This window comes from Equus quagga, chromosome 11 (genome assembly GCF_021613505.1).
Source record: "Equus quagga isolate Etosha38 chromosome 11, UCLA_HA_Equagga_1.0, whole genome shotgun sequence".
NCBI lineage: Eukaryota > Metazoa > Chordata > Mammalia > Perissodactyla > Equidae > Equus > Equus quagga.
In genome coordinates, this window is record NC_060277.1 from 47,532,585 (window position 1) to 47,676,763 (window position 144,179).

General features: G+C 36.1%; 1 protein-coding gene across 3 annotated transcripts; it reads left to right on the plus strand.

The window, feature by feature from the left end:
• Positions 1-9,900: 9,900 nt before the first annotated feature.
• Positions 9,901-108,532, plus strand: IBTK (inhibitor of Bruton tyrosine kinase). Of its 3 annotated transcripts, none has more exons than XM_046675861.1 (29): positions 10,101-10,297; positions 19,183-19,878; positions 26,488-26,584; positions 34,661-34,785; positions 38,049-38,159; positions 39,500-39,670; positions 41,200-41,317; positions 41,407-41,587; positions 43,623-43,746; positions 45,526-45,703; positions 48,456-48,633; positions 49,820-50,419; positions 51,315-51,401; positions 52,471-52,553; positions 52,639-52,676; positions 53,134-53,230; positions 64,570-64,671; positions 67,373-67,490; positions 70,074-70,134; positions 70,955-71,076; positions 72,708-72,820; positions 76,776-76,924; positions 78,537-78,700; positions 80,407-80,499; positions 81,057-81,200; positions 95,789-95,938; positions 105,094-105,165; positions 105,780-105,912; positions 108,007-108,532. In XM_046675861.1, the coding sequence occupies exons 2-29, from the start codon at positions 19,558-19,560 to the stop codon at positions 108,136-108,138; spliced, it is 4,062 nt and encodes a 1,353-aa protein (XP_046531817.1). In that variant the 5' UTR covers positions 10,101-10,297; positions 19,183-19,557; the 3' UTR covers positions 108,139-108,532. The 3 variants fall into 3 exon arrangements, with proteins under 3 accessions (XP_046531819.1, XP_046531817.1, XP_046531818.1); XM_046675862.1 differs by having other exon boundaries at positions 48,459-48,633; XM_046675863.1 differs by lacking the exons at positions 19,183-19,878; positions 26,488-26,584 and having other exon boundaries at positions 9,901-10,297.
• The last annotated feature ends 35,647 nt before the right edge of the window (positions 108,533-144,179 follow it).

Genomic DNA, 144,179 nt, shown 5'->3' on the forward strand with positions numbered 1-144,179 from the left:
CCATCCTGGTTATCATGTGTATCAATAGTTAGTCCCTTTTCACTGTTGAGTAGCATTCCAAGGTATGGATATACCATAGCTGTTTAACTGTTCACCCATGGAAGGACATTCTGGTTGTTTCTAGTTTTGCTCTATTACAAATAAAGTTGATATGAATATTCATGTGCAGTTTCTCTTGTCAACTTTTAAACCAATGTCTCCCTCAGGTAGGTCTACTTGACAGAGCCCAGGCCAGAGTTTGTGCCCAAGCCTCCTAACAGATCTCCTTTTATCATTGTTAGCCCCTACAGGTCATTTTCAGTATAATTTCTAATGTATACAAAGTAGACAGAAGTGTATAATGAACATGCATGTCCATCACTGAGCTTTAGCAATTATCATCATTCTGCCATTTTTTTCACCCATACCTCCACCTACACTCCCTACCAACACTTAATTATTTTGAAACAAATTTCAGCCAGGCAATATAACTTTATTGGTGGATATTTGAATATGTATCTCTAAAAATTAAGAACTTTAAAAAAAAAGACATAATTAAAATGCCATTATCCCAATGTCGTACGTTGTATTCCTCCAGAAGCTGATACTGAAACAAAGACTTGAATGAAAATATTCTGTTTGACAGGAAAGACACCAATAGGGAAGTGGGAGGAGTGAGACAGAAAAGGGAAGGTTGTTAGTTAGACATTGGCAGAAGGCTGCTCTGGCAAGCATTAACTCCTCAGCACTTGCAGATAAGCACATAAGCAGGCAGGAATTTCTGCAGGCAGAGAAAGCCCTTAGGCAAAGAAATGCAGGTGCTGGCAGCTGAATTCTGGGTAGCATGCACTGAAGTGGTAGAGGTGAGGGACTATGGGGCGTGGGAACTGACAGCATCTCCTACACAGGCCTGAAAACAATTAACAAGTAAACAGTGCTCAGATTTCTCCTAGTGTCTCATAATGTTTTTTCATTTTTACAGTTTATGTGTCCAAACGTGATCCAAATAAAGTTCATACCTTGTAATTGATTTGTATATTTTTTGTTGTTGTTGTTGTTTGCTGAGGAAGATTCACCCTGAGCTAATATCTGTGCCCAGTCTTCCTCTATTGTGTATGTGGGTCACCGCCACAGCATGGCTGGTGAGTGGGGTAGGTCTATGCTTGGGAACTGAACTTGGGCCACTGAAGCAGAGCACACTGAACTTAACCACTAGCCCACTGGGCTGGTCCCTTGAATTATATGTTTTTTAAGTCTCTTTTTCCTCCAACTTTTTATTTTGAAAATTTTAAACATACAACACATTTCGAAGAATTTTACTATAAATAATCATATATCCACCAAGATTATACCATTAACATTTTTAATATACTTGCTTTATCACATATCTACTATTCATCTATCCAAATTATATTTTTTGATGAATTTCATAGTAAATTGCAGGTATCAATTTACACTTAAACACTGCAGCATAAAACTCATTGCTAAACTCGTATTGTTTACTGTTTTTTTTCTTTTGAGGTAATTCACATGCAACAAAATACAGAAATTTTGAGTGTACATTTGTTAAGTTTTGACAATGTATACACCTATGTAACCCATGCCCCTGTCAAGATACAAAATATTTGTACCACCTCAGAAAGTTTCCTCATACCCTTTCCCAGTCAATCCCTATCCCCAACTCCTCAAAGGCAACCCACTGTTCTGATTTTTTAACCTGATGTTGTTTACAACGTTCTCTTATTTTTCCTTCTAATGTCTGTAGGATCTGTAGTGATGACTACTCTTTCATTCCTGATATTGGTAATTGAGGTTCTCAACATTACCAATTGAGGTAATTGAGAGACAATTTTCCATGAGTCTCTTCATATTTCCGCACATCTTGTGAGCAGGCAACTGACAGCCTTTGTCCTCAACTATTTCTCAAGGATGTTGGTACAACAAATAGCTTTGGTATAGATAGTGGCTCCCTCCAGAGTAGAAGACAGGTTTGGTCATTGTCTAGTGTAATAGATAATTTCTACCTCAGGGGTAAAAGTCAGACAAGTTTGCTTGCAGACTATTTTAAAATGTTAAGTTTCCTTAAGCTTGGTGTTCCTTAGCTGGGATGCCAACCCACTACATCTGTAACACCTACCTGGTGACTCTGTCATTCTTGAGGGACTTTGGGGCCAAAAAGAAGTGATGCAAATGTAAAGCTCATGCTGCTTGCTGTGCCATGAGTAATAAAGTCCTGTCTCTGACCCAGGAATCTCATTTAGTCTGCCAGCATCCAAGAAACTGTGGCAGGCTGACTTGTTAGCTTTGCAAGTCGGGTATAATGTCAAACTCTTGAAACTCGTGACAAGTCTCAATTTTTATTTTTTTCTTGACAACTTACTCTATCAATTATAGTTTATCAGTTTTGTTGATCTTTTCAAAGAACAACTTTCAGCCTTGCTAATTTTCTTTATTGTTTGTCTATATTTGATTTAATTGATTTTTGCTCATCTTTATTATTTTCTCCCTTCTGCCCACTTTGAATTTACTTTGCTTTTTTTTTTCTAAATTCTTAATGTGGAACTTTAAGTCATTGATTTTAGATCTCTCTTCTTTACTAAAATAAGTATTTAAAGCGATAAATTTCTGTATATATGCACTGCTTTAGCTGCATCATACAAATGTTGATATGCTATATTTTAATTTTCATTCAGCATGAAATACTAACTTCCTTTGTGATTGCAATTTATTAAAACTTGTTTTAAGATCATATATGGTCTATCTTGCTGAATAGACCATGTGCACTTGAAAAGAATATGTATTCTGCAGTCATTGGATGTGGGGACCTATAAACATTAGTGAGGTTGTATTAGTCAGTGTTCTCTAGAGAAACAACCAGTAGAACAGAATATATATATATATGTATGTATTTAGAATATATATATAATTTATTTTTATATATATGTATTTAGAATATATATATAACTTATTTATATATATATATATTTATTTATTATGAGGAATTGGCTCATGTGATTATTGAGGCTAAGTCCCAACATCTGCAACCAGCAAGCTGGAGACCCAGGAAAGCCAGCGGTATAGTTCCAGGTTCAGGCCCTGTCTGAAGGCCTAAGAACCAGGAGAGCAGATGGTGTAAGTTTAGACTGAAAGGAAGTAGGCCTGAGACTCAGGAAGAGCTGATGTTTCAGTTCAAGTCCAAAGGCAGGAAAAAAATCAATACCCCAGCTGTAAGGCAGTCAGGCAGGAGGAGTTCCCTCTTACTCAGCCTTTTTTGTTTTAGTCCTCCCTTCAAAGGATTAAATGAGGCCCACCCACATTAGAGATGACACTCTTTACTCAGTCTACTGGTCCAAATATTAATCTCATCCGGAAACACCCTCATAAACACACCCACAACGTTTGACCAAATGTCTGGGCACCCTATGGCCCAGTCAAGTTGACATGAAGTTAACCATCACAGAAGTCAAGGTGGTTGATTGTACTGTTCAAATCACCTAGGGGTTTCCTAATTTTTTTCTTTAATTGTTCTATCTATTGCTGAGAGATGGGTGTTAAAATCTCCTGCTATGATTATAAAACTGTCTATTTCTTCTTTTAGTGCTGTCAATTTTTTTTCATATATTTTGAAGTTCTGTTATCAGGCACATAATATACATGATTAGGCACATATACATTCTTCCTGATAAATTGACCCTTTTATCATTGATAAATATCCTTCTTTATCTCTGATAATACTCTTTGTCTCAAAGTCTATTTGTTTGCTGTTACAGTAGCCACTCCTGCTTTATTATGCTTACAGTTTATCTTTTCCCATCCATTTCCTTTCAATCTGCCTCTTTATATTTAAAGCGAGTCTATTTTAGACAACATTTACTTGGGTCTTTTTTAAAATTAATTCTGAGAATCTCTGCCTTTTGGTTGGAGTGTTTAGTACTAAATCATTTAACGTAATTATTGATAAGGTTGGACTTATTTCTATCATTTTATTATTTATTTTCTATTTGATTTTTGTTATACTGTTTCTGGTTTCTTGCCCTTTTTTGATTATTTGAATATTTTTTATGATTCCATTTTAATTCATGTATGGCTTTTTAGCTATACTTCTTTGCATTATTATTTTTTTAAAAGCTGATTTAGAGATTACAATATGCATCACTAACTTTCCATGATCTACTTAAGTTTGTATTATACCAACTCATATAAAATGTAGAAAATTTGGCTTTGATTAGGTCCATGTACCTCCTTCATCCTGTCCTTTAGGCTATAGTTGTCATTTGTACTATGTCTACATACATAGTTTGTAGACATACAATGCAATATCATAGTTTTGCTTTGAAGCCATATGTATTTAAAGGCATTGGTAGGAAAATATAAACTTTTATATGCAGTGATTCTCATTATTTACAGTAGTTATAGTCTACAAAGTTGCCACAAACACAAAATTAGTGAATACTGAACCACCACTCCTCGGGGAAGTACAGGGTTAGGTTCCTGGGAGCCTGTGGTCACAGTATTTTTGTCAACTAATCAATATACAACTTTGTTTTATGTATATTTCTGTTTAAAGACAGCTTATTTAATGTATGTTGTTGATTCATTAACATTGAACTGATGGCCAATAGCACTGTAACTGATGCTCGAACTAAACTTATGTAACACACGTATTTTTCTCCATAAAGCATATTATAGCCTTCTTGGACTTCGGAACATAGACAGCACTTCAGCACTACATTTGGGGGCCATTTTAAAGAGTGAAATCATCAAGAAAAAGCACAAAAATAAAAACTTTGGCAATAGATAGACCATGAAAAGACACCTGTTTACATTATGAGAGCTGAAACAAGAAGGCCGAGCATTGCCTTGTTTGTACTCAGCTGGGAGCGTGCTGGGGATATGTGTACTGGGCGACTCAAATTTTTCGCTGTTCTGCATACGTCCCTGAATGACTGTGAAAGCACTCTGAGTACTGATTTTGGGGTTACCAATACATTTTAGTGAGTAGGCAAATTCACAACAATGGAATCTGTGAATAATGAGAACTGACTGTATTTCCTTGAATGTTTTCCATTTCTTGTGTTCCTCCTTCCTTCCTGAAATTTTGAGTTTCCATCCGGCAGCATTTCCTTCAGGCTGAAGAACTTTCTTTAGCATTTCTTGTGAGGTAGTTCTGATGGCGACCTCTTCTCTTAGTTTTCGTTTCTCTGAAAATGTCTTCATGTGCCTTTATTATTGAGGGATATTTTCTGAGTTGACAGTTTCTTCTGCTCTTTAAAGATAGTGACCTACTGTCATCTTCAGTCTCTGATGTGAAATCCATGGTGATTCAAATCATTCTTCCTTTTATGTAATATTCCATTTTTCTCTGAATGCTTTTATATTCTCCTTATCTTTGGTTTTCAGCAATTTTCCTATGATGTTTTCAGGCATAGTTATCTTTGTATTTATCCTGCCTGGAGTTTACCGATTCTCTTTGGATCTGTAAATTTATGTCTCTCAAGATGTAGGCTTTCCTCAAATATTTGTTGATTCTTGGTTTTGTGCTCATGTGTGTACTTGAGATTCTTTTCTTAAAATTGTTTATGCAAGAGGCTGTGTTTGTTGTATACTCTCCCTGGGGGGGAGAAATAAGACCTGTGGCCACTGCCTGAATACCTCTTTCTTCAGGGGCATGAGGAAGTGGTGGGCATGCTGCTGAACGGGAAGAGCTAGTAGCGAGTGTTCTGAGTGTAGGAGTTTCCTGATTGTTCTAGGTTTCACTAGTCACATGGACACTGTCCTATCTATTAAACCAAAAGTCCATATTCCACCTAGAGACAGATACCCCTATTGCTATCATGCATACTGTAATCTCTAAAGCACCTGGTAAAAAAAAAAATGCAAAAAAGTATAGCTAAAAAGCCTTACATAAATTAAAATGGAGTCATAAAAAATATTCAAATAATAAAAAAAAGAAGGCAAGAAACCAGAAACAGTGCATGCATCTTTAACTTTCCACGTTCTACTTAAGTTTGTATTATACCAACTCACCTGCTCCTGTTGTGATACTCCAATAATTACTTCATGATTTAGTCTGGACTCCTCCCTGCTGCTGATAGCCAACTCCAGATGTGCAACACTTTTGGTGCTGTTACTACCTTCTGCAGCAGCCCTGTCTTTTTGTTGTTTGGGGCTGTCACTCCTTTCTTCTGTCCAATCCAGCCTCCTATCCATCTTTCAGGGAATCCTCATGAGTTCTGGACCATCAATAGCTAAACTTCTTGTTTTCCAATGCATTTGTGAATTTGATTATTTTAAATATGTCTTTTCTGCCAGGTCTAGGGATTTGTGGCATTAAGAGAAGGCTGAAGTATGTGTCCAGGCTGCCATTTTAAATCAAACTTGCTTTTCTTCTTCTTCTTTATTTTTTTTTTAAGGAAGTATTGGTGACAACACCCTACATTAATTATGTAGTTAGGTAAAGAAGGAACACAAGCAATTCTAAGTAAGATGGTCTGAGAAAGGAGCACCACAAATTCTCAGTCATAGTAAAGGGGAGAGAGAGTTTGGGAAGTTCAGATTGTTCTGATTATAAAACAACGCTAAGCTTGCAAAATTCATAGGTTTGATTTCTCACAAGTTTTGCTTGTTTCATGTAGGCTTTGAATTTGCCGTGAATGTCTCCAGCATTTTCCTTGAATATTTAGAATTGTTGGTAGCTTCTGCTTTCCAGCTTATCCGATTCTAAAGTTATATTCAAACACTATCTTGTGGGTCATTCCTTGCGTCTCCCCATCCCACCCCTCAAACTCTCTCATGGAAATATACCCATCCAGAAGAGGTCCAGTATGTTAACTTTTATTAAGCGCTAACAGCTGTACTAAGAGCTTTACATATATCATCTCTCTTAAACTTCATAAGGACTTGAAGGAAGTACTATTAATTCTGTGTTAGAGATGAGTAAAACTGAGGCCTAGAGGGTTTATAGAACTTGGTCTGAGGTCTCACAGCTAGTAAGAATAGGAGTAAATTTTTATATCCCAAAAGGTTGCCTTCAGATCCCTTGCTTTAACTGCATCCACATGTAAAACTAATAAATCGGAAAACAATACAGTGTGACACAAAGTCTGAATAAGTCACAGAAGCAGTAGAGAAGAGGGGATAACTGTTAGGAAAGGACATTAGGGAAGGCTTCACAGATATGTGAGAAAGTGGTCTCCTCTGACTGAGGATTTGAAGGATAATCATTCCATAGGACAAATGCAGCTGGGACCGTATGCCCGAATCTAATAGTATAGGAACAACCTATAGTTGTCTATTGTTTGCCCTGCACCCTACCTTCTTTTGCGGAGCTACTCATCACTCTGCTGCAACCATATGACTCTAATAGAGGTTATCAATCATGGTGCCCTTGACTCCTCACCTACTCTAAGCCAATACGAGCACATCGGGGCCCCTGGAATTTTTGTGCTTGAAGCAGAGGGCTCAGTGCTATCTTCCCTAATGACAAAGCTGAGGTGTATATCCGAATGCTGCTTCTAGCCACTTGTTCTCACCTGGAAGACAGTTTGGAGTAGAAGAGAATAAGGCCAAACAATAAGGTTCCAGTCATCTCTAGGCCAGCTGCACTGCTGACCTTCCTGTAGTCATAACCATTCTTGCAGAGCTTGCAGGTTTGGGTTTTAACCCATTGCAATCACACAAGTTCTAATATTCTCTCTTCTGTCACCAACTGAAGAAGGGGCAGCACTGGCCTTCCTTATCTCTACACAACTTGAACGACAGCATAATACATTTTCATTACGAAGGATAGCACTATTAATTTATTTTGGAAAAATGGCATCTAGGGGGCTTATTGCAAATAGTGTGGCTTAAAAACCTTTCTGCAGTGTTCTCTTCTTACTTCATCTTAAACTCTATTCCTGATGTCTAGTCTATTCTCCTATATCCCCTCATTTAAATCACTGCAGTCTTCTAAAGCAATCTCTAGATTTATTTCTTCCTTTAAGTTTACTTGAGGAATCCAGTCAATTATTTTTCTAAACTTTGATTTTTTTAATCAATCAAGTAACTTTTAATTATTGCAAAGGAAAAAAAAGGACAAAATTCAAAATGATAGAAATTAAGAATCACCCATAATCTCACTACACAGAGAGTATCATTGTTATTGATATATTTCTATCTCTTCTTTCTTGTATGTGTAAACACAAAAGTTTTTAAAAAACCAAACAAAATGGCTTATTTGACCTCTTCCTCTCCCAGCCGTATCTACAATGCCTTGTTCATTTACTTGTATTTCATTTGTACTATTTCCTAATCACTTCAATATTCTGTCCTGCAAATAACCAGTATCTTTGAAGCTGCCTAATTTTCCAGTGAAATGGGGAGCAATTCCACATCCCTTGGCCTGGAATGTTCTTTCTGTCCTGGTTCATCTAGTTATCTCCTACCATTCTTTCGATCTTAGTTCAAGAGTCACCTCTTTGGGAAATTAGATTAAATTTGTGGTAGTATTATTTGCAGTAGTTGTAAAAGTTATAATCCCTTCCTATGTTTGGGATAATCTGAGTCTATATGTGTTTTTGTTTACTACTGGATTTCCACTACTTACCTGAAGTGCCTGGCACTTAGCAATTGTTAAAATGAATGAATGACTACTTGGAATAATTCTGCTGCTTAGAAAATACTTCCTTAATTATAAAAAGTAACATCTACTATTTAAGAAGTGTTATTGCGTGCTAGGCACTCTGCTAAGTGCTATATATCTCTATATAATTACATTTTCACAATCCTAAAATGCATTATTGCTCCTGTTTTACAAATAAGGAAACTGAGGCTTCAGAAAAGCTAATTATCTTGTCCAGAGACAGAAAAAAGATTTGAACTCAGGTCAGTGCACTCATTTCCATTATTAGCTTCACTTGCGATTCCTGTCTTCTTTGTTCATGAATATAAAAGTCATCATATATAGTTTATTTTCACAATCACTCAAGTTTTACATTACAAACTTCTTTTTGTTACTACTTTTTCTCAAAGTAGGAAGCAGAGCACCTAGAATAAGGGGCAAAGAGACAGCATATTCTATTGGGAAGGGCAGCAGGAAAGGTAGGTATTCTCCCTTCCCCCTTCACTGACCAGCTGTGTGGCTCTGGGCTTCCACAAGGAAGGCTACAAAAAAAAAGAGTGAAGCTGAAGGGACCGCCCTTAAGAAAACATCTAGTCCAACTCTGGTTTCATAGCTGAGAGAGACTGAGTGGCTTGTATAACTGACAACGTGGCAGAGCTGCACAGCCAACTCCTCACTGCTCCTGTTGTTTGTTCTGAGTCACACGACCTCTCCTTGAACAAACATTTACTGAATGCCTACTGTATTAGGCATTCATCAGCAGCATGTTTCCCATTTGGTATTCTAGCATCGATTATCGGCTACTTTCGTTCCTCCCTAATTTTTTTCACTTGATCTCTTTTAAAACGGCCCTTGGATGAAGAGTTAAAAAGGGAAAAAGCGTAGTGCAAGCCTCGCATCAGGCACTGAGTGGCGTGACCTGGTGAGTGGCGTGACCGGCCGGCAGCTGGTCCCACAGTAGCGACCTAAGAAGGCAGTGACACCTTCCCAGGAAGGGAGGGACTCCCAGATAATCCGGGTGCAGGGGGCAGGGGAAGGGTGAGGCTGCGTCTCCGCGAGACAACGCCTGTGCCTTTCCAGTGACCCTACTGGTAGGGCGACGGGAGGAAACTCTCTTCTGTGCGAGTAGCCTAAGCATTTGGCTTCTGCTGCGTGGTGACCGGCTGCCCAAGGCATCCGGCCAGGTCTCCTGAGCTCTGTCTCGGCACCCGGGTTTATCCTGAATTCGTCTCCTGCTGCCAGGAGAGCGACGTTTCTACCTGGGCCACGGCTGACGCCAAAAGGGGCATTTCCACCACAGCTGGTGGCCTACAGTCCCCGGCCTCTGCCTTTCCCCGCCCCCGGCTCGCGCAGCCTGCCCCAAGGCCGGCAGGGTCGTGCTCCCTTCGGGCGCCAGGCTAACGCCACAGCTTAGGCGCTGCCACGCGAGGCCCGCTGGGCAGACAGCAGCCAATCGTCGTGAGGCATACACGAGCCCCAGCCAATCCACGCCCGCCTTCTTCCTGGGTACCGCCCGGGCCGGCCCTTTCTCCAGCCCCTCTCCGGCGCGCATAGTCGCGGCTGTCGCTGCAGCCGCCTCTGGAGCTGACCCGTGTCTGGGGACCGGACCCTCGTGGCGCCGCTCGTTTTCTCCTGTGGCCTTCACTAAGGATGAGTCCCTGCGCGCCTGTGTGCCCACCCCGCGGAGACTACTGGCGCACTTTCATCTAGCGACTGGTGAGGGAGGGCTCGGCGCGGCGGACCGTGCGGAGCGGGCGGAGACGACAGCGTCCCTTCAGCCCGGGGGCGACCGGACCGAATTCGCTTTCTGGAGGGTGCGGGTGACCGCGGCCGCCGGTGGCGCGTGTGGACGGCCCGGCGGCGCCTAAGCTGCCAGGCTTCGCGCGGGGCGGCGCGGGCCGGCCGAGCGGCCAGGTCCCCGCGGCCGCCTGCCCGCTGCCTCCCTCCCCTAATGAATGGTCTGTGCAGGCGACGTGCTGCGTCGCGGTCCTGCCTGATACGCCCTCCAGCGATGGCTCAGCTACTTTCAGAGTTGCCGGGTGTCGCTTCCCTTCGAGCCTTGAATCTGAAACCGTTTCTCGAGGCGTTATCCCCTTCGTGGGGTCACATAGTTTTAGTTCACTCCGGGGATGCTAACTGTGAAGTTTAGCGTGAATTGACTATTGTGTGAAAAGGGACCGCTTCGTTTTGGGGGGATGGGAGAGATAGAAAGGATAGAGGACTTTTGTTCTTGCATCATGTCAGGTTCTAAAAAAGTTTAGTTCAGCAGTGAAATGGATAAGCCAGGACATCCTTGACTCCTGTTTAAAGACGTACTTAAGAAAACTTAGTGTGTTACTCAGACAAGAGGTTTTTCAGGAAGTAGAGACTGAAGAGGCATCTTTATTTTTTTCCTTCTCTCGAAGTAGGGCGTTGAAAATTGAAATTTATGAGAAATGCTGAAAGACTGTGACTTTTATGACTAGTAGTGTTTCTGGGTCCATGATGTATAAATTCACATCCTTGCATAGCCCCTGCTTGATTTTTTCACTTCTTTTACTATTTTGAGTTTCTTGATTTTTATTGGTTTTAGAAACTGATACTAGGGTAGATGAGAGCAGAAAGAGCTGTTTTCTAAAAATAATTTATTGCACACATTTGCAGGAACTTTAGTCAAAGTCGAGTTTACTTCAAGAAGTTTTAAAAAATGGCTGTTCCATTATTTAAAAAAATGTTTGAAAAACTTTTACTGACGGCTTTCGGTATGCTAAATTCTATATAAGGAATTTATTACGTCTTTAACTGTCATTACGCTTCAGGTCGGTGAATTTCAATAGACCATGAATGAAGGTACCTGTTACATAAAGGAGCTCAGGATTACTTGGTTAATTACTATAAATGATATCAGAGTTAGTTTACTGTCATTGGTAGGGCAATAATTCTCTGCTCCATCTAGAGATGTGCTTGCCCCCTAAAATTTGGGAAATTTTTCTATTGTGAAACTGGTTATTGTACCCATTAAGTTTTGAATTGAAGATTCTGTCTCTTATACCAAGAGAATATTTGAGGAGACATTAGAATAGCATACAGTATTGACAAAGGCTAAATCATTAATTTTCTAAAGTAGTAAGTGCTATGCTTATGTTTTAAAATTATGTGAACTATTTTTAAGACTTACAGAAGGAATTTAAAATTTTTAAAAATTCTTTCATTACGAGTCACTATAATTTGTAGCTTTGTAACAGTTATTGAATTTAATATAGATACAAGTTTATAGGGAAGATATTTTGGTTTTAGAGAGCACTTAAAAAAAAAAACCTACTTATTGGATACATGTTATATTTTGTGAGAAATATGAAGCAGTATAGAATTCACCCCTCTCTTGTCCCTTAAAGAGCTTGCAATCTTTATGTGTAGGCAAGGTACACACTTGCAAGGCAGGTTATCATTTTGTAGATGAAGAAATTGAAGATTAGGGAAATTAAGTTACTTGGCCAAAGTTTTGGATAGTAGGAACCCAATTCTTATGACTACAAATAAGGGTGCTTTTTTTTTTCTACTACACTATTCTACTTCTTGTTGAAGATTTCCCCACTGCATTTTGAGAGAGCAGTTTGGGCAGAGTAGACTGGGTAGAATCTAGAGTACACTTTTCTATCTGTGTGGTTTTGGATAGGCTAAACTTGCACATCAGCTTCCTTGTGTAAATTGAAGGTAGTGGTATATACAGGGGCAATAATGAGGCTGAAAAGAGGATTAAATTAGTTAATTTATGTAAAGCACTTTACTTGTTCATATGAAAGTTCAAAAGATGGTAGATATTATGGTTGTAAGTGCTGGACAAGTTAGCCGCCTTGTAAAGTTTTAGGTGCAAAGCATTCCAAGCAGAAAGGACTCTAATACAGTTATACCATTCTCTGATCTTTATACCAGTATGTCCCTTTTCCTCCCTTTTTAACATTTGTTGGATGCTTACATATGAATGAATTGTCTCACTTATTTTTTAGAACTATTCAGGAGATAAATAGTTGTTATCCCCTTTGTACAAGTGAGGGAATTGAAGCTTAGGAAATTAAATGATATGTCCAGGGTCATTTAGTTGTTAGTGGTGTACCTGGGTTACTAGCTCAGGTGTTCTGAATTTAGAGTCTGAATTTGATATGCCACATGGTCACCAGGCCTAACTGGCATCCTTTTCCTGAGGTCACAAAGCTATTCTTAACACATGAAATATAGATACTGGTTCATTTTGGGCTTGGATATGTCAGAGAATAGCATGATCAGATTTGTGTTCAGGAAGAAAACTCTTAATCAAGGATAAGTAGAAGGATTTGAGCCATTTTTTGAGGTTTGCACTCTACTGGCTGACACCTTTGTGGTGGGCCAGTTTTCAAGGTTGAACAGTTGCCACTCTAGCTACACTCCTGCAAATCAGTTTCCCATTATCACTTAATATAGTCATCACATAAAACAAATTTTCACCTTTAATTTTTATTTGTTCCTTAAAGTTTGTTTTGCTTTTTGTGATTTTCAAATTGTTTACCCCTTATTCTTCTTCCCAGCTGCCCTATCTGTAATCAAGCCAAAAACCTGGGAGTTACCACCACATCTTGTCAATTCAAGATTCTAGATAGAACTCTGAATTGCCCACTTTCTTTATCCCTAAAGGACGACACGTAAGACTGTCAATAATCTAGTCTGTCCTTCCGTATCTATTAGGCTTCACTCATTTCCGTCTTCTGAATTACTTGGAATTTTCAAAATAGACCAAGATGATTTTAGCGCTTTTATATTTACCGTTCCTTCTGCCGCGAATCCCCACCTACCCTGAATTTGTCGGGCAAACATATACTCATCTTAAATCTTAGTTTATACATCTCCTGTGGGAAATCTTCCCTATATCCCTCTTTTCATTCTCCATTCCTGTAAGTCACTTGTTCTGTATTTTCCATTGGTTTATAATCATGATATGTTTTTATTACTTGCTTAGATAAAATCAGTCTCCTGTACCTAATTGTGACCCTTTGATGGTAAAGACTGTGTAATAGATAAGTTTTTTTTCATTCAATACAGTTGATAAACATGCTATTTTTTCACTTAAGTATTATCCATGAACTTGTACTTTATCATTTTATCTAAAATCTTTAAGTCCTGTTTATTTTTGTATCTCCAGCATCTTATGACCTATTGTGGATGCACTGGAGAGGCAGTGTAGTACAGTAGACATAGCTTGGACTTTGCTGTTAAACAGATTTGTGTTTGAATTCTAACTCCTCTTTTATTGGTGCTATGATTTGGGTGGCTTACTTAACCCTCTCTATGATGTAAAATATACAGTATGTATTATGTGCTTAATAAATATTTATTTCCTTTGCTTTCTTTGCCTTCAGTAAGCATTTGTTGAATGCATAAATAAGGTTTACACTGGGCATTGGAAATATGGGTCTGGAATTTGGGAGAGATGTGGGGGCAAGAGACAGATTTGGGTATTATGAGCATGTAGGTTAAAGTTAAAAACATGCAAGAGATTGAAATTATCTGGGGAGAATATGAAGTAGAGAAGAAAAGAAGACTGAAGATGGACTGAGGGAAGCCCAACATTTGAATGTCAGGAGAAGGGATAATGTCTTTGGAAGAAGGGGTGGGAGAGAGAGCCCATGCTTAAATGCTTCAGTAGCTCCCTACTCTTCTTTTTTTCTTTTAGATTCCTTAGGAGAATGTGGTGTTAATGACTCAAAAGCAGGGAAGTCAAGTAAGATAAGAACTGGCAGTTTGGAAGTTATTGGTAACAGTATATGTAGTTTAATTGGAGAAGTATGTATGGAAACTAGGGAGCAGAGACTTTGAAGCTCAACTTGAATTTTGGGATAAAAGTTTGTTACGTTTTTGTTAACTGAAAAATAATAGTAATAAAAGCTGGTATTTGTTGAATGTGTATTTGCTGCCAGGCACCATGCTAAGCAGTTTTGTTTTATTGTTACAGTAATCCTGTGAGGTTGGTGGGATTGTCTCCATTTTCAGATGAAGAAATGAGAGTTTGGAGAGATTATGTAATTTTTAGAGTTACGTAACTGGTAACAGCTGGCATTGCTATATTTGATTCCAAATATGTAGGACTCTAAAAAACACTAGCTTCTAGTCACTTCAATATTTATATGTTCAGTATTCCCTTGTGCTTCTCCATATATTATAGTGTGGTATCACTTTTATATTTAATATTGCCTTTTTTTCTCTTTAAATGTTTAAATATAGTAACAAATTAGAGAATTCTATTGTACCTTAATTCTTTCATGAATAGTTTGAGTGAGTCACCAGTAAGCAGTTCCTTTCAGGTATTATGAATACATTGAAAATACAAAGGTGGCAAAATTTTAGAGCCTCAAAAGAATGAAATTTACTGCATGTGACTATTTTGCCATATATCATGTTTTCCAGTTTTAACACTTTAAACTACTTGCGGCTTTGGTACCTTTTTCTTTATGTCAGCTAACTACCAAACTCTTTGTTTGTTTTTTGGTTCAAATCAGTATTTTAAGGTGGGGATGATTTTTGTAAGGACTGTATCAAATCATAAAATGTATAGACTAGTAGAAACAGAACTGGAGCTAGAAAGGATTAGGAATCATCTAGTTCTGTGCTTCATTTCCAGATGGGGAAATCAGAATAGTTAAGAACTAGTTTAGGTTTAGGACTTCTGACTCTTAATGTGTTTGAAATGGAAGTGGAAAATGCAGATTTGGAATGTTTCATGTCTAGGTCTGGTGCCCAGAAGTTTCCCCTATATATAATAAACTCCTGTATGTTCCTCTGAATAGTTTTCTTATAACTGTTTTTATCTATCATTCAAAGTATATATTTTAAAAATGAAACTAAAAAATATTTTGGGGAATTTAAATATTTTAAAAAAATTTATTCAATTTACTTAAAGCAAGGAAAACAAACAGTTCACCCATTCCCCGCACCCCCATTCTACCTCTGGCAACTACTAATCTGTTCTCTGTATCTGTGAGCTTGGTTTTTCTTTTAGATTCCACATATAAGAGAGATCATACGGTATTTGTCTTTCTCTGTCTGACTTATTTCACTTAGCATAATGCCCTCAAGGTCTATCCATGTTGTTGCAAATGGCAGGATTTCCTTCTTTTTTATGGTTGAATAATATTTCATTGTATATATATACCACCATTTCTTTATCCGTTCATCCCTCGATGGGCACTTAGGTTGTTTCCACATCTGGGCTCTTGTAAGTAATGCTGCAAAGAACATAGGGGTACATATATCTTTTTGAATTAGTGTTTTCATTTTCGTTGGATAAATACCCAGAAGTGGAATTGCTGGATGTGGTAGTTCTATTTTTAATTTTTTGAGGAACTTCCATATTGTTTTCCATAGTGGCTGCACCAGTTTACATTCCCAGCAACAGTGCACAAGGATTCCCTTTTCTCCCATGTGCTTGCCAACGCTCATGTGTTGTCTTTTTAGTAATGGCCGTTCTAACAGATGTAAGGTGATATCTCATTGTGGTTTTGATTTGCGTTTCCCTGATGGTTAATGATGTAGAACATCTTTTCATGTACCTGTTGCCCATCTGTAAGTCTTTTTTGGAAAAATGTGTATTTGGATCTTCTGCCCTTTTTTTTTTTGAGGAAGATTATACTTGAGCTAACATCTGCTGCCAATCCTCCTCTTTTTGCTAAGGAAGACTGGCCCTGAGCTAACATCCGTGCCCATGTTCCCCTACTTTATATGTAGGGCACCTGCCACAACATGGCTTGACAAGTGGTGCGTAGGTCTGCACCTGGGATCCAAACCGGCAAACCTTGGGCTGCTGAACCGGAACGTGTGAACTTAACTGCTGTGCCACCAGGGTGGCCCCTGCCCATTTTTTGATTGTGGTTTTTTTTGTTATTGTGTGAGTTCTTTATATATTTTGGATGTTAGCCCCTTATCGTATATATGATTTGCAAATATTTTCTTCCATTCAGTAGGCTGCCTTTTCATTTTCTTGTTTGTTTCTTTTGCTGTGCTGAGGCTTTTTAGTTTGATATAATCCCACTTGTTTTTGCATTTGTTGCCTTTGCTTTTGGTGTCAGATTCAAAAAGTCATTGCTAACACCTGTGTTAAGGAGCTTACTGCCTGTGTTTTTTTCTAGGATTTTTATGGTTTCTGGTCTTACATTCAAGTCTTTAATCCATTTTGAATTAATTTTTGTGTATGGTGTAAGACAGTGGTACAGTTTCCTTCTTTTGTATATGGCTGTCCAATTTTCCCAGCACCATGTATTGAAGAGACTGTCCTTTCCCCATTATATATTCTTGGCTCCCTTGTCATAAATTAATTGACCACATCTATGTGGGTTTATTTCTGGAATCTCTCTTCTGTTCCATTGTTCTATGTATCTGTTTTTATGCCAATACATACTGTTATAGTTATGTAGCTTTGTAATATAGTTTGAAGTCAGGGAGCATGATGCCTCCAGTTTTGTTCTTCTTTCTCAAGATTCCTTTGGCTATTCAGGGTCTTTTGTGGTTCCATATAAATTTTAGGATTATTTGTTCTATTAAGTATTTGTGATAGTTTGATACCTGGGAGAAGGGAATTTCCGTAGAATGTCTACTATAATAAAAGCTTTAGAATCTAGATATTATGAATGGATTGACTACTCATTTTAAATCCAGAGGACAAAAATACTGAAGGAAGATAAATAATTAGGAGACAGTAAATAAAAAGATGATGGAGAAATGCTTGGTGTAAAGTAGTCTGCTCTAGATATAAGATTTCGAATATATTGGTGGTTAGTTTTCTAACAGGAGGTGAAAAAACAGAAGAATAGTAGCTGATCAAATAGTTGACAAATGATATTTCATTTCTCTAGATCTGAATGCGGCAAAGCAGACAAGGTAGCCTATTGGAAAAAAGGAAGCTAGAGGCTCATATATAATGGTTGCATTTTCTATATTTTCTTACAGCCTCTCTAATAAATGTTAGTATTTATTTATAGTTTTTAGACATTTATTTTTGAATAGGTATGCATGCACATGGTAAAGCATTCAGAAGGGGTTTGTAGTAAAAAGTAAGTCTGCCTTCCATTCCTGTCTCCAACTATTGGTGCCCTTCCTCAGAGCAACCACTGTTAACCATTTTCTTGTGTATTATTCTAGACATCTTTCATGCATAGTCAAGCATAAACATGTACATACATATGTATTTCTCTCAAATTGTATTACAAATGCATCTCATTTTAAAAGACATTTTATAATATATCTTGCAGATTATTTCCAATCAGAAAATATATAGCTATTTTATTCCTTTTGATACATGAATAATATTCTGTTGCATGGACATACCATAATTACTTTTAACTAGATTTTTTCCATTCTTTACTTTTGCAAACAGTGATGCAGTGAATGTTCTTGTACTTATGCTGTTTCACACATAGATTTATTTTTACAGGATAAATTCCCAGAAGTAAAATTGGGTCTTAAAGGAATGTGTATTTTACATTTTGATAAATACTGCTAAATTGCTCTCCATGGAGGTTGTACTAGTTTATACTCTCACCACCGATGGAGTAGAGTTCCTATTTCCCTACAACCTTGTCCATATATAATAATATCAACCTTTTTGCTATTCTGATAGATAAAAAATGGTATCTCATTATAGTTATAATTTGCATTTCTTTTGAGTGATGTGAGCCCCCTTTCTTTTCAAAAGTCCAATTTCATTTTCTTACTTTTTGAGAAATGTCATATTCTTTGACTTTTATTTTGTTGATCTCTTAATGATTTGTAGAGACTTTATTAAGGAAGATTTTTCTCCTTTTTTGTCTTTGAAATTTTTTTTTCATGTAGGTTTTAAACTGATTGAATTTATTATTCTTTTATAACTTTCGGATTTCAGATCATACTTAGAAAGAAAGGCCTTTTGTGCTTTGAGATTATAAAAGAGTCTTCTGTGTTTTCATTTAGTGCTTTTATGGTGTCATTTTTATGTTTGTCTTTGACTCATCTGGAATTTATATTGATGTAAGGTATAAAATAAGTATTTAAAGTTATTATTTTCCAGACAGCTGTCTAGTTGTTTTGATACCTGTTGTTTAATTGTCATCTCCTCCTATGGTGAAGGACTGTCCAAACAGAGAGAACAGTGTTAGCGTAGTGCCTGGCTCTTAGTGAAAACTAAATGGTGAGAGTGTTGGTTACTGTGGTGGTCGTGGTGGGTGGTGGTCATGATGATGACGATGTAGTTTTAAGGAGTAAAGATTTGGGATGGGATTCCTGTAAATACGATAGATTTAAGTGTGTCTATAGTTTGTGGGGACATAGCTAGTAGAGTGTAAAAATACAGGGGGGAAGGAATGAAGGCTCTGGAAGGAAAGGTGGATTCCAGAGTACAGACACAGAGGTTACCCTTAAACATGAGACTGGAAAAAAAGAGGTGAGGATAACTAATGTAGATACAGAAAACTATAGATGTGAAGGTAAAAAGTTGACAGACTTTTTTTTGAAATAGGAATTGAGGAGACTTAAATATGGAGGTAGTTGTCTTCTAAGGTACTTGAGGAGAGTGAGAGATAAATTTTGTATTTTTTACTTTGTCTTCCTTTCCCCTTCTTTTGTAGGTCACCCTTGCAATTATGGATATTTAAAAGGAGCAGACAGTGTGGAGGGGGAGTTCCCCTCCTCACTCCCCCTTGGTGCTTGACTCCAGGAATAATTTATAAACTGTGGATAGTTTTTTTTTTTAAATAAAGAACTTGTATTTGATATAGACTTTATAGAGCTATTTATAATTTTTTGATTTAAGTGCCAAAATAAATTGTACAAAGATATATAGTTTTATATTATTGCCGTGAGGATTTAAATTATAATCCTAAACAGGCCATTTATTCTCTATAAATCTTTCTGAATAGCACCTTTGTGTCCTGGCTTTTTCATTTTTTAAAATTAGTCTTAACTGACTCTTCTGAAGAAGTAAGCGTATAAAAACAATCAGGATGAATTCTTCCATCCCTGACTGCACATCGAAGTGTCAATCCCTGAAGCATGCTTTGGATGTCCTTTCTGTGGTAACAAAGGGGAGTGAAAACCAAATTAAGGCCTTTCTCTCCAGTCACTGTTACAATGCTGCAACTATCAAGGATGCCTTTGGCAGAAATGCCCTCCACCTTGTTTCCTCCTGTGGAAAGAAAGGAGTGTTAGATTGGCTTATTGAGAAGGGAGTGGATCTGTTGGTGAAAGACAAGGAGTCAGGATGGACAGCTTTGCACAGAAGCATTTTTTATGGACACATTGATTGTGTTTGGTCTCTATTGAAGGTAAGTGTCATATGTTTGTCTAAAACTATTTGGTCTGAGAAACATATGTTTCTCTTAATCTTTTTCATACACCTCACTTAACTTGCCAAAAAAGGTTTGACTTTGTTCTTATCGATTGATACGTTTTACTATTGTAACTCATCTTTAGAATTCAAATCCTGTATTTTCTTTATGATGTAAAATTTTATACGTATACCAGTTTACAATATATGATGAATTATTAACCAATTTTGTGTTATGTGTGTCCCCACTGACTTTCTCCATCTCTTATTATTTTGAAGTAAATCCTAGACATTTTATCATTTAATGAGCACTATGTATCTTTTAGTATTTTTAAGAAATATGGTTTACTTTTATGTAACTGTTATTAGCTACTTTAGAAGGACCCTTGTTATTGAAATACATCACTTAGGGACTATGTTTTTGAGTAGTGTGTTTATTTCTTGTTTGGCTAGGATAAAGTGTTTGTAGTTCTAAAAAAATTTATTAATTAGAATCAGCTTAATTTATTTGAAATTTCCCCATCAAGTAGATTAAATCTAGGTTTGTTGTACTGTATAGCCAAATAATGAAGTGTTTTGAGATATGCCCCAATGTCATTTCACTAATGAATGCAAATTAAAAACTCACTGTCAGAAGTCATGAGTTTTAAACTGAACAATTTTCTTTTGTATAGGCATTTTGTCATGTTTGTGGAGGACCCAGAAAAGAAGAAAATAGTTCCCATCTTCAAGGAACTTGTGGTCACATTAGGGAGCTTATCTTTGGTGTCTTCATCTATTTTTGACTTTTAAAAAATTATTTACATAGTGGTCTTTACATAGTAATATTAACTGATGAAAATAATTTTCAATATATGTTAATGTAAAATATCCTTTTTTGGAACTAAACTAGGTTTGTTGCTTAATGAGTTGTCTTGGACAAGTTGTTAAATCTTGAACCTCGGTTTCATTCATAAAAAGAGAATAATAATAGTACCTTCCTCATTTTTTTTTAGGGAGTTTCAGTGAAGAAAAAGCTTTTCTTAAGTTTAGTAGTTGTGCTAGTAGTTCCTCTTATATCTAAAACCTTTGGGTATTGGTTTAATTCCCTGACTGTAATCTTTTTTATAGAGAAAGCTTGGTTAGCATAAGTTAAAGCATTTATCAGCTCTCACCCTTTCCCACCTCTAAAACTTCAGCTTTTTTCCAGTTTCCTGGAAAATTAGATGGCTGCCAATCCTGTCAAGCTTGAGAGGGTCCTTGGATTTTCTGCTATCCTTGGGGTTGCCATTCTGGTGTCAGGATTTGGGGCTTCAGTTTGAAATAGGGTCTGGCCTGAATTTTGGACCTTCTCTCACTTCTGAGTTTCATTTCCCTTTAGAAATCCTCAAGCATTCTTACCACTTTGACTAAGAGAAGCCAGGAAATTGTGCCTTGGGCCACCTTGCCCTTGGCTTGACTGTGTTTTATTACCATCAGAGTCCCACTGATTAATGAAAGATACCTAACATTGGATGTATTCCACTGATAAAATTTTCCCGCAGGAACCTCTTTGGTCCATTTAGTATTCACATGTCACAAGCTATCTTCATTTGTTTGGCACATCCTTTTGTCCTTTGGCCTTTCAACACTCCTTTAATTGGAAGGGCTGCAGTGATAGAGGTGTTCATGTCAGTTCTACTTCTCATGAGAACTATAGCACTTAAAGTATTATGGATTGGCAGGAAGAGACCATACACAAATACACATTTTAAATGAATTGCATTTGATAAAAACTTTATAGCTATAACATTTTTTAATTAAGTGCCAAAATATACAATAAATATGCACCCAAACTATCAGTTCCTGATAGCTAAAGATGAAAAAACCTTAACAGAAACTTGTTGTCTACCAAAAGCTGGAGTAGAGACAACATATCTTATGCAGCTTCTTTTTGGCTCCTTGATTCCATGACTGTGCATGCCTGGCAAAGACTTTTTATGCTTGTAGGGTCTTGCTGTATCTGTTATCACTATATCATTTTTTTTATTTTTGAGGAAGATTAGCCCTGAGCTAACTCTGCCAATTCTCCTCTTTTTGCTGAGGAAGACTGGCCCTGAGCTAACATCCGTGCCCATCTTCCTCTACTTTATATGTGGGATGCCTACCACAGCATGGCTTGCCAAGCGGTGCCATGTCCGCACCCGGGATCCAAACTGATGAAACCCGGGCTGTCGAAGCGGAATGTGCTCACTTAACCATTGTGCCACTGGGCCGGCCCCTATACCATTGTTCTTTAATACTGGTTTACTCACGTTAGTATTGTGGAAGAACTTACTTTCATTTTCCTCATTCCTTTAGAGTTTAAGGTGAGCATATTAGAAGGCATCTGAACCCACCATATCCAGGGAGCTCTAAAGGGAAAAAAAATGTCCATAGTCCTTTATGGAGTTGTGGCTACCTAGGATGATGCAAATGAATGTAGTCTTACTAGGGTCTAGTTGGTATATATAAAGTTTAGGGACAAATTTATAAAACTGGCAAAATAAACTTTCCAGGGATCTAAATTTCTGGGATCCCGTTTGTCAAATTTATAGCTTGGAACACTCTGCCCTGGGATCTGCCCTTCTTATTTCTTCTTATAAATGCCAAGTTCAGGTCTTCCCACATAGATTTATTATATCTAACTTTTTAAAAGTAGTAGGCAACATACAATTTTAAATTTGTTAAGATCTTAGATCACTTTGGATTTTTGTTTTACTTTGGTAGCTCACTAAGTTGAGCATTTTTTGTCCTTTGACAGTCCTTGTGAAATCAAGTATTATAACCATGTGGAACATACTGAAGTTAGAATTGATTTTAGTTTATTAGGAATCCATTGTTACAAGATAAGAGGAGATTTCTCTTTCCTAAGTAACCCAAAACAGAGTATTCCAGCATATCACAGTTAGAATTTAAACTTTATGGTTCATCTCAGCCTGTAACTACTTAGGTAAAATATGTGTCGAGACAGGCAGTGATGACTTGTGCCAGTTAAAATAGAGGTAAATATAAATAATTGTTGAATGTCTTATTAAACTATCAGCAAATACTAAAAGTTATTCTTGAAAAGGAGTACATTTTGTATTTAAAAAACTTTAGTGAAGTAACAATAATATGAATTGAATATTGCTCTCTGTCCACCCCTGTACCCCATTATATTTTAAAAAACAAAAAATGTGGTGGTAGGGGTAGGGTGTGCGCACTGCCTTCAATAAATGAGACATGTCTGAATTTAAATTGTGGAGATATAAAATTACAGATGACTTTAAATTCATCCTTGAAATAGACATACACACATTCTCAGATTTTTTTAAGATAACTATATGTGATTTATAAGAGGCCACAATTAAACAGTGCTATAAAAATTTAAAGATGAAAAAAATATATATCACAAATAGAAATAAAAGAATAGGGGCCTGGCCCCATGGCTGAGTGATTAAGTTTGCGTACTCTGCTTTGGCGGCCCAGGGTTTCGCCAGGTCAGATCCTGGGCATGGACATGGCACCACTCATCAGGCCATGCTGAGGTGGCAGCCCACATAGCACAACCAGAAGGACCTACAGCTAGAATATATAGCTATGTACTGGCGGGCTTTGGGGAGAAGAAGTAAAAGAAAAAAAAAATAAAAGAATATAATTGTCTTGATATCAGTAATAGGTATAATAAAATTCAAGTCAGAAAGTGATGGGGCATAGGCGATCACATTATATTGATAAACAGTAAATCCCAGTAAAAGTTTTGTTTTGCCCTTGCCTTGAAATCTTTATGGCCCTTACCTGGACATGGAGTATGGCTCTTTAAATACAAAGAGTGTGTGGGTGTACACATGCACAATGTACACAGAACCAGAGCTAGGGCCTTCTAGGCAGCCAGACCTACCTTACCATGGAGAACTTTCACATCTAATTCATTTTGATTTTTTAAAATTTTTTTTTTATTAAGGTTATGAAAGTTAACATCCTTGTGAAATTACAGTTGTACGTCATTATTAGTTATGTTGTAGGTACACCACTTCGCCCCTAGTGCCCTCCCCCGACCCCCCTTTCCCCTGGCAACCACCGATCAGTTCTCTTTGTCCATATGTTAACTACCACCTATGAGTGGAATCATACAGAGTTCGTCTTTCTCTGTCTGGCTTATTTCACTCAACATAATACCCTCAAGGTCTATCCATGTTGTTGTGAATGGGACGACTTTGTCCTTTTTTATGGCTGAATAGTATTCCATTGTGTATATATATATATATATATATATATATATATATACCACATCTTCTTTATCCAGTCATCAGTTGCTGGGCACTTAGGTTGGTTCCATGACTTGGCTGTTGTGAATAATGCTGCGATGAACATAGGGGTGCATGGAACTTTTGGAATTGCTGATTTCAGGTTCTTAGGATAGATACCCAGTAGTGGGATGGCTGGGTCATAAGGTATTTCTATTCTTAACTTTTTGAGGAATTTCCATACTGTTTTCCATAGTGGCTGCACCAGTTTGCATTCCCACCAACAGTGTATGAGGGTTCCCTTTTCTCCACAGCCTCTCCAACGTTTGTCACTCTTGGTTTGGGATATTTTTGCCATTCTAACAGATGTAAGGGGATATCTTACTGTGGTTTTGATTTGTGTTTCCCTGATGATTAGTGATGATGAGCATCTTTTCATGTGTCTTGGCCATCCATATATCTTCTTTGGAGAAATGTCTATTCATGTCCCCTGCCCATTTTGTAATTGGGTTGTTTGATTTTTTATTGTTGTGTGACTTCTTTGTATATTATGGAGATTTACCCTTTGTCAGATAAATAACTTGTGGATATTTTTTCCCAATTAGTGGGCTGTTTTTTTGTTTCAATCCTGTTTTCCCTTGCCTTGAGGAAGCTCTTTAGTCTGATGAAGTCCCATTTGTTTATTCTTTCTATTGTTTCCCTCATGTGAGGGGTTATGGTGTCCAAAAAGATTCTTTTGAAGCTGATGTCAAAGAGTGTGCTGCCGATATTCTCTTCTAGAAGACTTATTGTTTCAGGCCTAATCTTTAGGTCTTTGATCCATTTTGAGTTTATTTTAGTAAATGGTGAAAAAGAATGGTTGATTTTCATTCTTTTACATGTGGCTGTCCAGTTTTCCCAGCACCATTTGTTGAAGAGACTTTCTTTCCTTCATTGTAGGCCCTCAGCTCCTTTGTCAAAGATTAGCTGTCCATAGATGTGTGGTTTTATTTCTGGGCTTTCAATTCTGTTCCATTGATCTGTGCACCTGTTTTTGTACCAGTACCATGCTGTTTTAATTACTGTAGCTTTATAGTATGTTTTGAAGTCAGGGATTGTGATGCCTCCAGCTTTCTTCTTCTTTCTCAGGATTGCTTTAGCAATTCGGGGTCTTTTATTGCCCCATATGAATTTAGGATTCTTTGTTCAATTTCTGTAAAGAATGACATTGGAATTCTGATTGGGATAGCGTTGAATCTGTAGATTGCTTTAGGTAGTATGGACATTTTAACTATGTTTATTCTTCCAATCCATGTGCATGGAATGTCTTTCCATCTCTTTATGTTGTCGTCGATTTCTTTCAAGAAGGTCTTGTAGTTTTCGTTGTATAGATCTTTCACTTCCTTGGTTAAATTTATCCCAAGGTATTTTATTCTTTTTGTTGTGATCGTGAATGGGATTGAGTTCTTGAGATCTTTTTCTGTTAGTTCATTGTTAGCATATAGAAATGCTACTGATTTATGTATGTTGATTTTATATTCTGCAACTTTGCTGTAGTTGTTGATTGTTTCTAGTAGTTTTTCTATGGATTCTTTGGGTTTTCTATATATAAGATCATGTCATCTGCAAACACCAAGAGTTTTACTTCTTCGTTGCCTATTTGGATCCCTTTTATTTCTTTTTCCTGCCAAATTGCTCTGGCCAAAACCTCCAGTACTATGTTGAATAAGAGTGGTGAAAGTGGGCACCCTTGTCTTGTTCTGTTCTGAGAGGGATGGGTTTCAGCTTTTGTCTGTTGAGTATGATGTTGGCTGTGGGTTTGTCATATATGGCCTTTATTATGTTGAGGTACTTTCCTTCTGTACCTATTTTATTGTGGGTTTTTATCATAAATGGATGTTGGATCTTGTCGAATGCTTTTTCTGCATTTATTGAGGTGATCATGTGGTTTTTGTTTCTCATTTTGTTAATGTAGTGAATCACGTTGATTGACTTGCGGATGTTGAACCATCCCTGTGTCCCTGGTATAAATCCCACTTGATCATGGTGTATAGTCTTTTTGATATATTGCTGTGTTCGGTTTGCCAAAATTTTGTTGAAGATTTTTGCATCTATGTTTAATTCATTTTGATTTTAAATGTTATTTATTTTATTTTCTTATATTTTCTGGTCCTTCCTTATTCCACCAAGAATTGGATATTTGATTTCTCTTATTTGTTCTCTTCTGTGTGTGAGCATGGGAGATAATTATTATTAAATGTTTATTTTTTTTTATGTGTGTATTGGCTTGATCATCTGACTTTTTGATATATAAAAATAAGAAATTACTGATTATAGGTATATGGTTAAAATACACATGTATACACATACATGTTTTGTTTTTCTTTCTTTTTTTTTTTTAGCATGGTGTTAGTCTGTATATTCAAGATAAAGAAGGCTTGACAGCTTTAGATCTTGTAATGAAGGATAGACCAACTCATGTAGTATTCAAAAATACTGGTAAGAAAATTCCACAAATATATTCCATTAAGGTACAGCTTAGAAAGTTTTAATGAAATTTCATTCTTATTAAAATACCTGAGAAAATTTATTTGTGTGTGAATATCTGCAAATAACTTTTATTTTCGTATATGTTGGTTGATAATTTTGGTTTTCTATTCAGAACACTTTATTTTGTATTTTTCAGTTTCAATCTATAGTGTGTCTATAAGAGTAAATACACAGCCTAGGGAAGGCAGTTAGAATTGTACCTACTGTAAAGTAATTAGTGTGCATCCAGAAAGTAACATCAGCATTTGAGGTAGAGGGATAGAGGAAGTGATTCTTCTACCCACACATTCCTCTAATTTCACTTATCCCTCCAATTTGTTTGCCCTTTGGACTTTGGAAATGGAAATTGGTTAAAAGTAGAAGAGATTTAAATGGGGGCACTGTATAATTTGAGTTTACCTAGTGAGCAAGCTAAGTAAGGACGCATTCTTCATTGTTATTTCTAATTTGGACCCTGTATTGCAGGTTACCATTATAATTCCATTCAAGAACTTTATAAGCCTTCCAAAATAAAAATGAAAATTTATATCATAGACTTAGCTGTGATTAAGTTTTATCCCAGTTTAGTGGGTATTACCCTAATCACTAGTGTGATTTGCATCTATAGTTTGCAAGAGTGAACTATTGAAAGTTAACGTTTCTATAAGAACAGTAACCAATATCACGTTTGCTTCATTTAGAACTTTTATATGTATATATTAATAACATATTTAAATAACTATATTATTTTCATGAAAACTAAGAGGATATGGCTGGTGGTATTTACTCATTTGGCAGTTAAACTTTAGCTGCTAAAGAAACAAGGGACAAATGTTAGATTGCTTACATTGAGACGGGTGCTAATTTGGATTTTCTGATTTCTATTCCTAGAATTATGTAATATATTAATAGATTCATAATTTAAAAAACAACGTTGATCTTAAACCAATAGACAGCCAGTTATTTCCCCAGCAAAATTGGTTTATTTGGGATTAGTAAAGAATTGCAGTTTGGGGGCTCTACAACCATGGTAAGCCACGTGTGTGAGTCCCCCACAACACAAGGAGGAGAAACTTTTATAGAGGAGAAGAGGAAGTTGAGAGGGCATTTGTAAACAAAGAGTTTGAGGTGTAGTGACTTTTTATTGGCTGAGTTGTGACAGTCTCTCATTGGCCAAGCTTTTTGCCAGTCAAGAAGAGGAAGTCTTTCTTTTTCCTGTTGGGATGTACTGTTGACTTGGGGCATGAGATCTACCCTGTTTGGCCCCCTGACTCCAGTTCATCAAAGTTTCTGTTTATTAATTTTCACGTTTTCCCTTTTTGATTGAGATCTTTCTCTGAAAATATCACTGATCAAGAGTCAGATTTTTCTTATTTCAGCAGCCTTTTGTCCCTCGATGCCAGGAAGGACCTTTCTTGGGTGTTGTGTCTCACATTGGAGGGAAAGTGCACAGACTGGAAACCTGTTGTGGCCACATTTGAGTAACAAGGAGGGGTAGGCGGGAGAAGTCTCAGGCACTTTTTATCTAAATTCCATATGTTATCAAGATCATAGGCAGTAGAGATCATCTGGGGTGTTATATCATTAAAGGTTTGGCAGACAAACTTCCAATAGGCCTGGTCTGAACAGCTTAGGAAAGCTGTCTCAGCAGATATCTTCTGCTTCAGTTTTGGGAAATCTCTGCTTTCAGGTCACCAGATGATGTGCATGTCCAGTCAGGGTTTGGTGCTTTCCTTAAGTGTGTCACATGAATCCAAGAAACTATTCCCTGGAGTTTTGCGGCACAAGAGTTGGTTAACAGTACATGATAGGGGCCTTTTCAGTGAGGTTGAAGAGTCCTTCTGGAGGTGTCTTTTCCAATAGCTGAAATCTCCAGGTTGCAAAGTCTGATGCTTAAGGTCTTTGTCTTCCTGGAGCACACTGAGAAGATTGTTCTACCAAAACATGGTTATTTTTAATTGAAGCACTTGGGCCTTTGCAATTTTGGAATATATCTCCTTTTATCAGCTGTAGATCAGAAGAGGCAGGAGCCAAGTGCACTGGGCATCCTGTGACTGTCTCAGAGGGTGAGAGTTTGTGAATTCCTAAGGGAGTGGATGTGAGGTTTGGTAGGACTGACGGTAATGCTTTTGGCCAAGGTATTTGAAGGGTCTCTACAAATTTTCCCAATTGAGTATTAATAATGCCATTAATGCATTCGACTAAACCAGAGGATTGAGGGTGGTAAGCACAGTGAAAATGTTGTAAAACTGGCCAGACAGTGCAGACTTGTCAAAGTCCCTGACCAGTAAAATGGATTCTTTGATCACTGTCAAGTTTGAGAGGAGTTTCCCAGGTAGGGATAGTCCTTCCCAAAAGGACTTCAGCCACGGTGAGGCAGTAGCCTGTCTGCAAGAGAAGGCTTCAGTTGAGTGAAAAAACATACAAACCACGACTAAAACATATTTTTATCCATGAGATGGGGGAAGTTGTATGAAATTCATTTGCCAAACCTTGAATGATCCATTGGGCAGTTAAAATGTTCAGGAGCAATACAAACAGGCTTCCCTGGATTGTATTTTGGACAAGTGAAGTAGGTACTTTTTGTGGCCTTGTTAATAATTCCCCACCAGTATTGATTCATGAATGTTATCATTTTGTCAGTAGATGAATGGTTAAATGCATGTACAGTGGTTAAGAGTGGAAATTTTAGAGTCTCTGGTAGGACTGGGTTATTTGGTCCATACCAGAGCTTTCGTTTTTTATCAAACCAACAATTGTTGAATTTCCAGTCTTGTTTTTCCTTTTCTGAGGCCCATTGTTGGGCTTCTCTAGTCAGTTTTTCTAAGTTATTGTCTGGAGAAATATCCCTTTGGAGCATGACAGAGGCTTGGCTGTTGTTGGTTGCTTTAAGGGCTGCATTTCTTGCGGAAATGTCAGCAAGGTGATTTTCTTGAGCTTCCTGAGAGTCAAGTTTAGAATGCCCCAGAATCTTAATAATAGCTAAAGCAACAGGTAAAAGTATAGCATCCACGGGGCCAGCCCAGTTACATAGTGGTTAAGTTTGTGCGCTTTGCTTCTATGGCCTAGGGTTCACTGGTTCGGATCCTGGGTGCAGACCTATGTGCCACTCATCAAGCCCTGCTGTGGCAGGCATCCCACATATAAAATAGAGGAAGTTTTGCATGGATGTTAGCTCTGGGCTGATCTTCCTTAAAAAAAAAAAAAGAAAAGAAAAAAGAAGAAAGTATGGCATCCAATAATTCCTGGATACAGGACTCATTTTTGATTTTATTTCTGCTGGAAGTAAGGAAGTCATGTTGCTTCCACAGCATTCCAAAATCATGAGCAATTCCTAAAGCGTATCTACTATCAGTATTGGCAGTTTTGCCCTTGGCTAAAGTACAAGCCTGTGTAAGAGTGTACAGTTTATCGGTTGGGCTGAAGTAGCCGTAGGTAAAAAGTGCTGCCTCAGTGACATCAAAAGCAATTGTAATAGCACACACAATATAGATTTGCCATGGTCACTTTTTATATAAGGACCATCAGTGAACCATAAAAGTTGCCATTAGCCAAAGGAGTTTCCTGCAGATCATCATGAGGAGTCAGGAGGTGATCTCTCCTTAAGCAGTCATGAGGGACTTCATCAGTAACAGAGGGAAGAAGAAAAGCAGGGTTATGGTTATTATAACATAAAAGAGTTATGTGAGTAGCAGTTAACAAAAGGATTTTGTAGGAGGCGAAGTGGCTGGCTGAAATATATTGAGTAGGATGAGAATTCAGGAGGGCTTCCACTGCATAAGGTACAAAAATGGTTAAAGGGAATCCCACAGTGATTTTCTCGGTGGGCTTAACCAAAAAGGCAGTAATGGCTCTAAGGCAAGGGGGTATCCCTGTGCCACAGGGTCCAGCTGCTGACTGTAATTGTGGGTCAATGGTGGTCCCTGTGTTTTTGGATGAGTACCCCAAAGGCATTCTTTTCCTTTTCATATACAAAAAGGAAAAAGGGAATCTGATAATTGGGATGTCCAAGGGCATGTGGGTTCATCAAACTCTCGTTTAAGGCCTTAAAGGCTGTGTTGTCTGGTTCTTCCCGTAAAGTTGGGTCAGGGTTATTGTTCTTTAGTAAAATGTAGAGGTTTGGCTATAAGAGAGAAATTTGGAATCCAGTTTAGTCAATAATCAGCTAGCCCGAGAAAACCTGGCAGCTGGCACTTAGTTTTGGGTTTTGGGAAACTTAGGATACCATGAAGCCTATCTGGATCTAGGTATAGCCGTTGTTGTGATATCAGATCCCCTAAATATTGAAGCTGGGTTTGGGCAAACTTCAGTTTTCTTTGGCGACCTTATGTCCCTTTAAGGCTAAAAGTTTTAGAAAGTGGATGCTGTCTTCCTGTGAGGAGGCTTGGGAAAGAGAGCAAAGAAGCAAATTGTCCACAAGTTGCAACAAAGTAGAACCTCTAGGAAACTTTATATCATCCAGAGCCACCTTCAGGACTTGTGAAAAATAAGGGCTCTGAGTAAAACCTGGAGGCATTACTGTCCTGGTGAGTTGTTTTCTTTCCCAAGTGAAAGCAAAAAGGTATTGACTAGCTTCTTCAACTGGAATGCTAAAGAATGCACTGCATATATCAATTACTGTAAAGAATTTGCTTCCAATGGGAATCGATGCTAGTAGCACATGAGGGATAGGAACCAACAGGGTGTTGAGGGATAACAATGTTGTTTATTGCTTGGAGGTCCTGGACAGTCCTCTACCCTCGGCCCTTGGGTTTTCTCACAGGTAAAATAGGAATATTTCAGGGACTAGTACAAAGGATAATGAGGCCTTGAGCCTTGTAATCCTCTACTATGGGCTTTATACCTTGAAGGACTTCTTTATTTGTAGGGTATTGACTAATTCTGGGGAGGGGTTTTGAAGGATCTATTTGAATCTTGGTGAGAGGTGTGCTGTGAATTTTACCAGCATCAGTTGAAGATTTTGCCTAGAAGGAAGATGGTAGTTGATTCAGTAGGGACAAATGATCAGTGTTTAGAGAATCAGCTCTAGTACCGTCAGAGACTGAGCAAATAAAAAGTGTAAGAGAGTCATTTAATTCATCTGGTTGGCTGTTTTGATGGCTACTGTCAAATTCTAGAAGTGTTTTCCCTTTCAGGAGAAAGAAATTCAGGCATGATAGTTTTCCAAGCAGTCTTGGCCTAATAAGTGAATAGTGGCGGAGGAACTGAGGAGAAAAGGGTGTGTGTCTCTCAAAGGGCCTAAACAAAAGGGAGTAGGTTCAGAGACAGGAACCTTTCGAGGTTTATTAGAAATCCCCACTATTTGAACTGTTTTAGTACTCCAGGGTAGGGGCTGCTTTATAGTAGTGGAGTTGAGTACTGAGTGTGTGGCTCCGGTGTCAATTAGGACAGAAAAAGATTCATCTCCAATCTAGAGAAATGTTTCTCCGAGCCAAGAGAGAGGATTGGGTAAAGCTCGTGTAGTTTCTCAGAGCCCCGTCATTGAGAATTTGGAGGACATTTGGAAAGGCTGGTTACAGGGCTGAAGGTGCTTGAATTGCCTAAATTTTTAGCAGTCTCTTCTCCAATGTCCTGGCTTTTTGCAGTAACAGCAGAAACCAGGAGTTTTTTGGTTTCGTTTAGGGCCTTCATTTGCTAGAGTTGAAGATTAAGAATTTTAGCGGTCTTTCTTTTAGGTGACTCGTCTGGAGTGCGAGAGCGTTGGTTTGCCAGATTAACTAAATCTGGAGTGGATATACTTTTCCATTCCATCCTTATCCTTTTTACTAGAAGGGAAAGGTCCTGGTTCAGCCCATTAATAAACATAAGGTTAAAAGATATCTGGGTGGAATCAACATCTGAAAGAAGACCAGAATTTTTTAAAAAAAAATCAGAAGTAAATTATAATAGTCATGAACAGGTTCATTGGGTTTTTGTGTACAAGCCCGAATTTTGTTCCAATTGACAGATTTTGGGAAATCCCTGTGGAATTGCCCAGGGAAGTCATCTGGTGATTGCCCAAGCCTGATCATACAGCAGGTCTGCAGGTTGGTCTCCTAGTTGTAATTCTAGAGACCTTTTAGGATTATCTCAATTAGCAGTTTTTATCCAATGCTGGGTCTGGCCTTCACTGACAGGCATATGAACTAGCTGATATAAGTCAGAAACCAGGTTGATAAGTTTGAATCACTATGTTAAATTCTTGAGCAAATCTGTGAGGATCTTTGGTTTCTTTGGGGCAGTCTTTGACTGTGGCTCAAAGTTCAGCTTTAGACCAGAGAGTATAAGAAATTAAGGGTTTAGCCTGCGGATCCTCAGAAGGCTTAATTTAAAGGGACAGGTTCTGATAGGTTCAGAGGAAGTGGGAGTGGGGAAAGGTTCAGGGAAAAGGGAGAAGTTTGGCAAGAAAGTTAGAACGGGGGAACTGAGAATATAGAGGAGGTGTAGGCAGTACAGGAAGGAAGGAGGAAGATGGTGCTGGAGGTAGGGCCTGAGCATGAGGAGCTGAGAGAGGAACACGATGGCGCCAGAGGCTGAGCCTGAGGCAAAGCCGGTAAAGAGGGACAGGAGGCTTCAGAAGCCATTTTATCTTTCTTTACTTCTTTGCCTCAGTTAACCTTAAAATTTTACTTTGCGAAGAAGCAATTTTAGACTCCTGATAACCTTTGGGAGCCTCAAAATACCAATTGAAATAGGTGTTCCATTCAGTTTTGGAAATTACAGAGTTATGGTTGTCCAATTTGGTTTTAAGAAAAGTTCCCCACAATGGCCATGATATTTTAAATTATTTTTGGTTAAATAGGTCCATTTATTTAAAAATGAGCATCAGGAATAACCTTGATTTTCAAACATAAAGTCAACTGGGGTCCCTGTAGGGGGGGCACTCTCAAAATATTTAGATAACTGGGATTCCATTTCTTAGAGATTTTTTCCTAGAGCAAAAGAATCCTCCTCAAATATCCTAAACAGCTCAAACAGCTTAAACAGCTTGAATAGCTCAAACAGCTAGCCCACAGGTGTAATACCAGCCAGTTCCAATAGAACAGTCCTATTTCAGCAAGGTGGACCGCAGGTTGACAACGTAGTTCCAAGGAACAGTGTGCTCCCGTGGGAGTCAGGCCAAAGGCTGGACCAGCACAGTTCCATCAAAAGAGTCCACAAGTTGGATCAAAACCTAGCACAGTTTCAGTAGAAACAGTCTGGTTCCAAAAAGAATCAGACCGAAGGCTAGCGCAGTTCCAAGAAACAGCCTGATTAAAAAAATCAGGCTGAAGTCCCGCCTGAGTACTTGCAGACAAACAAGACCTTAACTAGAAAAGGATGAAGCCTTAACATAGTCAATAAAGCCTGGAGAGCTTCAAAACACAAGGAGGGTGGAAGCTCCTCTGGCAGAAGCTTGGATTCAGGAGAAAGACTTAACCCTTAAAGTCCAGGGTTGGCGAGAAAAATAGCTAGCTCAATGGGCTCTGCTATGGGTCCTGTGCCTGATTTGCTCACCAGCCTTGGAGTTGTTAGGGGTTTTTTCTGGATTCCCATATGGGCCACCAAAATGTTCATGTTAAGTAGACAGCCAGTTATTTCTCCCACAAAAATGGGTTTATTTGGAATCAGCAAAGAATTGCAATTTGAGGTCTGTAACCATGGCAAGCCCCCACAACAAAGAGAGGAGAAACTCTTTTATGGAGGGCAACAGGAAGTTGGGAGGGCTACTGTAAACGAAGAGTTGGAGGTGTAGTGGCTTTCCATTGGCTGAGTTGTGACAGTCTGTCATTGGCTGAGCTTCTTGCCAGTCAAGAAGAGGAAGTCTTTCTTTTTCCTGTTGGATTCTGCTATAGATATAGGCTCTGAAACCTCCCCCTTTTTGGTCTCCCAACTCTGATTTAATGAGGTTTGTGTTTATTAACTCTTCACAAGGGTGTTGGCATTATCTTTCTACATATGATAGTTAAATTAGTTCCAGTAAAGAGTTATATTTGAGGTAAACTACTTTATGGAGTATATCTGTAATTGATCTAAGCTGATATTTGTTTTAAAATATAAGAGTCTAAAAACTAATTTTCATTTTAGATCCTACAGATGTCTACACTTGGGGAGATAATACAAATTTCACCCTGGGTCATGGAAGCCAGAATAGCAAACATCATCCAGAGTTGGTGGATCTGTTCTCCAGGAGTGGGGTTTATATCAAGCAGGTATTTTGAAAGTACAATCTGAGTACTTTTAGAGATTAAAAAGAACTTTTGTGTTTGATAGCTCGTCTTTTCATTTGGATTATGTTAACTTTGTTGAAGGTATGATAACATATTTTAGTGAAGAAATTGATAACAGAACTTTACTAATTTTGTTTTAGATTTTGTTAGCCTTAGTCATATTTAGATTGTGTAAAATACCATAAAAATATGAGGTATTTGTTTGCAAATAGAAATTAGAGGCACTATACAGATACTAAGTTAATTTTTGAAAGGTAGAACTTCTTTTGATTTTCTAGCTTTTGTTGCCATTTAACAAAAATTAGAGTTCTTCGGATTGTTTCTCAAGTGAATTTGTTTTGAAACTCAGTATTCTTAGTTTTAGGTAAGTAAACTTGAGTTCTTAAATATAAGTAATTGTAAAATTTTAATTTATGTAATTGTAAAGGTTTGGTCTTTGGTCTTATATCATTATGCTGGATGATTATCTTCCACTGTCATGGATTTTGCTATTGTTGACCTACTCATATTTCTCTGTAATGCTTTGTGTGTGTGTGTATAATTTATATCTCTAGCCTCAGCCTTTCTCTTGAGCTTCCTTACAGTTGTACTCTGGACGTTCTTTCAAAGTATTTAAATTTAACATGTCTGAAGTGTTATTTTTGCCATTTGTAAACTTTCTTTACTTAATTTTTAAAGCTATAAATCTCAGTTTGTGACTCCTGAGAATGATACCTCAGAACACATCTTCTGAGTTCATCTTTGTCTGATTATTTTCCTGGTATAATGGTTAATATCATTTCCAAAAATATTTCGATGATATTATATGGCCACTGTATTTAAGGCCTTGTAGAACACTATTTTTCCCACCAAAAGTCATTACTAATGGATCACAACTAGCAGTTTTTAAAAAGTGAAATAAAAGAGTTAAACTCTAGAGAATATTCCATTTTGAGAGGCCAGGAACAAGAGCCCACATGGGAATGAAGAGTGACTAGAGAAGTAGGGAGTAGAGTGATGTGAAAGCCAGGAATCTGGTGGGCCATTTACACAGACCTGGAGGGAACTCAGGATAATGGAAGGACTTGGGATGGACAGGAGTCTCTAGCCCGATCTCCGAGTCTCTAGTACATGTAAGGGAGATGAGCAACATGGTAAGCAGTTAGAGCAGGATGGCAAACATATGTGCTGCTCCTGCCCTCACCTAGTGCAGAGACGTTCATAGATATTGCTAATCAATCACAGCATGCTCACACACTCAGTTGTTCTTTCTTTCTCTCTGTATGTGTGTTTGTGGATGTGTGTTTTAAACTGAGCTTGAACAGGTCCTCAAAATCCTCCTTAAAGTGGTATTCTACCCATCAGCAGCCACTAATGATTGATTAGAGTTGGGGCACTTAAGAAAGATACCTCTTTTTCTTTTCTGAGTTAGTACTTGATATAGTCAGATTTCATGAGCTGAGATTTTTCAGGAGCAAGGATTTTTACACAAGAGTGAAGGAATAAATGGTGACATTAGGAAACAAGCGGCTGATTATACTTTTGGATCCTAAGATATAAGTGCTATAGAAGAATAGAGCTTATTTCACTTAGTAGGGTTATAGATGAAACAATACCCTCAAAGAGAAAGGTATATTTCAGTTAAGGCAAGAAAGTGAGTGTATTTTGTGAAGAGGTTAAGGATGAAGGATTTTATGTACCACCCAATGAAGGTTGAAGCTAGCACTGTGTACAGGTTTGAGAGGAAGGAAATCAGTGTAAATTTGAGTCAGAAAAGAGGAAGCAAATTTATGGGAATATTTACTGAGCACCAATTATAGAGAGTGCCTCATTAGTCACTGAAAAAGGGCTGATTTAGTACCAAATGAATTTACTACAGGACAGAGATTATTAATATTAGCATAATATATTCCAAAGAACTAAGATGAAAATCCATGATCAGTTATCTCCTTAAAAAATTCAGAGATTTCAAGTTGGTGGCCTTAAACTATGGTGTTGGTTGTTTTATAGTAGAAGTCAGAAATTGTAGAGTGGTATTTTAGTATTGAATATAAAATTGAACAAAGTATATTATTTCTGGTTTTATAAAATGATTGTTCCCTTATAGATTCTTACTTTGTATTACAAACTAGAATATAATTTTGAGGGTTATTTTTGAGTTTTCAGGTATTTGTGGTACAGCTAAATGAGATAATGGCTTCTTGCATTACTTATGATAGGCACATGTATTCACAGGACTTGGCAAGTGGTTTAAGGATATGTATAAATAGAGCTTGCAGTTCAACTTATAATTGTCTTATTTTCCAAAGGACCTCGACTTTCTGGAAAATAACTCTAGGATTTCTTTATTTCTTAATCATTTTTTTATATCCTAAGTTAGAAATATTCGTAGATGACATAAGAAATATAAATGCAAATAATGTTTAAAAGTAAGAAAAAAGAATTTTTAAGTAGTACAAGGGTAAAATGATATATTGAATGTTAGATGCATTGAAAAATAGCAAAATGTGGCCTGGGGATTTGGTATATAAATACATGTATATTTAAAACTGCTCTTCATTTCCTGTTATTGTCTTCTGCTGATGCAGTGAACCGTTTCAGTACCTTTGTCTTCTGGTAAGAGTCTATATGTGGCAGAAGGCAAGGAGGTAGTTGGGAAGGAGGCAGATAAGAAAGGAAGTGGGGAAGAGAAAAAAACTTGATAATAAATATGAAACTATTTAAAGACATATCATGATATTAAAGATGTATTAGGTAAATTCAGATTTATAAAAAGGACATACTATCTACCCCTCACTCCTCATGGATAGGTGATGTTATTTTTAAAAAATACTTGTAAGGCATTTCCACTATTTTCTTTAATAACATATCACTATTTTTAATCTTTATGTTTCATATTGCACTCTACTCAATTCTTGCTATTTGGATTTTGTGAAATTAGAAAACAACTGGCTACTACTTTTTGCAGTTGAAGACTTAAGATTTGCATTTTCTTTACTCTTTGCTGTGGTAACACATGCTTAATTCCTTCTTTGTTCTTTTTCCCACAGGTCAGTGTTTTTAGATATACTTTTAAAATAAAGCATAAATAGTTTTAATTTTTATTACAGAAAACTTCAAACATGTACAGTGTAGAGAGAATAGTATAATGAATCCCCATGTAAACATCATTCAGCTTAGACACTTGGCAATATCCTGTTATTTCTTTTTATAAAACAGGGTATTTTATTCAGAGCACTTTAATGATATTCTCTTCTTTCCTTTAGGTGGTGCTCTGTAAATTTCACTCAGTGTTCCTGTCTCAGAAAGGGCAGGTTTATACGTGTGGTCATGGTCTTGGAGGACGTTTAGGCCATGGAGATGAACAGACATGCTTGGTAATTGAAATGTCATTGCATAGTTTAGGTAACTGCAGTAAACTTTTGATGAACTGGAAGCTTCAGTTGACTAAAAGAAAAATTTTTTAACTAACTATAGAGAGAAAATAATATACTAATTAATAATAGATTTTAAAAAATTGATTTCTTTTGTGGTATATCATGTTTAAAGAATTTAGATATGCAAAATTCTGAAGCATCAAAGAAAAGTTATTTTTGCTTATATCAAATATTGAGTCAGGAGGGTCTATAAATAAACTTTAAAATATTTCCATAGTTGAAATAAAAAAAGTCAGACTAATTGTAAAACCCTTTTGCTGAGGCAGTCTAGGTTTTTATTTGCTTTTAATTTTTTGTTAAAGTATTTGTGGTCTAAAAATTGAGCCAGTGTTTTCATAGTATAATCACAAAATTAACTCTCATGCTGCTGAAAGCTAGTGCTAATTGGAAGAAACCTAGTAATCAATACATATAAGAAAATTGCCTCACTAGGTTATTTTTAAAGTAATTTTTCTTTGAAGGGACTACTGGTATATTTATCATCTATTGAAAGATGCTTTAAAAAGGAGAGAGAGCTATGAAAATAGCTTCCATTTTCTGAGGGTTTATTATGTTCTAGGCTTTGTTCATGCTTTTCATGCAGTATCATTACCTTATTTTAAGCCTCACAACAGCCCTAGGAGGTTAGAGGCATTACTATCCTCATTTTATACACAGTGACTAGTAATATCAGCAGTCAGTTATTGATTGCTTACTCTGTGCTGGAGACTATGTTTTATACTTACCAGCTCATTTACTCCTTACACCAATCCTGTTATCATCTAAAATACCATTATTATTTTGTATTTAGGTGAAGAAAATGAGGTACAGAGAGGTTAAGAAGTTTGATTGAGATCAAATAGCTAGTAAGTGGCAGAATTAAGATTTGAACTCAGGACAGGTGACTCCAAAGGAATATGATATCATATGTTGGGTTATTCACTGAAGGATACATCGATTTCTGTATTTTTATTTATTTCTTCATTACACCAATGAATGCTTTGGCTGAAGAGTTTCCTTTATTCATACCAAACAACTTTATACTTGGTATTTGATAAGGACTCAGAAATCATTTGAATTGAGTTATTTTATTGCAATGTCTTATGTTTTTGTTATTTTACTCATAAATCAGAGTCCATATGCTATTAAACTCATTTGCCCCTTGCTGAATTGTAGAGTTTAGATATGACACATACAGCCATATGTCAGTCATGTCATATTGGGTGTAGCATCATCAGATTCTATTTGCATTTCTAGGTAGATGGTAAATATATTATACTAAAGTTAATTTTATTTTGTAGGTCCCTAGGCTTGTGGAAGGACTGAGTGGTCATAATTGTTCCCAAGTGGCAGCTGCTAAGGATCATACTGTTGTATTAACTGAAGATGGATGTGTTTATACGTTTGGTCTAAATATTTTTCATCAATTAGGAATTGTTCCTCCACCTTCCAGTTGTAATGTACCCAGACAGGTAAACTTTGCTTTTTTAAACAATGAGGTTACTGTTTTCTATAAAACCTGTATGGACAAAGAGATAGAAAGTATTAACAGCAACTTATTTTACTTATATTCAGTGGTATGTATTTATTCATTGGTATATGCTTTATTTTTCACAGGAGAAATTAAGCATAGTACAAATGAACATTTGTTTGGAGTAAGAAAGAAAGCATTTGGGAAATGAGGCACCAAACTGCCTTAGATCCAACTTTTAAGCATTCATAACCAGAGAGGAGGGATCCAGATTTTTTAGGTTTAGAATTTAAATGATTTTGAGGCCCTCCTTAAGAAAAAGTATGAAGTTTATAAACACAAAATGGACCATGCAGGTGAGGTACCCAGAAGCCTAAACGTATTAACTTCATGGTAAATCTGCCTCTACACAGAAATCACACCTGGTGAGTTGATGTGAGGGGACAGAGGTCCAAAAGCCACTGTTTTTTGTTCTACTTTCCCCCTCCCATTTGCACAGCTACCATCACAAGGTACCCTTTCCTCAATATCAGGGACCTAGTACACAGAACTGAGACTGGTGCTCTAAATTAATATATTAGGATCATTACCCATAACAAATGTGTTTTCAGCTCATAAAGTTTTACATTTCAGATACTAAATTTCTTCACTGGTTTAATCCTCTGCATTTAAAATTATTGTTAGATATATGCTTTTTATTAATAAGCTTTTAAATCCAATGCTTTTCCATTATGGATGACTAATGAATCAATAGGAATTACCCAAAAATGATTAGAGGTAGTCTCCAGTCTGTGGTGCTTTTTAGAAGAGCTGTGTTCTCCAACCAACTGTGGAATTTGTGACTATTTAATCATTTTGTAGACTTCTATAGGAATGGTAGATTTTACTCGTGTTTTTATTCTCACAGGGTGGCTACCTTGGAGCTCTGGGTTGTTGTGGACATACCCAGTATTCTCAACTAGGGATCATTATGTCCTCCTCCCTCCCCCCCTGAACTATTTTGCAATGTGCAGAGACATTTTTAGTTGTCACAACTGAGGGTAGGAGTGGGAATGGTGCTATTGACATCTGGTGGATAGAGTCCAGGGATGCTGCTAGACCTCCTACAGTGTACGAGACAATCCCTCACATCAAAGAATCATCTGGCCCAAAATGTCAATAGTGCCAGTGTTGGGAGACTCTGCATATATCAAACTTAAAAGTACCATATTTTATAGTAAGAATGAGAATGCCTGTTTTGCATATTGCTTGTTAACAAAAGTTTAATGGTTTGGTTTTTATACTGTGTCAGTTTTTTATATGTTAAAATTTAATTTAAAGTGGCTGTGTCAAAATGTCTTGTGTCCTGAGAAGAGGCGGAGTCTCAGTATTAGTGCTGAGATCTGTTAGTGATGACTGGCATTAGCACTTGAGGAGGCCCTGCCGGCAAGTGTGCCATGTATTTGCTACCCTGGTCTACTGGATCTTTGTAAAATTGTACTAGTTTGTAGATTTATAATAAACTGCAGTCTTATTTGTGTGTTTTAATAGATGCAAGCAAAATATCTGAAAGGAAGGACAGTCATTGGAGTAGCAGCAGGCAGGTTTCATACAGTGCTATGGACTAGAGAAGCTGTTTACACTATGGGACTAAATGGTGGACAACTGGGTAAGAAATCTTTGATGACAATATCTGAAAAATAAATTGGATTCTTTAAACAGATATTTTGTGGTTTGCTTATTTGTGTAATCTTTTAGGTTATTTACTAGATCCCAATGGAGAAAAGTTTGTAACTGCTCCTCGTCAAGTCTCTGCTCTTCATCATAAGGACATCACTCTGTCTTTGGTTGCTGCAAGTGATGGGGCCACAGTCTGTGTTACCACAAGGGGAGATATTTACTTACTTGCAGACTATCAGTGCAAGAAGATGGCTTCAAAGTATGTATATTTCTGTGAAAGAAACATAACTTTAATAATGGTTTAACTCTTCCAGCAAATATCTGAGTATCAGCTTTATGCTATGCTCTGAAATGTCAAAGGGAGAAAACCGAATGGAGGGGAAGGTCAGAAGTTTTTGCCTTTGATAATCTTAGTCTTTTTGGCAAGCATCCAGTGGAATATATGTGAAAGTTCTTTGTAAGTTGTAAAGCAATATTTCTGAATTATGTTTAGCATATAGTTAAATATAACTTGTATGTTTCCTTATTTTGTGCTTCAGGTGCACAGAACCAAATTAATCATAATTCTTGGTTTGTGACACAATCATCATTGGTTCATGTGTAGCCTTTTTTATATTATGCACTTATGTATTTAAAAAAATAGTTACTCATGTACTGTGGACTCTCTACTCAGTCCACGTTTTCATACCTACTGGTAATTTTTTAATCTTTGTATTTGTGTAGCCTGTTGTTATCTGAAACATGTTATAGTAGCATGCAGTAAACTGGCAGTTGGTTGGCTAATCAAAAAGTCACTGAAAACTGGGAATCGTAAAACTAAACTTTAAGTATGGTTAAGTCCACCAGTTGGAGTTCCCTGTCTTGCGTATAATCTCTACTCATAGTGTGTCACCTATGATTTCATTTTGAATGATTTAAGGAGCAAGTGCTTAAAAATAATTGTGAAGTGTGGAATCTTATATTTTTCATATTTTCAATCTTTTATAGTTAATCCATATCTGATTTGATAGCAATTTTTTTTTCTGCTTTATCTCCCCAAACCCCCCGTGTACACAATTGTATATCTTAGTTGCAGCTCCTTCTAATTGTGGGGATAGCAGTTTTTTGCTGCTCGTGTTTATTGTGTCATTCCAAAGTATTCAACTTTTATAGAAAAACATTCTTTTTAGACTAATATTTCATTGGTTATTTCATTATATAATATAATTATGGTAATGAATACAAGTAGAGAAATAGACCTTTGAACAAATACCGTGATTCCTCATTTAGAGGAAGCAGTAGTATGTAGGAATTTTTGAGAGTGCCATCCAACTTTTAAAGCAATCAAGGATTTAAATTGAAATGCAATGGATGTGCATTTGCAAATGTGGGACTTAAGTAACTTCATGAACAAGTACCATCCATGAGGTTAGCTCATGAGCAGAAAATGTCAGCCATCAATTTGTCACAACTTATCTTCTGTGTGTAGCAGTTGTGAGGTTATCAGTCGTAGGTCATCTTTCAGTTTTAAACATATGAAAATGTGAACATGTTTCTTAGACCTGACTAAATAGGGTTTTTACTGAGTATGAGGTGATTTCTAGGATGTTAGGTTTTATTTTTAGTTATTTGTAAAACTTGCTGTGATAACGTTGTTACATAAATATCAATTACATCCAAGTTTTCACTAAGAAAATTCTTTTGTTACAGTTTGTTACAACATAGTAGTTTTGAAAAGGAAAACGATTTTTTTTTTTAATGCAGGCAAAATCTCTGAAGGGGAGTATCATTGGAACATCAGCGAGCAGGTTTCACATAATGCTATAGGCGAATCACATACGCAGATATAATGAAATGTGTAATGAAATGGCTAGTGGATGAGTTATTAGCAATACTGGTCATTTTCGTAATTAGCTATCTATTTAGGGTTGTCCCTATTTGAAATTAAGGATTTCTATTTCATTTACAGATTTAAAATTTTTCTTTTCTGTTAAAATGCAAATACACTTAGGAGGTTTTAGCCTTATCAGTTGTTTAAACTAGAGTGAACGTATGCATTAGCAAGTGGGGCTTTAGGTATTTAATGTGTGTGTCTGTGTGGGTAGAGACATTTGGGAGTGATGGACTTGCCGTAGAAAGAAACAGCCATCATGTAGGGGGAACTTATAGAAAGGGATTATGGATACCAAAGACCAAATCTTCTTACTTCGTCTTTCACAGTAATTGCCCTGGGTTATTGTTTGAATAGTAATTTCTTTAAAATTGAGCATGTGTATTTTAGAGAACATATTAATCTAGAATTTTTTTTCACTCAGACAACTAAACTTGAAAAAGGTTCTTGTATCTGGGGGGCGTATGGATTACAAGGTTTATCCTGAACATTTGAAAGAAAATGGGGGTCGAAATATTTGCATTCTTGCAATGGATGGAGCTGGAAGGGTGAGTACATGTTTATGCAAAATTGTAGTAATCTTGTTGTAGGGGACCTAATAACATGAAAATGCTGTGATAGTGATGATTCTTAGTGACTTTGTTTTCCTACTTATTTTAGACATCTAGTACTAACTTGTATGGAGCTATTGTTTCAAAGAAAGTATGATGACATTTAACTGATGTTGCACAGTACTGCTTTGTGAAACTGTGGTTTAAAATTGCATTTACTCTGCTTAAAATAGAAATAAGTAAGGGATTGTGATGGGTTATTTGATATGTACAGCTAGTACTGATTGAATTGCTTAGATATGAGATATCTTATATAACCACTCTTAAAAAAAGTAAAAGCTGTGCAGGCAATGTTAAAAATTTGATGTGTAATTGGAAAAATTTCCCCAAATTTAGTTTTAAGCAAATGTACACATAATATATACATGCAGAGATGATAGCTATCATATATGAGAGAATGTATTTCCAGATCGCTGCATAAAGAATCCTTTACCTCTTTTCATTTAAGTAAATCGATTTCTAATTTTAGTTCCCTCTGCAAACATACATTTCGCTAATAAAATTGTCAATTTAAAAATACACATTAGTAGCACTGAAAAATTTTACACTGGCTAGAAAATTTTACACTGTGCTTTTTACCTTTTGCTTATAAAATAAAAACAGTAAGAATATTTTCTGAGGTTTATAAAGTGCTATAAAATTTCATGTTTTAGAAATAGAAGAATTAATCATAAAGCTCCCCCTACTGGTATATTATAGGAGTAAATCTACTGTAGTTCATCATTTTAACACAGGGAGCTATATTTAAGAATTAGAGCTGGAATTTGTACTAATGGAAGGAAGCAGAAGCGTAGGATTGCATAAAAAAGTTGAGTATAAAAAACTTATCTGACTTTGAGATGTATTTCATTTATCTTAATATGGACCTCGCTTATATCTCTAGTTATTTACAGCCCACAAAATTAGAATCTTAAATGTGAAAACCAAGCTCTGAAGGAAACAATCAATACAGTCTTTTTTTTTGTTTACATTAACTTTTGAGTGACTTTGACAGATACCCTTTTGTGCTTTAGTTTTCTTAATTATAAGGGGATTGAACTTTTGAAAATCAACAGTATTAATTTTTCAAGTGAAATCTTACTTGAAATGCTCATATGTGAAGGAGACAAAAGGGATTCTGCTCCAGATAAGGTGGATTGGGAAACCTAGCACCCCATGTGTCATTCTCTCCATCCCAGAGCAGCAGCCCCGAGCCATTTCCCAGAACACTAAGGTTTGCAGACCCACTTGGAAGCCTTTGAACTCTCTGATGATCCTTCTATCTCGAAGCCTTTTGTTTTAGTTATATAATTGAGTTATGCATAGATCTCGTTTTTTTCTTTAGAGTAAAATTTGGATTTTCCTAGAGTGATTTTCATTCTCTTGTAAGTAAGTGGTACTACAACAAATCTAACGTCTAAGTTTTAGCTTTCACATTTTTGTTTTTTTGTAGTGTTGTAGCAAATCTATTTGCCCAAAACAAGTAGTATTGAAAATAACTTTTTCTTAAGAGGAGTGTCTTTGGAGCATTTTTAATGCTTCATGTTTGCTTGATGTACTTTTTCTGAAAGATAGTTATTTAAAACCAAATTGACTTTTATGATGTCTTTTTCTGTGGAAGAATAAACATTGAAGCATAATCAGAGCTTTTATTTTAGAGACATTATCTCGATTTCAGTTTTTGGTTGCTCAGATGCCATAAGCTTTATATTCCAATGTAATTTGATTTTATTTTAGGTATTTTGCTGGAGATCAGTAAGCAGTTCTCTGAAGCAGTGTCGATGGGCCTATCCACGCCAAGTCTTTATTTCTGACATTGCTTTAAACAGAAATGAAATTTTATTTGTCTCACAAGATGGAGAAGGATTTAGAGGGAAATGGTTTGAAGAGAAAAGAAAGAGTTCTGAAAAGAAAGGTCAGTTCATATATGTAAATGGCTTATCAAAGTACTTTTCGGTTAACCTTTAATTTCACAAGTGTTTATTATTAGGTTTAATTGACATGTTTAGTTTACATCTCTTCTTTTGATTTTGGTTTGTGTATGTGCAGGTAAACAGGGAGTTCAACCTGCTTAAATCTGAAGTTTTCAACCTTTTGTCTGTCTTAATATACCCTGAGGTCATGGTATCTTTCCATCAGTAAAGATGGCTCTCTGTTAATTGCTAGCCTTGATTCTATGGAATAGTAAAGTTTAAAAAAAAAAAATCCTCCCAGATGGTTTTGAACCATCTTCCAAGCTCCCATTTTCTTTTTGTCCTTCAAATGGGTAATTGAGTGGCTTATGCTATATTTTTGTTTTATTTTTTACATACTTATGTTTATAAAATTAAAGTTTTAAAAGGTACGTCTCATGACTTAAAGAAAAAAATCACAGGAAGAATAAAGTTGTGTTCATTGAGAATATTAAAAAATACAAGTAGTTTTATTAAACACTTGCTGGTAATTGGAGAAGATTTCATTCCTTGATGAATATAAAGGATAGCTTTCATTAAGATGCCACCAGTAAAAATAGAAGTTATTTATTATTTACTTCATTCTTAATTATCTGATTATAAATTTATAAACTTGTGTATTACTTACCTTGTTTTTTGACTTGGGTTAGTGACTTTTTTCTTTCATTCATAATTAGTAATCTGTTTATTTTTTTCCAGAAAAACTAGAATTCATTTACCTCTACATCTCATTGCTCCCACTTTAGCTCAAATCACATAGACTGCAATAAAAAAGGTTTTCTTATTTCCACTGTTGTTTCTTTTTATCTATTCACCACTGATTACCAGAGTGAGCTTTTAAGACCTCATTCTAATATTTCGTGTTTAAAAACTCTTTAATGATTTCCTCCCTTCCTAAACAAAGCCTGTGAGGCCTTGCTCTGAGCCCTGTCTATGTCTTGGAATTCATCCTGAGTTCTCTTCCTTTCACTTACCACTCTCCAGTCACGTTGACCTTCAGGTTTTTCGACCTTGTCTAGCTGTGATTAGTCCCAGGGCCTTTCCTAACTTTTCACATCTCAGCTTAATTTATACTTCATCAGAGGTGTTTTCACTGATCCCTCATTCTAAACTGAGTTACCCTGTTTCACTTCTAATATTCCCTTTGTATTTCATCATGTAACTTATTTTTACTTATCTTTGTGATTTTTTTATTGCTTGTTTCCTATTAGACTATAAGATGGCGAGGCCCATGACTGTTCACTATATCCTTAGCATTCAGCATGTTTCCTGGCTCATAGTAGTCCTTCATGAAGTCATTGGTTGAATGAATTAAATCAGTTATTTTATGCTAAAAATATATAAAAAACATTTATAATTACTCAAAAAATTATAAACATATTCTTCAAAATCATGAAGCCCACAAAGGAATGATTTTTAGATAATTGATTTGTTGTATTTCTTTCATGTCTTTATAGATTATTCAAGTCTGTAAACATTGAAGGTATATTTACTGTGTGCCAGATGTAGGGTTAGGTTATAATACAAAAAATTTATAAGATGGGCCTCTGTTCTCAGACACTCAGAAGTCTGTAGGGGAAATAGACATGTATTTAAATATTTGTAGTTCATCAAGACAAATACTAGTAAGCACGTAGTAAGTTTTTTGAGAGCACAGCAGTTGGAATAACTGTCAGAGGAGGATTAGCAAAGCTCCCTAAGACTGAAATAGAGTAAATTTGAGACAGTAACCAGAATGCAGGTTCAACTTGTAAATATTGTAAGTCCTCAGAATTGTGTCTTAGTCATATTTAGTGCTCTAAAATTGAATTCATGATGTCATGCTCCCACATCTGCTTTTAGTGTTTTCCATCGAAATAAATGGTTATCTTTGACACTCCGCATTTTCTCATCCCCTACATCCAATCAGCCACCAAGTTTTGTCACATCTGTCTCAAGTATTTCTGAAATCTTTCCATTTTTCTCCAGTTTCATTGCTACAGCCTCAATCTATGTTATTTATTCTTTTTCTGGACTATTAAAGTAGTTTCCTAGATGATCTCTTTGTCATTATTTTTATTTAAGCATTCTTTGTATAGTGGCCAGAATTATTTCTTTGCATGCAAATTTTATACGTTTCTTTTGTGGCCTTGATCTGACTTGTAAAGATATAATCATTTGTTTAACGTATCTCTTCTCTGTTAGATTTGGTACTCCAAGATGGTAGAGACATGTCTATCTTGTTCACTATGGTATCACTAGGAATAGACTGGTGATCACTATCACAGCACAGTGTGGTCACTCAGATATTTTCTGTGTAAATGGAAGAAAGGGGGAGGCGGGGGGCAGGGAGTAAATAAACAAGCAAGCAGATTATGAAGATGCTCAGTTTATGTATTTTTAATGCAAGTTGAGGAATTTTAGAAGCTAGTATAAAACTAGATTTGGTTTTCAGAAACATAACTTCGGTTGTAGTGTAGACGATGTGTTTGTTGAAAGGGATAAAATGACGGATGATTGAGAATTTATCCACCAAAATTTCCTGTATAATACAACCAATATTTAGTGTGCATATTGTCTTGAAGAGAGAGAGGATGTAGTTCTTCAAAAGGACTTAATACTTACGAAAGATATTTCCATATTCTCCTAATTGTTTTTCTATTCCATTTACTCCTAAATCATTTTAATAGCTTCAGTAAAGCCTTGAATAATGGAAGTTTATTTTTTTCTTTTTAGCAGAGATTTTATCAAACCTTCATAATTCCTCATCAGATGTGTCTTGTGTCTCTGATATAAATAGTGTATATGAAAGAATTCGACTTGAGAAACTTACTTTTGCCCATAGAGCCGTTAGTGTCAGCACAGATCCAAGTGGATGTAACTTTGCAATCCTGCAGTCAGATCCTAAAACAAGGTACATTTGTATGTATTAAATTTTATTTTTAGAAGGAACAATCACTGGGTTTTCTTTTGTTTTCATAAGCTCCTGGAGCAAATTTAATTGAGCTGTTGCCAAGTCTTGTAGAGACTTTAGACATGTTATCATGTTACGTGGATAACTCAAAGGTGGAATTTGTTGTACTTAAATGATGACTGTTCCTTTTAGTTTGTAAACTGATATTTATTGAAAATACTGAAGATATATCTGTATCTCTACGCACACAGACAAAATGTATTTATATCTTTAGTACTTTATGATGTACTCTAAGTTCTCAGATTCTGAGAAATGTAAATGTTTGTTATGTAGTTTGCAAAAATTTCTGACCCTTGAATATGATGAGAATTGACAAAAAACGAGGTAGTATAGTCTGTACCATAGTGTGAATCTCAGTGCAAATCTTCTAAGTCATATTAGTAGAGAGATCACAGGTTAAGATAAACATCAAGGGTTCTATTGAAGAGGAAAGAAGTCATAGAAACAGGGTGATCATCCATCCTGGTTTGCCCAGGTCTGTCTCATATTTAGCACTAAAAGTCTCATCTCCTGGGAAACCCCTCAGTCCCAGCCAAACCAGGAGGGTTGGTCTCTCTACCTGGTAGGATGAAATGTAGGTTGGTGAAAGAACCATAGTTACAGACTGTTTGTATATCTTTGTATGTATTTATTTTTACTTCCTTAAGTTTCTGACCTATTCTGGGATCTGACTCGAAGTATTTGTGCAGTTTTCTGTGTGTTTGTTTTTCTGTACTTGTAAAATAAAAGGATATAAAAGAGAAAAAAGTTGAGTACTGTACTCTTTTTTGAATGTTTTTACTTATACGTTTAGTCATTTAAAAAATTTCTATGAAACAGTCGTTTGAATTTATGTTCTGGTGTTTCCTTAGAGAAATAGAAAACACTGATTTCAAAGGAAAACTTAATTCTTGTCATTTTAGTTTAGGAGAAAAGACAAATATAAAAAGGAATACAAAAAATGCAAAGGGTAATACAGTATCCAAGACTGTGCAGTATTTTTATATTTTAAGAAATGCCAAATTTAAAATGTTCTAAGTTTAATAAATAAAAAAGAAATTGCACTTTAAAAGAAGAATTGGCTAGGGATGCTTTTGTTTTTTTTTTTCATTTTCTTGAAAGTAAAAATGATCTTTTTCATTTCTAGCCTTTATGAAATTCCAACTGTGTCCTCCTCATCTTTTTTTGAAGAGTTTGGGAAATTGTTGAGGGAAACGGATGAAATGGACAATATTCATGATGTGACATTTCAAGTTGGCAATAGAATCTTCCCTGCACATAAATACATTTTGGCAGTGTGTTCTGACTTTTTTCAGAAATTGTTTCTTTCAAATGGTACTACTTTAGACTTTACAGATGTTTACCGGAAAGATGAAGATTCTGCAGGATGCCATCTCTTTGTGTTAGAGAAGGTTCATCCTGACTTGTTTGAATACCTTTTACAATTTATATACACAGATACTTGTGACTTTTTAACTCATGGCTTCAAACCAAGAATAAACTTAAACAAAACACCAGAAGAATATCAGGGCACTCTGAATTCTCATTTGAATAAAATGAATTGCCATGAAGATAATCAGAAGTCAGCATTGGAAGTTTACAAAAGTAATCAAGCTCATACAATTAATGAAAAGCAGAAAAGCAAACCCAAATCTTCCAAAAAAGGAAAAAGTGTTGGAGAAGATGATCCTGTAAAAATGTTGCAAAATATTGCAAAGAAATTTGGTTTCAGTAATTTGAGTAGTAGGTATGCAGTGGGTATCATACCTCCTTAATATCTATTCTCCTACCTTATTAGTGTTGTCCTTTTAAAAATTCTTCTTGTTTCTGTTCCTTTGCGTGGCTGCTCCTCCCCTTCCCTCCCCTCCTCTCTGTCTGACGCTCCCCCTCTTTGGGCAGGGAGGTACATGGATACATCCTTCCTCCATTTTCTGCTAAAGCTATCTCTGTGGTACTCTCAGGATTAAAACATTAAAGGGTGGGAAGGCTGTTAGTGTATTTGAACTCTATGGTATTTCTGTAACAGGGATCTGAAATGGCAGGCAGTATGGTATGCTAGAAAGAGTACTATCTTTGAAGTTAGAAAGACCTGTTTATGCCTCTTTGCTCTAATATGACTAGCTGGTACAAATTTCTTAGTTTTCTTGAACCTCAGTTTTTCAATATATAAAATGAGAGGGGTAATATTGATCTCATATTGTTGGTGTAGTTTTGTCATATAGCATATATAAAAATGCCTAACAATATTTGTCATATTATAAATCAGATTCTTTGGAATTTTCTCTTTTTATAGGGTATTTATATTGCTTGTGGCGGTATAACTTTAGTTGTAGGTTGGGAGCAGAGGAGGGTGTGTCATGTTTTCTAATTAAAAACAATGAAGGGCTTTATGTCATGGCTTTGATTTGCTTTTTGTCAGTAATGATTTTTAATATATTTTGAATTCTAGGTAAAATGGAAGGCGAATGTATGGTGTTTATCACAGAGTGAGGGGTTTGTCAAGATACTTTTCTAGATGATATAAATAATATAATTATGTTCAGATGTAAGCTGATTTGTTGGATTTTTGTTGTTATTTGTCTGTTGGTTTTGGTAGGGGAATATATCCACCAATTGTTAATTTTTTTTTCTCTCCTTGATAGGTTAGATGGAGTCAGATTTGAAAATGAAGAAATTAATGTTATTGCCAAGAATACTGGTAATAAACAAAAGCTAAATCAGAAAAAATGGTAAGTTAGGAAATGACGATAAATGTTTTATCTTTAGATTATGTGCCTTGTGTGGAAATGGAGCTCTTTTACTCACATCTGAAGCAAAATGTGTAGATAGATACCCTCTTACCTTTACTAGTCTTCATTTCTGGAAATGTTGGAGAGCTCTTCAGGTAAATGGATAAAATAATAATTGCTCAATAAGACACTGAAACAGTTCATTTTTTTCTGATTCCTTTCTAATCAAGAAAGGAATTTTTAATTTTTATTTTTCTTTGACTGAATTTTGTATTTTTTTATAAGTAGGAAATGATGTTAACCCAGAAGCCAAACTAATTATACCTCTTCATCATGATGATTATTTAGTATAAATTTTTTCAATAATAATTATGCTATTCTAAATATGTTATTAAAAGTTTTACTTTTAGATATTTGCTTTGTAGGTGAAATGTTTTGGAGAAAGAGACTGTGGAGGTGTCTAGACTGTGCTTAGCACAGGACAGATTGTGCAAATAAGTAAATTAAAGACCTTCGAATATAACGTCACTTACTTTATATTACTAACACCTGGCCTGTAATGAAAAAGGAAAATTAGAAGAAAGATTTTCTTTTCAAGATTGGCACCTGAGCTAACATCCGTTGCCAATCTCTTTTACTTTTTTCTTCTTCTCCCCAAAGTCCCCCAGTACATACCTCTACACTCTAGCTGTGAGTGCCTCTAGTTGTGCTCTGTGGGACGCTGCCTCAGCATGGCTTGATGAGTGGTGCTTGTCCGTGCCCAGGATCTGAACCGGCGAAACCCTAGGCCACTGAAGTGGCGTGTGTGAACCCAACCACTGGGCCACCAGGCTGGCCCCAAGAAAGACTTTTTTTGAATATTTATCTGTATTCAGTTCCCTTTTCAAATACTATCTTTGTTGTAAGGCCCTTATTTAATTTTCCTTAGAGTGGGAGGAAATGAAGTACTTTATTTGTGTGTATATCTTCAATTTGTTTATTCTCTGCTACCTTTAAGAAAAATCAAAAGTTAAGCAATCCTATAATGTATTTTCTTACTTGCTAAACACTTTTTTTTTTCTTTTTTCAGTTCTTTTCTATGTGATGTGACCATGAAATCAGTGGATGGAAAGGAATTTCCTTGTCATAAATGTGTTCTTTGTGCTAGACTTGGTATGTACACTTTGCATTAGTTCCTGATTTATTTGTGTTTAGTATTGTTTCGCTATTTGTACTAAACTGAACTTTTTTCTTTCAGAATACTTTCGTAGTATGCTGAGTAGCTCATGGATTGAGGTAAGATTTAAGTAGAAACCGTGTAGGCTAGTAACCATACTTTCTGTTTTTGGGAAATTATAGACTAAAGAAATTCAAAATGAGAACCTGATATTTTAACTCAGTTTTTCTTTTGTATTGAACTTTATTTATGCTTAAGCCTGTTGGAAAATAGCAACATTCAGAAATCAAAATCGTTGCAAAATCCTACTTAAATCAAAATTTCCCCAGTATTATTTGGACATGTATTTAGAATACCAATGTGTTTCATTTTTCATCAAGTTTTCTTGATCCCTTTTCATGTTATAAGATGTATTAAAATTAAATGTATGTCATTTTAGCTTTGTGTTTTGTAAATGTTAGGTTCTTTTGCATTTGATGTGATTTCTGTTCAGAGTTTTTTGTACCAATAACCTAAACCATAATGTAGTAGTATTTTATAGTTTAAAATTATTTTACTTTATTTCATTTTATTAAGGCTACCAGTTGTGCAGCTCTGGAGATGCCAATACATTCTGACATATTGAAAGTTATTTTGGACTACCTCTATACTGATGAAGCTGTGGTGATAAAAGGTATTAATAAGAGGATACTTTAGATATAATTGAATAATGGTAAAATCAACATGAATTTTAATTTCTGTTCTAATTTTAATAAGCCATAAACAGGCTTAATTTGGAATAAGTGATAGGGATAATTACTAACAATAAAGGAGTGGAAAATTTTCATTACCTATTGAAAAATGAATTGTGTATAATGGTTAAGATTAAACAGTTTCGTACTCATCTGCTTCTATGATTGAGATGAAGAATTGACAGCAAGGAATATAGTTTTGACAAATACTCTGCAAAAATTCTTTCTTATCTATTTTTACGCTTGTGATAACATATCTAAAATGAAAGAAATAGATTAAGAATTGGACCAAAATTTATGAAGAGTATGCATTAATATACTTGTCAGACAGCATACCCATGTGTTAGTTACCAATTGTCTTTACTTAAGGGAGTGATGTATTTCCATGTTCCATTGTATGTATACACCACATTTTTTTTATCCATTTGTCTTACAATGGACTTTTAAGCTGTTTCCATATCTTGACTATTATGAATAATCCTGCAGTGAACATGGGAGTGGAAGTATGTCTTCAAGATCCTTATTTCAGTTCCTTTGACAAAATACCCAGAAGTGGGATTGCTGTATCAAATGGTGGTTCTGTTTTTAATTTTTTGAGGCATCTCCATGCTGTTTTCCATAGTTAGTATATCAATTTACGCTCCCACTGGCAAGGCACAAGGGTTCCCTTTCTTCACATCCTTGCCAACACTTACCTTGTTTTTTTGATAGTAGTCATTCTAACAAGTCTAAGGTGACATCCCATTGTGGTTTTGATTTGCATTTCCCTGCTGATTAGTGACATTGAGCACTTTTTTGTATACCTAGGAGTTTTAGGGTTTCAGGTCTGTCTTTCAAGTGTTTTATCCATTTTGAGTTAATTTTTGTGTGTGGCAAAAGATAATGGTCTACTTTCATTCTTTTGTATGTGGCTGTCCAGTTTTGCTAACACCATTTATTGAAGAGACTTTCCTTTGTTTATTGTATGTTCTTAGCTCCTTTATTGAAGATTAGCTGTCCATAGGTGTGTGGTTTTATTTCTGGGCTTTCAGTTCTGTTCCATTGATCTGTGTGTTTTTGTACCAGTACCATGCTGTTTTGCTTACTTCAGCTTTGTAGTATATTTTGAAGTCAGGAATTGTGATGCCTCCAGCTTTGTTCCTTTTCCTCTGGATTGCCTTAGCTATTCGGGGTCTCTTCTTACCCCATGTGAATTTTAGGGTTCTTTGTTCTATTTCAGTGAAGAATGTCATTGGGATTCTGATTGGGACTGCCTTGAATCTGTAGATTGCTTTAGGTAGTATGGACATTTTAATTATATTTATTCTTCCAATCCATGTGCATGGAATATCTTTCCATTTCTTTATGTCATCATCGATTTCTTTCAGTAATGTCTTAGAGTTTTCATTGTATAGGTCTTTCACTTCCTTGGTTAAATTTATTCCTGAATATTTTATTTTTGTTGCAATTATAAATGGGATTATATTTTTGAGTTCTCTTTCTGTTAGTTCGTTATTAGAGTATAGAAATCAACTTACAAAGTTGCATTTTGTACCCTGCAACTTTGCTGTAGTTGTTGATTATTTCTAATAGTTTTCTGATGGATTCTGATGCAGTTTGTGTCTGCAAACAACGAGAGTTTTGTTTCTTCATTACCTATTTGGAATCCTTTTGTTTCTTTTTTCTTGCCTAATTGCTCTGGCCAAAATCTCCAGTACTATGTTGAATAAGAATGGTGAGAGTGGGCCACCCTTGTCATGTTCTTGTTCTCAGAGGAATGTCTTTCAGTTTTTCCCCATTGAGTATGATGTTAGCTGTAGGTTTGTCATATATGGCCTTTACTATGTTGAGATACTTTCCTTCTATACCCATTTTACTGAGAGTTTTTATCATAAATGGATGTTGGATCCTGTCAAATGCTCTCTGCCTCTATTGAGATGATCATGTGGTTTTTATTCCACATTTTATTAATGTCGTGCATCGCATTGATTGATTTGTGGATGTTGAACCATCCCTTGTGTCCCTGGTATAAATCCCATTTGATCATGATGCATGATCTTTTTAATCTATTGCTGTATTCGCTTTGCCAATATTTTCTTGAGGATTTTTGTATCTACATTCATCAGCGATAGTGGCTGGTAATTTACCTTCTTTGTGTTGTCCTTATTTGGCTTTGCTATCAAGGTTATGTTGGCCTCATAGAATGTGTTAGGAAGTGTTCTGCCTTTCTTAACTTTTTGGAATATTTGAGAAGGATGGGTATTGTATCTTCTTTGAATGTTCTTTGAATTCTCCAGAGAAGCCATCTGGTCCTGGACTTTTATTGTTTGGGAGGTTTTTGATTACTGTTTGAATCTCTTTACTTGTGATTAGTCTGTTCAGATTCTTTGTTTCTTCTTGGTTCAGTTTTGTGAGGCTGTATGAATCTAAGAATTTATCTATTTCTTGTAGATTGTCCAATTTGTTGGCATATAATTTTTCATAGTATTCTCTTATAATCCTTTGTATTTGTGTGGTATCTGTTGTAATTTCTCCTGGTTCATTGCTAATTTTATTTATTTAAGCCTTCTCTTTTTTTTCTTAGTCTGGCTAAGAGTTTGTCAGTTTTGTTTATCTTCTCAAAGAACCAGCTCTTTGTTTCATTGATCCTTTCTACTGTTTTTTTTTTAATTTCAATTTCATTTATTTCTGCTCTAATTTTTATTATTCTCTCCTTCTGCTGACTTTGGGCTGTATTTTTGTTTTGCTAATTCTGTTAGGTGTAGTTTAAGATTGCTTATTTGAGATTTTTCTTGTTAGCATGCGCCTGTATTGCTATGAATTTCCTTCTTATGACTGTTGTAGCTGCATCCCATATGAGTTGGTATGTTGTATTTTCATTCTCATTTGTCTCCAGATATTTTTTGATATCTCGTTTAATTTCTTCAGTGATCCATTGGTTGTTCAGTAGCATGTTATTTAGTCCCCACATGTTTGTCACTTTCCCAGCTTTTTTTTGTAGTTGATCTAGTTTCATAGCATTATGGTGAGAAAAGCTATTTGATATGATTTCAATCTTCTTAAATTTATTGAGGCTTGCCTTGTTTCCAAACATATGGTCTATCCTTGAGAATGTTCCATGTGCACTTGAGAAGAATGTGTATTGTGTTGTTTTTGGAGGGAGTGTTCTATATATATTAAGTCCATCTGGTCTAGTTTTTTGTTTAAATCCAGTATTTCCTTGTTGACTTTCTGTGTGGATGATCTATCCATTGATGTAAGTGGTATGTTAAGGTCCCCTACTATTATTGTGTTGTTAGTATCACCTTTTAGGTTTGTTAGTAGTTGCTTTATGTACTTTGGTGCTCTTGTGTTGGATGCATATGTATTTATAAGTGTTATGTCTTCTTGGTGGAGTGTCCCTTTTATCATTATTTATTGCCTGTCTTTGTCTCTCATTATCTGTTTTGTCTTGAAGTCTCCTTTGTCTGATATCAAAGTATGGCAATACCTGCTTTCTTTTGTTTGCCATTAACTTGCAGTATCATCTTCCATCCCTTCACCCTGAACCTGTGTTTGTCTTTAGAGTTGAGGTGTGTTTCCTGCAGGCAGCATATTGTTGGCTCTTGTTTTTTAAAAATCTGTCCCACCACTCTGTCTCTTTTGATTGGAGAATTCAATCCATTTACGTTTACAGTGAATATTGATGTATGAGGGCTTAATGTTGCCATTTTATTACTCATTTTCTGGTTCTTCTGCATTTCCCTTGTTTCTCATCCCGTGTACTTCAGACTACCCATTCAATTTGTTAGTTCTCTGATGGTTGTCTTAGTTTTCTCTATTGTTTGTGTCTCTGTTCTGATGATTTGTTTAGTGGTTACCATGAGGCTTGTATAAAAAAATCCCGTAGATGAGATAAGTCCATTTTCTGATAGCCTTTTATTTCCTTAGACTGAGCTGATTCCATCCCTTGCCTCTTCCCCTTTTAAGTCATTATTTTTCCAACTTATTCCACCTTGTAGTGTAAGTTCGTGGTTAAAATGATGAGATTATATTTATTTTTGATGTTTTACTTCACTTTATCTTTAGTGTTATAACTGTTTGCTAACATGTTCTGATAGAGAGCTGTAATTTTCTGATTTTGTCTACGTATTTATCTCTTTGCTCAAGACTTTATAACCCCCTTTTTTTTTTTTCAGATATGAGGGCCTGCTTGAGTGTTTCTTGTAGTGGGGGTCTTGTGGCAATGAACTCCCTTAGTTTTTGTTTATTTTGGAAGGTTTTTATTTCTCCATCATATTTGAAGGATGATTTCTCTGGATACAGTATTCTTGGCTGAAAATTTTTGTCTTTCAGAATTTTGAATATATCATTCCTCTCTTTCCTAGCCTGTAAGGTTTCTGCTGAGAAATCTGCTGAAAGCTTGATGGGGGTTCCTTTGTAAGTTATTTTCTTCTGCCTTGCTGCCCTTAATATTGTTTCTTTGTCATTGACTTCTGTCAGCTTTACTACTGAAAGGCTTGGAGAATGTCTTTTTACATTTGTATTAATTAGGAGATCTTTTAGCTTCTTTCACCTGTATGTTTAGCTTCTTACCCAGGTTTGGGAATTTCTCAGCTATTATTTCTTTGGACAAGCTTTCTGCTCCATTCTCCTTCTCTTCTTCCTCTGGAATACCTGTAGTCCTTATGATACATTTCCTAATGGAGTCGGAAATTTCTCGGAGAATTTCTTCATTTCTTTTAAGTCGTAGTTCTCTTTCCTCCTCCATCTGAAGCACTTCTATAGAAAAGTTCTCTAGACTGCTGATTCTCTCCTCCATAATATCAGCTCTGTTGTGCAGGAAGTACAGATTTTTCTTATCATTGTGTTTTTTATCTCTAACATTTCTGATTGTTTTTTCTTTATAGTTTCTGTCTCTTTTTTGAAGAAGTTCCTGATATTGATTGAACTATCTGTTTTTTCTTGTAACTTGTTTGAGTTTTTTTATGATAGCTATTTTGAATTCTCTGTCATTTAGATTATAAATGTCTGTGTCTGCAGGATTGAATTCTGGGTGCTTGTTGTTTTCCTTCTGGTCTAGAGTATTAAAATATTTTTTCATATTGTTTGATGGCGTGGATTTGTGCCTCTGCATAGTGATATTATTTGGTCACAGGGTCCACCTGCTGCCACTGGCTGGGGGTCAAGACCTATATATTCTGAGCCCGCTGCAACCCTGGCTTGCTGGCTTGTAGCTGCTACTCTTCTACCCTAGGCACAGGTGCTCTGGCTGACTGGCAGAACTGGGAGCACTGGATGGGAGGAGGGGCACTTTCTTTTGCCTGTGCTGTCCTGGGGGCATTTTCCCTCTGCCCTCACTATCTGCTCTCCTGGGGTGCTGGCTTGATGAAGACACCCTGGAAATAGCTTAGCCACCTCCCTATGGGGTTTTCCCACAGTCTATGAGGGAACTTGGAGAGCAAAGATGTTCCTGTGGAGGGCCTCCCCTACCCCCTCTCCTCTCAGAGCTGTGCCTGGTTCTGTGCCCTGGTTTGCTGCCATCCCGGGAGGGAGAAGAGATCCACTTACCTCCTTCCACTTCCTGTGGGATGTTCAGCACCTTCACCTGCAGACATATGGCAGCCTAAGTCTCTGAGACGTCTTTTGTGTTGTGTGAAAGTTCTCTGTTGGTATATGAGTGTCCTTTTCGTTATATCTTAGGAGGGAGAGTCTAAGGTAATGAATCACTGCCACGATGCAGACGTCACTCGTCTCCTGTTTTCTCTTAGGAGTTTTACGGTTTTAGGTCTTAATGTTTAAGTTGTTAATCTATTTTGAGTTGATTTTTGTGTATGGTGTAAGATATGAATCTAGTTTCATTCTCCTGCATGTAGATATTCAGTTTTGCTAACATCCTTTGTTGAAGAGTCTGTCCTTTCCCCATTTTGTATTCTTGACGCTGTTGCTGAAGATTAATTGACTGAGAGTTTATTTCTGGATTCTCTATTCCATTTCATTGGTCTCTGTGTCCTTTTCATGCAAATATGTTAGTATTTTCATTACCTGTAGTTTTGTAACATTGTTCAAAATCAGAAACTGTGATGCCTCCCCCTTTGTTCTTCTTTGTCAAGATTTCTTTGACTATTCACTCCTTTTGTGGTTCCATATGAATTTTAGGATTACTTTTTCTATTTCCGTGTAAAATGCTGTTGGAATTTTGATAAGATTTCCCTTAAACTGTAGATTGCTTGGGTAAAATGGTCATTTTAACAATATCGCTTCTTCCAGTCCATGAACATGGAATATCTTTCCATTTATTTGGGCCTTCAGTTTCTTTCAGCCACGTTATATAGTTTTCAGTGTACATATCTTTCATCGGCTTGTTTAAATTTATTCCTAAGTGTTTTATTCTTTTTGATGCAGTTGTAAATAGGATTCTTTTCTTAATTTTTTTTTGGATAGTTCATTGTTGATGCATAGAAAAACAACTGATTTTGGTTTTGGTTTTGTATCCTGCAACTTTATTGAATTTGTTTATTACTTCTAATAGTTTTTTGGTGGAGTCTTTAGTGTTTTCTATGTATAAGATCTGTCATCTGCAAACAGACAATTTTACTTCTTCCTTTCCAATTTGGATGCTGTTTATTTCTCTTTCTTGCCTAATTGCTCTGGCTAGAACTTCTTGTACTATGTTGAATAAAAGTGGTGAGAGGACACATCCTTATCTTGTTCCTGATCTTAGATGAACAGCTTTGAGGTTTTTAATGTTGAGTTTGATGGTAGCTGTGGGCTTGTCATATATAGCTTTTGTTATGTTGAGGTACTTTCCTTCTGTACCTAGTTTGTTGAGAGTTTTTATCATGAATGGATGTTGAATTTTATTATATGCTCCTTCTGCATCTCTTGAAATGATCGTATGATTTTTATTCTTGGTTCTGTTAATGTGATGTGTCATGTTTATTTATTTGCATATATGAACCATCCTTGCATCCTAGTCATAAATTCTACTTGATTGTGGGGTATAATCCTTTTAATATGATGTTGAATATAAACTTCCTTGTTAGAACTTCTTTTGCTGCATCCCATAAATTTTGATAATTTGTGTTTCTAGTTTTATTTGTCTCAAGATGTTTTTTTCTTTCTGTTTGATTTCTTTGACTTTTTGGTTGTTCAGGACTATGTTGTTTAATTTCCACTTATTTGTGAATTTTCCAATTTTCTGCATGTTATTCTAGGTTTATACCATTGTAGTTGTAGAAGATATTTTGTATCATTTCAGTCCTCTTAGATTGTTAAGACTTGTTTGGTGGCCTAACATTTGATCTTTCCTGGAGAATGTTTTTCATGCGCTTGAGAAGAATGTGTATTTTGCTGCTGTTGGATGGAATGTCCTATATTTGTCTGTTAGGTCCATTTGGTCTATAGTGTTGGTCAAGTCTGATGTTTCCTTACTGATTTTTCTGTCTGAATGATTTATCCCTATTTGAATATGGGTTATTGAAGTCTTGCATTATTATTATATTGTTGTCTGTTTCTGCTTTCAGTTATGTTAACATTTCCTTTATATATGCGAGTGCTTTGGTACTGTATGCATATATGTTTATGATTTTTATATCCTATTGATATATTGACCCCTTTATTATTATATAATGACATCGTTGTCTCTTGAGACTGATTTTGACTTAAAGCTTATTTTGTCTGATATAAGGATAGCCACTCCTGCTCTTCTTTGGTTACCATTTGCATGGAATATCCTTTTCCATCCTTTCACTTTCAGACTGTATGTGTCTGTAAACGTAAAATGAGGCTTTTGTAGGCAGCATATAGTTGGATCTTATTTTTTATCTGTTTAGCCACTTTTTTGATTGTTGAATTTAATCCATTTACATTTAATTATTGATAGGTAAGGACTTACTATTGTCGTTTTTTCAGTTGTTTTCTGATTTTTTTGTGGTTTCTTTGTTCCCTTCTTCCTATCTTGCTGTCTTCCTTTGTGATTTAATGATCTTTTGTAGTGGTATGCTTTGATTATTTTGTTTATCTTTTGTGTATCTACTATAGGTTTTTCTTTTGTGGATACCATGAGGCTTACATACAGCATCTTCTATATAGTCATGCATTAGTTAACAATGGGGATACATTCTGAGAAATGTGTCGTTAGGCAATTTTATCATTCTTTGAATATTGTAGTGTGTCCTTACACAAATCTAGAAGGTATAGCTTATTACATACCTAAACTCTATGGTGCTAGTCTTATGGGACCACTGTCATATTTGCTGTCTGTTCTTGACCAAAATATCATTCTGTGTCACATGACTGTAGTTCTAACAGTCTATTTTAAACTAATCACAACTCAACTTCAATTGCATACAAAAACCTCTACACTTTTACATCACCTCTCCCTGCCATTATTTCTTCAAATATTCTTTGTGCCTTTTCTTCCTTTCCTTCTTCTGGGACTCTCATTTGTATCTTGTTATGCTTGATGGTGTTCCACAGGTCTCATTGCTCTGTTTATTTTTTATTCTTTTTTCTTTCTGTTCTTCAGATTGGATAGTCTCTATTGACCTACAATTTTTGTCTTTTTATTGATATTCTTAATTTTATGAGACATTATCCTCATACTTTCTTTCAGTTCTTTAGGAATGATTTCCTATAGTTCTTTGGACATATTTATTTATTTTTTTTTTGTGAGGAATATTTGCCCTGAGCTAACATCTGTGCCAATCTTCCCCTATTTTGTATGTTGGTCGCCACCTCAGCATGGCTGACAAGTGGTATAGGTCCACGCCTGGGAACTGTACCGGCAAACCTGGGCCACTGAAGTGGAGTGCACTAGACTTAACCACTGCCTCTTTGGACATATTTAAAATAACTGTCTGATAGTTCAGCAACTTGGCTTCCTCAGGGACAGTTTCTCTTACCTGCTTTTTTCCTGTATTTGGGCCAGACTTCTTTCTTTGCATCTTTTATATTTTTTTTGGTTCAAAACTGGATATTTTAAATAGTATAATATGGCAGCTCTTCAAATTTGACTCTCCTCTCTCTCCCCAGGGTTTGTTATTTTTGCTGTTTGTTATTGACTTTTCTGAGCTAATTCTGTAAAATCTGTATTCTTTGTCATATGTGACCAGTGAAGTCTCTGCTTGGTTAGCTTAATCATCAGCTAGTAATTAGACAGAAATTTCCTTAAATGCTTAAAGCCAGTAAATCTCTCAGCCTTTGCAGGAGCTCTTTGCGTATTTTGAGGCATGCCTTAATTTTTAGGCAGGCAGTTTACAACTCTTCCTTGGATTTTATTTCCTGCTTTTGCAGAGCTTCATCTTCAGCCAGAGGTAAGTGTTTTGGGCCTTCTTAAGTTTTTCCTGGGCATGTGTACAGCCCTCCATGTGTGTGGCCTTTTAGAGTCACAGGAATTGTTGGAACTTTTCATTACTCCTGTGGATATCTGTATTAGTCTGCTCAGGCTGCCATAACAAAATACCATGTACTGGGTGACTTAAACAACAGAAATCTATTTTTTTACGTTTCTGGAGTCTAGAAATCCCAGATCAGGGTCTGGTAAGGCTGGTTTCTGGTGAGGATTCTCTTTCTGGCTTGTACATGGCTGCCTCCTTCTTCTGTCCTCACATGGCCTTCCCTCCATGCTTGTGTAGTTGTATGTGTGTGGAGAGAGTGAAGGAGAGAGAGATATCTCTCTTTGATGTCTCTTAGAAGGACACTAATTCTGTTGGATCAGGGCCCTACCCTTATGACTTGATTTATCCTTAATTACTTCCTTACAGGCCCCATCTCCAAATACACAGACACCAAAAATAAGGGCTTCAACATGTAAATTTTCAGGGTTCATTAACATTCAGTCATAAAACCCTCCCTTTCCTCACTTATTTTTTTTGTTTTTTTTCCATCTACTTTTTTACCCCATCTGTTATCATTGTCTCAGTCAGTTTCAGTGTTAAACAATTGCTCCTGATTATTTTTAACAAATTCCCCTAGCATAGAGGCTGTTCACACTCGGCAAGCTTTGAGTCAGGTCAAAAAAAGACAAGCCATGCTAGTGGTGTTTCCAGGGAACTGCCAGACATGACAAATAATGACAGTTCTTTGCTAATGTTGCTTCACAACTGCTCTGTCTCCTGCAGTGGCTGTAGCTGCTTGTTTCCACTGTGATTGCAGAGTAGTTGTTTTCTAAGATTCCTATGGAGGAGGGGAGAGGAGGATCTAAATAAGAAAAACTACAGTGTCCCAAAGCTCTGTGTTCTTATCAAGATTCATCTGTTTTTCTTGAGTCAACACTCCCCAGATTGTTGTAAGTCCTTGGTTAATTTCTAGAATACCAAAAAAGTTGATTTTGACAATTTTTTGTAGTATTCTCATTGCTTTTGTGGAGGAGAGGAATTTTGGAATAGTCTTTATTCTGCCATTCCCAGTGACTTCACCTGTCTTTCTTTTTTTCCTCCCCAAAGCCCCAATACATGGTTGTATATCCTAGTTGTAATTCATTCTAGTTCTTCTATGTGGGATACTGCCACACCATGGCTTGGTGAGCAGTGTGTAGGTCTGTGCCCAGGATCCAAATCGGCATACCCCAGGCCACCAAAGTGGAACATGCGTGCTTAACCACTCAGCCACAGGGCCAGCCCCCTCTCTCACTTTTTAAAATGTTTTTTCTATTTCATTTTTTCTTCTTAACTGTCTTTTCTTTCTTTCTTCTTATGGTGGTGTTATTTTATTTTTTGTGTGTTATTATTCTGGCAGTGGCTCAGAGGCATTGCTTAATAGGCCATTAGTAGTACTCAGGACCAAGAAGCTTATTTTAAATCAAAGAACTTTTGTGATTAAAAAACAAAAATGTAGTCTTAGATGACTAATTTTGTTTTAAATAAGGAAGCCTAGGAGCATTATTCACCCCTCCATCCCTTTCTCTATGTTCTTAACATATATATGTTTTATGTATTTAACATATACTTATGTATTGTTTGGTTATGAGATTTGACTTTCTATTTATTAGTTTGAGAAATGTTTGTCTAACAACATGGGAGATTCTAAATAAGTCAGGCATTCTTGTAGCCCTCTAGACTAAAAGTATCAACTCAAGTTCCTTTTTTATTGTCCTAGTGTGAACCAGGGTATTTTGGTGTGTTTCTTTCCGTACCAGATAGTGGTACCTTTCTAACCTAAAGGTAGAAATATTTTCATGTTATTACTATTTTTCCTAGTTGCCATTCTAACATCAAAAAAATAATCATTATAATTTTCTCTTTTAATTAGTTGAACTTTTCCCCTTAGGTATAATGTTTATCAAGTAATAAAGAGAGATACTTGTTTTTCTTCTTTTTAGAATCTCAAAATGTGGACTTTGTTTGTAGTGTTCTTGTGGTGGCTGATCAGCTTCTCATAACTCGACTGAAAGAGATTTGTGAAGTAGCATTAACTGAAAAACGTGAGTATTTTTGAATTAGAATATTAGTATTTTTTCACGTTGATCCAGGATCACTGTGTTTTATTGACTGTGATGCCATTTATAGTAAAATGCACCATTATTTTTTTGTATCATGAAAAATGTCAAAACATTTAAATTATTTTGTGTCATCATTTGTAAGCATATTCTTATTTCCGAGATGTTAATATGTAAAAATACATCTTAGAATTGAAATATTTTAATTTTTTTGAAATGTCAAGACTGAATAATAGAGATGGTGTGAAATTTATTTTGGAATTTCAAGGATGAGTGTTTGAAAGCATGAGGTGTTTGAAAGATGAGAGTTTTTTTACCCTTGCCCAGGGCTTGGCTGTAAATCTGTGTTTAGCTACCCATTCCTAATAGTTGCTGGAATTTTTTTTTTCCCCTGAGCAAGATTTGCCCTGAGCTAACATCCATTGCCAATCTTCCTCTTCTTTTCTTTTATGTAAGCCATGGCCACAGGTTGGCCACTAACTTAGTGGTGTAGGTCTGCGCCTGGGATCTGAACCTGGGCTGCCAAAGTGGAGTGTGCCGAACTTAACCATTAGGCCACCAGGGCTGGCCCTGAAATTTTTATGTAACTGTTCCATTAATATGTTTGATCAAAACATCTCCCTTCTCAAACTCTGCTTTCTTTCTCTGTTCTTCATTTCAGTTAATTGCATGGCTGTCCTCCTGAACATTCAACTTTTTGAAACCCAGTTATTTTTTATTCGTTATTTTGTTCCTTATACCCACATTCCTTCAGTTGTCAAAATGGGTTCATCTAAGCTATGTTGGTCACATTTCCCCCACCTTTCTATTCTGTGACTATGCTAGTTGAGATACCTGGTTTCCATCCCTTCTGTGTAACATGACAGTAGTCTTTTAAGTCCTCTTTCTTTTCTTCTTCTCTTTTTTTAATCTTTCTATAGGAGAAGTAACTATGTTTTCCCCTGTTTAGCTATTTTTAATTGTTTACTCTCGGGTAAATGTTAAATTTCTTTAGTCTGTTATAAAAGTTTCTTTCTAATCTTACCTTTGTTCTCCTTCATTGCTACATTGCTGCTTCAGGAACTGTGAAGGCATTTCCTATCAAGTTTTTCTTATTTGTACTTGCAAGTAGTTTGTCTTAGCTCTAGTGTCTTATTTAGTTACTTTTCTTGAGCTCTGTGGATATCTTCTCCTTGGTTTTCAAAAAGAACAACAGCTCTGATCTTTTAAGCAAGAAAAGGGAAATACATTAAAATAAAGGACATAACATATATAGGTATAAAGTATACGTATAGGTAATGTTTTCAGTTGTTTACGTGACTCTTCTGGCATTCCTTGGATTTTCTTTCTTGGCCCCTGCCTTTATTAATGAATTTCTTGTTCTTCCTAGAACATAGCAGGAGAAGGGTTCAACAGAAGTGTGGCCTCTGATTATTCGGCAATCCTTGTTCCCAGCTGAACACCTCTAAAGCTTTTATATGATCCATTTTTCTTTCTTTATAATGGGAGACTTTGGGTTCATCATTAGTTGAAACTCCAGGTTAGTCAGGAGTGAGGCAGAGACCATTATTGGCTGCAGTTCTAACTTTTGACAGAATTACAAGGGAGAGAAAAAAAAAAGAAATGAAGGAAGCCACATGTAGAAAACAGTTGTATTTGTCTGTTGGTTGTAAATAAGAAGTAGAGTAAATAAGAAGAAGAACGGAGGGGTTCAGGAAGCCAAAGTTACATGCTAATTAGATAGTATACTCTGGGACGGTCTCTAGCAAAACAGTGCACTTTATATATAAAGTTACTGAGATTCTAACAAAACCTAGAATCTTTTGTATAGTATACCAGATTCTGCACTGGCATGAACAATAATATGGTAAGATTTAGATCCACTTATTTTCTAAATATATAGTGTGTGTATGTATTTATATATATAAATATACACGCATAAATTCTGTTACATTACTCAACATGTTTTATAGAATGGTTTCATCAGTTCTGTTAGCCTTAGTGTTTAGTTCTATAGTCCTTTTAGTTTTTTAATCTTATAGAAGTCTTTGTCTATTAGTTTTATAGAAGAGAGAATGACTATTCTGTGCTGTGTGTAAATGAAAAGTTGTTTCTCACTTAAAGTTAGAAATATTCCAAAAATATTAGGTGGAAGATTGTTGATTATGTGTTTGCTTTTAGGTGACACTGTAATACATCTTCTGTATTTTCTTTTTTCCTTTTTTGAGGAAGATTAGCCCAGAGCTAACATCTGCTACCAATCCTCCTCTTTTTGCCAAGGAAGACTGGGCCTGAGCTAACATCGTACCCATCTTCCTCTACTTTATGTGTGGGATGCCTGCCACAACATGGCTTGACAAGTGGTGCCATGTCCACACCCAGGATCCAAACTGGCAAACCTGGGCCTCCAAAGCGGAATCTGTGAACTTAGCGCTGCACCACCGGGCCTGACCCTGTATTTTCTTTTGACTAAAATTCTTTTGTGTGTGCTTTTTTTTCCCTATAACCAATCATTTAAAATTACTTTGGCATATTATATGGGATGGAAAATGAGTTCTATATTTGCCCTAATATAACTCATTTTTGGCAAGAAACTACTTTGTTGTCTTTGTTCTAAATGTTCAAACCTGACACCTTTAGAAATAAGTATATTTTATTTGCTGTAGGAACATGGCTTTCATCTCATTTTGCATATCTTCCTTTGTAGTTACGCTTAAGAATGCTGCTACACTACTGGAATTTGCAGCAGTGTATAATGCTGAACAATTGAAACTGTCTTGTTTACAGTTTATAGGACTGAATATGGCAGCTTTACTTGAAGCAAGGTGGGTTGGGTGCATTCATTATATGACTGTTGCAGAAGCAGTTATTTATAATAGCAGCTATGTTAGTAATTTAAATGAGAATAATGATAAATTCTAACTTTGTAGAGATGAAAATGTAATGAGATTCAATCATTCCATCAATATTTGAGTGCCTAATATATGCCAGCCATTGCCAAAGTACAGCAGTGAACAAAACAGACAAAATCCTTGCCCTCAAGGAAACTCACATTTCTGGTTAGAAAGTTGGGGAACAATATTATAAATATATTTTTTATATGTATGCATATCTGTTTATTTAGGCTGATTTGCAACTGTGTAATTGTTACCTTGGCTTTTGGAAACTAACTGTAATACTAATTAAGTCAGCATTTAATTACTTCACACGTAAGCATGCATAAAATTTGTTACTGGTTCATTTCTGTTTTCTTTTTCTATTTATTCTCTTTAAGATATTTCCTATACTACTTATTGATTCTTTGGTTAAACTTAGGCTACAGCAGAAAGCTGAAAAATTTAGTTGCTCTAGTTTGTTGCAAGCTGATATGTGTGTTGAAGGCTTTCTGTGGAAATCAGTGAGTAATGAAATGTTACTTATGAAAAATGACACGTTTTTTATAAAAAAAAATTGACTAAATGTATATACCCTGTTTTATAAGCTAATATTTCATATTAGCGATGTTTACCTGGATGGAAAGAATTTGATAAATGCTAATAATTTAGGAGTTATAGACATGTTAGAATTAGAAAGATCTTGGAAATTTCATCCCAACTTTTCCAACTGTTTTGGCAGTGGAATTTTTAGTGAAATAAATTTACAGATTTATTTTTAATGTAAGTCAAAATTTTATTACATTTACTCACTATGAAGTCAGTGGTGGGGAAAATAAGGTGCTTTTGTTAAACGTAGGAATTTGAGATTAGAGTTCTTGGTGTCATTTTGCATTTTTAAAGCTTCAATATCTAGTTTATTTCTGTATTTTGTTTTAATCATAGTAGTAATAACTAATACTTCCATAATAATAGTTACTAATATTAATAACTAATAATAATAGTGGTAATAATGGTAACTAATACTATGTGCCAGGTAGCATTCTAAAAGCGTTACATAGATTCAGTTGATTTTCATGAAAAACTTACAAAGTAGGTTTCTGTTTATATCCTCATACTACAGATGAGAAAACCCAGGAAGCTTTTTTGTTTTTTTTGCAAAGAATCAAGAAAATCTTGATCTATATCATTTTTTATAAATGGTAATTTTTTTTGATAACTCACCTTTCAAAGTCAGGATGATCTTTAATGAAACTAATTCCAAAACATGATTGAAATAAAAGTGTTCTACTAACAGATTGTTAATAGTTGTCACGTAGAGTTCAATTTAGAGCAAATTCTTTTGGCGGTTTAATGCCTTGTTATTTTGTCAAAAAAGCTTTTTAAATGCAAATTAACATTATAGGATATTAGACAATGTCATTTTAAAATGCCTCTGGTATTTTAGTGTCAGAACTTGGCTAGGGTTTCAAAATAAATTTAATGTCTTTGCTGACATTACATTAGTAATTGTAATCATTGCAATTTTTTTTTACTTTGTATTGCCAAATTAAGCTCATTCAGTTTGTCAGTTAAGAATCAACCAAAATATAAAATAAGCACCAAATCTATCTAAAATATGATATTGGAAAATGATGTGTCACACTATTATTGTTCAATTATTATATTGTGACAAGTCTGTTAGCTGAATTAAGAATGGCTCATGTGCTGTGGTGATGTCTCTACTTGTATAACTTTACATAAGTAGATATACATAACTTGCATTAAAACAAAGATTTGTATAAATTTAACCATTCCTAACCGAATATGTGTTTGCGAGAAGTGTAAATAAATATATGCAGAGATGTTAAGAAAAGGAGGGCTGCACCAGAATTGACCTACATCACAAGTTAATTATCCTCAAAATGTTAATAACTGGTATGGTACAGCTTTGAATTTGCAAGTTGTTTTGTATTCATCGTAAAAATAGTTTAAAATATAAACTTTGATTTAAATTTTCACTGATACGTTAAAGTACCTCTTTGGAACCTGGGCGTTCTTTGAAATCTACTTTGAATACAGCTGATGTAATCCAGATAGCATTTTACACATGAAAATACTAAAGCCCAGGGAGGTAGTGAGTTGCTTAAGGTCATGCAGGTAATTGGTAGCATAATTCTAGAGAGAATTCAGGTATCCTGATAGTTTGGTCATTGTTCTATCAATATGGTAGTGCTTTTGGAATTAAAGATTATAATTTGTGGAAAACGAGGTTTGGAAAATGAATATTGCTATTTCATTATGATAGAAAAAGGTTTTCTATCACTTATTTGTAAGAGTTGCGTGAGTTTTATTCAAGATATTTTGTCTATATATCTTGCTGTTTATTTGAAATATATACATACACATAATTACAAAAAGAATTTGTAGCAGTGGCATATTAATACTTTAAAAAACAACTTATTCAGCAATATAAAATGTCTCTACATATTTGAAAATCTTGACAGGTATTGGGTTCTTGAGTCTTAAGATAGAATTTTGTGTCTTATTTTTTAGGTCTCTTGATGTTTTAAGTGATGGTGTTTTGAAAGACCTTTCTGTGTTTTATAGAAAAATGGTAAGTTTTATGTTTTTTTCCTGATATTATCAACTAAAGCACTATATTAGGTCTGACTTCTCAATGGAATAATTTCCTAGTGAATTCTAATACATTAGGATCTTTAAAAATGAGAACAGAGGGCAGCCCGGTGGCGTAAGTGGTTAAGTTCGCATACTCCACTTTGACCGACCCACGCTCGTGGGTTTGAATCCCAGGTACAGACCTACACACCACTTGTCAAGCCATGCTGTGGTGACATCCTGCATACAAAATAGAAGAAGATTGGCAAAGATGTTAGCTCGACAATCTTCCTCAAGCAAAAAGAGGAAAATTGGCAATAGATGTTAGCTCAGGGCCAATTTTCTTCCCCAAAAGAAAAAAAGAGGACATAAGATTTCTTTACTGATCTCACAGTTAAGTATGATAATCAAAATTGAAAATATTTAATGAGAAAGTTATCTGTTTTAATTCCTTTATAAATGAAAGTTACTGGAAGCTTCAGAGAGAGTCTTTCATTGTTTGTTATTTACCAAAGGACAGGACAGTGCAAAAACATGGACTCACATGATCTCTAAGAAATGAATTAGTTTGTATTTGATAGTAAAGTGGAGTTTTTTTGTCTAGTTTTTTATTTTCTTTTTTGAGTTTTATGGAATAAACTGTTTAATGAATCCAATCAATTTTTTACCCTGGTGTAAATTTAGGAAGTCATTAGACCTTCTAGACTTTTTTTCTAGTTAATGTCACCACATATTAAGACAAATGGGATATCGTAACTTTTTTAAAAAAAAAACTTTACAAATTTTGTATTTAAAAAGTGACATCTTTTTTTCTATAGGTTCCGGGAATGGATAGAAGAGTTATTACACCATATCAAGATGGACCAGATATTAGCTATTTGGAAGTAGAAGATGGAGATATCTTTTTGAAAGAAGAAATAAATATGGAACAAAATTATTTGTAAGCTCTGTTTCCGTTTTTTTCTTTTACTCCCTTCCTTCCTTCCTTCTCCCCTGACACCCCTGATCTTGGACGCTACTGATACATTTGTATTGATATTGAAAGAAAATAATTGAGAAACCTGACATAAGAAGTATGTATTTATGTTCATTCTTAGCCTTGATAGAATACAAAGTAAATGCATAATTAATATTTGAGATATAGCAAAATTATGTATAAATGTGAAGGGAATGTAGCCTTCACGTTAAACATACTGAGCTGAATAAGTGCATTTGTCCCAGCTACCTTCCCAAACACTGCTGAGATTTTAATAAAGAAATAAAAAAGGTAAATTGTGCTAGAGCAAAGAGAACAGGAAAGGAGAAAACAACAGTCAGGAGATGTTAATAGTTTTGGAAATTGGAAAGTGGTTGCTGAGCAGTAGTGACTTAGAACAGAAAAAACTAAAACAGAATTCTGGAAAGGCTTAATTAAGAATCAGAGACACCAGGTTTTTGAAGATCAGGGTGACTGGTTAGATTTGGAAAAGAACATTTTTTGAGATTCTTTCGAAGAACACTGATCTCTTCCTGAAGCCCCTTCAACCAAATGATTGTCCCTCCTCCATCTTGGCAGAAGACTAGAAATTTGCCCTCTGGAGAGGCTGAACCAGAGAGGAGTGTATCAGCCATTTCTCTAGATTATTCTCTGTAGAGAGCCTGGCTTGTTGAAGAGATATGACCTTCAGTGACTGACATTTCAGAGTCCTCCAACAAAACATCCCAGGTTTTATGCAGTCTCCCTGTAGTGGGGCCGACCCTTTGTCAAGAGCTGCTCAGAATTTCCAATCCCTGTTTGAGGCTTACTAAGCAGCTTACAGAATTACTTTCCTTCTCCTTGGTAAATGACCTGTTAAAATCTTTGGGTTTTCAAGTCATTTACTATATATATAGTAACCAACTATGTAGCTCACTGAAAAGCTGCTCTTGGGTTCCAGAGATGTTCTTTTTCTTAACCCTTTTTCTAGAATTTAGTAGCATTTGGAATACTTGAAGTTTGTAGTTATCTGGCATAGTTTTTAATATAATGCATGTCATACATCTATAATAAAATTATTAACATAAGTGTTATCCTTTACAAAGTAATAGTATTCACAGCTGGCCTGTGTAACTGCAGATGAATTATATAATGAGATCTATAATTTTTAGGTGAAACAAGACAGTTGTAGTACTCATAGATACTTTTGTTTTCCCTTTCCTGATTAATAATACTCAATTCAGGGAATTAAGCATTCCCTGAAATGCTTTAAAAAGTTTCACCAAATATTTCTAGTTTAAGATCATAGTTTGTAATAGCTTGTGTGTGAACATGTGCAGTATTTTGCTTTTCAAAGTATTCCTATATACCGTCTTGTTTCTAACTTTCACAGACATGCTAGGGGTAGAACAAGGAATTGTATCACACAGAAGTTCAGTAAAATTGAGTGATTTGCTCTGGGCCACATAGATAAATGTGACTAGAACATGTATATCTTTTGTATTTTCTGTTTGACCAAAATGTTATATACTGTTGCTTAAAATGCATAGTTCTGCTGTTTCATCTCTAACTTAATTTATTTTTAGGAAGTGACTTTTATGTTTGCTTTTTCTTAGGGAAAGTATGTTCAAGAAGGCAAAAACGAAAGCAAAAAAGAAGCCACGTAAGCGTTCGGATAGTTCTGGAGGTTATAATCTTTCAGATATTATTCAGAGTCCACCATCTACAGGTTAGTGGAAAGTGTTTTAGGATATATTTCCGATCTAATCTTTCATGTCTCTATTCGTTATCTAATTCATTTAACATGTATTAAATACTATTATGTGCCATGTGCTGGGGCTACTGAAATAGAAAATAGTCCTTGTCTTAGGCAGGCTACAGAAAATGATAGTATATTGTGATACGTACTCTGACTGAAGTTTGCTCTAGGAGCACAAAAGAGGCACCCAAACTAGTCTGAGCAGATCAGGGAAGAACTCTTAAAGGAAAGTGATACCTGAGTTGGATCTTGAAGAATGAGGAGAAATTAGCCAAGAAAAGGAGGCCAATATGTTCCCAAACCTTGAGGCAGTAGCAAGAACTGTACATTTCTTGTGCATAAAGTTCAACATGGCTCGGCTGTACAGGGTATGTGCAGATAGGAGATAAGTTGGAGACGATCAGATTTTGGAGGATATTGTATGCTTACCTAAGGAATTTGGATTTTATTTTGAAGGTTATGGGTAGCTATTGATGGATTTTAAGATGGAGTGTAACTGTATAAGATTTATGTTTTTAGAAAGCCTGCTCTGTCCAGGAGCATAGAGGGTTAGAAGTGGGCAAAACATGACAGAGATACTATTATCACGTGGATTCAAATCCTAAATATCAGTACTCCAAGTGAGATGCCAAGTAAGATGCCATTCATGTGCAGAAGGAGACTATAATTCAGTAGAAGAATGCAAAACATTTTACATCTAGGCAGAATGTGAGCCTGTTTGAAAGTAATGGTTATGTAGTTTTTCTAAAATTTTTTTCCCAATTTTTTGTTTTGAAAATCTTTAACTTACTAAAAAGATGAAAGAAAAATGCCATGAACACCTATTTACCCTTCACCCAGATTTACAGTTAACCTCTTGCCACATTTGCTTTTCTTGCAGGCTTTCTAAAAAGTTGCCTGTTCTCTTCCCTCATCCTACACACACTTTTTACTGATCCATTTGGAAGTAAGTTATAGACATGACATTTTGGCCTCAACTTTAATATGAATCTCCTAAGAATAAGGATATTCTTCTACACAACCACAATACCATTATCACACCTAGGACAGTTAACATTAATTCATTAGTATTATCTAGTATTACAGTCTATATCTAGATTTCCTAATTGTCCAAAAATGTTTTTATAGCCTTTTTTTAACCTTAAAAAATACCTAGTATCCTATCGAGACTGACATTGCCTTTGCTTATTAATGTCTCTTTGGTCTCTTTTAACTAAAGCAGCACCCCTCACACCTTTTTATTTTGTTTTCAAAAGTTCAGGCCAGTAGTATTATAGACTATCCCACATTCTGGATTCATCTGATTAGATCCAGATTAAACTATCTAAATTTTAGTAGTTTCTTTAGCGAAAAATATGAAGTGAGACTATAAAATAATGAGAATACAGTATGGGTTTTAGAAATGGTAGGTGTGTCTGTAGCATAAGACATAAACTAGTACAATTTCTATCAGCAGTATTTTCATAGTCAGCCTTATACAAGCAACTTTGAAAAATACAAGTGCACATTGATTTGTGTCCCTGTGGAAAAAATAGCTATTATTCAGGGCAAAGAAGGAATACGTTTTTGTTTAATATATGAGGTATTTGACTTGTTTGATAAAGTTCAAAGGAGTAAATAATTTCAAGATTAATTGTTTTAGATAACACAAAAGATGTAAAAAAGATGGATAATATACCTAAATTGATTGAGGAAGCACTGAAGATAGGTCTTTTCTGTTTAGTACATCTCCTGACTTCTGTTCTAGGACCTTTCAAAATGTAAAATTCTGTGATTTTGTGTTTTCTGTGCTGTGTGAATTACCTCTACTCCTTGGAAGGAGGCATGGATGAACGGACAGAAGGAGGAATAAACGGGTAGACAGACAGTCGTGAAACTAGGGATTTTCAGTCACTTAAAAGGTTTATGGAAAAAGCAGATATTTGGTTTGTTTTAACTAAAGTTATTGTTAGCCCATGTGTTAGAGTCTTAGCATTTCAGAGCTGGAAGAGACGTTAGTAATGAACTAATAAACCTGAGGAAACAAACTCAGAAAACTTAAGTGATTGGAGGTAGTTTCAGATAGAAATAGAATTTATTTTCTTGATTCCAGTTCTGTATTCTTCCTTCTGTTCCACTCTTTCTGTGGCCAAAGTGGATAATGATTAAATGATTAAATTTAATTAGGAGCCAAAAAGACCTTTTCTGGAAGAAAATTTGAATGTGAGATAAATTTCATCAAAGATAGTTGTGTGGGGCCGGCCTGGTGACGCAGCAGTTAAGTTCGCATGTTTCACTTTGGCAACACGGGGTTCGCTGGTTCAGATCCCGGGTGCAGACATGGAACCACTTGGTAAGCCATGCTGTGGTAGGCATCCCACACATAAAGTAGAGGAAGAAGGTACGTATGTTAGCTCAGGGCCAGTCTTCCTCAGCAAAGAGAGGAGGATTGGCAGCAGTGAGCTCAGGGCTAATCTTCCTCAAAAAAACAAAAGATAGTTGTGTGAAGGCTTAACATTTATTTGTGTTGATCCTTAAAGTAAAGTTAGATGAAGGACGTTTGGTGAATATATTTTTTACCAAAAGTAATTGTTGGCCACTTTAATCATCCTCTTTATTCATTAGATTGATTTCTGATTGACTTTAGGGAGCATTCTAGTATTAAATATACTCTCTTAGGTAAAAATTTATTACTCTTAAAAATATTTTGAAAGATTGTGTGGGGAAAAAAAGTTTGAATGTTATTTTGAAATATATTTTAGCAGTGTTAACAAAAGAGGCATATATCTTGTCAAGGTGATTTATTATCTGTATAATAATAAATATAAGAGATGGTATGTTTTATTTATTTATTTATGTATTTATTTTTTGGTCAGGAAGATTGTCCCTGATCTGAAGTCTATTGCCAATCTTCCACTTTTTGCTTGAGGAAGATTGGCCCTGGGCTAACAGCTGTGTCAGTCTTCCTCTATTTTGTATGTGGGATGCTGCTACAGCATGGCTTGATGAATGATGTGTAGGCCCAGGCTCCGGATCTGAACCTGCAAACCCTGGTCCGCTGAAGCAGAGTGCACGAACTTAATGACTATGTCACTGGGCCAGTCCCTGTTTTATTTATTTTTAAATCAGTTGTACAACTTTTAGTTACAGCTCGTATAATGTGTTTATTTTGTTTATTTTGCTACTTCATTTAGATTCTACTGAATTTGAAATATGTGAAAATAAACACATGAACCTAAGCAAAAGTTTACTTGTTACTCTGTTTGTATTTGAAATCATTCTGGTCTGCTAGTGCACCTGGATACCAGGTGTGGCAGAGAGACAGGTATTTAGCTTGTCTAAGGGAAGAAATGGTATACACATTTTATAACAACTCTTTTGCTTTAGGTGACAAGCTAATTAAAAATAGCTCTGAATCCACAGATATTTTGCAGAAGGAACAATCCTCAAATAGGCTACAGTTGGCTTCAGCAAAGCCTCTGCTTACTGGGTTAATCTCTTGACTAGATTAGAGGCAGAAAGGCTACCATGCTCCTCCCACAAAGAGTGGGGCCATTCCTCTTCTGCATGAGAACAGAGGTGCAGGGAGAAAGGTGGGAAAGGGGTCTGGAGTTTATTAATTTTGTCTTCCTTCTTTATGGGGAAAAAAGTTCTGAATCACTTCTTAAAGCAGATCCCAAAGAACTGTCTTCCTCAGGTTTATTGAATAATTGGTGTAATTGAAATGAATAAAACTGTTGTTTTAAAATCTCCTCCATTTCAGTTTTTCAGCTGATTTCTTTCTTCACTTAGCTTGAATTGCTAAGATTTTGGTACTGTGACTATAATTTAACGTTCTTAAACCTGGATAAATGGAAGCTTTTAGCTCTGGTTTGGTTTGGTGAATGTAATACCTGTATGTTTGCTGTATATATGTTTAAATATTTTTAAAAATTTTGCATTTTAGGATTATTAAAGTCTGGTAAGACCACTTCTGTGGAATCTCTTCCAGAACTATTGACATCAGACTCTGAAGGAAGCTATGTAGGAGTGGGTAGTCCTAGAGATTTACAGTCCCCTGATTTCACAACAGGATTTCATTCAGATAAGATGGAGGTTTGTTTTTATTTGTTTATTAATGTACTGTTTTTTTTTAATTTCAAATTTTAGGTTTATAGACAGTTTATCTTTAGTTTTTCATCAGTTTTACTCTTACCTTTAAAACATTCTCCTGGCTGGTTTATAAGAAAATATAATTAATGACATGTATAGTATTAGTTTTCTGAAATTTGCTTAATGTTTCTGGTTTTAAAGATTTTAATGGCAGTTTTGAGCCCTTTACGACATTGTATTTCTATTCTTTCTGCAACTAAAATGTAGTGTTAATGTAAAATATAGCAACACTGTATAGACACATTGAAAAATATATTTTTAGCTAAATTACTTGAAATTATTTTGTGAAATGTCAGTTAATAGCAGCTAAAAATTGTCAGAGGAAAATTGTTTTGAAAGTAAGCCTAATTTCAAATTCTGCGTAGTGTCTTTCCTCCATGGTGTAAACTGGAGCAGTACAATCTCGAATGGAGTTCTTCTCCTATTCTAGCACAGTCGACATTAAGGTACAGGATTCCTAGTCTGGTCAACTCTGAGGAGGCCTTTTTTTAGACATTTCTTAACATTTTATTCCATAATTGTTAATCTATAGGGAAGGAAAATGTCTAACCTATTAGATATAGAGTCATTTTTTCCTAACTCTGTACATCCACAAAACAGAACTAGAAATTTGTGAGACAATGGAAAATTTACCCTCTCTTCTTCTAGGCCTCAAAGATTGATTAAAAAAAAATTTTTTTAATGTAGGGTAGAAATTTAGGGGCAATTCATACTAAATCTAAGGTTGGTCTGGAAGACAGTTGAGGTTTAAAGGAAGGTTGGAGGCATGCTGTGAATGTCTAGCAGTAATAGAAGAATCTCTTGTGGCAGTTGAAAGACTATTTTAGTAACTTTCTTGACCTATTGTAATAGCGATAGTTTGAGGGTTCCTTTTGAAGTGTCACTATTATTTGACTAATTTTATTCAAATTGAATTATATGACTTTTATAACAAACTTTCATTTTGTTTCATATTAAAGTCATGGACATTAATTTTAGTTACTGTTTCATATCTTATTTGAACAATTTTTATTTGTTAACTTTCTTTTTTTGAGGAAGATTAGCCCTGAGCTAACTGCTGCCAGTCCTCCTCTTTTTGCTGAGGAAGACAGGCCCTGAGCTAACATCCATGCTCATCTTCCTCTAGTTTATAACTGGGACGACTACCACAGCACGGCTTTTGCCAAGTGGTGCCATGTCCACACCTGGGATCAGAACCAGCGAACCCCGGGCCGCCAAAGTGGAACGTGCGAACTTAACCACTGCGCCACTGGGCGGGCCCCCGTTTACGTTTTTAATGCTTACGTAAATAGGGATTTAATATGCAAACTTATTTCCCTAAAAATTATTCCCAAAGCTCACAGTAATTGAGTTATAGTTACTGATATGGTCTGTGAATTGGTTAAGGTACTAAACTTTAGAAGAACTGAATTGAAAATGCTAGATGATGACTGTCATAAGATTTTACTCTTTGGTATAATTTAACCAATATTTATTAAGTACCAACTATGTGTTAGCTGTTGTGCTAGGTGCCTGCTATTACTCACTTTTTGTTTTTTATTTTTTTTACCCCCAGGGGAAAATTAAACCATATGTTAATGGTACACCTCCTGCATATTTTAGGGATGATTTAAAACCCTGGGAAAAATCACCAGTATTTAAAATATCTGCTCCACAGCCCATTCCCAGTAACAGAATTGATACTACAGGCTCTTCTAGTTGGGTTGCTGGTTATTTCAGGTAGGATTTTCATTTTGTTCTGTACCTGAGAAATATTCATTTTTAGTCAAATGAAAATTTTAAGGAAGCACAATTAAAAAACATTAATGTGAATGTCTAATACACAGAAAATTACCTAAGTGCGTACAAATTACTGCTACATACATACAAATTACAAACCTAAGAGCTAAAATAGGCTCTTTTTCCTAGATAAAAATTTAGTTATCTTTGTGTTGTCATCAGTGAATACTAGCAAATACTATTTAACACATGAGTGCATGCACATACACACACATATATAGTCACTTGATAGCAGTTTTTTTTTTGGTAGTATATATTACTCCCATTTGGTAGTATATAAAACTCCCATGCGGGAAGACCATTTCATCATCTGTAGGATTACTTTATCTTTTTTTTAGCACATTAAGGGGTATTTAAGATCTCACAAAATATTATTTACAGTAAATTTTCAGAGGATATTCACTTAATGTTATACTGTGCTGTTTTTTTTTAAAGATTGGCACCTGAGTTAACAACTGTTGCCAATCTTCTTTTTTTTTTTTTTCCTGCTGTTTCTCCCCAAAACCCCCAGGACATAGTTGTATATTCTAGTTGTAGGTCCCTCTGGTTGTGCTGTGTGGGATGCCGCCTCAACATGGCCTGATGAGCAGTGGCATGTCCGTGCCCAGGATCCAAACTGGTGAAACCCTGGACTGCCGAAGCTGAGCGCGCAAACTTAACCACTTGGCCTCAGGGCCGGCCCCCTATACTGTGCATTTAACTTACCTATATTTTATTCATATTTTTTTTATTTAGAAAAATCAGTTTTTAAAACTGGAGGAGTAGATATAATTAGAATGCAGTATTCTTTCAGCATGCTTATTGAATTTGTGCTTCATCTTTATATATCTACTCTGGTTTATAATAGGGTAAAACTCTTAATTGACTGACCAGTTATATTATCATCTGGACCATTTGTGTAATTATTTTGAAATATGCTGTATTTTGCACAGTTTGAATAAAGATTATGATGTCCCAGTTTATGTAGCTTCATGGTCTAAAGGTGGTTCAGAAGTTAATTTCAATATTTTTGGCCTTTTTAAGTAAACATATTTGTGGGAACAGATGGAAACATCTTCTAGTTATTAATGTTAGACTATTTTATTAAACATATTTTAAGAATAGCTGGGTGTAAAGTCAGCAGGATAGATTGGCTATTTCTAAAGATTGTAGAATTTTTTTCTCATTATGCTACAACTCCCTTTGGTAGATCTCTAATTGTTGAGCATTCCTAAGTTTTTCCATTAAATCTTTCCTTTGTTAACATTAGGCAGTAGTAAGAATTTTGTTTGTTAAAAAAGAAAGAATGTAATTTTCAAGTTCCATTCATCTTAAAGGATAAGAATTTAAACAGAACTTTGAGTTCTTTTGCCTAAGTTAGATAAGATAAAAATCTTTCTGTTGCTTGGCTTTTTTTTCTTTAAGAGTTTCACTTATATCACTTGACATTATGACTTGGGATGCATTTTAGTTGTTAAGTATGTATGTGTATGTAACAGCAGCTTTCATTCAAAACGTCATTTTTGCAGTTTGCCACAGCTGACGAAATCGATCTAAATTATCCTCTCGTTATCGATCTTTATATACAATTTACAGTTTCAGTGAAGTTTGGGGGTTGGACTTTATGGATAAATAGCATTGTAAAGTAACTTTTGTGTGTCTTTTAGTCCCGTCAGCCCTCCTGTCATGGATCTCAGAACCATCATGCAAATTGAAGAAAATAGACAAAAATGTGGAGCTACACCAAAAACAAATTTGGGGTTGGTTAAAAAAAATCATAAAAATGGAAAGACCCTGTTGTGTTTCGGTTCTACCCTAAAGAATTGGAAAGACCTACTGGACCTTTCGTATTATTTTTATGCATTTGATGTTAAAGTTAATTATAAGGGCTTTCCTAGATAAGTTAGCATCCGTAACATTATTTCTTAAATATACGCTAAAGAGTAAGTTGGGTTGATAGCCCAGCTCTTGTGGAATACAGTATTACATGCCAGAAACTTGCCTCTAAAATGATCATTGTGGACTATTTCTGATGCAAGTGTGATATATAAGTGTATTTTAGCAGGAGGGCTCATATGTAACTATTACTTGACCATTGATAGTATAAACTGATATTGTCACTGTTGAAACTTGTGGCCATTTTGATGCCACAAGTAATAGTAAAATCACATCAGAGAAACATAAAGCAATGTAATTACCTGTAACCTTCATTAAACAGTAATTAATGCTAATTGGTTTAATTTCTAGCAAAGTGATTTCTCATGGAATTAGACTTTCTCAGAAGCAGTGCAACTAATTGGTTTAACTTAATTTCTAGCAAAATGATTTCTCATGGAGTTAAACTTTCTCAGAAGCAACGAAAAATGATTGCACTGACTACCAAAGAAAATAATTCAGGAATGAATAGCATGGAAACTGTTTTAACTACTCCTTCCAAAACTCCAAAACCAGCGAATGCATGGTATGCTCTAATTTTTATTAAAATAAGCATAGATCTGTGCATTAGTTTTTAAGGTAGTTATTGGCTTCTGGGGTTGTTTCCCACCTGTCTCTTCACATACTTCATTTCCCTCTTTGCTTTTAAGTTAAATATTAGACCTTTGGAAATACTTTATTTTTTTTTTTGTTTTGACAAGTGCATCATGGTTTTCAAAAACTTTCTATATGTAGATATAATTTCTTCTTGGTATTCTAATTGGTGTTTATTGCTTAAGCAATTTAAAGGAGCGTTCTTATGTTTTCATTTTTTGTAAGAAATAATATGTATCATAGAAATATTTGATAAAAGCAAGCATTAATTTTTTTTACCACCCTAATTTCTTTGTCTTTCTGTATGCATCATTAATATCTTTGTGTTGCTATAATCATAGCTTGTTATTGTCATGTTTTTAAGCAGGGCTATTTACTTAACATTATATCATGTAAGTTTTCTCCATTAGAATTTACTAATAATGGCAGCATTGGTAGGAATAATCTCCAAAGAAGTCAGATAGCAATTTTGAGATGTGTAAAATAGCTTGTATTTTCTGCTCCCCTCCCATCTTCCCTTTTCTTTATAACTGATGTCATAAGAATTGGAAACCAGTTGTAGAGGAAAAGTTTGTGGATGGTGTGAAGGGCAAGGAAGGGATCAGTAGGATCCCGTTTCTCTTACAAGCACTGAGGAGGGTTTTGGAGGCTTCCTTTGCCTTGGGGGAATCCCTTCATGGCTTCTAATGCCACACTTTTCTGTTTGTACGAGGGAATATTTTTCCAAATTAACAGGTAAATTGTTTTAAGAGAGTGGCAACTCATTTTATTTTGAGTGCTATCATTGGGACTAAATCAATGTCTGTCAGAGCCATTAGTACATCTAAAGCATGATCACAGATAAAGTAAAACAAGAGATGGGAAAACCCAAGAGAAAAAGAAAATAGTGTGAAACTTGAGAGAATGGGTTTAGTAGAATGTTTTAATTCATCAGTATTTGTTGTGTACCTTCTACGTGCAAGGTTCTCTTCCAGTCCTGGTGGTAAGGCAATATACAAGACTGATTTGAACATGGCCTCTGTAGGGTTTATGGAGTTGCTATTACAACAATGAGTTGTGTTTTCCCTAAATAAAAGTATGGCAAAGACTAAAAAAGCTCTTGGAATAGCTCTAAGGTACTAAATATGTTGCAGTTTGGGAGAATTAACTAAGCTCATCAGGAAGCTTTGGGCTTAGTAATGTAGTTTTAGCTAGCTGTAGCATAGTCAGTTTCCTTATTTAAAAATGAAAAGTAAATGAACAAAAGAAGAAACAAAACAATGATTATCCAAATTAGGGAATCCAATTAATGGACAAATAGTGAATTTCTTGGTTCAGAATCTCTTTCAAACATAGTTCTTTCCAGCTCCAATAGAAAATGCTTTTTAATCAAATTAAAACCCAAACATAGTTTAAGAAATTTAATAGCATGGTGGTAACTCCAAGGCTTATAATAAAAGACAGCAGTCCCTGTCCCAAATCTGTCTCTTTTGTGACTTGTTAATTAAGATCACCACAGTCATATCTTATGATTTATTTCCTTTTTTTTACGCCTTTCTGGGTTTTTTTCCTAGAACAACTAATTCCCTCAATTTTTACCCTGCTACCTATGTGCTCATTACTAATTTTTCCTCCGAAACTCAACTGAAACATAGTTCTTTCCAATATCGTAAAGCATGCTAAGTAGTCTGTTTTGTTTTCTTGGAGGCATCTTCCTTAGAGCCCTGCCTTCTCTGCTCTGAACTGAGTCTTTTCCAGGCCTGCCGAATAGGTCATCTTGAGACTTCCCTTAACTATCATCCTGGGAATTCCCTTTAGTTCCCTCCAGTGTTCGATCCCCAGTTTCCTAGGTCCTATGTTTTTCTATTTCTTGGTTTACCCCTTGTTTTGATATAGCACAACTCCAGTAGTTTTCTGAGAAAGGATGTATAAGACATAGATTTTTGGAGCTCTTAGATCTATCAAAATGTTTTTGTTCTCCCCTTCATTCTTAACTGATAGTTAGATTGGAACAGAATCCTAAATTGGAAACCATTTGTAGAATTTGTTTCTTTTTCTTGTTCATTGCTGTTGAGAATTCTAATGCCTTTCCAATTCCTAACTCTTTATGTTACCAGTTTCTCCCTCTCCCCCCCTTTGTTTTCTTGAAACTTAAAGGGCCTTTTATTTTCTTTCTTTTTTCTTTCTTTTTTTTTTTTTTTGCTAGAGGAAGATTAGCCCTGATCTAACGTCTGTCCCAGTCTTCCTCTGCTTTGTATCTAGGATGCCTCCAGAGCATCCACACCCAGGAGCCAAATCCACAAACCTGGGCCGCCAAAGCAGAGTGTGCAGGACTTTAACCACTTAGCCATGGGGCCAGCCCCGAAAGGGTCTTTTCTTTATCCCCGTTGTGCTGTAATTTCACTGTGATGTGCCTTGTATGAGTTCTTGATACATTGTACTTGATGGGCTCTTTTAATTGGGAAAAGCATGTCTTTAAATTTTAGGGGCATCTTATGTACTATTTGATACCTTCTTCCTCACTGTTTTCTCTAGAATTCATGTCAGTTGGATGTTGCTCTTCCTGGACTTCTCTAATTTTATTACTTTTGCTCCTCTATTGTCCATATAATTCTCTTTCTATTCTACTTTCTGGAACATTTTTCAGACTTTATTTTACAGCCCTTCTATTCAGTGTTTTATTTCATCTACTAAACTGTTTAATTGCCAAGAGCTCTTTCTTGTTTGCTGATATAGTGCCCTTTTTATAGTATCCTATTCAATATTCAAGTGTTAAGATACCTGTACTCTTTAAAGTTTTTCACTCTTTAATATATACCCAGCAAAAATATATGCCCTTGTGTACCAGGCAGCATTTATCAGAATGTTCATATCATCGTTACTTGTAAAAGCCAAAAACTGGAAACTAAATGCTAAGTGGAAACTATTGCTAAATGTCTGTAGCAGTAAATGGATAGATTATAGTTTATTTCTATTTTTATGGTAAAATACTGCACAATGAAAAAATGAATTATGACTAAATACGACTGCATGGATGAGTTTCATCAATATAATATTGAGCAAAAGAAGCCAATTAGCAAAAAGAAAAAATCAAGTCTCTGATTCCATTTATGAAAGTTAAAAATAGTCAGTGATTTACCTTCATGTTTATTCACTCTTTCCTATGTATGTTTACTTCATTTTAACTATGGTTTGTTTTATTTGATTGTTTTAAATTTTGATTGGAAGCTCTGTGTGCCCGTGTCGTTGGACTATAGGATGACCTGGCAGTATCCTTAGAAGACCCCCCGTATGTCTGTGTCTCCTTGGTCTGTCAGTATCTCTAAAGAGGAAGCTTTTAATTTTTCTATTTGCTTGCCAGCATTCTGGAAGCTGATTAGGCTAAGGAGATTAGGACTGGGACTGAGATTCTCAACATTTGGTATATATTTTCACATACCTCACCGGGAAGAAAAATGCCATAAAATTAGGCCAAAAATATTATCAGGGTATTTTTCTTTGAAAAATAATTTGGCGGCTATGAAATATAGTGATGTTTATTATACATGCATTTTATGAAAGGGTGATTTGAACATTTAAATACAAACAAATGAATAATGGGTTTTATGTATTTTAGGACACCAAGGAAATTTATCTAAGTGACCAATTATAGATAGTTTTATTCTGAATTATCGAAGTGAGATGTATCTGAATTGTCATACAGTTAATCATTTATGCCCATTTTATGACTTCACAGATTTTATTGATAACTCAAGGATCTTTTAAAGTTCATTTCTGCTAAATTCTTTTGAATTTAGGTACTTACTTTTATTTGCACTCATTAAGCTGTGGGCTGAGGTAACTTAGTAATACGTATGTTATATATGTCAATATTTTATAATTACACATATATATAAAATAAGCATAATATAAAAATATATACATATAATTTGCTGTTTGGTTATGGAAATTTTATCCTAAATTAATGGATCAGAAAACATTTGTTAGAAATTTTAAGAACACATTTGCCTAAAATAGTTGATGCTTGGTATTCCTGAATTTTGATGCATATTTAGTATAAATGGAAATTATTATTATTATTAGGTTGTTGAATAATTTTCTTTCTTGAATCCTTAGAAGGCTACAAGTTTAGTATATCATTTGATTTTTAACCAGATATACATAGGTGTAAATACATATAGTATATACTTGACGAAATTAAAAATGGAATAGATTTGTTTTCCTGAGAATAGCCTTTGTAAATGTTGCTCTACAGAAAGTTGGTAGAATTTAAACTTTTCTCTGCTTTGAGAAAAATAGAAAATTGATCTGAAATTAGATTTTAATCTGATTTACAGATTGTATTTATAGAATGCATTCGTTACTATTGTTGAAATAAAAAAGAGACCAATCTTGAAAATCCCCTGAGCAGACAAAACCAGTTTAGTTATACAAGCAAAGCTTAATTTAGCTTATTTTCCAAAAACTAACTTGACTTAGGGTCATTTCTTGCTTATGTCTCTGGAAATCATAAGCAAACTTGAACTGTTTCCCCAAGGTTGATAAGAGGTAACCACTGACCAATTCCATGTCATTTAAGAAAAATCTAATGTAACCAAACACTGTGAAGAATAAACACTGCTTTCTCAGTAATTAAGCTGCTTTATGACAGTATACCCCTGAGCCTCATTCCATGTTTTGATTTGAGTGCTCCTGGTTTGGAAACTATCTTTTTGTGTACGCACAAAATTTTACTCATTACTACTTCGGTAATTCATTGGTTTTACTTCTGTTATTTATGAACTTTTGACATTTCATGGCATCAGAAATGGCATCCAAAGAAGACCCCCAATGACTCCAAGGCCGGTGAGCAACCAGGTGCTGGTACCCACAGAGCCCATTGAGCTAACTGCTTTCTCACCAACCCTGGAATTTGAGGATGTCTGTCTTGGATCCTAGCTCTGCTCTCTTTGCTTTTTGAGCTCTCCAACTTTATTGTGTATTGTGTTTGTTGAAGCATCTTGGTAAGTCACCCTCTTCTGTTCAAAAGGGGAGAAAACAGGTGATTCCTTGTGTTTTGGAACAGCTGTTGGAAAACAGGGCTCCTAATAGTTGAGACATCTTAGGGAATCGAAAGGCAGAGATAGTTCCACCTGGTCTATGGACCAGGATCTTGTGCCTTTTTGGAAAATGGGTGAACTTTGGGGATTGTAGTGGCCACTTCAAGGAACTTTTTTAACTTAGATAAGTCCACGTTAAGGGGCACTCTTAGAAGAGAGAATCTCAAACTTCTCAGAGACAATGGAATGCATTCTTTGATTGGTATGCAGAAGCTTCTAAAAGACAAAATGACCCCAGAAATAGTTCTAAAAGCATCTTACGACATGCACATAAAAAATCTTTAGAAAAAGCTTTGGCTATCTGAGCAGGTAACCTTAATTTAGTTCATCTGCTAGAAACACAGTTTGGATCCAACTATTCTTTTGAGTTTTCTACTTGAGAAATGGCTAAAATTTTTAAAATAAACTGTAAGTTCTCTATGTCTGTATGTTTATATGGCTATGACTGTATGTTATAGACACATGATATTTTTTTATCTCTGGAGGGCATTGCCAAAATTAATTTGTAAAGAGCTCTACTTAATTGGCTTAAAGAAAATTAAGTGTTTATATAAATCAAGTATACTCTCAGAAATATAGAAACTAACCCAGATGTTTTTTCAAGTTCACATGATCTGGGATAATCTCTGATAAGTAAAAGTTAGTTTTAAGTTTATTAGTTTAATAAAAATAGGCATGTCTTCAGAGTTATCAATATTAAATGTAATACATACTTGCAACGTTTTCTGTCTGGGTTTACCAATCAAATAAGCTCATGCTATCTCTGTGTTACAAAATTTGTCAACAAGTAAAATAACTTATGATGGTTAGCTGTTTAATGTCCGATTCAAACATAATTGTTTAAAGCAAGGAATTTAAATAAATGTAAACAAGATAGAAGTTTATACTAAATTAAACTAAGTAATGGATATTCACTGAATAGCTAAATCATTTCCACATAAGATAAACAGTAAATGCTAAACATAAATAAATTTACCTACTTTTGGCTTTTTAACTTTTTAAAGAGAGAAAATATATTTAGGTCTGTTAATAAACATTTGTGCCCGGTGGCATAGTGGTTGGGTTTGCATGCTTCTCGTCAGCAACCTGGGGTTTGCTGGTTCAGATCTCAGGCACCGATCTAGCATCGCTCATCAAGCCACGCTGTGGTGGCATCCTACATAAAATAGAGGAAGATTCACACAGATGTTAGCTTAGTGACAGTCTTCCTCAAGCAAAAAAGAGGAAGATTGGCAACAGATGTTAGCTCAGGGCCAATGTTCCTTACAAAAAAAACCCAAACAAACATGTTTTGTGCCATGTTGAAGATTTACTATGAGGAAGAATATAGTAGACATTATGAAATGTATTTCTAAATTGCTAATCTGCTAAAGGATGCTGACTTTTGAAGCATCACAATGGTCTGCTTCCTCGTTTTTAGGACTGGAAAGGAAAGATTACAAATAGTTAAAATTTATAATCAATATATAAAAATAAAACTACTAGAAATAATGATGAAAGAGGACAAGTGTATATGAAAAAAAGATAATGAAAATAGGATGTGTTCTTTGAATAAGGAAAGATATTCAGGACATGGGTTTTTGTTTTTTGGGTTTTTTTTGATAAGGGAAAAAAGAAAGTAATTTTGTCCTAAATTAAAATATTTTTCCAGAGTAAGAAAGGAAAAAGATAGGACAAAACCTAAGTGGATATAGAAAGTTGTAGAAGATTTGTGGAAATGGAATCTTGAGAAAGGAATTTTATGTGTGGTTAAGCTGACTAAGATTGGAATGGATTTACTTAAAAAACAAAAAAAAGAGTTCTGATATCAAAAGTGTACTGGTACAAAATCAGAATTTGGTTATCTCTGTTAAAATCACAAAATTTTGTAGATTGTTGATTTGCTCTTAATAAGGAATTATAAACAAGGGTTTTTCTTTACTTTTAATGTAAACTGCTTAGGAAACAGATTCTGTGTCTTATAGAAATATTTCCTGTGCTGTACTTCATCAGGTCTTTGGTTACTTAGAAAAAAAGAAAAACAAAACTCTTCTCTATTAAAAGAGCTAGGGTTTTTCTGTACCACTATATAACTTTCTTTATTGGCAGAAGCAGCTAGTAAAGGAAATGGGGAATTATTCTTTAGTATTTGTAATTAATTTTTTTATGTTCTGTGTATGTATTTTGGGGAAAATTTTATGATAAAGTCAAAGGTAGGTTCCTTTTGAAGAATTATTTTTAACATGAATGCCTTAGTAGCTCATGTTTTTGATACAAATTTATAAAGAAAATTTTTCTCATACGATTTAAGATTTAGGATAAATGACTTTTCAATGTAGACACAGTAGTATAGTGATTAAGCCTGGGTTCTAGAGTGATCCTTTCCTGAGTTTAAATCGTGGATCTGATACTTGGTAGCAATGTGACCTTAGATCAGTTATTTAAGCTTTCTCTGTCTTACTTTCTTTGTCTATAAATAGAGCTAAAAACAGTACCTCTTTCACAGGGGTATTGTGACAATTAAACTGAGTTAAATGGAACACATTTAGCATGGCACCTTCAACATTGTATAATCAAATACGTAAATATTAGCCATTATCATTTACTTAAATAAATTGTAACTTAATTTGTAATATGTTCACATGATTAACTGATTTCCTTAACATGTATTAAGTTTTTGGTGAATTTTTTTTAAGAAAAATCTTATGTAAAGTAGTTTGTCTTGATTTAACCTTTATTGTAAATAGGAATTTGGTAAAAATTTTTAGTTGATTTTATTATGAATGGATGCTTAGCTCATTTGCTAAGAAAATAAAGTGTGAATCATCATTATTTTCCTCTCGTCTGTGTTATCTTTGACACTTCATAAGGAGTGTTGTTGTCTTGATTTCCTATTGAAGGAAGTGGTAGAGTAGACGGCAAAGCATTGTGATCATTAAGAATTGGATTTGGATCTCAGTTCTGCGTTTTCTTTGGTGATTCTGTAGTCATTGAGATCCCTGAACTTTGCTTGGACTCTCCTTTTAAACATAGCTAGTGATGAAAATACTTATCTTTCAGGATTGATGTTGTAGGGATAAAACGAGATGATGCATGTAAAAGTGTTTTTTGCAAATATGGTATGGTGGTTAGGTCAGAGTCAGGTACAAATGAGCTATTCACACAAGATACAGTATTTTAGAAGGCCTTGCTTTTTTATGGGATACTCCAAATAGCTTATGAACTTAATTTGGGTGTGGATTTTATGGTTTCTTCAAAGTAGGAATTTAACTTTTTGAGAAATTTCCAGTTAGCATTTGTGTTCACTTAGTAACGTGGCCACTTTATTTCTGAGTAAATAATTAAAATTGGATTAGGAAATTTTTACATTATTATTGTTCATAATTTTGACTGATGTTAAGGATTCTGAAAGCGATGCTAAGGATACAGTACAGATCTAGTGTACAAAATATTAACTAAAGGCTATCTTTTTGAATTAATTTTTCTAAATCAGTCAGACTTTACCTATTACTTGATTATATTTCTTCATATCAGAACTTCTATGTTCTCACTGTCTTCTTTTTCTCTTAAAATAAGTTAGTTTTGTTAAATGCTGTGAAAATAGTGGATAGTAGCAGACTTAGCTAGTATTTCTATGTATCAGATACTGTTTTAGATACTTTACTGTAAATTAACATTTCATCCTCATGACAGCTGTTATGATGAACAAGATGGTATTAGTATCTCCATGTTATTGATGAGGAAACTGAAGTATAGAGGCTGAGTAACTTGAACCCAAATGGTCTAGCAACAGAATCTGTATGCCTGACCCTGACTACTATCCTGTGAATCCTTTTTTCGTTCTTAATGGTAAAGTAAAATACTGATTGTTAAATCAAAAGATTCCGATACCATCAAAATCTTAGTATGAAATCTTTGGAAGCTAAATTAATCTTTATAGGTGATTTTTAATTTCTTGCTGTTTTTTGATTGATATTATTCTATAATACATTCCACTCTTAACTAATTCTCAAAGTATTACACCTATGTTGAGTATGATTCATTTTATGTGCTTTTAATTATTTAGATCAATTTAATTTTTATTTCCTCTATTCTGTCCAGGTTAGGTTTAAATTTCAATAGGTTTAAATTTTAAATGTTTTTATTGAATTGGAATGTGTAGGTTGTTGAATTTTCACAAACTGAGCATGTCTTGTGCAACCAGCACTCAAATCAAGAAGTAACATTACCAGCATCTCAGAAGTCCCCTGATGCTACCCTTCCTTCCCCCGTCCACCGCACCAATCCACTATCCTGACTTCTGTCATCCACTATTCTAACTTCTATTTCCACTGATTAATGTCTCCTTTTTTTTTTTGCTGAGGAAGATTCGCCCTGAGCTAACATCTGTGCCAGTCTTCCTCTATTTTTTAGTAGGAGGGCCACCAGCACAGCATGGCCGCTAACAGAGGGATGTTGGTCTGTACCCAGGAACTGAATCCAGGACACTGAAGTGGAGCACGCTGAACTTAACCCCTTGGTCACTGGGGCTGGCCCTAATTTTTCCTTTTTTAATGTATATATAAATAGAATCATACAATGTTTCTGGCTTCTTTTGCTCAACATTATATTTATGAAATTCATTCATATTTTAAAGAGTACTAATATTCCATTGTAGAAATATACCGCAATTATCATCCAGTTCATGTTGGCATTTGAATGGCTTCACTGTTTTACTCTTAGGGTTAGGACATTCTAGTTCATGTTCTTGGTGAACATATATTTGCATGTCTCTTGGATTTATAGCTAGGAATAGAATTACTGGGTTGTAGGCTATGCATGTATTCATTTTAGTAGCTACCACTAAACATTCTCTCCAGCAGTATATGAGAGTTGCACTTTCTCCACCTCCTTACCAAAACTTGGCATTTTTCATCTTATTTTAGTCATTTGGGAAGGGGTACAGATTTTACTGTGTATTCTGTTTGTTTGAAATACCTTAATAAAGTTACAATTTACATATAGTAAATGCACTAATTTTAAGTCTAGAGTTGGAGTTTTGACAAATGTATATACCTGCATAATCACCACCCCAATGAAGATAAAGAAAATATTTCCATTATCTAGCACCTTTTCTCAATCAGTCCCTACCCTCCACCCATGCCGCACACCATCATTGATGAAATTTCTAATAGTGTAGCTTAGTTTTTGTCTTTCCTATAACTTCATATGAATGGCATGTAAATACAGTATGCTTTCTTTTGTATGTGGCTTCCTTCCTTCAACATAAAGTTTTGGAGCTTAATCCATGTTGTTACATGTATCATTAATTTCTTCCTTTTTTATTGTTGAGAAATACTGGGTTCTTTCCAGTTTATTTCTATGAAAAACGTTAAGATTTATCTACAAGTCTTTTAATAAACATATGTCTTTATTTCGCTTGAGTAAATACTTAGGAGTGGAATTGCTGGGTCATATGTTAAGTGAACGTTTGACTTTATAAGAATAGTACCAAACAGTTTTCCAAAATGGTCCTATCATTTTACACTTGGTTTAGATAATGTTTTTAATTTTAGCTATTCTATTAGATGTGGCTTATTTTGCATTTCTCAGGGGCTTATTGGCCATTTTTATATCTTTGGAATGTCTTTTCAGATCTTTTGCCTTTTTATTGGGCTGTTTATTTTCTTAATGTAGAATTGTAAGAGTTATAGTCTGGAAATAAGACCTTTGTTGGATATATGTTTTTTGAATATTCTCTTCCTTTGTAGTTTGGCTTTTCATTTTCTTAACATTGTCTTGAGGAGCAGAAGTTTTTAGTTTTGATAAAATCCATTACGTCAATTTTTTGTTTTCGTTTAAAGTTAGAGCTTTTTGTGTCTTCAACTACTCTAAGGTTACAAAAATTTTGCTTTTGTTTTGATCTAGATGTTTTATAAGTTTAGCTTTTATGATTGGGTTTGTGATTCAGGTTTCTTTTTATATTCAGGGTAAGAAAGAGGTCAAGGTTTTAATTTCTTCTTTTTTCTCATACAGATACCTAGTTGTTCCAGCAGAGTTTGTTGAAAAGATTGTTCTTTCCCCATTTTATTACTTGGCACTTTTGCTGGAAATCAGTTGACCATGTATGCGTGGGTCTAATTCTAAACTCTTCTCACTTCCATTTGTCCTACATGTGTATGCTTATGCTGTTCCATACTGACTTGATGATGATAGCTTTTATAGTTATTGAAATCAGATAGTATAATTTCTGACTTTATTTTTTTATTCAAAATTGTTTTTTGCATTTTAGGCTTTTTCCATGTTTATATAAATCTTAGATTTGACTTGTAAAAAAAAAAAAACCTGCTATAATTTGTTTGGTGTTGCTTTGACTCTGTAGATGAATTGACGAGGATTGACAGCTTATCAATATTGAGAGTCTCCCAATCATGAACATGGTATAAAGATCTTTTAGATCTTTAATTTATCTCAGCAGTGTTTTGTATTTTTCAGTATATAAATCTCACCCGTCCGTGCTTTGTTAAATTTATCCCTAAATACTTCATATTTTTGATGCATCTATTGACTTGATCATAAGACTTTTCCATAGGATTTTTGTCCTTTATACTGTGAATGTGATGAATTGTATTGATTGATTTTTTGAGTGGTAGACCAACCTTGCATTCCTGGAATAAACCCCACCTAGTCATTATTTATTATCTTTTTAATAATTTGCTGGGCATTATCACTATCCCAGAAAGTTTTCTTCAAAAAGTTCTCTTTAATCTTTGTCCCCATCTCACTCCAATGTCAACCACTGTTGTGAATTTTCCTTTTTTGACCATAGATTAGTTTTGCCTGTTTTAGAACTTTATATAATTAGAATGAAACATAATGTACTTTTTTCTGTCTGGCTTCTTTCGCTCAACATGTTTTTCACTTTTATCTGGATTATGAATACCAATAGTTTATTCCTTCCATTAGTATTTTTTATTCCTACTCAGTAGTTTATTCCTAAGTGTTCCTAAGTAGTTTATTCCTACTCAGTAGTATTCTAAGGTAAGAATATATGCCACAATTTGTGTTTACTTCTGTTGATAGACAGTTGGACTCTTTCCACCTAGACTCTTTTCCTTTTGGCTATTATAACTACATCTGTTATGAACATTCTTATTTCGGGCTTTTTATAGACATATATTTTAACTTCTCTTGGGTAAATACTACAGAGTAGAATTGCTGAGTTATACAGAAGATGTATATTTACTTTTTAAGAAACTGCCAGACCTTTACCCACAGCATTTGTACCATTTTATCCTCTCCCCCCAACAATGTATGAGAGTGTTGGTTGTTTTACATCCTTGCCAACATTTGGTACTGTCAGTTAATTTTACTCATTCTTCTGTGCATGTGGTGGTCTCTGATTATGGTTTTAATTTGTTTCTGGATGAATAATGAGCACGTTTTCATGTGTGCCTACTGAGTATTAGCATATCTTCCTTTGTGAGTGTCTTTTCAGATCCTTTTTGCTTGCGTTTTGAAATTGCTTTGTCTTTTATTATTTATGTTTTTTATTTTTGAGTTCTAGGAATTCTTTTTAGAGTCTGGATCCAACCGAGTCCTTTGTCAGATACATGTTCTGCAAGTGTTTTCTCTGTTTTCTTAAGAATGTCTTCTGATGAACAGAAGTTTTAAATTTTGGTTAAGTCTAATATATCATTTCTTTATTTGATGGTTATTGTTGTATATGTCCTGAGACACCTGTGCCTAGCACCGGGTTATGAAGATAGTTTTCTGTTTCCTTCTGGGTTACTTAACTTTTAAATTAGATCTATGATCCATCTGGAATTAATTTTGGGATGTGGTGTGAGATAAAGGTTATTTTTTTCTTCTATAAACCATTTGTTTATTATAGAAAACACTTTTCCCACTGAAATGCTTTGGAAATTCAGTTATTGAAAGTAAAATGCCAGTATACATGAGGGTCTATTTCTGAGCTCTCTGTTCTCTCTCCTTGGTCTGTTAATCCTTATGTCAGTACCGTACTGTCTTTTACTGTTACTTGTTTTATCTTCTTCCAACTTTTGTTTTCTTTTTTAAGAATACTTTGGCTAACGTAGGCTTTTTGTATTCCCATATAAATTTTAGAATCAATTTGTCAATTTCTATAATAAAAAAACTGGTGGGATTAATTCAGTTTTTAAAATAAATATAGGTCTATAGATTTTTCTATTTCATTTTTTATCATCTTTAGTAAATTGTTTTTTCAAGATATCAGTTCATTTCATGTAAATTGTCAAATTTATTCACATAGGGCTATTTATAATATTTATTATCCTTTTAAGTCCTCTGGTATCTCGTATTAGGTTATCTATTGTTTTGTAACAAATTATCCCTAAACAGTGGCTTAAAACAACCAATGTTATTGTCTCACTGTTCCTTTGGGTCAGGAATCTGGGTATAGCTTAGCTGGGTTATTTCTTAGGTGGGTTTCTCTGGTTCAAGGTCTCCCACATTACTGCCATCAAGGTTCCACCAGGACTGTAGTCATTTCAGAGCTTGAGTTGTAGAGGGTACTTGTCCAAGCTCACTCATATGGATATAGAATTCTGGACTGACAGTTTTTTCCTCCTTTTTACCACATTAAAGATGTCATTACACTGTCTTTTGGCCTTCCTTGTTTCTATCAATAAGCTAGGAGTTTTCATACTGTGTTATATTTCTGGACTGCTTTCAAAGTTTTTTTTAATCTTTCTTTTTTAGCAGTTTGCCCATTATGTGCCAATGTGGTATTTTTTTTGTATTTATCTTCTTTGGGGTTTGCAAAAATTCTTGAATCTTTAAATTTATGTCTTCCACCACATTTGGGGAATGTTTGCCATTGTTTCTTTGAATATTTTTGTCTGTCATATGCCTCTCCTCTCCTTCTGGGACTCCAATTACACTTATGGTAGACCTTTTGATATTATCTAGTAAGTCACACCATGGCTGACTTAAATCTTTTTCAATCTTTTCCCTCTGTTCTTCAGATTCAGAAATTTCTATTGATTTATCTTCAAGTTTACTGACTCTTTTCCAGTCTGCTGTTACATCCATCAAGTGAATTTTGTTTTTTAAATATTGTATTAAAAGTTTTGAATTTCTATTTTTTTCTTTTTCATAGTTTCTTGTTTTCTCCTGAGCTTAACTTATTCTTTAATTTATTCTGAGCATATTTTGTTGTTGTTGTTACTTGCATAAAAACAATAGCTGTTTTTAATATCATTGTTGCCAGTTTCAACATTTGGATTATTTCCAGTGTTGATCTCCATTGATTGTTTTTTTAATCACATAGTTTAGACTAATTCACAATTGACAGCAAGAATCCAACATCACATTGAAAACTGTAATTATATAATATCATTCTAAAATTTTTGTATACATTCTCTGTATTTTGCCCTGTGACTTCCAGCAACAACCTTTCAAAAAATGGATGTTTTAACATGGTCTTTGTTGTCTTTTATAGGGCATCTTCACTACATTCAGTTTCATCCAAGTCATTCCGGGATTTCTCAGTAGAAGAAAAAAAATATATTACTGGCCATAGTTCAGGAGATCATGTCAAAAAAGTTTGTTTTAAAGGAACTGAAAATTCCCAGGCTCCAAAAGTTGTAAGGTAATGAAATAAGCTTATATATTTCCTGCCTTAGAATGTTCTATGGTGGTTTTACGTTATAAAATAATCTTTAAAAATTTGAAGGTGATTTTTATACAGTCTTTTACATTCGCAATTAGCATGTGTATTTTTTTAAGCTTTATTTTGGTATAATTGGCTTACAATAAACTGTATATATTTAAAGTATACAGTTTGAAGTTTTGGCATATGTATATTCCTGTGTAACTATCATCACTAACCACATTCAAGACAGTGAATATATAGTTTCCTCATGCCCCTTCATAATCCTTTCCTTCCTTCCTCATCCTGCTCCCCATGCAACTACTAACCTGCTTCTGTCAGTTTAGACTAGCTTGTATATTTATATACAATGGAATACCATTTTATATCAATGGAATCATTTACTGTGTCTTTTTTGTTTTGCTGAGGAAGATTTGCCCTGAGCTAACATCCACTGCCAATCCTCCTCTTTTTGTATGTCAGCCACCACCACAGCATGGCCTCTGACAGACGAATGGTGTAGTTCTGCACCTGGGAATCGAACCCGGGCCCCTGAAGCAGAGCATGCCCCAACTTAACCACTAGGCATCCGGGGCTGGCAGTGTACTTTTTTTTTATCTTTTACTCAGCATTTATTTTGGGATTCATCCAAGTTGTTTCTGTATATGAATAGTTCATTCTATTTTATTGCTGAGTAGTATTTCATTGTATGGGTATGAAATAATCTATTTATCTGCATCTGTTGATGGACCTTTGATGTTTCCAGTTTTTTCTCTAGCTATTTTTGATACTGGTTTTTAAAGTGCAATATATTTTAAAGAGATGTTTCATATTTTAAATGCCTATGTGAAACGTGAAAATCTAAACATAATTTAAAAGCAATTTAATAAAAATAGCTTCCCCACCATGGTATGTAAATTTTCTTAATCATTGTTCAAAAGGGAGCATTCTTGGACATTAGATAGGTAAATGTTGGAACAAAAAGCCATGTTTCAAGTTGGTTGATTAAATGGAGATTTTTTTCCTTATTTCTGCTAGTATCACATCTCCCAAAGATACTAATCCCTAGAGTGTTTCAGACAAAACAAAAATGTAATTAAAAATGTCATTTGTGGCTAGATTTATATTTTATTTTACATAACAATAAACCCTTTTTCAGTGGTTATCAAACCTGGTTTTTTTTCCCTAAACCTTTTTAAAAATGGAATTGTATATCCAATTTCAGTATATCAAACAGATAATATAAATTTCTCTGATTGAAGCATGGAGAGGAGTTTAGGAGCTATACTAGTTTAACCTCACCGTACCTGCCCCCCGCCAGGCAGCTCCTGAGGAACTGTCAGAGTCTTCTAACACCATTGGAAATTGCTGGTTTAGATGAACTGTTTAAACATATTTTTATTGTTGATATTGTGACTGGCTTCCTTATTACAGACTGTACATTTGTGACCAAAGTTCTTGAGCCATTTACTTATAATACAAAAAATCAGAGATCAGAAAGGATCTGAAGAAGTCATCTGGTCTCTCTGACTTTTCAAATACTTTTAGCAGTGGAGTGATACTTTAAAATAAAAATCTTAAATGAAACTCAACCTATAAAGCAGATAAACCTTTTTATGTAATGTTTACTTATAATAAAGTGATAATATTAAGCCCATTCAGATAGGCTCATAAATACAAAATTGGGTGTGATGTAAGACATTTGTAGTCTTAAAATTGACATTTGCTTTGTATCAGACATTAACGCTAGGTACTAGAGTTACAACGGTGAACAAACTTAACATAGCCCCTGCTTATATAGAACTTACAGTCCAATAGAGAAGAAAAACCTTACACAAATAATTAAATAATTAAATGTGTACAAAGCATTATGAAGAGGAAATATATCAGCCTCAACATTCAATTCGTTTCTGCATTTTAATTGTCTAATATTAAGAAAATCCTGATTGAAATAAGTAGTTATAAAAGATTTTTTAAAAATAAATTCCTCTTGGCATTCTCCAAGAGCACTCTTCATTTAGGCAGAGATGGTAGAAGAAATTTTATTCTTGAATTGATATAGAAATGAACTAGCCTGGCAACAGAAGTTAACATGCCTGTGATCTTTGACGTATTAAAAGTATTTGAATGTATATTTTTTTATTAGTTTCAAAAAATGCATTTCAGGAAAAAAATACCAATAAATGTTTGTTGAACATGTTATGATTCACTGAGAATGAGGTAACCTAAACAATATAAAACTGTTCAGTATTTTATAAGTTGTTAAAGGTGTTGAGGGAAGGGTGTTTTGTTTCGTTCCTAAGTAACAGGTAATCCCTTACTGTAGTTAAATTCTCACAGTAAAAATGATGCTCATGTCCAACTACATTTGAGTGCCACTTGTCCCCATACATCCTTATACATATATGCTTTATATATGTTTATTTCATAAATGTGTCAATTACATACCTAATTATAATCAAAATGAGTGTTTTAAAATAGTCATTATATATACATCTCTCATTAGGTTTTTCTATTCCAGACAAATCTTTTTGAATTATAAAATTTTTTAAATTGGTTGTTATCCTCTGTAATGACCCTACATCTATTACAGTATTCTTAAAAACTTAATATAGTATAGTCTTTTTGATGTAAGAATACCATTGGTTTTGTAAGTTGTATGATGAGAGATGTCCCATAGAACGTGCTTTTAAATAGAAAGATATGTAAGTTCTTTATTTTCGTACTATGAGAAACACAAATCTGCCTCTGTTTGTATTCATCTTATCATCCTTTCTTGTTCTGCAATAGAAGAGTTATCCTTCGTATCTAAAGCTAGTATTTATACCTGTGCTTATATCTTAACTCCTTTCCAATTCAGAAACCTTAAACTATTAATTATCCCTCTCTTTTCTTGTGGATATTCAGTGTTTTTCTTTAAAGTAGATTCTTCTCATCTGGTTTTGAATATATTCAGGTCTCTCTCATGCAGCCTGGGTGGGGTGATCAGTCCCTTACTCAACACCCACACTTTGTTCTAGCACATGTCCTATCATTACCCATTCCCTACTCACTTCACTTCCAGATTTCTCAAACGAGCTGTCAGTTCCCACTCATTTCTTAATCTGTTTTGCCTTCCAGTCCCATTACTAAACTGAAACAGTTCAGGCTCAGTTCAGCAGTGACCTCCATATTGCCAACACTATGGACTTTTTATTTTTATTTTATTTTATTTTTATTATTACTTGAAGTTCAATTATAAGTCAGCTGCTCATTTCACTTTATATTCTTTCTATGCTGTCCATTTCATGAGCTTCTGTGTCCAATTATCAGCCATACACTGAAGACTCAAAGTTTATATTGCCTGCCCACATCTCTCTTGAGCTTCAGACTGGATTACCCAACTGCCTTCTTGATATCGTCATCCTATTTGGATGTTCGGAAACACCTTAAACTTTATGTCCAAAACCAAACTTAGTGTTTTCCTCATACTCTTCTCATAAAACCAAAGTCAAACAATCATACAGACAAAACATAAAACAGCCCGGGGGCTGGCCCCGTGGCCGAGTGGTTAAGTTCGCGCGCTCCGCTGCAGGTGGCCCAGTGTTTCGTTGGTTTGAATCCTGGGCGCGGACATGGCGCTGCTCATCAAACCACGCTGAGGCAGCGTCCCACATGCCACAACTAGAAGGACCCACAACGAAGAATATACAACTATGTACTGGGGGGCTTTGGGGAGAAAAAGGAAAAAATAAAATATTTAAAAAAAAAAAAAACATAAAACAGCCCGTTCTTCTTGATTTTTCTTCCTTGGTAAACGGCATTTACAAGTCTTTGACACATCCATCTTCCTCTCCAATACCCAGTCTGTCATCAGGACATGCCAGTTTTATCTGTTAAATATTTCTCAAATCCAAATACTAAACTTGATCTTCACTGCCATCACCCTCCTCAGACTACTGTGATCTTTCACCTGGGCCACCTGAGTAAGCCTCCTGACTGGTCTCACCATAGCCTTTCTTGCTTTCCTCCAGTATATTGAGCTGGTATGTTGTGTTCTTTTTAAAATGCAGATCTTACTGCTTTTAGGATAAAAGGTATAATTCTTTATGGCCTGCAAGGCCTACCTAGTCTGGCTCTTTCCAACCTCTTTAGGTTTATCTTTTAACATGATATCTATATTCTAGCTATTTTGGCCTTCTCTTCATTTCTCAAATGCCTTTTACTTCTTCTATCCACCTATCCTTTGACTAGTTGACTCTGACTCTTCTTTCAGTCTCTGTTCAACCATCTTCTTGAACTCTGACTTCCCTTACTGGGTCAGTTTCCTGTTAACATGTTCTCATAGCACTTCTCACTCATTGTACTTTTCACAGCTATTATTAATGTGGTTCTTTGTTTAATATTTTCGACTACAAGTATTTTAATGTCTGTTTATTCAGTTATATGTTCAATGAGAGCAAGGCAGATTGATCTCTGCTCATCACTGCATCACCAATGCTTAAGATGTTTCCTAGCATGTAGTAGGTGCCCAGGGGGCTTTTGGTGAATGCTGGGATGCATAAATAAAATAAAATTGTAGCTTTGTTTCAAGTAACATTTATTTCTAATGTAGTGAGTTATATTGTATGCCTTAGATGTAATTTTAAGGTATGAAAATTAAGTTCATTTAAAAAATATTTTTATATTTTAAATATTAACACTATACATTGAAATTTTCTTATGTTCTTTGGATAAATATTTTTATTTGTCAAGGAACTCTTAAAATATTAAGGATCTGTGGTTTCATAGTTGATCACTAGAGTGTGCTATAACATCAGGACTCTTAATTGTGAAAAGTGTTCTGTGCTATTATGCTGCTTTGGAAATTTTAGTTAAAGCAGTGTATGATAGTATAATATCATTCATAGCTAGAGTGGTAGGTGTAAGTTAATGTTTTAAATAGCTGTGTGTTATCACCTGATCACTGAGAAAGAAGACAGCTTGAATTTCATTTTTTGATTTCATCATAGAAAATATGTAATCATAAGAGAGCTTTTTTTTTAAAGTAAATAAAACAACAGATAATGTAAAAATATTTATTAATTCACCAAATATATGGGACACCTGATATATGCACAACATTCTGCTGGCCTCTCTTGGGTATATATAAAAATATAATACACAGGCCTAGTCTTAAAGGTGTTTTGAAATCTAGTTGCTAAGTCTAAATATGCACACATTGAAGTAAAATGACAGAACAAGAATGAAATTACAGTACAACATAAGAGTATTAAAGAAGTCACAAAGCAATATGAGATCAAGTGCCAGATAAGTGGTTCAGAGAAGGGAAAAATGACCATGGCTAGAGTCATCAGGGAAAACTTCATTGAAGAAGAAGGGCTTGAGTATTAGTTCATAAACATTTTTCATATTCAATCCCAAATATTTGGTCATTATATTAATGGCCATATGAATAACATTAGAAAAAAATACTAATCCATTTCATTACTACAAGCTTTTGAACATAGGATGAGATTTATAAAAGAAGAGAAGAGCAAGGGCAGTTGTTTTAAACAAAGGAAATAGTAGGAATTAAAGCAAGAAGATAGGAATGTTTATGGTCCTTTAGGGAATTGAGGTGGCAGGAGTTGGGGGTCTCATCTCAAGAAATTCCACAAACTATACATTCATTATTTAATTGTAGAAAATGTGATATTCTTTTTACCCCAGCGCTAGGGAAATCCAAGAATGGCAGTATTTGGGGATGTTAAGATGTAGAAAAGAGGGATTTATGCAGTTTCTGTTTGTTTATTGTTACTTATGTGTTCTTCTTCATTTTAATGTGTTTACTTTCATTTTCCTTTTGCTTAAATACCCCCTTATATAATACTGGGCAGAAAATGTAATCTTGTGTTTCTGATTAGTAAGAAAAACTACGTGAGGCAAAATCGTTATATCAGTTCTAATCTTATATAAAAATCTTTGTAATTAAGCTAATACAAAATCCTTTTAAAAAATAAAAAGCCAACTCTGAGCGAAAAGTAATTTAGTTCTCTTAAGTCTAAATTCAGCAAGATTAATGTTTTTCAGTTTGAACAGATATCCTTGAAAGAAGATTTTAGCCAACCTTTCTATGTTGTTTTTATTTTCAGAAGGCTAAATTTTATACAGATTGTCTGTTGGGATGTCTATTTCTGTATTGCAAATATCAAAAGCTTAATGATGTTATATTTATTATCTGAAAGCTTAGAATGTTTTCGATATTTGTTTAATCATAGTTCTAATTTATTTAACAATTTTGCTTCATTATAAGATGAAGTTTTGACAGACTTTGAGTTATTTGAGTAAATTTTTAATTAATGAGATTATCCATTGACAAATCATTAGTGGAAAAAATTCTAGGATTATAATCCTGTGAAACAGATTTGAGTTTCAGGCTCATGCTTATAGTAGCCCTCTGTGAACCTTTCTGAACCTCAGTTTCATCATATACGAAATGAGAACAGTAATGCCTATCATACAGGTTTATTATAAGGCTTATATCAGATAATGTATATCAAAGTACTTTATAAACAGTAAAATGTTACATAGAAAAGTTGTTATACTTAAGCTTCAGTTGCTTAACTTTGATTTCACAAGGCCTGTATAAGGTACTTTAATTCTAATATTCTATTCTGTTAACCAATGACATGCCATTTTTGAAGACAGAGCTTTTAGCTGCTGCTTCTTACTTAGCAATTAAATAATAATTGGTTCTACATAATTTTGCATTTCTTTGAAAGTGTCAGAACACTTTAGCTGATCCCCAGGAGGATTTTGAGTGCGACTTAAGTTATTTGTGTTTGTTCTGTGTTACGCTTGAATGCCCTAGAAGGCCTCTAATCTCTAGCCTTGGACTGACTTTAGGACCTTTCAAGGAACTTACCTAAGGGAATTTGCCTTTACTCTCTGTCTAAATTACCTTATTCCAGCAGAATGTAGAATTTTTCCATTTATTTTATAGTCATTCCAGTCTAGATTCTCATCATCTCATAACAGGTTAACAGGTTTATCCCAACAGTTTTCTAGTTCATCTCCTTGGCTTCATTTTTCTCCTGACCAGAAGCCTTCTTTTACTTCATCCTGGAGATTTCTCTTATTTTGGATGTCACAGGTCAGGTATCCAGCAGATTTCAAGTCATAGAACTTCATTAAAGCCGATAACCCTACAACTATACCTATTTTCATTTTATTTTGTATATCAGTACCTACATCTGGAAGAAAAAAGTTACCAGTAATTCAAAGGAATAAGGAATTTTTAAAAAACCTCTGCTTTTATTTTATCCCATACTTAGAATCCTTTGGCTTTCTGCTTCAGTTATTTATTCTCTAATTATTTTTTCACAAACAGCTATGTACCAGGTGTTCTGCTGGACACTGAGATACAGAAATGAAGGAAACATAGTCCTGTACATTGAGAGACTAGTCTATCAATTAAGATAGATGTGTAAACAACGAGAACACGGTGTGTAAATCTCTATAATAGAAATTGAAGTGCTATAGGAGCAGGGAGAAGGTGATATTTGAGCCAACCCTTAAAGAATGAGAAGACATTTGTAGTGAAATGTATTCTAGACTAAGGGGAATAGTAGAAATAAAGGCAGCTTTGTGATAATGGAAAAATACTGCACTCTGAATTAAAAAGGCCTGTATTTGAGTTCTCTCTCTGCTGCTTACTCAATTTGTGAATCAAACAAATTAGGTAATATTCTTTGTGTCTTAGTTTCCTAATCAGTATAACGGAAATAATAAATGTTTTCTTCACAGACTATTACAAAGGTGAAATGAGATAATGTATATGAAAATACTCAGTAAATTTGTTTACCCACACGTCAGGTCTAACCATTTTAGCTTTCACTGCATTTTGTACTCTGGCCCTACTGTTTCATTTTAACTTTATTTCCCCATTTAATCTCTTCCATATTCTTAATCCAGTCATTCTGTTTATTGAAGAGAACAGCCTCCTTTGACTTAAGCCACCAAAATCTTTTACCATTCCATGTATTTGTATAACCACAACCCTATCTCAGTGCCACTCTCCTGAGCTTTAATGTCGTTCCTCAGTGAAACCAACAGCAAAGGTCCTCTTCCGTATTATGTTAGTTTCTCCTGTGACTCCATAGTACTTTTTACAGATTGGTATAGATATCAGTTATAGTACTCTCACATTGTTTTATCACTGCTTAAATACGTTTTTAAATCTCTCCTACCAGAGTTTTTTGAGGAGAGAGAACTGAGTTTTATAGCATGAGAATGCTGACACATATCCAATAAATATGAATAAATGAATTGGGATGTCAATGTTTTAGGCCCTTTCTGTTCACTCTCTGACTTTCTGTTGTTAACCCTGGCTAGGTCTGAATTTGCTCATTGCTGAGAGGGCACTGGATTACTCTAGATAATCTCTAGGTTCTTTCTAACTCTAAAATTCCACCGTTAGGCCAGTCTCTAGAGTATCTTAGTTAATTTTTCCCCTTACAAGAATGCATTCAACCCCCTCATCCTACACCCCTTTTATTGTCCTTCCATGAGGCCCTCTCAAAAGACCAAATCTTTTTGATTTTTTTAGTCCTTAGAGTCACTAGACCTCAGTTTGTCAGCTACTGTCTTAAAATTCTTTTCTGTCACATTCTATGTCATTTTGTATGTTGTTTCCACATCTAGTTTGTGTGTTCTTAGAAGATAGAGATCATGTTTTATATTTCTGTCCTATCTGTAATCCCTGGCTTATCAAAATATTCATTATATTTTAGTCACTCACAAAATTTGGCTGCTAATTATCTGGTTTCTACACATTTTGAAACTTAATACTAATTTGTCACTTTTATTCATAAAATATTATTAATGTAAAACATTCTTCACAAAATTGTATTTCCTAGTGTATGTTTGACTATAATATATGGTTATATGAATATTACTAGAAAACAATAGATCATTTATTGCAAGATCTTCCCCCGTGGTATTTTATACACAAGATTTTATAACTACCTATAGATTTTTTATTTACTTGTAATTTTAATGGTAAGTCTGACTGCACACATTAATTTGTCTCCTCAGTCAGGGACTTAAAATTTATTTTCTGTATTTCTATTAATAAGCAATTTTACTAACATTACTAGAAGCTTTAATCACCAATTTTGGCATTTGTTTTTCAGATGCTCTACTTATGGTACCCCAGGACCAGAAGGCAACCATATTTCAGATGTACCACTTCTGGACAGTCCCAAGTAAGATTAATTGATTAACTTTGGGGCCTCCAAAGTTGGGCTGTTGCTTAGCACTGAAAGGAGAAATTTTTTTTATATATAAATTTTTTTAATTAGTTTTTTTATTGCACTAACATTGGATGATAACATTATATAACTTTCAGGTGTACATCATAATATATTTTGAATTCTCTCTAGATTACATCATGTTTACCACCCAAAAACTAATTATAATTCATCACCACACATGTGTGCCTAATCACCCTTTTGCCCTCCTCCTTCCCCTTGAAAGGAGAATATTAAGAAATTGGGAATAGTATGATATTGAATAAGATGTATTATCTGAATCCTCTCTGCTCCACAGTTTGAGTTACTGTTCTGTTTAGAAATATTGCTTTTGCTCCATCCCACTTTTTGGTGTTTTCCCTACAACACTGATCCAAATAAAATATTAATTCTCCTTTTTTCTGTTTCTCACCACGTCATTATGTAAATGGAGCACAAAAGCTTCCAAGTCCCCTTATATTATAGGTCACTGGGAAAAAATGTAACACTGTTAAAGAGTATTTCAGAGAAGATTTTGTGTGCAAAAATTTGAGAAGATGAATGAAAACTCATTATTACTATCCTTTCAGTCCCTGGCTATCTTCTTCATTGACTGCTCCTTCCCTGGTAGCCCCCGTCACTTTCGCGTCTATCGTAGAGGAAGAACTACAGCAGGAAGCAGCTCTTATCAGAAGTCGGGAAAAACCCTTGGCTTTGATTCAGGTAAATTAACATGCCTTAAGAAAATTATGTTTGTTTGCTCTGCATAGGTACATATATTTATCACATTAAAATGTAAATGCAATATGAAAGTAAACTGAGGCATTCAGCAGTTGAAGTATTAAAGGTATTCAGGATAATTAATTTAGAACTAATAAATTGTGATGAAGCTAATATTTTTAGCTCTGGTGATGCTTTGGACTGTTTTAGTTTTTAAAAGTGACCAGAAGAGCCAAAGCAATCTTGAGAAAGGAGAACAAAGCTGGAGGCATCACGCTTCCTGATTTCAAACTATATTACAAAGCTCTAGTAATCAAAACACTATGGTATTGGCATAAAACAGATACACAGGCCAATGGAACAGAGTAGAGAGCCCAGAAATACCCTACACATATATAGTCAATTAATTTATGACAAAGGAGCCAAGAAATATACAATGGGGAAAGGACAGTCTCTTCAGTAAATGGGTTTTTGGAAAATTGGACAGCCATGTACAAAAGAATGAAACTTGACCACTATCTTATACCATAAAAATTAACTCAAAATGTATTAAAGGCTTGAATGTAAGACCAGAAACCATAAAAATTCTAGAAGAAAACATAGGCGGTAAGCTCCTTGACGTAGGCTTTGGCGATGGTTTTTTTAATCTAACAAAAAAAGCAAAAATAAACAATTGGGATTACATCAAACTAAAAACTTTCTGCACAGCAAAGGAAACCATCAACAAAATGAAAAGTCAACCTACTGAATGGGAGAATATATTTGCAGATTATTTGTCTGATAAGCTATATGCAAATCATATATATCCAAAATATATAAAGAATTCATACAACTCAATAGCAAAAAAACCAAACAGTTCTATTAAAAAATGGACGGAAGATCTGAATAGACATTTTTTCCAAAGAAGAAATACAGATGGCCAACAAGTACATGAAAAGAAGCTCTAAATCATTAATCATCAAGGAGATGCAAATCAAAACCACAATGAGATAATCACCTCATACCTGTTAGAATGACTGTTATCAAAAAGACAAGAAATAACAAGGGTTGGTAAGGATGTGGAGAAAAGGGAACCCTTGGGGTGCACTTTTGGTGGGAATGTAAATTGGTACAGCCACTATGGAAGAGTTTGGAGGTTTCTCAAAAAATTAAAAATAGAGCTACCTTATGATCCAGGAATTCCACTTCTGGGTATTTATCCAAAGAAAACAAAAACACTAACTTGAAAAGATATATGCACCCCCATGTTCCTTATAGCAGTATTTAAAATAACCAAGATATGGAAACAACTTAAGTGTCCATTAAGTAAATTTTAAAAAACCAAGCTTCTAGATACAGAGAACAGATTGGTGGTTGCCGGAGGTGGAGTGTAAGGGGTGGGAGAAATGGGTGAACTGCTTTTGTTTTTTTTAGTTGAGATAAAGTCAATAAAAACAAAAAAAACAAGTAAATAGATCTTTCAAGATGCCTGACTAATAGCCATAGAAGAACTGGGTATGTCCTAGTGGGTGTTGATTGAAAGAGAAACTATTTTAAAGCAAGGGAACGAAAAAGCTAAGTGGCCAGTAGAGAACTTCACATTATCTAGTACTACATTGGGCTTCTGTATCAGTAAGAGTTCTTAAGTTGTGAGCAACAGACACCAACTCTGGCTAACTTAAAGAAAAGAGAATTTATTAGAGGGATGTTAAGATTTCACAGACTTAGCTGAAAGACCGGAGAGCCAGGCTTGGAAACAGACAAGACCCATAGTTGCCCTGGAGAGCTTAGAAACAAGAGTTAAAAACTTGTACAATAACAGAAAGTATCTCACAGAGTGAGGCTATAGGAATGAATGGATTCCAACAACTATTTTCAGTTTCTTTTTCCTTGTGCTCAGAATTAAAATTCAAGAGAAGGTGGCTATGATTATTGTAGCTTAGGCCTCAAGCCTTCTCCTTGCCAAGAGGGTAGCACGATACTTAATTTAATTCTGCTGTATTGTATTCATAGAAAGTGGTAGTTCTACAAAAGGAAATTGGAACGCTGATATAATTCTGCTTAGTTTGTAGTTAAAAGAGTTAAGCAAGTCTTCTTGTTTTTCCTCCCTCCTTTCAGATTGAGGAGCACGCGATACAAGATTTATTGGTTTTCTATGAGGCATTCGGCAACCCTGATGAGTTTGTCATTGTTGAAAGGACACCGCAGGGACCACTGGCGGTACCTATGTGGAATAAGCATGGATGCTAGTTCGCCGTGGACTTGAGATGTATTTTTTATAAATCATGAAAGAAAAGCTGTGGAAAAGAGTTCTTAAAATTTGGTAGCAGATCACTCTAGATAGAATAAGAAAGGATCTAATTTCTTTGCTGCAGTTTAAGCATATAATGTTTGATTAAACAGAAATTCTTCAGAATTATGATCTTAGTAACTTTTTATGTAAAAATGTGTGAGGAAAAACTGACTAGGTTAAGTTTAAATAGAATTATTTCTTCTGAATAGTCTTAAAAGGAAATCATGAGTGGGGCTGGCCCCGTGGCCGAGTGGTTAAGTTCGCGCGCTCCGCTGCAGGCGGCCCAGTGTTTCGTTAGTTCGAATCCTGGGCGCGGACATGGCACTGCTCATCAGACCACGCTGAGGCAGCGTCCCACATGCCACAACTAGAAGAACCCACAACGAAGAATACACAACTATGTACTGGGGGGCTTTGGGGAGAAAAAGGAAAAAATAAAATCTTAAAAAAAAAAAAGGAAATCATGAGTGATTGAAGTGTACAATTTAAGAGTGATCAATTAAAAATAACTTTCCATTTGAGAATAGGGATAAATAATTTAGAAAATTTTGCCAAATATGTGGCAAAATCTTGCTTTTTAATGTGACATTGATAAGCTTAAAGTAGTTGCATTAGCTATTATTTCTGATCCATTAATGGCCAAAATTCTGTGTTTGCTTCAATAGTTATGTCTCCATTCTTGTGTGTTTTTTCATCAGGCTATGAATGTTCTAGGTCTGTTTAAAGCTTGAACTGCCATATTATTTCAGTTTGGACAGCACATTCTCCATCTTACATTAAACTGGAGTACAGTGGAAAGGAAATATGAACACCATTCTGAACAGCTTAGTCCAAGATAATAGTTCCTTTATAAGATTTGGAGTCATTGTTGGTGGTTTTTTTGGTGAGGAAGGGAGACCGTATAAAAGCCTAATTGTGAGAGAATCAATATCTCAAAGTGTTAAAAGTTTTCTAAAATAAATGCTTAATTATACATACAGTAATGGAATAGTTTGGAAGAAGGTTGGGTTATAGTTACCTTTACAATATTATATAATCAGTAATTCTCTGAGCCTGGGTTATCTGAATAGACATAATGTTTTCTTTACAGTATGCTGTTCAGTTTGTTTTGGAATCATTAAATTCTTTAAAAATAAATGTTAAAATCCGTGCTCAGTACCTAGACAAATTGGGAAGGTTAATGTTCTAGTTTCTGGAACATAAGCCTAGGGGAACATACACGCAATTCATTGCTATAATTCAGTTGATGGAAATGTGGCTGAAACTAACTCAATACTTGAGGTTTAGCTCTACTCAAAAGGAGCAAACTTGTAAGCAAATGTGCAATAAAAAATAATCGTGATCCATTTCACTGCTAATGTCTTTTTGATATCTTGTAGTATGTCAACATCTATTATAGGAGGAATTACTGATTATTCCTCCTGGTATTATATACTATAGCCAGTGTTTAAGTTGATGCTGTATCTACTCTTTGCTTAAAAAAGGGCAGTTTTCCTAAAATGCACTTGTGAAAAGTTTAATATTCTATGTGTTTGAGTAAATTGAGAAGAAATTAACTTTATAATGTTTTACTGATGTTGCAGTAAAGAGGCCTTCTGCAGTAATTGATTTATTTCATTTGAAGCTTTGATTCTTCCATGCATATTGGCATCTTTAATATTTAAAGATGCTACAAAAGTGATGATTTTCATGGTGTACCCCATGCTGCCTGGGAAGCAACCAAAGGGCCTTTTTTGGATGGGATGTGAAGGAGGGACAATGGCTGACTGAGTCTGTGGGGCTTTAGGTCATTACAAGCCTCAGTCAGAGCAGTTGCACTTTATGACCTGTTTTATATAGTGAATATTATATAAAATTTCATTTGGAAAAAAATAATTATTTTGCTGGTAAGATGAAAAATAAGCACTGCTATAAATTATAATTCATAAATGATTCCATGAAGATAGCAAACTGATACATTGCCACCAAAAAGCCCAGGAAAGTGATGGGTTTTTTTCCTTAACAATACCATTATCCTGCCTGCAATAATTAATTCATCTTTAATCCTATGACTTCCAGAAAGACTTAATAGAATTGAAGAAAATCTATAAATGGCCACTTTAAAGGATTAGTGGGATGGAGAGATTTTTAAGATTGACCAAAACAATTGTAGAACTCTTTAGCCTGGAAAGGTGATGGGTAGATGGAGAATTGGGGGTGGGGGGGAGTATGCAGGTGTTAGAGCTGAATATGCTTAAAATTGGAAAATCAAGAAGTCTACCAGTCAGGGTAAAGTCAAATTTGCTGACGAACTACTAGGATCCAGGACTTCTCTTAAAGTTCTAAAGAGGGGGCTTTTAAAATAAATTTAAGACAATCTTAGTTTATATAGGAACAACAATGTCGATACACTCAATTGAGAAAGGTATTGCTGGTTAATATCTGGGTTGATTCTGTAACTCTTTTGGAGATTGGAGAATATGTGTTCATGGTAAGGGGGTTGATAGCTATTTCATAAAATTTGGGATCTGAGGAATCATTATAGATTAACCTCACATATTCTCTTCATTTTATAAATTGAAGAGAGTGTACTCCAGAGAAAGTGACTAATGAGAGTGAAGTTTTCTGTCTTTTCAGTATGGTTCCCCCACAACTTCACCAGGCTGCCTCTTAGAAATTTCTAATTGTCTGTAGCAATTTAGTCAAGACTAAGAAAGTATAAAAATCACTTAGTAAAAATAAAGGTAACCCAGAAGCTTCCCGAATTGGCAGTATAAGAGATGTTTTCAGAAGACACTGCAATAGCCTTCCACCAAGGAATTGGGGACAAGTGATTGACGATATATTACCATGAGGTAATGCTTAGATACATCTTTTTTGCTTGACATGATGCTCAGTTATGTCAGATACCAAAACAACCTGGTCTTTCCTACAACATGAGCATCAAACTGTATCCTAGCCCTTATATATTTCATTTTCTTATTTATCTCTACTTTGCTTGGCTGACATTTCATTTGTGTCAAAACTGAATTCTTGTCACCTCCAAACTCTGATCTTTTTGGTTTCCTTATCTCTTAATCTGTCATTCTCCCAAGTCCTTTAGGTTGAACTTTTGGATTCCTCTTTGTCTATTTCTGCATTTTGCCCCCACATTTATTGGTTGTCCAACTCCCATCAATTTTGTCTCTGCAATATCTTCTTTTAATCTTTTCCTTCTCATTCTTATTACTACCACAGTTTTTTGTCCTTTCCAAAAATTCTCAAACTTTTTGGTCTCAGGATCCCTTTATACTAATGAAAATTATTATGGACCCCAAAAGAGCTTTTGTTTATATGGATTGCATCTATCCGTATTTAGTGTATTCAAAATTGCAACAAACTTTAAAATTTTAATTTAAAAATGATAAACCATCACATTGCTAACATAAGTAACATTTTTAATGAAAATGTAACTTTTGCAAAACAATTAGAAGAGTGAGATTGTTTTATATTTTTATATATAAAGATAAATAACAATATTTCCAGTTTAGGTCATTGCTGTCTGGTTTAATAGAGAATTCCTAGATTCTCTTATCTGCATCTGCATTCAGTCAGTTGCAACATCACATGTTATACAACATCTGGAACTTTGAAAGAGTGAGACTGAAAAAGGTAAATAACATGTTGTGAAAATGGTTTTGATCTCACTAACTCCTAAAAGGTTGAGAAACCTTTGGAAGGTAACACATTTAAAGGAGAATTAATGCCTATCCTTCTCAAACTGTTGCAAAAAGTAGAAGAGGTGGAAACACTCCACATCATTTTATGAGGCCAGTACTACCTGGATACCAAAACCAGACAAGGATGCCACAAAAAAACAAAACTACAGGCCAGTATCCCTGGTGAACATAGATGTAAAAATCCTCAACAAAATATAGCAAACCAAATTTAACAATACATTAAAAAGATCATACACCACGATCAAGTAGGATTTATTCTAGGGATGCAAGGAATTCAACATCCATAGACCAATCGAGGTGACACATCACATTAACAAAATGGATAAAAATCTTAGGAGCATCTCAATAGATGCGGAAAAAGCATTTGACGAAATTCAGCATCCATTCATGATAAAAACTCTTAACAAAGTGTGTATAGACAGAACATATCTCAACATAATAAAGGCCATATATGGGAAACCTACAGCTAACATCATACTCAACGGTGAAAAGCTAAAATCTCTTCCTCTAAGATCAGGAACAAGACAAGGATGCTCACTCTCACCACTTGTGTTCACTATAGTATTCGAAGTCCTACCCAGAGCAATTAGGGAAGAAAAAGAAATAAAAAGGCATTCAAATTGGAAAAGAAGTAAAACTGTCACTGTTTGTAGATAGCATGATACTATATATAGAAAACCCTAAAGACTCCACCAAAAAACTGTTGGAACTAATAAACGAATTCAGTAAAGTTGAAGGATACAAAATCAATATCCAAGAATTTATTGTTTGTATACACTAATAATGAATTATCAGAAAGAGAAATTAAGAAAACAATCCCATTTGCAACTGCATCTAAAAGAAATATCTCTAAGAACACATTTAACCAAGGAGGTGAAAGACCTGTACACTGAAAACTATAAAACACTGATGAAAGAAATTGATGAGGACAAACGGAAAGAGATTCCTTGTTCGTGGATTGGATGAATTAATATTAAAATGTTCATACTGCCCAAAGCAATCTACAGATTTGATTCAATCTCTATCAAAATTCTAATGGCATTTTTCACAGAAATAGAACAAACAATCCTAAAATTTCTATGGAACCACAACAGACCTTGAATGGCCAAAGCAATCGAGAAAGAAGAACAAAGCTGGAGGCCTCACACTTCGTGATTTCAAACTATACTACAAAGCGATAGTAATCAGAACAGTATGATATTAGCATAAAAACTGATACATAGACCAATGGAACAGAATTGAGAGCCCAGAAATACACTCACACAGATATGGAAAATTTACAACAAAGGAGCTAAGATTATACAATGGAGAAAGGACGGTCTCTTCGATGAATGGTTCTGGGAAAGTTGGACAGCCACATGCAAAAAAATGAAAGTGGACTATCTTACACCATACACAAAAATAACTCAAAGTGGATTAAAGATTTGAACATAAGGCTTGAAACCATAAAAATTCTAGAAGAAAACACAAGCAGTGAGCACCTTGACATTGGTCTTGGCAATGATTTTTTTGGATTTGACACCAAAAGCAAAGGTGGCAAAGGCAAAAATAAACAAGTGGGACTACTTCAAACTAAAAAGTTCCTGCAAAGCAAAGGAAACCATCAACGAAATGAAAAGGCAACCTGCAGAATGGGAGAAAATATTTCCCAATCATGTATCTGATAGGGGGTTAACATCCAAAATATATAAAGAACTCATACAACTCAATAGCACAAAAACAAAAGCAAACCAGCAAACAAACCAACCCCAAACAATTCAGTTAAAAAATGAGTAGAGGATCTAAATAGACATTTTTCCAAAGAAGACATACAGATGGGCAACAGGTACATGAAAAGATGCTCAGTATCACTAATCATAAAGGAAATACAAATCAAAACCACAATGAGATATTACCTCACCTATTAGAATGGCTATTATCAAAAAAATAAGAAATAAGTGTTGGCAAGGATGTGGAGAAAAGGGAACCCTTGTGTGCTATTGGTGGGGGGTGTAAATTGGTGCAACCACTGTGGAAAACAGTATGGAGTTTCTTGAAAAAAGTAAAACTAGAACTAACATATCCATCAATCCCACTTCTGGATATATATCCAGAAATGAAATGAAAACAAGATGTTGAAGAGATATCTACACTCCCATGTTCATTGCAGCGTTATTCACAATAGCCAGGATATGGAAACAACCTAAATGTCTTGTCACTGGATGAATGCATAAAGAAATGGTGGTATATACACACAATGGAATATTATTCAGCCATAAAAAAGGAAATCTTGCCATTTGTGATAAAATGGATGGAGCTTGAAGGGATTATGCTAAGTGAAATAAGTCAGAGAGAGAAAGATGAATACCTTATGATCTCACTTATATGTGGAATCTAAAAAAACAAACAAAATGAAACACTGAGCTCATGGATACAGAGAACAGATTGGTGATTGCTGGGGTGGAGGGGAGGGTAATATAGGTGCATGGGTTCAAAAGATACAAACTTAGGGTTATAAGTGGGTCATGGGTTCATAATGTACAGCAGTGTTGTAAAAATTTTGTGACTATGGTGACATGTTAACTAGACTTATTGTGGTAATCATTTTGTAATATATACAAATATTGAATCGTTATATACCTCAAATTAATGTTATATATCAATTATACCTCAGTTTTAAAAAAAGACAATTTTCCTGTTCTCTGAAAACAAAAGTTAAGTGCCTCAGTCTAAGACTGTGTGGGAAAAATTATAGGGCCAAACTAATTTTCACATACTCAAGGCAGACCATCAATTCCCAAGTAATCAAGTATTTTGTTTTACAATCTCTCTCTTTAGCCATCTTTTACACATTTAATTATGTGCATATGGGCATTTTAGATCCCATACGTAATTATCTTTAAATTTGAGTTTAATTTGCATATAAAATGAAGAATTGGATACATTTTTAAATTGTGAATATGCATTTATAATGCGAATATGTTACAAAATACTTAGAATTCTTCTTTAGCTTTGGAGCTCAATTTAGGTTGTATTTGGAGCTCCTAAAAAATAATATCCTATAAATATACTCTTTTTAAAATGACATTTAAAGTAGATGGCAAATTTGTAGTACCCTTTTAAAAACTAAGCTAAAAAACATTAAGGAACCTCCAAACCCTTCATCTGCCCATGAGATGATGAAAGAAAGATTTGGAGGTGATGTAACTTTTTTTTTTTTTTGCTTATAGAGACTTTGGAGGCACAATTTAGTATGCGGTAGAACAGTTTTAAGATGGAGAAAAGACATCCTCAGCTTTCTCTTGAAAATCACTAAGTAACAAGAAAAACAAGAAGCAAACACAAAATTCACCTTTGATTAAACCAGGAGATATCTGTAAGACTGAACCACAGTATAAGAAGACAGAATGTGTGTGGATGCCACCAAAGTTCACGCAGAATGGCCCCTACTCTTATTAGTTGATAATAGAAGTCCTAGTTCTTTATGTATTTTCCTCTTTGGCTGGTTCTGATTTGAGCTCTTCAGCATCCAATACATCTATCCTGAGTTTCTCAAAATTTTCTCAGACCTTAGAATAGTGTTTGGTCATCCACTTTGGTGAGATTCAGGAATTGTGGGTCAACCAGTGAAATCAGCTTGTAGTAGACTTCAGCATGCTGCATTGCTCTCATGGCCCAAGCCATCTGAATATCGGGTTGACCCCAGAGCGGCATCTCCTTGGCTCATCCTTTCTACTAGTCACCTCCATGTTGCAGTCCAAAGCACTGCCTCACTTCTCTGTAGTCATTTTTTGTGTGTGCTCTGTCCCCAGTTGGCTTACTTACGTTGCATAATAAGTTCTGGAGATCTACACAGCATAATACCTATAGTTAAGAGTACATTGTATACTTAGAATTTACCAAGAGAGTAGATCATGTGTTGTTACCACACGCACGCACACGTGCGTGTCCAAAATAATATACTAATAAAGGAGGTGGGAGGAAACTTTGGGAAGAGATGGATGTGTCTATGGCCTTGATGGTGGTGATGGTTTCACGAGGGTATACTTATTCTCAAACTCATCAAGTTGTATATATTAAATAGACACAGCTTTTTACATGTCAATCATATCTCAATAAAGTGGCTTAAAAGAAATAAAAAAAGAGCTGAAAGTGATTGCTTCTGAGCTGGGGTCAGGGGTCGACTATTTTGGCACAGATCTTTTTCAGCAGGGTTTGGCTTCTAAGCTCTCCAAGTGTATTACTTTTAAAATAATTTAAAAATTGTAAAATTGACTATAAACTTGAAAATGTAGTAAGTAGATAGATGGCTTTATACAAAAGAGAAGCAGACATAATTCTTGCTCAGTATAAATGGTGATTGTATTTAGTCTTAAAATTTGAGACTGTGTAAAACAAGTACCTTGAACTCGATTAACATGAAAGCTTTAATTATTAAGCCAAGTTTCTTTCATAAAATAATCCCCAGTTTCAGAAAATGTACAAGCGTAAAGCATTTATCTTCACTCTCTGCTCTGTTAGATATTTTAAGAGATGATCTGTGGTGGAATGTAACAAGCATTTAGATTATTTACATATATTAAATTTTGTTTCCTAGCCCTGAGTATTTTTTAGACTTGTAAAAGTAAACTTTTGAATCCTATTATGCTGTGTTAATTATATGAAGAGACAAGTAAATTGTGTATTTTGATAAATTGCCAGTGTATACCATATAGTTATAGCAATAGAGAAGCAGATTTGAAAAAACCCTTTTTTAATAAACATATTAATTTCTGGGTCTTCCTATATGAACTATTACTCAGTAAAGAAAATAAATTCAAAGCAGGAAGTTAACAAAATCAGTTAAAATTTATGAATGCTTGGGGTTGATTTCTATTAAAGTTAAGCACTTTTAAAATTTGTTTTAGTTTTGTGTTCCATTTGAGCCTCAGATCCTTCTTTGGAATCACTATTCTGAGGCTTATATTTTCAGAATGTGTAAATCCTAAAGGTATTCCAAAGTTAGAAACTAGAGCTTTTTTACAGGTTACTGGCAGTTCAGAAGTCCAAATTTTTATGCTTTAATATAATAAAAGTCTTCAAATGAGGCACTATCTTTCAGATTCACAGCAACAGATGGCATGTTAGTTTAGAATTTTCAGTTGTGAATTGTACCACAATTGTTAGCTTAAGTCTTGGAAAGGTAACAGAGTTTTTTGTATTCTATTTGAAAACATCTAAAGAAGCTAGATGGATAAATGTTTAAACAGAATATACAAAGTGCATTTACCAACTTATTTATCTATTTTCATTTTATTGTGAGCCACATAAGCTTAAAAGTCGGAAGGCAAAATAAAGTTTTTGTTGTTCAAATCAAGTCATGAACTTCAAATCAAGCTAAATTTGCTCCCCTCCAATAAATTTATACTAAATTTATTTAACCAGTGAACTCTCTTTTGAGCAATATTCCTAGGGACTGGAGAATATTCTATGGAGAATATTCTGGATCACACTGGCAGCAAAGTTGGATATAATAGCCCTGAAATTAGACAAACTAACAAGTCATTCTATGTCTCTGAGCCCTGCGACCTCACCTATACGTTAAGAAGAAGAATTCCTACCTAGTGAGAGTATTAGAGATTGCTAGTTCATGTAAAGAATATAGCTTACTATAAGCGCTAAAAAATGCATACTTATCAAAACAGCATTAATTACAGAAGCAGAGATCACAAATGCAGCCACTGTAATCCCTTAGCGGAGTGTAACAAGGCTAGAAAAACTGAGCAGTATGAAAAAACAGAGAGCTGTGAAGCAATAGGAAAAATTTGAGCTATTTTATACTATAATATAAATTTTGCTTTGGTTTATGATTCGTAATTTGATCCCATAATTTATTCACTTTATTAAGTATTTTCACATACTTTATCTCATTTAATCTTCATTAAAAACTGAACAATTATGTCTATTTTTACCTTTAGTTTTACAGATGAGAAAACTGAAGTAATAAATAATTAACTTTCCCAAACTCCAACAAATAATCTGTGGAGGCTGTACTGAAACTCTGATCTGAGTCCAAAGCCCATGCTCTAGTTTTTGTTGTCTTGAGGAAGATTTGCCCTGAGCTAACATCTGTTGCCAGTAGTCTTCTTTTTATACTTGAGGAAGATTCACCCTGAGCTAACATCTTTGCCAATCTTCCTCAATTTTGCACATGGGTCACTGGCACAGCATGGCCTCTGATGAGTGGTGTAGGTCTCTACCCAGGAACTGAACCTTAGCCGCTGAAGCAGAGCATGCCAAACTTAACCACTAGGTCAGGAGGCCAGCCCCACACTCTATTTTTTAAATTAACATATTCATATAGTTAAAAGCTCGAATAATATAAAAAGATGAAAAGCCACACCTCCTACCCTGCCCATATCCCCTTGTTCTTGCCACAGATTACCCACACAATTATTAGATTAGGTGTCCTTCCAGTTGCTTTATGCAGATTCAAGCACACAAATACACGTTCTTAGTTTCTCTATAGATGCAGAATCCTTAGACATGACATCAAAAGCATGATCTGTGAAAGAAAAATGGATTTAAAAAATTTTGTGCTGTGAAGGACCCTATTAAGAGAATGAGAGACAAGCTACCGACTATATCTAGAATATATAAAGAACAAGATTTAAAAGAACAATCCAATTATAAAATGGGCAGAAGATATACAGTATTTCACTATAGAGGAGACACTGATGGCAAATAAGCACGTGAAACCATGTTCGACATCATTAACCATTAGAAAAATGCAGATGGAAATTATGATGCGATATCCTTATAAACCTACCAGAATGGCTAAAATGAAAAGTAGTGATAGATAATACTAAATGCTAGTGAGGGAGGATGTGGAAAACCTGGGTCTCTCATTTGCTGGTGGAAATGTAAAATGGTACAGCCGGTCTGGAAAATAGTTTCACAGTTACTTGTAAAACTGAACATGCACTTATATGACCCAGGAGTTGTGCACTTGGGCATTTATCCTAGAGAAATGAAAACTTATGTTCACACAAAACCTGCATACAAATGTTCATAATAGCTTTAACTATAATAGCAAAATACTGGAAGCAACTTAAATTTCTTTCAACCCAAATCTACATTATGGGTGAATAGTTCTTAGTCTTTGTGCCGCTATTTACTCACTTAACTGGAGGATTGTGTAACTTGTCTCCAGGATGGTGGCAATAATCCCTCCTATCCTACATTCAACTGAACAAACTCTGACACGTCTATACAATGCAATACTACTCGTCAATAAAAAGGAATGAGCTGTTGATACAAGCTACAGCCTGGATGGACCTCAAGGGTCTTATGCTTAGTGAAAAAAATCAATCTCAAAAGATTATATACTGTATGATTTCATTTTTATAGCATTCTGAAAATGACAAAAGTATAGAGATGGAGAACAGATTAGTGGTCGGCAGAGGATGGTGACTTGCAATGGGGAGGGGGGTGTGGGGAGAGAGGGGCACAGATACAAAGAGGCAGCATGAAGGACTTCTCTTGTGGTGATGAAACAGTTCTGTATCTTCACTGTGGTGGTGGTTACATGAATATATAGATGGTATAAAATTGTATGGAATTATACACACAAATGAATACGGGTTAAAGTCTAATGAAAACTGAATAAGGTCTCTAGTTAACAGGAATATATTAATTTCAATTTCCTGGTTTTGACACTGTACTATAATCACTATATATTGTCCTATAATATTGTACTATAGCTATACTTTTGATATCACTATTTGGGGAAGTTGATTGAAGGCTACATGGGACTCTTTGTACCATTTTCAACTTCCTGTGAGTCTATAATTATTTCAAAATAAAAAGTTTTAAAAAAAGTGCATGTGGGATGGAAGAAATCATTGCCACCATCTTGGAGACAAGTTACACAGTCCTCCAGCAAAGTGAGTAAATAGTGACACAGAAACCAAGAATTTGGGCTCTTGGAGCCAGCCCACAAGAGTCATGATTCTGATGATCCGCCTGTGTTTGGTTGAGAGGACAGGAGGCAGGAGCCAGCTCCAGACATGGTTTGGCGAGAACAAGCAGGGTTCCATCTCCATTAACTCAGGCTCAGATGTAGAGTCTGTCTTTGAGGGTGAAGAGTCTACTAGACAGGGCCTCTAACTGGCAAAAACTAAAGGGAAAGGTAGACAAAGACCTAATCCTGCAAACAGGACCAAATTGGAGAAAGGAACAGGCAATTAATCCTGGGGATTGGGCAGACCCAAGGAGTTTTGGCAGCAGGGGATCTGAGCCAGTGTGTCCTGTGCCAGCAGTGCGACTGACCTCCAAACCCTACAGTGTGTGTGCAGAGGCAGGTGGGGTGCACAGACTGGCGACCAAGCCCTGTAAGTGGGAAGAGCCGAGCTCACAGTGTATATCATGGTGAGGGCTAGAGAACGCAGACAGTGGAAAGCAAGCAAGGGTCAAAGTACAAAAAAAGAGAAAAGAGGCACTTTGATTTTCCAAGAGACCCTAAATTTTACCTTCTTTCCTTTACCACTGCATTTCTTGCACATATTTTCAATTAGGAAATGACTGCAAAGTACTATACTTCTTTTTATAGTAATGAAGATACTGATTTACCAAGAATTGGTAAGGTTAGACTTAGACGCAATCAAACCACTTATGGTGACTGAAGTCATTCTATATCTTTGGCGTGGGGGCGGGGTTCTGAATGGCAATGTGCTTTATGGACACTGTCCCTGCTTTTTTTCTTTGAACAAGAAAGAAGAGCTTTTAAAATAATCTCAATGTAATCCCACAACAAAGCTATGTCAATATGTTTAAATATTTGGGCTTAAAATTTTCCCTGACAAGAAGCTCTCCTGGTTACTTTCTAAGAGAGTAAAGAGGTGAGTTGCCTTCTCCTTTGTTCCATTCCTGCACCCCAGGATACTGGGAGTACACGTTCTCATTAATTGTGAATGCTCATGTGAATAAACACTGATTGTCTTATTCACAGTCCCTGCCTTTCCCCCCATCCCCGAGAAGAATGTTCTGTATGGAACTAACTACATGGCCCTGCAGTTACCCCATTTCCATGCTCCTTATGCCCGCCCATACACGGCTGTGACTCAGTCCCCTAATGGAATGTTAGAAATGTCAGGGACTGGGCACACAATCCAATGCTTTCGTGGGACCTAATTTGATTTCAGAATGCTTGGCTTTAAACAGAGCACATTAAAAAAATCAATTTGATAGTCAATTATTCCACACAGATGGGAGGCCTGTTTTCATTGGCTACTGAATAAACAGTACTTCAAAGTCTTGGATTAGTGCGGGATACTATTTAAATGCATGCTCTTAGTTAAACAGAACACTTGGAATAACAAAACCTGAAGCACTTGTGAACAATTGTTTTAGTAACAAATGCACTTGCTCAGTTGGCCTTTGACTTTTAAATTCGGCATTTATTTCGTATAGATTGTTCCAGTAGACCATAATTCCAAGTCGTACCAAACATCACAATGACTGTATTTTAACAATGACAGCAGTGGCTATAAAGGTCAAGATTTCAATTAGCAGAAGTTTTATATACTAATTTAATAGGAAGATGATTCTGAATTTAGTTTCATATATTGAATAATTGTATTGCATGAAAGCATGAAGTGATGCTTCAGCAGGAAGCCAGGCTGGTGGCATATAGACTGGAAATTAGTGTACAGGTGTTTAACACAGTAGTTTGATTGTGCTACAGTCTGCTTGCTAGCATATTGAGCCTTTGCCTGCCTAGGATTGCCATCCTCCAATAAGAATCTGGTTAACACCTGTTCCTTATCTCAGTGGGTTGCCATCAAAGCTAGTTTTTTAAAATCGCAAAGCTCTTTGAGCTTCTCTGACATAAGTGGGAGTTGCCTTTCATTTTCTGTTCTAAAATAGGCTATTCTTGGGAAAGCAAGACCTGGAATTCTGGGCCCAGGCCCTAGGGAATAGGTCTTAGTCCCTCTCACACACTGTCAATGGCCATGAGGTTATCCTCATTCCTCTGTAGAAAGCACAGCCCAGCCTTGACCAGGAGCACTGGAAACCCTCAAGGGACAACCAGGATTATACACTGCTATCAGAAGAACCAAAACGATTTACTATGTCAAAAGGAGAGAGCTGCAAATATTTTTTATTAGAAAAGGTATATACTAAGAGTTGTGCCTAGTTTTATGTTTGACTCTGAGTCTTGGTTTCATGATTCTTGCCTATGAAGCATGTAGTGATACTTTCAAAAAAGTTTTGAGTGACTGAGTATGTACTGCCGGGCTCTGCTAATCACTGCCTGTTTTAATCAAAGAGAAAATATGGATTCTGTGTGTGTCCTGAAAGTCAACAGGAAATCAGTCAAACTTTGTTCCAATCATTGAGTAAAGATTTTAGTAACCGAGCAGGCGGTGGAGTAGCCTGCATTAACACACTTTCAGGGAGGTAACTTTTACTTTGGGCTAACTCCACCCAGAGCATGTTTGTAGCCGGGAGTCCAATTTGTAGAGTGGAGCCAGTGTAAAAATTTTGGCTTGATAATATGGCAATGTCATCTTTGTCACTATGGAGGTGTTTACATTCTGTAGATGAGTTTGCAATTGATCTTGTGGTGACTTCACACAAGGTAATATGGCAAGTGATACAAAACAGTAATTTGCATTCACTAGTATATACTGATATACACTAGGTTGTCGATAATGACTTGACTTTCCAGGAAATATGCTCTTGATGACCAGTCCCTCATTAAGAAATGTGTAAGGAGGTTAGGTGTTTCAGCAATACCTACATGGATGAAAAACATGGCAGAATCCCAGGAAGGCTGAAGCTCTTAGCTGTGGCAGCGAGGACTGCAGGTGGTTTTCCTTGCATTAATTGAGGCCAGAAGCATTCTTGAAGTGGCTTAAGCAGAGTATGCTCTCACACCTGAAGTGATGTATGATGTAGGACTTTGGGACTTCCTATGAAGAACCATCTTCTTCCCCAGTGGCTTTACGCCACATCTGTTAAAATGACGAGTGGAAGCTTTCAGCCACATTAACTGTTTGAGCACTGGACTCTTACAATGCATAGAGGCCACAGCAGTTTTGGCAAAACGCCCTGATAGAAAACCCTGGAAACTCAAGAGACCAAGCAACTCAGATGGTCTGGACTCTGTAAGGAAGTCTGCAGAGGTTCTATTGTCTTGGGCATAGAGCAGCCAAAGACCTTTGCCAGTTCTCAGTGAACCACTGTTAAGGGCTCATGGTAGCCTGCCTGTCTGCTCACCTTAAGAAAGGGCCATAGAAGCCTGCACTTAGTTGCATGCTCTTTCTGAGCCACACCGCGGGCAAGGAGGAAGTTACTCAGACAAAACAAGGCTTGCCAACCCTTTCTTGCACTTATGGACATTTATGAGCATTGCTACACATTGGCAGGATCCTCAGCCTCTTTCCTGGCCCCCTTGCAATAGCATCCAGTTCTTTGGCTAATTAATTCCAGGCGAAGTGAAGAACTGTGATAAGCAGTAGCATCGTCACCACGCAAAACCAAGACATATGGGAAAAGTTAAAGATGTGGTGTTCTTATGACTGTGGTTATATCGTCAGTGATATGAGCAAGGCCCTTATTTACCAAAAGCAAAGAGCCTTTGTGTTTGGATTTCAAACTCTTACTGGGATCTACTTAAACTTAGTTTTCAATTTCTTGAAATAGTTTCAGAATCTACAATTGATATAAGGATATTAACATTCACATGTTGATTTTGCTTTTAAATTGCATCCAAGAAATATTGGAAGGTTTTAAAACTTACTTTAATATTCCAGCATAGAATAGGATAGACTTGGACTATGTAAACTTTCCCATTGAATCTTGAATCTCCTCTGTGTGTGTGTGCATGCTGATGTTTTCTGTTAGGTTTTTAGCTATGTAGGTCACATCAGCTTATTTATTCCCTTAGCATGGCGAGCTGCAGGGAAAGCTGCGGTTCCCTTGGATCCAGTAAGGCTGTGATTCTGTGGGAACATTTATAGTATCGCATTTTCCGTCTCTCTTCTCCTAAAGGGCTACTGAGGGAACCGATGCTCCCTCTGGGGCTTTTGCATGAGTCAGTCAGCTCTGCTGCTTGTGAGCTATTGGCAAGCAGCCGCCACTCCTCCCTCCCCTCCCCCCATCCTGGGAAGCACATCTTTATCACTTTCATGCATTCCTTATTCTGGTCTGAAATTTTTTTCTTAAAAGAGAGGGTGTGTGTGTGTGGATGTGTGTGTGTGTGTGTGTGTGTGTGTGTATAGGGAGAGAGAGGTAGAAGAACGGGTGATTTATATGCTTCAAATTCTCTTCTATTTTACAGGGAGGTCGCATGCTATTTCCAAGACAGAGACATCCTATGAGAAACAGATTTCATTAGAGAGTCTGAAATGACAGGAATGGTTTAAATTTAGCACTGGTGAGGGAATGCTGCCTCTAGGTACCACACATCTAAAATGATTCCAAATGTTTTATCTGATGCCAGCTGTGCAGCCTTCTGGATAAATCATTTCACATCATACACTTGAGAGCATTTAGTGCAGATGTATCTCTCAGTCACAAGGACACTTAACTGAAAACAAGCAGCCCCTGCGGTGCTACCCCCCAAAAAGGAGCTGCTCCCTCACCCCACGCAGTTACATTTCCAGCACCAGCACCTCATCCCACCAGCTCCGTGGTGGAGCTCAGTGTGATGCAGACCAATAAATTCTGCCCATTGGGACTGAGTTTCCCTCTGTACACTAGCCATTCACTCCTGTTTATTTTCTTTGGGACCTGGTGAATCGTCTTTTGTACTGTCCTATGTTGTCTGACTCATTTCAGGCTATTTTCTGCCCAGTCTCAGCCAAGTGGCTCCCTTCTGGAGAGGGCCCTTCCTTCCCTGTTAAATGTCATGAATCACAACACTGCGCTTCCTAGTGACTCCATGCTGGCTTCACGGGGGACGAGTGTGGTCACACAGGAAGAGCACAACAAAGAAACTGCCTTCTTCTGGGTGAGGGTACCCAGGCCTCTCCCAGGCTTATTGTAACACCATAATTTGCATATTGCTCTATGTGATGATAACGTTGGACTTTGTAATTTTGCTCCCTTTGCTTTTATCAGTGGGAGGCACATGTGTGTCAAACGCAGAATGTGAAATCAACATCTGCTTCAAGGAGTTTTCAGAGCAGACGTGACTGGTGGTCGTTTCCGCTTCCTAGTGGCCCCCTTGTGCTCCTTTCTTCCATTGTTATTCTCTCCATGAACATTTTGGAGTTAAAAAAAAAAAATTTCTCCTTTCATGCCATTTCTAATTTATCACAAAACAGTTTTTGCAGAGGAAGCATTACTAGTTTAATCCGAAAAATAGTTTATTCAATATACCTAAAATTGATAAAGTTCATATTCTCTGGAGATTTGAGAACATTTTGGTGTCTCTCTTAATATTAAAGAAGCTAATAATAATCAGTGCTTCCACTGAAGGGCCAAGAAGATGCAGAGACATCTGCTGTGAGGATCAGGTGCTCGGGGCAGGCTTGGCCGCCTATGCCCATTGGCTGCGACTTCCACTGGTCAGGGCTGCTGTGGCCCTGGAGCAGATGTTGAATCTTCTCAGCAGGACAAAGGAAATCTTTTCCCAATTGTTTTATTTAATTGCTTTCATTTTTTTCAGGGCACATTTTAGGTTTATACAAGGGTAAACTCAGCTTTTCCTGGATTAGAAAATGGATCGTAAAATATTTTGCTGGCTTGGGACACAAAATACCTCACCCCAAGACGAGCTCGGGATCCTGCTCAAGGCTCAGCTGCCTGGAAAGTTTACGTTCTGAAGAAAACGTGACAGGAAGCAGTTGCATCGCCATGCCAGACACTTACCTAGTGAGCCAAAGAGGTGCTATGTTATCGACGCCACAGTCCTGATGAGTGGCGAGTACCACTTTCATCAGGTTCCTGATCCAGCCATTGCTGGCTGAGAGCAGTGCAGCCGCTCCCACAGCTGCGGCCCAGAGAACGTAATGCATGGCATGCTTTTGCTATGTGTTTTAAATTAGCTTAGTCAAGCTATAAATATTTTTGGTAATTTCTGAAAAACGAAATGTTTCTGTCTAAGCCAGAAGACTGGGTTGTGCAATACAAATTAACTTCTTATGGAGGTGGGGTCTGGAAAACAGAATGGAAGTGTGTTTCCATCCCTGGCTGGTCCAATAGGATTATAAATAATTGGTCAAATTTGCTCTGCGGATTTCTCAGTTACCTCAGGTATGAAATTCAAATTCCTGCCCATGGACTCTCATAACCTCCATCGAATGCTAACACCAGCCTCATATATGCATCCCTGGCTCTTGATGCATACCTCCTCTTCAGCTGCTTCTAATCTGATTGGTTTTACCCCACTTTCCCTAACTAGAATAAGTTCTGTCTTCCTTTCTGCCATTCCCTGTCTCCATTTCCCTTGTCAACACCAATGGGGACCCTTTTATCCCAAGATCATTTCCTGAGGAAATTCAAACAATTCCTAGTCACTTACCTCTTTTCATTCTGTAAGTGACACTAATTCTATATACAGTAGACCCTTGGCACTCACTGAAGATCCCTTCTGATGGTCTTCGGAACAGGAAAATTCTTCAAATACCACACTGTAATAGAATGATGATAATTTTTGAGCGGATGGAAATGAGAGGACAGATACGTAACTTTTTCTTCTCCACTCTTTCTTCCTCTTTCCTTCTACTCCTTCTATGGCTTCATAGTATGAAAGAGACGAGCAGTGATCAAGGAAATACTGGGAAATGCTGGAGTTCTTAAACTGGACAAATCTGGGCTGGAAACACTGGGCTGCACTGGGTGATATTGAGATTTTTCAGACTTTGAAACTAGTCTTGATGTCTTAACTGGAGCTCCGGTTAACCAGACTGCTGCCAGGGCCCTGGCAACATTGTCTGTTGTCACCTCTCATTCCCGTGGTCAAGGAAACTAAATGTCAGTGAGGCAGATAACACCTAATAATTATTGTAATATGCAGAAAATAATGCTGGTACTAGGGTGTGTGGGAGGATACATAAAGGAAAGACTTAAACGAAACTTGGAAAATGCTACCATACTCCAGATCATCAAATCTCTATCATCTGTTGGGTTACGTCTTGTGCTATGATGGGTACCACCCAGCAGCAGTTACGCAACCATACTCCTTTGGTCCTAATGATTGGAGGAGGCATAGAGTAGTGGGAATTGTATTGAAGAGGTCAGGTTGGGTATCAGAACTCAGATTTGATAACAGGGTGGTGAAATGTAGAGAGCTTGAGCTGATTAGAGGAGGGATGGCTGACAGGGAAGAGGAAAGCCTGATTTGGGATGACATTCAGGTTTTCTCCATGGGATACAGGGTGGATGGTGGTGTCATTCTACTGAGATGAGGAATATGTTAATCTCAGTGCAGCACTGGGACCTACAGTTTCTCCATTTACTTGGACTACTAAAGACATTGCAAAGTTAACATGGCCAAATCAGAACTCTTAATTTCCCATCCTCATCCCCAAATGTATTTCTTGACCATATTTCCCTTTCTCGGTCAATGGTATCCACCATCCACACATTTACTCAAAGGAAATACCTCAGGGAAATTCTTGGTTCTTTTTTTATTTGCTGATATCCCAACTGTCAATCTGCTTCCAAAATATATCCTAAAGACATTTCTTTCTATCTCCATTGCAGCTACTTGACTACACAAAAATGAAGGTTAACTCCATGAGTATTTTAATGGCATAATCTTAATTCTTTCTTCTCCTTTGAAAACAAAAATAGGACACTAACGTCAAAGTGTGGGGTTATGAGGCCTGGGGCTCCAGGTACATTACAATGTCTAGTACCCCAAACTTCCAGTTAAAAATAAATTCTTTTTCTTTTTTTTTCTTTCTCTTTTTATTGTATCTATATGGGATGGAGGCTAACTGAACTTATAGAAGTAATCATTTCCCAGTATATGTAAGTCAAACCATTATGGTGTACGGCTTAAACTTACACAGTAATGTATGTCAATTATATCTCAATAAAACTGGGAAAAAAAAGGACAAGTTGTTACAGGAATCAACATTGTCACAGAACTTGAGAGAGAATTTTTTTTCAAATCAGAAGACTATTGAATGGCTATGTCATATTTTCTTTTACAGTAAAGACTAATAATTCACCCAGCAAAAAATATTCTCTAACTTCTTATCTTCTATCTACAAGCGAATGTTCCTGAATTAATTCTGCTTAAAGTCAATATACGATGATAGTCATAACCATGAATAACGATATTCAAAGAAAAACAAGATAGTAAGGAAATACATTAAAATGGAAAATCCTAATAGTAGTCATCCATAAATAACGAAGTTATAAACAGTCTTTTTCTTCCTGAGTTTTCTTTTTTCAATTTTTTAATGAGTACACTTTAATTGAATATTTTTGAAAAATACATAAAGCACATATGCAGATGCTCAAGCTCACACTACTCTGATTAACGCAAATTAAGTCAGCAAGGAGATATCACTTCATACTCAAAAGATAAGCCAAAATTTATAGTCAGAAAGTACTGAGTGATGGTGGAGAAATATGCGCTCTGCTGTCTGCAGGGAGGAGTACAAAGTGCAACACTGGGACTGGGTAAGTTGAAGATTTGTGCTTATGCTCTGATTTATCCATTTCACCCCTCTAAGCTTTGAGAAATTCTTGTAGCATGTGTACAAGAAGATACATATAAAATGGTTCAGTGCTACAGAGTTGTAAGAATAAAAATTGGAAACAACATAAATGTCTATTCTTCTATATAGAATACTGTATGGAAATTAAAATAAGTGACCTAGAGCCTCATATGTCGAGGGCTCTCCTTCTCTCTTTTGTCTCCCCTTGGCCCAAATTCTCCCTATGAATCCCTTTTCAACCTTCAACAAGGAGACCCTCAGTGCACAAATCCTATGGCAGTTCTACTTGCCCATGCAGGGAGAGTTCTCTTAGAAAGAAGAAAAGATTAGATAACTCTCTCCATCTCAGGAGAATGCAGCCTAGAGACAAGAGGAAGGGTCAGAGTCACTTTTTTTAATATTCCTTTCTAGATTATAATTAAATTTTGTTAAGATTTTGTCTGTTTCAAAGTGTCTATAATTTAAAAAACTCTCTTGATAAGAACTCAAAACACATGTCATCTGTTTAATTTTAGTTTCAACTCTAATGGACATGAAGACTATTTTCTAAGGTGATCCTAGCTCAAGTAAAGTAAGCCAAAATGGTAACTAGCCATGCTAGTAACTTTTCACCTAGTAGATTAGCAATTAAGAATTTTAAAATAATAGCGTGACTGTAAATTACTTCATTTCTGAGCAATCCCAGGCCTTTCAAAGAATTTCTGAAGATATTTTAAAGAAAAAATTCAACTATGCGAAGAGTCAAAAAAAGAAATTGATGCATCTTTGCAAAATTAACCTAGCTTCTACAAAAATGCTCAGAATTCAACGCTTGTTCTTTATTCATTCCATCAGTACATGCATACTTCCATTCCTTCTGAGTTCAAAATAATTTGAAGGCTTGTTCTCTATTTAGTTAAGACAGAATTTAATAACTATATGATTTTTTTTTAAAGATTTTATTTTTTTCCTTTTTCTCCCCAAAGCCCCCCAGTACATAGTTGTATATTCTTCGTTGTGGGTCCTTCTAGTTGTGGCATGTGGGACGCTGCCTCAGCGTGGTAACCAACGAAACACTGGGCCACCTGCAGCGGAGTGCACGAACTTAACCACTCAGCCACGGGGCTAGCCCCAATAACTATATGATTTTTGATGTGTACTTTTTGAGAAAAATTATACAAAATTCTGTTCATCACTTTATAGGCAATTATCTTTTTGAGTCACTGCTAACGTTTAAACACAAAAAGATTCTGATTTTAGAAAACTTAGCCCAAAGTTCTTTTTAGGACACAAAGAGAGAGAGAAAAGTCTACACGACAGAAGCACAAGCTCACCCAAACCCAGCCATTCGTGAACTTTTTCAGTGACATCATTCACTATAGAGAGCAACAGAAACTGGTAAATTGAAGCTCCAGACCTATATCGCATGGCCATCTGGACCAAGCTTACCTTTGCATCTCAAGCAAAATGAAACCAAATAGAATTAATCATATTTCTTTCCAAATTTGCTCTCTGAGCAACACATTGTTATGAAAATCAAGGTATAATAACAGAGAATCAACCATCCCTTTAGGATGGAGGTTCAGAAACATAGAATATGGAAATTTTGTACTGGAAAGCTGCAGGGGTGCATAAAGTATCAAGACTAAGAGACATATATCCTAATGTAACAGGCCTCCATTCGATGTAGATGAATGAGAGGAAATGTATTAGTTAGCTTCTAGAAGTCTTTTGCATATCTGATTCACCTCAAAAATGTATGTTTTTATGTGCTGCTCATTATACATGATAATATCTTATTATCAATAGACCATGCAGTTTATTTTTGAATAGTAGACAAATTTATACCGATCTTACCATATTGTTGGCAAAAAGTTGACGGCTGGCTAGGAGAGGGGTAGAATAATTTGATCTTTGTAAGACTGGCATTCTTGACCTAGAATTCACTACAGCAATGCTTTGCTAAATAGTCTCTGTTCTCTTTAACAGCACCAATTATTATTACAGAGATTCAATATTAGTACATTTGCTCATTTTGCTGTTCTATAAGCATTTATTTAATACTCATTGTGTCCCAGGTACCATTCTGGGCACAAAGGGTAGAGAGATGAAACTGTTCCTCTCCTCAAGGAGTTTACAAACAAAGAATTATAATATAATGAGAATTTCTCTTATGAAGATATAGGCAAAGTACACCCAGAATGTAGGAGAAGCCCCTGTTTTCTCTGAGTTATTCAGAGACGACTTCACAGTGGCAAAGATGCGTACTGAGAGTTTTCTTGGTATGTAAATGAGGAAATTACATTTGAAAGAGAGGGAACAGAATGTGCATGGGAATGGAAGCATGAGAAAGCATGATGTGTTCTGTACAAATAATTCACTATGGTGAGAGAGTAATATCAGAGTAACGAGAGAGGGGAGGGAAGATAGAAGATGAGGATGGACAGGTTGATAGAGTCTAGATCATGAAGGTCCATGCATAAATCAGGGGAGGTTCAATTTTACCCTTTGGGCAATTTTGAGCCAACATGTATGATAGAGAGGCATCTCTGTAAAAGTTGGATAGGATAAGTTAAATGTGCACAGGAGGGTCTAGAGACAAAGAGAACATTCAGGACTAGTGTAATGGTCCAGACAGAGGTGATGAGTTTCTGAATGTGGACCCAGAACCTGACTAAGGATTTGGGAGATATTTAGGAGGGAGACTCACAATACTGGGCTTTCACTGGAATGAGAGCAGAGGGAATGGAAGAAAGTAATATGACTGTCAACAATCTAGTTTGATTAACTGATGTCAGTCATGGACACCAGCCATGCAGCAGCAGTAGCTTTGGAGGAAATGTAACGAATTATAGTTTGGAGATGCTTGGGAGATATTAATATGTAAGTGTAGAGAAAACAGTTGGATATATAGATCTGGAATTAAAAGAAAAAAAAGGTCTTGACTGGAGATAAATTTTGGGGGGTTAACTGCAGTTTCATGGAGAGCTGATGGTTAAACATTTACCAGCACACACTGCATGTGATCCAGTCCTGGTCATGGACCCTGGGGAAAGTGTGCATGGTTACTCCTAGGGAGGACTTTCCTTGCTGATAGAAGAGATCTCACTACTAATCTTTCTGCCTTTGCACTATATTGAGTGAGGAAGTGATGCTTAAAGACAAAGACCAACATGATGAGGATTGCAGAGTGGAAAGATGGAAAGGCGTTGGGTCCTTGACGACATCAGCTACTGCACCAACCCTGAAACTTCAGACTTCTTGTGACATGAAGGTTTATATGTCCTTGCTGTTTAAACCACATTCATTTTAGTATTTTGGTACTTACAGCAGAAATCATCCAAACTAGAAGACCTCTTTCTGTGAGATAAGGTAGAAATAATTAAAAATAGACAGAGAGTCATCTTATTTTGTGGGTAGAAGGGCAGTAGACCGAAGCAGTCTTTATTTTTTCTGTGGTTTAAGAACCTAGATAATGAGAGAGGAGATGAAATGGAGGCTTGGTGACAATTATGAAAAGAACAGGAGAGGATCTTTCTAGACACATGTATAATATTGTCAAACAGTATATTGGGCATAGTTAAGGCCAAAGTTCATATCAGACAATGGCAGTAATTTCCATGGTCGTATTTTTTCTGTGTTGTCTTGGCTGGATAGGAATGAAGTGCAGGTGGAGGGACTGATAAACTTGTGCATCAAGGAAAAGTCAAGGACCTGGAGCACATAATGAGCGATTGAAGTAGTAGAGTGAGGGGACTAGAAGGATAAGAAGTGATGGCCAAAGAATGGGCTATAGGGATCTAGAAGATCAACACTGGGAGTAGATCCAAACTGACCATGTGCAGGATAGGAAAAAAGGCCTGTGTCTGGAAGGTAGAGAATAAGGAGAAGTGGTATGAGATAGTGATGGGGAGGGAGGCGTGAGCCAGATGTTGTAGGGCCTCCACATAAGGAGTTTAGGTTTTCATCTAAATAGGTTGAGAAGTCATGGAAGGGATTTAAAAAGGGAAATGACATTGAAAAGACTTTAAAAAGGCAATGATCTAATATTCTGAAAAGACCACTCTGGAGGTTGTGTAAAGAATGGATTGTACGATGGCAAGAAAGGAATCAGGACAATGGTTGGTTGGTGATTGCAGTAGTTTAGGCAAGAGATAATGATGGTGTGGGCCTAAGAGGTGACAATGGAGGAGACAGAGAAACGAATAGCTTCAACTTATAACTGGGGAGAACCAAGAGGGCTTGTTGATAGATTAGATTGTGGGATAACAAAAAGCAAGAAGTCAAAGATAATCTACAAATTTTGGTCTTTAGCAAAGTGATAGATAACGGTTCCATTTACTGATAAGGGAATATTGGAGAAGAAACTGGATTTAGTGGAGGCAGCTGGGAGTAAGAGAGAGTCCGGAGTGCTAGTCTGATCGTGTCACAAGGAGATGTCAAATAGATAGCTGGATCTTGAAGTCTGGAGCTTAGAGAAGAGACCAAGATAAAGTATAGTTTTGGAACTTGTTTATGGGTACCTCCCACCATCCTTTCTCTCCCACCACCATTGTGTGGCATCTGTATTATTTGGAGAAAATTGACTCCTCACCTGGGGTCTGGCATGGATCTTCATTGTTTTCTCTCAGTCAGGATAATCTTTCCTCTCCCACATCACTATTACTGATTCAGGTAACTTAGATTTAAGCCACCCTACACATGGCATTATACTATACAAAGGCCTGGGAGCAGAAGCAGGTCTGTGAAAAATTCGGGCAAATGGGACATGTAGAGTCTCATTTTCCAGGATCTTCTAAGAAAGAATGTTTCCTGTCCTTCTCAGAGAACTGAGAAAGCTGCTATAGATCAATCTTTCTCATTTTGGATGGCATGATTAGTGTATGTAAAGTCTGGAAACACTGCAGCCATTTTGTCAACGTGAGAGATACTGGCTTGAGGATGAAGCTAATAACATGGAAGGCAGAACAGAGACTTGGAAATAAACTGGTCCCTGCTGACATCATTGATCCCTGAACACTACCTTGCTTCTAGACTTTTAAGTTATGTGAGCCAATAAATCCCCTTTATTACTTAAGACAGGGTTTGATTTTTGGTTTTTGCGGTATGAATCCTCCCTGATAACTTCTGACTCATTAGCACACAAATAGTATTTAATCCCAGGGAGAAAATGTAGAGAAGGAAGATTGAATCCTAAGGCATTCTAACTTTAGAGATTGGGCCAAGGAAGAGGAGCATAAAAGAGAGAGAAGAAACTAGCAGAAATATAGAAAGAGAATGAGTAAAGTATAGTGTTATTGAAAAAAATGTGCTTGAAGAACTGGTTACCTCTTGGAGAGTCCCTGGGAGTTTGGGTAACATGAGGGCAGACACGTGGACCCCTGGAAATGGCAACATATAGCTTGTCAGCGACCCAACAGGTGCAGTCAGTGGAGGGTAGGATGAGAGACTGATAAGAGTAGACTGGAGGGGATAAGGGGTGAAAGAGTGAAGACAATAAATAGATACATGTTCCAAGAAGTTTGGCTGTGAAGAGGAGCAGAGCAGTGAGTCAGAACTAGAGGGTGCTGTGGGATCCAGGGGAGTTTGTTTTAATTGCTATTATCATTTGTTTTTGAGAATGGAAAACACAAGCATGCCCATATGCTGATGGAACAATCCAGAGGAGAAAATTAAATAGAGCATGAAGGAAAGAAGAAACTATGGCAGAGGTGATGTCCTTGTAAAGGTTAAAGGGGATGCGTTCCAGAGACTAAGAGGAGATACCGCATAGGAGCAGGAACACTTCTTCCCTTGTCAAGGAAAGAACAAAGAGCCTGAGTGTAGATAAAAAGCAGATTTTTGGATTTAGGCTAAGAAGTTGGAGAAGCCTCTGTTCTGTTTTCTCAGTTGAATGTGAGTGAGCATCACCCGCCCAGATGTGGGGAAAGTGTGAAAAAATGTGTGGTCATTACTTCTCAGCAGGAAAGAGATTTTCTTTGTTAGGCTCTTGGAAAATGACCTTTCACATTCCTGAAGTTGGGAAACTATAGTGAATTTCTTGTCTATCAAATTCTAAAAGGGATGCTTTATAATTTTTGGAAAGTTTTGCTATGCATAAATGGGGCTGGAGGGGATGATGGAAGGTGGCGTGCCTTTTACTTTAAGGTTTAGGCAACTAGATTCAGATTCTCTTAAAGCTGATTTTTGTAAAAAGGAAATTTAAAACTTTCCACCTAAAATATTTATAAGCCAATGACATATCTATTATTTTCTCTCCAACGTGGAGGACCTGCTTGCCACCATCAAATGAGCTCACCTCTGCGGGCTTCAGGGATGCAGCCCCAGGCTTTTCTTCTTTCTTTAAATTTCCTCTAGTTCTTTGGTATTTTTAAAAGTTGGAAAAATAATTTATAACACTTATCCAAAGCTATAGCAAAAATATATATTCTTCATAGCCTAGATGAAGAATAAAATATCATATTCCATTTCTCTGGGCAGTTTTATAATAAGCATGAGGTTGAGAAAATGCTTGATGTTTCAACATGATTAGCTTTGACTTCTAGTTATAAGTTAGTGGGAGGTTATTATTACATTTCTATTATACGTTTTAGCTAACAAAATAATTTAAGTTAATTATGCTCTTATAAAGACCATATGGAGGAGGAAAGAGCGTGGGATATGGTTTTGTGAATACTGCTGGCTTTGTCCTCATTTTAGGCAGGTGCAAAATAACTTATTTTGCATAAAGCCACTTAAGGGACTTAAAATACAACTTCTTTTGTATGTAATCCCTCTAACTGTGCACTTCTGAAGAGCTAGCACATCCGTCATATCCACCTGTAGTCTTGGTTTCAAATCCTGATGCCACATGGCTGACAACGATGACGAGTTTCATTAAGCAAAGTCAAATCAAGGTCAATCCTATTGTCTATTAACCAAAGAAGCTTGGGGCAGAGATGAAAATACAGCCTTATTAGTAATATTGTTCAAAACACATGGCCCAGGAGAGAGTAAACCCACATATTCACAAAACATAGTCGTCGGGCCAGTTCTAGGCTTTTTGAAAGGGTATTAGTTAATATCACCTTAAAGATGTTTTGTTAGAATAGAAGATTTCAGTCATGGTCTCTCTAGCTTTCAATGTATAACTATTCAAATTTAAAACTATTTATATATGTGTGTGTATATATATGTGTATAAATAGATATATCTAAGTTTTAACTTAGATATAACGGCATATGTTATATGTGTGTGTGTGTGCGTGTATTAAAAGTTCCTTTAATGAAGGGATTTTAGTGAATGGTAGGGGCAGTGACAGGTGAGACAGAGTCCAATAGCTGTGATCACATTTTTAAAGCTGATTTTGAAAGTGGTTTTCTTATTGCATTGAATGGGTCAGCAGCCTTAGGTCATGAGTATAAAGGTGTTTCTTATAGGAGTAGAGCTCACTGAGTGATGCTTACTCCAGAAACAACAGATATGGAGTTGTTGGGATGGAATTGTTATTGGGATTACCAATAAAAAATTCATTGTGCTTTCAGGTTGTAGCCAGGACACTGAAGTTTGGGCTAGTAATTAGCCAATCAGTAATAAGCATACGGATTGTTTTTGTTTCTTAATTGGGGCAAGTTATCTCTGTCCCGTGCGCACTTCAGAAGTAAAGGAGGTGAGGACAAGAAGCAGAAAAAGAAAATAAAGTCCCAATCACTAACCATGGATTTGTGCCTTTTCTCTCAAATCCTCTTCTTTCTCAGTAGGAGAATGCCATGCTCTATCATTGGGGTTTTGAAGCCTTTCACCAGCGTTGTTATTGGTTCAGATATAATCCAGAGTCAGGTGGTTATTTAGACAAAATTGTTTGCTTTTCATCAAGTCATCTGGGCCTATCTGCAGTGGCACGTTGGCGGGGCCAAGTGGGAAGGCGTCCACAGCGCTGTCAAGAAGAGCCCAGGCTTGTGAAGAGAGCCGGGCATCTGGCGGCCTGTGTTAGCTTACGACTCATGGAGCCCCATCCCGCCAATAGCTGAACGAAGAAAACCAAACAGAACCTGGTTCTCTTCCAAGAGAAGCAGGCATTTTCAATTTTCTCTAGGATATATCCAACAAACAGAATTTTCAGGCAGAAGTTAATGAAAGATTTAGAGTTTTTCTTCTTTAAAAAAAATATTTAGGCATATTAAGTTAAAGGAGTGAAATTTTGGATGACGATAAAATTTCTGTTGTTTACTGTATTTCTCAAGTTAAAAGAAAAGCATAAATTACAAGTATAACAGATTTGGGATGAAATCCAAGATTTGTCTATGGTCTCATTTGCATTGCCCCGTGGTTCTGATTCCTTCCTCTGTCCTAGGGAATACAGGGTGCTTCCAGCCCAGAGTGATTTTCAAGTTCTGTGTCACCAATGTGAGGTGTTTCAAAGTGTGCTCCACACAGACCAACATTGCTAAATGTCCCCTGTGGGAGGGTTGTGTATCTTCTCCCTATTTACATCAGGCTTGGCCATGTGACTTGCTGACTTGCTTCAGCCAATGAAAAGGCACAAGGAGTGCTTTGTACCACTTCCAGCAAAAGCCTTAAGACCATCACAAGGTTCTACCATTTTCCTTTTAGCTCCTGCATGAGACCAGCCAAGAGTGAAGAAGATGTTGAAAAGAGCTAGTCACCTAGCAGCTGTCATGTAAAGTGAACAAGAAATAAAGCCTTGTTGTTATAAACCACTGAGATTTTGTTACTGCAGCATGACCCAGCTCATCCTCACTGATACATTCCCAGAAAAAAGGGGTTCTTTGTGTCAGATAGACTTTGGAAACGCTGCACATGCTACACCACTCAAAAAATAATAAGGTACTTTGGCATTTTAAAGGATATAAAAAATACTAGAAAGAAACCAGTTTACCACTGAGATCTAGCATGTTCCCCATTATCTTGATTAAAGAATTATTTTTTATATAATACTTAATAACTTTTCAGCAAACACACTTTTCTAAAGAGGTGCCCTAATGCATTTTTTTTCTGTTACCTGGAAGAGAGATTGATTCAAGAAGCTGGTGGTTCTTGTGAACTTCTGCAAACTTTTAATTACTAGCTTCATTCCTTTGTTCAATCATTCATTCAATAATGAAAAAACATATCAGGTACTATAGTTAGTGTTGGAGATACTAAGGTCTCCCACTGCTATCTTGGGAGTGCAAGAAAAATATCACTGTCATTAATTTCTATAGCTCAGTTTAATTCCTGACTGTGTGTCTAAGTTTTGGCACAGTACCATTGTTTAAGAGTATGATTACTGCTGCTCACTTCTCAGATGTCCATCGCCCAGTATGGTGGCTTCAGGTCTGGGGATTTGACATTGTCCTACTAGTTTCATGCCAAGCCTAGGGCCTTTGAGAACCTTTGCAGGGCTCCCTGTGATCCTGTGTTCTTGGGCACATCATCCAGCGATTCCCTCCATGGCCGTAATGGTGCTGCCAAGAAGCAGTTCCTTGCTCTGGGACTATAGTAGGCAGAATTCTTTGACGGCCTCCAAGATTCCTGGTCCCACGGGTACACATACTTTTTCTTAGTTATCCAACAAACTATAATCTAGGTACTGCTGTGAAGGGATTTTGCAGATGTAATTGAAGTCCCAAGACAGTTGACCTTAAATTAGGGAGAATATTCAGGTGGGCCTGACCTAATTACTTAAGTCCTTTAAGAGCAGAGCATTTTTTCCTGCTGGTCGCAGAAGAGAAAGTCAAAGATTCAAAGCATGAGAAGGATTCAACACCCCGTTGCTGGTTTGCAGATAGAATGCACAGCAGCCCTGACTGACAGCAGCAAGGGAACACGGGCCTCAGCCCCACAACCACAAGAAACTGGATTCTGCCAACCTGAATGAGCTTGCAAGCAGATTTCTCTGGGTCTCTAGACAAGAACTCAGCCTGGCTGACACCTCGGTTTCAGCCTTGTGATACTCTGGGCAGAGACCCACCACGCCATACTGCACCTGTGGAACTGTGAACTGCAGAACTACGGAGCACGCTGGATCCACAGAACCGTGAGCTAGTGAGTGGTGTTTCAAGCTGCTAGCTTTGTGGTAATTTGTTACACAGCAATGGAAGACTAATATAGACACCAAGTCTTGCTCGCTGTCCTCTTCACCTACCTGGGGTCTCTGTTTCCAGTTTGGAGGGGAAGTCTGAAAGCGAAATGGAAGCCTGTGCAACCCTTATTTCTTCAAGATACTGTCTTGATAACCTCTTCCTTTCATTTCTTTTAAACCCTGTCTATGTTTTCTTAAAGGTTTAGACTTTTAGAAAGCAAAATCCAGAGAGACTTACTGGCTGCTTCTCCCACCTCCATCCTCCAAAATACACTCAAAGCCACCATCTGCTCCCCTGATACAGTAAGATCTGAGCCTACTCCCCAGCTGAAAGTGGGGAAAGGAAAGAGAACAATACAGGGAGGGAAATACCCCATGAACTAGTATCTTCACACGCTGTTCCATCCCAGCAGCTTCATCCCACAGCCATGTGGATTTAGATGTGGCAGAGGAGAGTTTTCTAGCAAGGACATGAGACCAGCACCTGACCAGAAGACAGCCTGGCCTGTGCACAATGGCCCAGCCCTTCCCTCACCACAGTCCTGAAGAGCTTCAGGTGAAAGGCCAGATTGGCCTGTGGGAAACAGAAAGGAAAGCCATGCCCCAGGCTCTGGCTGGTGGGCAGGGGACCTACAGGGAACATTGCCCTGAGGGTGGCAGCATGTAGCAAGGAAGGGTGTTTAGATGCTGGAAATCCTAGAGACTCAGGCAAAGGGAGAAACCATCTGGTGACATCTCGTGGTATCAGACTCTGGGCACTGTGGACCAAGTCCTGATTGGTAATTTCATAAACACACATGTCTCTCTGGGATCCACAGAGGGGGTGACTGCAGACCCTGGAACATGGGCTTTGAGAGATGGAGGCTCCAAGCATCACAGAAGCAGCAGTCTCCATATTTCTTTCCCCAAGGCAGCCTTAAGGGGAGGGAGTACACAGAACAAGCAGTTTCCATTACTCAGTGCCTGTTTTCTGCCTGGCAGTGTGCCATGCATCACATAGTTTAACCACAACAAATCTGCAAGCTCCCATTTTAAAGATGAGGAAGATGAGCCACAAAGAGGTTAAAATAAGCTGTGTAATTCACACACTCCTAAATGGTAGAATCAGAGTCGATTAGAAAAGAAAGCTCAGGGGGTGGATGTCAGGGCTCAGCCCAATAGACCCCGGCTATCGCTGCTCTTGTCCTCCACTCTCTGAAATAGGTTTCCTGTCACATGGGGATCCCCAAAATGAAACTATCTGCATGTTAGAGGTGGGAAGGAAAACCACATGGCTCAGAGGCAGCATGAATGCGCATCTGGGTGAATCTGTTTAAATTAGTTGGCAAAGACTCCAAATTGGATGGGGAGTTATGATTATTTTGATCTTGGTTAACCTAGACAGGATAACCTAGACACATTCCCTTGGTACCCCCAAATGTGGTTTTGTTTGCACTCAATATGGTGGCCTGAGGGGCTTCCCATCTAGCTCACAGGTGTTTTAAGTCCCTTTAACACAGGAAAGGGAAGAATTGTTCACTCCCTCCTCTTGGTCCAATAGCTTCTATCACATTTACCACATTGTATTAAAGTCTGTTGTCATCAAACATTCCACCCTACCACCATTACTATTTACTCTTGTTTCCCCAAGACCAAAGAAAGTTCAGCACATAGTGGGTCTTTAGTATTTGAGAGCAAAAACAGAAATCTTTGCATTGTCCGGGCCACATAGACATAAGGGTTTGGTTCTAGAATATGTTCTTACAAGTTAACCAGGGTCTAGTCAGCTCCAAAAGCAGAAGCATCTCTGCCCTTCCCCTCTGGTGCTTGAGCCAAAGAATAAATGCTGACATTGCAGTGAGATAGAATGTCCTAGTCAAGGTGGAGAAGGTGAAGGATACGGCTATCAGAACAGGGTTTGAGGCAGTACCTGGGGCCCAGGTGAGCTGTGGGTCTGAACTGCAATACGTAAATCTTATTTAAATGGGCCTCCACCAGGAAAGACAACAAAATCTCCACTGCGGCTGTTCTCCTTGGGTTTCCTGCTGAAACCATTACCCAAGGAAGTAATCATCCTTCAAACCTCTGTTCCACCATCTGGCTCTGCCTCACTTCCCCATCTGGTTCTTTCCACCACCCACCATCTAAGTCCTCCTCCTGCCTCCACCAGACCCAGTGGGGACCGGTCCTGTAGAATCCCAGCAGAAGCTCTCCCTGGGGCTCAGCTCCACAATTCTTGCATCTGGAGGCTGTCACATATTCCTCCTCCTTTGCTGGAGGCTTCTCTTCAGCCAAGCCCACTCTGCAGATGCTGTATGCCTTGCCCAAGCGAGTCCCTCTGCATCCCTCCACCAGCATTTACTGGCACTAGTTTGCCGCACACAGGGAGGAGTCCTTCTGTGGCTCAGGGGGGATCTTGCTACTCAGCTGGGGAAAGCAAGACGGTAGTGGTTTGAGACTTGTGATGTGTTGTTTCAGAAGCAGTGATGATTAGGTTCTAGATGGCGTTAGTGTAGTACCATGTTGGCCGTGTGATAAGTGCCATTGGCTGTGGTGGGTTGGGCTAAGATATTTCTAGGGGGAAATATATTTTGAGTTCTCAAGGGTGTCTTAGAAATAAGCTTTGATTCTACGACTGATTGGGAACTGTCTGTTTCTCAAATTTATCCCAAAGGAGCTCATGATTTTTCTGCATTTCTGAGCTAGTTCTGGTTTTATGATCAGTCTAAGTCAGAGTCAGATCTCAGGCTCTAGGAAGTGAGTAATGCTGAGAAGAGAAAACATTTTCCTGAAAACACCTTCCCAGAAAGCAACCCAGCAGTTAGACTCCTCATTCTGAAAAAAACTCAGAATATTCTGACCTTGGACTTGATTCCTGTTTTGAGTATTCAGGAGAAGGGAAGTAAGATAGGGAGCTGAGGGGCAGCCCGACTACCGTCGCGGTGCACCCAAATGCCGGGTTTCAGCGAAGTTCCGTCCTCCTCGGACATCTGCCCTTTCATTCATGTTCTTTTCAAGACATTATCATTAGAACACATTTCTAATCCAATCTAGGACCAAAGATTTTGAAAATATCTCCTTATTGAAGCTTTTGTCTTCAACTCTTGTAAGTTCTTTTCTAAATGAAAGATGTGATCATCAGTTTCCTTAAATTGACTCAACCCTGGCAAACTTGGCTTAAGATGTTGGGTAAGTTCTGAGGAATGATTAGACTTCAGTTCATATTTTCTTACAACTTGCTCCCGACTCTTGTCCATATCATCCCCCGAAATGTTACTAAATGAGCAGCAGAAATAATCCCTGCCTTTCTTTTCTGGCTCTCTGGTTTCCTGCAACTTGCTGGTATTGAAAGTGGCCTGAGTAATTCCACGGTTTGCTTGCAGCGCCCTGAAGTAGGTCAGCTGAGTGTTTAGCACTCTGAACTGTAGAAGGACTAGGTTTTCAACATGCAAAGGAGCAGGAGCGGGTTTACTATTATTTTATTAACCAGGCAGTGTTGTTTCTCTTGCATCCTTGAAAGGAAAGGTGAGCTTTTCATCATCTAAGAAAAGCCATAGGCAGAGAATATCGTTCCCTCTTTTTTGCACACATACGCTCCCACCGGGAGGGCTGGGCGGAAGGCTGTTCAGTGAAGATCAGAAGATGAAGCTCAGGCTTCTATTAAGAGACAAGCCTGTCTTTGACATTTCTGTTTTCCTCCAGAGATTTTTCACAGCATCTCTCATCACAAAAATGACTCTGAATGAGAGCCAATAATTACCACAATGGATGTTTAATATTTATCATGTTAAGTTGTTAATAACCTCTAATAGTCATTAGTCATGTAAACTTCTTAAGAATTCTAGCAAGTTCGTGAGGAACCATTTCCTAGCGTGATTTAGAAAACCATGGAGACTATCAAATTTCAACAAATTATTCCTTGAGGTGAAGACAATTTAAAAACGAATATAAATCAAAACAAATTTTGTATCTGACTGTGACTTACAAGGAATATTAATGCAAGTTCTTTGATGCTATTTGTTAAGTCAGGGAAAAAAATAACTTGAGGTTTTTATTACTAACAATAAAGCAATTTTACTCAAATGTTCACGATTCTGAAAGGCTTGCAAAGCCTCAATGGGTCTATGGTCTGTGATACTGAAGTTAGAAGAGCGTTGTCTGTGGGCATGAATTTTGTTTGTTTCATGGCCCACTTACATAGAAGGACAGTGACTGAATCTAAAGAAAAGGTGGGATAAATGCAAGTTCAAACACAGGAATTGTTGGGTCATGTATTAGGAAATTTACATTCATGCTTTTTCTAATTTGTATGCTTGGATGATTAAAAAAACCCTTGCTAGTCTCTTTTTCACTTTGAATGATAGCCCCTGCGCTCCTCCTGCGGCCTCCTCCAAGGACTTTCAATTGTAGGGAGCTCCACGATGGATATATATTTTTTTCTTAGTGGGAGAAAAGATCCTTCACATCTCAAATTCCTGGGCTTTAATCAAATGTTAGCTCTCCAGCTCACCCATAGGTGATGATTATGGGTCCTCACTGTCAGCTGGTCCTTCTGCCCACTGTCCGGGAGGGGAACATAGCTTCTGCTTTCTGAATAACTAGGCTTTCTTTGGATCCCAATATCTAAATATTAGCCTAACTTGACACAGAGTCTTTTTTTAAGTACCGTTTTTCTTTATTTCTGATTGTAAAAATTATGGTAAGAAATTTGGAAATTTCAGAGAAGTTTAATGAAAAGTTTTTTAAAATCAGCAGAATTTCTATCATCTAGCGAGAAACACTGCTAACATTTTGTGTGTCCCATATGTTAATAGTTCCCTTTTTTCTTTTAACTTTTATTGCCACAAGAAATACATGAAGGGTTGCCAGATACAATAGAAGATGTCCAGTTAAATTTGAATTTCAGATAAACAACGAAAAAATTTTTGGTATAAATATCTCCCATGCAATCTTTGGGACATACTTACACTAAAAAGTTACTCACTGTTTATCTGAAATTCAAATTTAACTGGACATCCTCCATTTTTATTTGCTAAATCTGGCAACCTAAATTCATGCTCATTGCATATATGCCACAAGAAAGGAACAAATCACGAGATTCTCACGTTCTCTTCACCCTTGACTCTTTCCCTGATCCCTTAATTGGAGCTAATTTGAGCCTTTCCCAACCAAATTATTATAAACTGTTTTAAAAATCATGTATTTTCAACAAATAATAGCATCTTTAACCTCCTTTGGTTTTTCCTTCTCCTGGAGTAATCTTGTTAAGAAGAATGAATATGGATGAAGCCCAGAGTAAAGAAAGCCAGAAACACCACTAGAAGTATAGGTTTTCAGGCTGTTAAGTATCTGCTAAAATATTGATAAGGAAACTCAGGTTACAGATAATTTACTATTTTCATCTTTGACATCCAGGAGACTGGCCAGGGCAGCACTTGCTTGCTGAAGGACATGTGTGCGTTGGTGGGCATCTCCATTCTTCTATCTGCCTGAAATAGAATTAACAGAGCAGAAAAAGTAAAATGTATTGCAGCCCAGAGTTGAGCGAATTCCTCTTGCCTCCTATTTTTTTGATTGATCTAAGTAGGTTATCTATTCATTCTACTAGGGTAAAATGGGAGAATGGGCATTGACTT

Bases quoted from the DNA above. Each gene is read 5' to 3' on its own strand.
- IBTK (XM_046675861.1), top strand. From the start codon at position 19,558: ATGAATTCTTCCATCCCTGACTGCACATCGAAGTGTCAATCCCTGAAG. The intron at 34,786-38,048 runs GTATTTTGAAAG...TCTTTCCTTTAG, and splicing joins GTGGGGTTTATATCAAGCAG to GTGGTGCTCTGTAAATTTCA. The intron at 105,166-105,779 runs GTAAGATTAATT...CTATCCTTTCAG, and splicing joins CCACTTCTGGACAGTCCCAA to TCCCTGGCTATCTTCTTCAT.